We start from the raw sequence: 142,840 nt of genomic DNA, 5'->3' as shown, positions 1-142,840 counted from the left end.
CAGCAGCGGCTCCTGCTGCCGCGTCCACCGCACAGGCGTGCCGGGCTCCCGCCTTCGGGGAAGCCTTTCCCCTTTGGTAGCAGCGGTAGGGTTTTGCGTCTCACGCCAAAAAGTCGTGCAAAGGGAGCGCGAGAGGAGGGAGAACTGGGGAGTTTCCCAGGGACAGTCCCGCTCCCTGCATCCCCATTAAGGCCCTTCCGGGGGCAGCCGTTCGGTGCCTCGATGGATGCGCGCTTGCACGTTTGCTCTTGATAGAGAGGAGACCGTTCTTTTTTTAATGCTTTCTTGCAAATTTGCATATCCCTCGTCCTCGCCTTCCATGGCGAAGCTCCTGAAATATAATAAATATTTCACTTTCAAATCCAGACTCATTAAAGGATGCCCAGGAGGGGGAAATAATAAGGTATCACTTTACAGCCCAAATAAAAGATGGAAAGATACGGTCTATAATGTATATTTCAGGTTTTAGGTTGAGATAATTCATACATCACTCCCGGTTAAGAAACAAAGATGGTGCTGTGTCAGCACGTAGGCTGAAAAAAATAGCCTCTTGTAATATTTTATGCCTTTTGGTAACGTACCCCCGTTGCCGCAAGTGGGAAACGAGGCAGTCCAGAGAAGCAGTCACCTCTGCTCGGTAAAGAGCCGGGACGTTCCCCTCCCTCCATCCCTCGCTGCACCAAGGAAAAGAGAAAGCAGAGAAACACGCTATTTTTCTGCCGTGTTTTCTCACCGAAGGCGTGTTTTTCTGCTAAGGCTGCAGAGCCGAGTGTCAGCGGGGCTGAGGGGGACGGGAGAGCGCCCGTGACAGGCTGCGGAGCGCTCATTTATCATAAGAGCGATTTCCCTACTAATAAAGTGACCTTGCGTAAATAGCTCAACTTTTCACAGCTATCACATCATTAGGATAGGACACGCGTTGATAGATAGAGGCCGCACGGACTGCTGATCCAGGATGAACTACCGCAGCCAGGGAGTTATTTTTGACGGGGCCGAAGCGCTCCATCATTTAACGACAGAAGGTGCCGGTGAGCAGCACACCTGGGGACACGATCCGTTCTGCCCGCTGTCGATGCCGCGGGGGAGCTCTGGGCTCCCTTCCTTTGTCCTCTCCAATGGCCAACGCTCTGCCCAAGGGAGCCGACGTCTCCAAATCCTCGCCGCCTTGGCAAATCAAGACCCGCGGCAGAAATTGCAGCTGCTGGGCTCTCCAGGATGCTGCACGACGAGGCCCCGTGGGGTCTGGTGGACACAAACAAGATCTTTGCGCGAGACCCAAAGGGTCTCTGTGGGTGCTAGCGGCGAAGCGCCCTGCCTTTCGCGAGGCTTGCCGTAGACGTGGCCACGGCCGAACTTCCGATCAACGAGCCACAGCGGAGCAGGGCGTGTCGCAGATCCCCAGGGAACAGCACGGTGCTTTCGCCTGCCCTCCTCTCCCGACACGGCTGCAGGACCGGCCGCCACCCCTTCTCCAGGCAATCCGTCCTCCCGGCGCTCCACAATGCCCGCATCATTCCCGCGGTTTTGCAAGCGAGCAAATGAGATGCGCGGGGCGGGAAGGGGCAGGGGAGATGATCTGCGGGGTTACACTGCAAGGAAAACACCGGTAGCGGGTTTTTTGTGGTGTTATTGTTACTCTGCCGCGTACACTCCCGGCTAATCCGGTAATCTATTATTTATGTGTAGCCTAATTAAGGTTGTGAGTAGCTTGATCTTTGTTTACTTAAGTATACAGCAGAAGATTGCCAAGATGAAATCAAATTGTCTGCCGGCAGGCAGGGCCGGCTGCGCGCGCTCGGAAGGACGGCTGCGGGGCGGGGGAGCTGCCCTCCCGCCTTTTCGGATGGGGATCACGTAGGCCCTTGCATCATGCACCCTGTTGGCAACTCAAGCTTATCTAATAAAGATTTGGATAAACCAGAGCAAACGAAGCCCGGTGAAGCCTGAAACCAGCTAACGGGACGTGATGAGCGCTCGTCAGCCTCCGCTTTTACCTGCTACCCGCGGGACCTCGGCGTCCATCCAGTCTCGCTTAGGTGCCGGGGCTGCGCATGGAATGAAGCGCACAGGGGCTGGGGGAGAGAGTAACGCGGTTGTAAATCACATTCCTGTGAAATAAAGCTATAGCTGGACCAACGGCACCACTGGAATCGTGGCACCGATGCCCACGACTCCGCTCTTGCCGTGACCAAGCGGCGCCTCCGCTCTCCACTCCACCGGCTTCGCGTCCCTGCCAGCCCCGGAGGAGCTGCGCCGGGCTCGCACCAGCGTTTGGGGGGACGCAGAGGGGCTGCATCCAGCGCCTGCTCCCGGCTCCCGCTCTCGCCCCGCGGGATCGATCTGTTCGGGCCAGCCCATGAATCATGACTTCCGTGAGTTATTGCAAGGCAGTTGATGGGACCATCCGTGTGAGTAACTGCGCTCCGGCAGGAACGAGGGGTTTGCAGGCTGCCTCTCGTGATTTACACCAACATGAAGGAAATAGATGGAGTATCCGCTGCTGTCGATTCCCATTCACTCAGCCACTCTGTCTTAGAGGGGACCATGGATAACGCCGCCTTTTCTGAGCCTCACGGATGAAATATGCTCATAACATCGCATATGTTATGATTTTTATACTTAGCAGGCTGGATAGCTTCCTCTCGTCCCACCAAACCTACGGCGCGAGCAGATCCCACAAGCTGGGCTAGCTAACGAGACTATTACGTTCGCAACGCGCGCTGCCACCCCACGTCTTCCAAGCGCTCTCCAAATGGATCTGTTTGGACCCATTTTCAATATAAATATTGCCAGGTTCTGTGCTAAATGTGTACGCGATGCGTTTTACAAACCCTTTAACAGATTCTGTGCAGAAGAATATGTTTTCCCATATGGGCTGCTTAAAGAAAGGCAGATGTGAGGTAATCCAAATCCCTCATATGCTTCTCCTCCTTCTCCCTTTCCTTTTGGCAAACCGTCTCAGGCAAAGACAAATATTGTATCAAAGAGTTATGGAAATAAACACGAATATAGCTCAAGGGCGTAAGTAAATTTCTGGAATATTTTCTCAGCGCAATTAATAGGTAACGCTGCGGGGGGAGCACGAGTACCCAAAATATGCCCGAGGAAGCCGATTTTATTGCGCAGACGGTGCTCTGGGAACCTCGGCGTGGGAGCTGCGTTAGGCAACATTAGTCAGGAAACTCTTATCGGGCTGCGGGGAGCGGCGAGGCGAGCCAAGGCAGGAGCTGGAGCGAGGGCGGGCAACGCCGGGCTGCAGCGAGCCGGGGCGCGCTGGGGTCCGGGGGCACGGCTCGCTCCGAGCCAAGAGCCGAAAGGGGCGGGAGCCGCACCTCGGGCTCAGGTGCTGCGGCGGGTGCGAGGGGCTCGGCGGCCGCCTCTGGAAGGGACCGGAACATCCGGAGGCGGCAGCGCTTGTCCTGGACCCCGCTCGCGTGAAGGCAGTTGTCTGCCTCATCATAAATTCTGCCGATGCAGGAACTCTACAGTCCGCGAAGCGCGCGCTACGTGGGACCTACTTATCTCGTGCCGAGAGCGATATAAAAACAGATGGCAAAGACTGCAGCCGGAGATAAATCAACGGCGCTTCCGCCGCCGTGTCCGTGGCCATGCCTGATGCAGCAGGGCTCCCCGGCACCCGATTCCCTGGGGGCGCGAGCCCACGGGGTCCCCGAGGCTGAACCCGCAGCTGGAAAACACGAGCACCCAAGCGGTATTCTGCCCCAAAACGTACGTTCTTACTAGCAGAAAAAGAAATATATCGTTCTTCTGCCAGGTTCCTCAGTTCATTAAACAACCCGCCAGCATTAAACCAGATGTTGTGTTTTATCGCTTGACTCAGATCATTATGACTTTATTTCTGATGGGCCCAGAATAAATGAAATGCAGTTATAAAGGTTATTTAACTATTAAAACAACTATTAATTAAAGTTTGCCAAGTCTTGGGGGCTCTGAGGACAAGAAGCAGCTAGGTAAATGTCAGTTATTATTTAACAAGTCATTGTTATTGAAATATGCGGCACGTGAGCTGCATTCCCAGCGGGAGCTGGGATCTAGCCGGTCCCCGCTAGAAATATTTTGCCCAGTATTTGCAAGGTGGGAGAACGGTGGGAGCGTGACTTGGTGTCAGAGCCGACACCGCCGGGGACCGGGGGCTCGCTGAGCAGAGGAAGAGGAGCAGGGGGTGCAGCCGCAGGCCGGGCATCCAGCAGAGCCCAGCTCCCCTGCCGCGGGGCTCTCCGGGAAAGGCATCGCTCGGAGGCTTGCAGAGTTGCAGAGCCCTCCGTCCCTGACCCGGGACGTCCGCCAACGCAGGATGCAATGGGCATCCGCAACGATCGTCATCGTGTCCGGCTCGCACGCTGGTGCGAGCGTTTAGCGTTTCGGTCTGCCCTTACCTCGCTGCTCGCTCTCACCGGCCGGGCTGGCTCCTACCTCGTCCCAGCCCGGGGACGCTGTGGATCGGGGCCATCTCGCGTTTTCTGCATACGAAGCAACAGCCACGAGACCTGACCAGGGCTGAAACCCTTGGAGGATGAAAGAAAGCAATAAATTGTAAAATAGTAACAGCTCTGAGCTCATCCAGGATTCCCAGAAATTGTCCTAATGCCAATAACTAGCAGAAATAATGCTGAATAAGCCTCCGATGCGTCGGAGCTCGAGGAGTAAAGGAGTTCACTGAGCTGGAACTCAGGAGAAAGAAATATGGAGCTGCTCTTGCATGTTATTCTGTAATTAGGGCTTGCTGCAGCCTTGTCCCCGTCCCCATGCGATGGAGCACACCCATCTTCCCTCCGGTGATACGAAACGAGGGGAACAGACGCCTCACAGGTCCATGCTTTGTACATGTAAACAGAAATAAAACAATAATTTGATTCTTTTAAGCATTGGGCGGGGGGGAAGAAGGGAGAGAGAAATGAATATGGAGCAGAGAGCCCAAGCATTAAATCAGGGGATGAAATGCCTGCCAATGTTTTTTTTTTAAAAAAAAAACAAACCAAGAAAATGAAAGGGCTGCAAGCAACCGCCATACCGAGACAATAATCACTAATCAAGTCAAAGTTTCACTCTAATCAGTTCAGTTGTTAAGGGGAAAAAAATAGAGCAATAGCTGGGCTTGGAGAATTACCATTCGTTACTGTCTCCCGCCTGGGGATTTCATCAGCAGGGCTGAGCCCTCGGGCTGGAGCGGAGCCCTGCTCGGCCGGGCTGGAGCTCCCCAGGCTTCCCCCCGCCGTGCCGGGACCGCGTCCTGGCTGGGAGCCCTGGCTGCCGAGGGACGCTGCCGAGCAGGAGGGGATGAGCAGGTATTGCTGCTAAAAGGCGAGGGGTCTTTCCCGGCTTTGCCAGCGCCTCGGTGAGGGGCCAGAGCTCGGCCATCGCACGCCGGGCTGCGCAGAACGAGGGACGGACGTGCGGTGGCTCTCCCAATTGCTGCCTGACAGCCTTTGAAAAATCCCACGTAAGGTCTTTTCTCTGGTAAACCCACGCTCATTTAATAAGGGACGCGGACGCTTTCGCTGCTGAATCCCACAACCTTGGGAGTACAAGTAGCTGCTTCGAGAGCGCAACTGGAAACTTGCAAAGAGCAAATTGCATCTTATTTCTTTTTAAATGTCCCTAACCGGCACAGAGGGGCACAGGGAAGGGCTCTGACTAACAGAAAGACTTTTTTTGCCCCCAAAAGAGAGGAGCCTGAGCTGAGGGAGAAGACAGGAATACCAGGGGCAAAGACGCGGGCTCCCAGATCGCGCCGAGCATCGGCCGAGCGCCGTGCAAGCGGGAAGGCACGCTTTGCAAAGCCACTGTGGCAAGGCAGCGCGACTGCCTCTGCCGAAGGCAAGGCAGGCTGGCCATCAGTTCGAAGGGAAGGAAAGCTAATCCAAGAGTGCTTTTTGACACACTAATCCTGTCCTGTCCCACAAACAATGTCCCAACAACTGTCTTCACGGCACAGATGGTGACAGGGGCAGGGAGACTTGCCCGCACCGGAAAGGGAATGGTTTTCAGAGCTGTAATTTCAATATACGTAGTTTTGGCCCTCAGCCCCGTGCTTGGAGCAGCACCTGCGCTGTGCTCGACTGCAAAACCGCAAGGCTCTCGTCAAAACACCACCCTCGGCTCTGCTGCCAACTCACCGCGTGTCCCTCGAGCAAGCCACCCGACTTCCCTGCATCTCTGGGTCCCTCTCTGCAACCCGCGGTACAGAAGGACCAGCAACTGCAAAACACGGTTGCTGCAAGGCAGGGAAGAAGTAAATCGCGCAGACCATGCCGGGAATTGGAGCACCAGGCCGGCTGCAGAGCGGCCGATGGGCTGGGGAAGCATGCTAAAAATTCAGACAGCCCCCGAGCAGATTTGCCCTGCCCCTAGGTGCCACCAGCTCCCCACGTGTGCACACGGGAAAGTTCACCCCTTTCCCACCCACCTGCCCCCGGGGTGAAACAGTCCCTCTGTGAAGGCAGAGGACAAGTTTTTAGATGTGGCTTGATTTATAAGAAAGAAAAGAAATGATTATACTCTCTGTGATTTACCTTCCCTGTGTTTTACAACAGGAATAAATTGCAATGCTGAATGTTGCTCTGGAATTATTAGTTATCGGGGGGAGCAGCAGTGCCATGAATCTTGCCAGCTGGTAGCTCATCCCTGTGGCAGGCTGCAGAGACACCGTGCTGGAGGTTTAATTGGGGGCACGGCACTTTGGGGAGGGAGGAAGGGGCAATGTCACCGGTTGGGAGAGTCAAGGGAGTCAGAGCTCAAGGCGGGCAGACTGAGACTTTGTTCACCTGTAGCGATTCTGCAGTTTGCCAGTCTCCTTTCTAGCTTTCTCTTCCCATTTCTCTACACCAGAAGTGAGATTCCAGGATGCAAAAGTTTGCAGGTGGGCAAAACGCGATGACGCAGACTGGGCTTTGTAACTTACTGAGCCAAGACCAAAGCAAAGGACTAACCTGGCCCAAAGAGGTGGCTTGCACCGGAAGACATCCTGGAATTCCCGCGTTATCCGGCAGCCTCTGGAATATTTTTTCAGCTCCCCTATTGAGCACATCAGCTAGAGGAAAGCAGGCATCGAGGAAGCCAAGGCCAGTTCAGAGCAGCCCACCCCCCAGTTCAACACCCCCGGACCTGCGACACGCAGTCACGAGCCGCCCGCTCCTTCCAGCATCCCGCTGCAGCCGGCTGCTTTAGCAGCACAGTGCACAGCGTCCTGAAATGGATATTTGGGAAATCAGGGAATCTTCTTCTGGAGTCCCGTAAGCGTGAGGTTGGCATTTCAGCCTGATGAACAAAGGGTCATAGCCTTCGTGCAATTTAACTTCAGCAGAGGCTCTCAACACCGGGCAGAAAAAAAAAAACCCAAACCCCACAAAAGCCTTTGTGCCAAAGGTGCTGGTGAGCACAGCAGACTGAAGGGTGAGCCCGAGAAGGTATCTTCGCATCTGTTTTTCTATGAATTCTGCCGAGTGGTTTGAAATCAGTAGTAACTTGTTGTGGGGAATTTCACAGAGCTATTAAGCAAAGTGTGGCTATCATTTTTTATTTCTCCTGCATCTTTCTCTCACAGTCAGAACTCAACACACGCTTCTGGGTGAGAATAAGCCATTGCATTAAAACATCGTATTTCCAGGGCTGTTTTTTTTCCCCCTGTGATATGCTTTAAAAAGTACTAATATTTCTCGGCTTTTTAGATTATAGGTGCAGGTGTTTTCTCTATTGTAAATGTATATATGCTTCCTCAGCTGATAGGGTTAACTCAGAACACAGAAATGCGTGCAAATAGCTCAGATAATTGCAATCACCGTTCAACATTTCTGGCAAACCGAATGTCATCTCCAAGCCAGGGGCTTGTTCGCCAGGCTTTGGTAGATGTCCTTAAAATTTCTCCACCTTCTTTAAACTTGCCTATTCTAAACAGTCCTGCAAATCTGCAAATTTTGTCCTGTCACAGCTTATTGCTTTTCTAGACTGTCAACAACTGCATGGCATAGTCCTGGATCTGGTACAAATCCCAGAGGCACGCTACCCTTAATTGTCTCCAGCCACAATTTATCTGCTCTTCTCTTGGATGCCACGGCCAGCAAAGCAGCAAGAGAAGCAGCGTCCCAACCGAGGGCCCTTCTGCCAGGCTTGCAGCGAGCGGCAGAAACAACGCAAAAGGCAAATAGCCACCTTCCCGGCAAAACCCTTCAGGGAAAAAGACGAGCGTCTGCTTTCAGAGAGCTCCGCAGAAAGAGGCAGGGCTTTGGAATGCAAGAGACAAGAATGAAGCATCAAAGGTTGCTATGAACTCATGGTAGGGGCATCAGCACCCAACTTTGGGGGGGCAGAACAGGCTCAGCAAATGCAGCTGGGATGTGACGCTGGAAGGGGACCAGAGGACTGTGCACAAATATCCCCAGCTTCCCATGTTTCTGCTATTTTGCTTGCGGACCGGAGCAAAAGTTCCCTGACAAAGCCGTAATTCCCAGCCCAGAACTGTTTTACCAAGTTCTCCGTTCCAGTGCTGCAGCAGCCACGCGCGGGGCACGGCGTCCTCCCCCAGTGAGCCCCTCGCCATCGCTGCTGGCGCTGCAGACCCTTTCCAAGCCATCATCAGCCCCGAGCGGTGCGTTTCATTGTGCTGACCGGTCGCTCTCGTTTCGTGACTGGCTCTGCGAAAGATTCAGTTTCCAACGTGGTTAACGCCAGGCTATGTTTTTATGTGGATTTTTAATGGCCTTTCCGCAGCGTGGCCTTCAGCGTGAGCCGGAGCTCCTGCTTGCGAGGGCAGCGGGAGCAGGGCTCCCTGGGGAGCCGCAGGCTGGGAGGCAGCAAAGAAGCAGCCCTCTCGTGCCTCGAGCAAAGGGACTTTCAAGTTTTCCCTCATAAATCCTTTCTTAGAAATTCCCTATAAACACAGCTTTGCCAGATGGGTCTTTAGCCCAGGGGAAATTTTTTTGTGTGTGAAAACAGAATGGCGGGGGTGGGGGCGGAATTCCTTTCACCTCTGTTTTTGACTTTGGCAAAACCAGCAGCGAGCAGTATGGTGCAATGATTTTTTTTTTTTTTTTAAAAAAAACAACTTATTTTCTGGCAGGAGTAATATCTTGTGTCTCTTACTTTACTTTAGATTATCGACCTGCTCTTTGCTCACTGTCCAGCACAGGTGACATGACAGCTCTGGAGAAATTGCTGTCTCGGTTAGAAACGCTTTTGCAAAACCCTAAGGTCTCCTTTCCTCGCGGGCTGAGTTTCACCTGCAGAATAAAACACGTTCAGCACAGGGTGGCCCAGCGAGCTTCTCCAGATGAGCAGAGAGACCACCAGTCAGAGCGCGAGAGAGTGGAGGAGAGATTAGGAGATGCTCTGGGATAAAAGGCAGGCAACCGGCTTGGGACAGCACCAGAGACGGCCGGTACCCACCGAGCAACCCCGTCCTCCTCTGCGCCTGCTCACGAGCCGCAGCACTTGCCCAATGCCACCTGCCTTGGAGAAGAACCAGTTACCGGTCCCTTCTCTGCTGGGGTACATCCCGACATCCGCGGCGTGAGGCCATCCTTGTCCGTGTTCCTCTTCGGCACCGGCATTTCCACGGCAGCTCGGATGCAGCGTTATCCCTCGCGGCTCCAAACCTTTCCCGCGGCAGACTCCCCTCCATCGCTGCGGAGCGCACGCAGCGACAGACGATACGGGCGCGCAGCGCAGCCAGAGGTTACGATGTCAAGATTGCATGTGCAATCTTCGCTAGCAATTGAATCGGGAGCTGAAAGTCACCGGAGGAGGGACTAATTAATGCAAATCCCCAGGGCTGGATCAATGCAGATACTGAGGCTTTTACAGTCTGCCCCAGAAGGTAAAAGCACTTACCGACTTGCTTATTTCAAGAGTTCACGCCACACAAAAAACCTTGAAATGCTATAAATACCTCCTGAGATGCTGGAGAGCCATGCGATGCCGTCAGCACCACGCGGAAAAGCCTGCAACAGCAATTCAGACGTGCAGAGCCTCTGTGTAGGGATAGGGAACAGGTTTTCTCCGTGTTCATTTTGGTCTAGATTAAAAAAACCCCAAACCACAAACAAAGTTGTTTCTTCAGAGCCAACCACGCAGTCACTTTCTGTTAGGTGCGGGCTACAGGCACGGAGCTAAAGCAAATCCCACGAAGAGCTCGTAGGGGATGTCTGGAGTCCAGGCTGGAGGATGAGCGTCTGTCCTAAGGCAATGATGGATATGGATGCAAGACCCAGCTGAGGAGTGTTTAAGGGCCATAAAGCAGCCAGTGGTGCGGCTGACCTTGGAATCGGGATGCATAGGGGAGATTGGTGCGTGCGACAGCAGGCGGTTTCAGAGCCACAGCAAAGCAGTGAGAAAGAAGAAGTCCTGTGGGCAAGGACATTCTTGATTACTATTATTATTATTATTACCTCTTACTAAAGGCAAACCACAGGCAAATGGAGCAAAGAGATGAAGGCATGGGGACCGGGCAGATCTCCCAAAACAAGGGCTCCTTCTGCAGCAGGAACCGATGCAACGCCCGTTCGCTACCTTCCTGCCTCTGGCTTTGCAAGGCTCCGCTACCAGTGCGTAGCCTTCCTCCCTCTTGATGTACCGCACCCGTGGAAACCATCGTGCATGAGCTGCCACTGAACTCGAGCAGTGACTCACGCACATGACGATTAGGTAAAAAACCCTTTTTTTTTTTTCCCCCTTTTGAGCGATGATTACTGTCAAAAGAGCGACTCAGAAGTGACAGGCGAGCTCATGTGCTTGCTGTCTTTCAGTACCTTCCAGGCTACGAGTGGCCGGTTCACACATCAAAGAACAGAAGGATTCTCCAAAAAAACCCCACGTGGGTTACTGGAGGTCTGGAAAATCAAGTTGCCGTCTGTGCTTCTTTCCATATTACCACCAGGAGTGAGGCTTACACTGACAGTAACCGGCCTGTCTTGATCTGATAACATCCAATGACCTCAAGAAGAGGAGGCTGGAGAAATCATTTGAGTTGCACAGCAGCGTTAGCTATGACAGCGAGGCACGATGCGTAGGGAGGGATAATATCTCTCACCAGGACCACTGATGTGGTTGGAATAGAGAGGCAAGCTTTTATGCACAAGACAAGCTCAGGTACCCAAAGCTCTGCCTGTTTTTTCCCTGTAATTTCATCGACTAGACCACCTTATCTTTTCCTACACTTTCCTAAACTTGCCCGTACTTACTGAGCCCGTCGTGGTCACAGCAACATGGCTGCTCTTCCCTCAGCAGCGATGCGGACATGTCCGGGCTCGGCTGCCTGGTGGGTCAGGGTCCCTCCTTGGGATCGAGCCTGGCATCCACACGGATGCTGGAGCGAATCGAGGTGGGTGCCGGGATGTGCACCCCGGTTGCTGCTGCTTAACGGGGCTCCCAAAAGGAGAAGATCCCCGCGGCTCACCTCGAGGATCTCCCCGAGGTGCCGGGAAGGACATCACGGTGCTCTCTGGGGAGATCGGCACTTTGCCGCCTGCTCAGGAGGAGCCTGTGCGCGCGCCCGCCCGGCAGCCCGCGCGTTCCTCTTCTGTCAAAGTCAAGTGCGTTTAATTACGGCGATCCGATTCAGGCCGGGAGCGGTCAAGTTCTCCCCAAAAGCGCACAACGGAGTTACCGATGTTTTCACAGGACTTAAACTTATAATACAATAGCCAAAAGCGAAGTGAGCTTTGTACGTGCCGTTACCGCTACCTTTTTTGCATACAATTGAATACATTACCTTTTGTTATACAACACTAATCCTCTTTGCTAAATGGAGTAATTCCCACCTCGGATGCAGCGCGAAGGCTGGAGCGCCCTCGGAGCAGACCCGTGGGCGTCCTCCCGCGCAGCGCAAGCACCGCCAGAGCAGGGCGGCTCGCGTGCCCCGGGAGAAGAGCGGGGACCTCACGGGGAGGTCGAGATGTTCCCGGTGCGTCCTCAGCTAGGGCGGCCAGAGCGATCACGGCAGGCATAGATCAGCCTTCAGAGGAAACGGAGACAGGAGAGCAAGAGGGGAAGTCTGCACGAAAAGCGATTTATGGCTGCTAATCACTATTAGCATTACAGGAGTACCAAGAGCCGCTGGCCTAAGGTGCCCCCAGAGCCACGCAGCGCAAGCGGAGGTCCCTGCCCCGCAGCGCTCGCAGTTCCCGTGGGTGCACATGCAAAGGAGATGTCGCATCTCTGCGCGGGGGCTGCGGCGCGGGCAGGGTCCGCTGATGCCAGCTGGGCACCGTAGCCTCAGCCACCCTCCCGCAGGAGCAGGGCCCTTCTCCCTGTGTAATTACACAGCGGAGTTAATGATTACCGCTCTGGAGAGGAGGTTTTCCCATGCCCCCCCTTTCGCTGGCATTTGCAGGTTTGCTCTAGCCTAACATCCCCCCCTATCCCCAGGGTCTGGCGCCGGAGCCGAGTGGGATCCATTAGAAGGAAAACTCCACAAATCTCTGTGCGAAGCGACAGCTCCTGACAAAATGAAAGCAAGTATCTGGTTCAGATCTGCACTTAAAACAATCCAGAGGGCCATTAGTATTCATCCCGCGTGATCCAGATGGAGTAATAGCGGCTCTATGAATAAAATTAAAATCAGAGCGCTGATGCTGCCTCGCACTTAGGAAGATGCTGCGGAGCGAAGGCCACGTTCCAGCTGGTAGTGCCTAACGCTGCAGCGAGAGCCTGGGCCCTCGGTCCAAGTCGTTTGAACAGCCCCCCGTTTTAGGAACGTCTCCCTGCTCGCCGCCTTGCAAGGCGAGCGGCGAGTTTGGCTTGAACCCGAGCCTGCCAGGGCATCGCACGGCTTAACAACTCACAGCAAACGGCAAACCTGTGATTTTAAGGTATAGCTGAATTTTTAGGAGCCGGCTGCGGGGCAGGGACAGGCTGGCTGCTGGTGGCACCGCGCTGTGCCGTGCAGATGGCATGGCAGCCTGGCAGACTGCGCCGTGCCGGGATGGTCTACGGGGCTCCGGGACACCAAGAAACGCTTTCAGAGGAAGACGCCTTCCTTGGCTTGCACCTCTCGGCGAAGCTCCAGGGACTTCCTCGAGCCTCCTGCTTCAGGCAGCAGCATGCATGAAATGCAGCTGCCCGGCTCCGTCGAGCGGAGGCCGGGATGCTCCTCCCGATGCTCGCAGGCTGCAGAGAGGAGCGGGGCTACGGCATGCCCGGCAGCCTGCAGAGAGCGCGCAGGGGTAACGGGAATCCTCTTAGAGCGGCAAGCGGGCGAAATCTATACTGTTTTTAACCAGGCTGCCAGTTTCAGACTATAGTTCATTAGTTCAAAGAGATAGAATCAATAGCCCTCTCCTTCCCGTCGATGGAGCCGAAGGGTCTCTCCGCATCTCCTAATGCAGCCATCGTATTCCGATAGCTCCGACTGCCTCTGCAGCACCGGATCGTTGCTTCCTGCAGGGACTCCTTGGAGATGCCCGCAACCACACCGCCCGAGCCATCGCACGCAAACCCTACGGCAACCGGCTGCTGCTGCTGCAGCCCTTCCGTCTGCCCGCCTGACGGCTCGCGGCGGTCCCAGCCTGTCTGCCGAGGAGACGGATCGGGGAGGAAACCGCCCTACCACGAGTCTCCGCTTTGATTTTAACAACACGGTGGCTGCGTGATTCAAAACACCGTTTTTTGCCAAGAGTCCCTAAGCACTATGATTCATGGTTGCTTATGAAACCCCTCATTAGCTCAAGAAGCTAATTGTTGTTGTTGAAAAAAAATGAGCAGCGGATCTCCAGGCCTGGCGCTCTGCCACCGCAGGAACCTGGGCTTATTTACTGCAAGGCACGGCATCCTTTTCTTTTGCAGTCACATTAACATTCCCCAACAAACCCACCTTTTTTTCTCCCCCATACTACCAACTGTCTTTCCTTTTTTCTCGCGTAACTTCGACACATGGGAACATCTTAAAGGTCTTTTTCAACCTAAACGATTCTATGATTTAGGGTTGCTAGTGGATGCGAACTGGTACTTTGCGACTTGTTTCAGGCAAAGATACCAGTACTGTGCCAATACTGGGGGAAAAATGTCCTATGTTGGAGCATCTTGTGTTCAAAAAACGGGTAGATGTGGCACTTGGGGACATGGTTTAGTCTAGTCTACCCTTGATTGGCTTAGAGTAGACTTGGTAGTGTAGGTGAATGGTTGGACTGGATGATCTTAAAGGGCTTTTCCAACCTAAACGATTCTATGATTCTATGATCTTGCCCATCCGTGAGAGCGACTCGGGATGGAGCTCCCTTACCTCCCTGAATCAGCTCAGCTGTCAGCCTGGAGGAGGAGGCATCACTTCGGGGTCAGAAGCAGCAGCCGGCACGACCACCCATTAATAAACCGTCCCTCCTGTCTGGCTGCTGGGAGAAATGAGACTTCGGTCGGGAGGAAATTATTTTGCAGGTATTGTTTTGCTAACAATAGCAATTCCTGCTTCTGAGAATGCTATTTTGCTTAATACCTTCTTTCTGCAGAGTGGCGACGTGATGGAGTAATAGCCCTGGGATCAGTATGAAGGGGTCTGGCTGGTGACAAGAAAAACAGACAGCTGTATCCATCAGAAAAGAAAAAGAAAATAAGCGCAAAGAAAATAAGTGCTCCACGTAAGAATCCCCCGACAGCATGAGGTTTTAATCTTCAGGATTAAATGGTGTTTTGATTCCCGACTGCACAATAAATGTATTTGCAGGGGAAAAGGTGCCTATTTTCTTCTCCGAAAAGAGAAAAGGTAGCTGGGCCTGAGCAATGCATTGCCTATTCGAAAGACAACACAAGTATGTTTTGAAAAGTCATCTGACAGCGGAGAAATCAAACACCAGCCCCGCGGGTCCAGCGCAGAGCGCGACTGGCCGCAGTTACCTGTCCTGTAGCTGCTTTCGGCTCAGGTGAGGTGCCGTGGAGATGGCCCAGCAGCATATACTGAAATATGAAATATTTTGAAATATTTCGAAAACAATACCGAAAAATGAACCAAAGATAACAAGGAGGCGAGCCCGGCACGGGCAGCTGGCCCCGCGCAGACGATGGAGGGGCTGATCCTGCCCGAAGGACCTGGCTCTGCCAGCTCTGCCCCACCAGCCCCCCGCGCTGGAGCTGCTGCTGCCAACCCCTGCCTAGCAAAAGCCCGACACCTTTAGAAATGACTTCCTAAAATTGTCCAGCAACCCGAGAAAGCTAATTATTCCTTAACGTTCTTCTGGGTGTGTTTCCGTTTTACAGAGAGGGCCATCGTACGCTGGCCGCAAAGTGTTTATGCTGATGAATTATTCAGGTTCTGTAAAACCAGACATCGCTATTCTCATGTGAGACAAAGGAGTGGTTGCACGTATACGTGGCTGTAGATATAATACCGGCTTTAAAAAGAATTACAGTGCTTGGTATTCTCCTCCCAAACAAAAAACCCCAAGACACAATGCTCTTTACAAAACAGAAAAAAGACAAGCCAAGAAACAAACACCCAGGCCTGCCAAGCACGCGCATAATAAGACGCCGCTGTGCCCCACGTAGTCGGCCGACAGTAACTAACCCCTCGTCCACCTGCATCGCTCATCGGCAACCCGAAATAACGAGCCAGCGCGAACGACTGCAGAGAGCAATGCAACCCTATGGAAGCTATGGAGGAGCTGCCCAAAGCTTGCCGGCTGCTTCTGGCTCTTTCACTGAGCTCTATGCCGGAGCTTTATCCCCCTCCTCGTCCACGAGCCAGCCCACAAGCAGGTCTGCAGCAGCCGCAGCGACCCGACCAGCGCGCCGTAGGCATCTGCAGCGCCACGAGCAAACCCCTGGCATAGCAAAGCAGCACAGCGCACCTGCAGCCCTCTGCAACCCTACAAAAACAAGCCGATCAATGCCGTCGCGGTGCCACCGGTGACGCTGAGCCAGCAAACCGCAGCTGACAGCCACGGTGCCCGGAGCGCCCTATGAAAGCAAACCGGCGCGGCGGTGGGGACCGTGGCACCCACCCAACGCGCCCCTGCTCACGGCCTCCCACTCGAACCTCCCAATAAGCCAGGCTGCTTGTCAGAGGGCTCAGCTTCATCAAAAACCCAGAAAAGACAGACTACTTCTGAAAGAGCGCAATAAACAAGAGCGTAAAGGAAAGAGCTTATTTTAAAAAATGGTAAGCAATCCTTTGGCTGCTGTCCTTTTCCCCTCTCCTCAGGGGTGATGGAGGCGGGGGGCTGTGTTCTTAGGGATCTGACCTGCAACACCCCTAGCAGAGCTCGTTATAAAAAAGAAAAAAAAAAAAAAAAAAAAAGAAGAGAAAAAATCCCAACGTTTAGCCACACAACATCTTGTTAACTTTGTAAGTTGGGGGAGGCTTCCTGCTTCTCAGCAATCATTCGGGCATTGCCCGCTTGAATAGAGCCGAACAGCATTGCTCTTAATGGGGTTATTAATAACTGTCACATTCCAAGAAGGTGAAATAATGTGCTTGCTTTCTTTCATAGATTAAAATAAACCTGCGGGGAATTGTCCGAGTCCTCCTACCCCCACCCTTTGCATCCCGAAGCCAGTGCAGAGGAAGAGCAAAGGTGAGGGCACCCGCAAAATGCTCCATCAACACGACAGTAATTTGGGATGGCCAAGCCCGGTTGCCTTCACCAGAACCTGCATTTCCAGAAGAGCCAGGGCTCGCTCTCTGACAACAAACGCTTTTAATGATGCCTCAATTTTTGCTCTAAAAAAAAAAAGAAAAAATGCACTTGCTGCTTTGTTGTAGTTACAGTTTTAGACCTAAATATAACTAAAAGCCAGAGAGAGGAGATTGCGTTCAAGAGAGTGCTCAACTGCAGGCAAAAATCTCCATCCCTACATGTCAATTTAAAGTTTGAGGTTTTTATATGGATGCTGCTGAGACAGACATACCTATGAGTAAATATGTCAAAATAATCTATCAAGTGGAAAGCTGGTCCCTGAGCTGTTCAATGGAAGAGGTAAATTACACAAAGATTATTACTAGATTTCCAAAATATATTCCAAAAAGAGAGAAAGAAAGGAAAAGGACAAGATTTGTGGATCCTTAGTAACGCTTAGACGGTTCCCATCCCATTCTTGCTTTGCATTATGTTTGGAAACAGTCGTTACTAACCCAGGTTCCCAGCCTCTTCCACACTTTTTTAGAACTCCAAGCTACACCACAGCCCTGCCTTTCTTTCCTCTCCTTCCCTGCTGCTAGTATGAACCGCGGCCTGTCTACTTCTTCAAACCCGAGCAAAGACAAGCACGGACACGGCGCCACGTGTGCCGTAGATGACGCAATCCCGTCCTCGCTGAGAAAAAGCAAGCGACCCTTCCCATCTGAGCACTGGGATTCTTATAGAATCATAGAATCGTTTAGGTTGGAAAAGACCTTTAAGATCATCCAGTCCAACCATTAACCTACACTAGCAAGTCCACACTAAACCAATTAAGGGTAGACTAGACTAAACCATGTCCCCAAGTGCCACGTCTACCCGTTTTTTGAACGCTTCCCGGAGCAGAAAGCAGCAGGAAGCTCATTAGCCACCATTTCCCCGGTCTTAATCGTTGTTACTGGCACTTAGTCCTGCCGAGAGGATTTAGCCCAACCGAGAGGCTGCAAAGCGCGCAGGAGCCCTATTGCGCTGGGTGCTGTGCCCAGCCGAAGGGCTGGGAAGCTCCTGAACGGACCGCGGGGCTGGTCCCCTTCCCCTCCCGGCATCTCTGAACACCCACAAGCATCTGCCTGCTGCTCCGGCCCCTGGGCTTCAACTGGAAGGATGCTGCGAAGCTCCATCGAGTTGTGCTGGAAAGCCTGGATAAAAGCACCCACCCTGCTAGAGGGCTCTTAGTCACTCGTGAGTAGAAGCGCTAAATGAATCCATTTAATAAGAAAAAACCCCTGCCTTAAAGGAAAAGAACAAAATCAAAAATCTCTCTGAATAGTATGCCCCTTGAGGCTTACCAGTGCTTCATTTTCCATCACAAAAATAACGTACTGTAAAAGACTGATTAGTCAACTGATAATTGAGTTCTTAAATGTCAAAAACAATACAGTATGAATATTCAGCAGATCATGCCGCTGAAACTTACCTGTTCAATCAACAATGACTAACAGAGTTTCTATCCCCATTGTTCTTTTCCAGAAATTATGTTAATTTGACGTTTCTGAGGTGACGAACAAGGCGCTCTTAAAACACACCGTCTTGCAGGTTAATGTGTAATGGGCTGCTTAAAAGAAAACTGCTCGGAAGTCGTGCCCGACTTCTATCCCTTTGCATTAGCTTCTTCTCGCAGTTCAGGTAGAGGGCCAATTGAATCAAAATTGCGTCAAAGCAGACATAGTTAATATTTTGCCTTCCGAGCAGGAGAAAACAGAGAATGTAGCTTGGAAAAACTGTGATGTTTCTGTGCAGCTTGAGGTTAAATGCAGCCCAAGGGTCAAGGCCACAACACATCTCAGGCATCATTTAATTTAACAGGGGAAAACACAGGCTACATTTAATTAAGGGATGTACCGGTGGTTTTTAAAGGGATGCGGAGTGTTAGCAGAGCAGCCCAAACAATTGGCTGCTCTCTCTCCACGTCAGTACCATTTCTACTCACCAAAATAGTCCAGAATCTTCCCGAACACCCCTTCTTGTAGCCAGAGCGGGTTATCACCCCGGCCGGCACGCGAGCAAGGCTGGAAAGCAGCACCGGCAGTGCCCAGCCGGGAGCCTCCACCCCAATAAAACCTTTGGCCATTGCAGTCTCTCTGACATTTTTCCTGTATAAAGTCACTGGCGTAGCCGGGTCCGGCTGCGCATTTTCCCGTGGCACACCGGGGAGCTGAGCAACCCAGCCCCGTGCTTTGGACGCTGGCACTCAATATGCAACCTCCTGAGAAAGCAACGCTCTGCAGGAAGCCTGCAAAGGAAACAAATACCAAGAAACAATCTAGGACCCTGTGCTTAAAAAAAAAAAAGAGAGAGAGATAGAGCCCTCTCTCGAAGTTGACCTTCGTTAGGACCTCTGATGATGTCCTGCGTGCCCTTTGCGCATCGCCTCCTCGGCTCCCCTCGAGCCCTCGCCGGGCAGGGGGTCATCGCCTCCCTGTCTGGCAGCTCTGCGTGCCCAATTTGTCTTTCTCTCGAGATGCCCTTCACAGAGGGAAAAGCGGGAGCCTGGCGCTCTGAACCTCTGTCACGCTTTCCCCGCTTCCTGTACACAGGCAAAACCTTGTCCCCCTTTGTCCTCCCGCTGCCCAAGGTCTCTCTAGGGCAGCCTGCAGCCACCGGCCAGCTGGCACCCCACATCTTGTCCCTCGGAGGCACCCTCAGCTCACGGCTCAGCCTGCTGAGCTGTCCCCACCGCTCCCAGGCTTCCTCTGGGACGCGTGCTGCTGTTGGCATGCCCAACCTCTAAGCTGTGCCCGTCCCTCGGACTAAAGGACCGGGTGTGACGCATGCCCCAGAGCCCATTTGCAGAGGCGACAGTGCCAAAAAGGTGGGGATGCTTCGGAAGGAGCCTTGAACAGCAAAGACGAAGAATAGGCTGCCTGCGGGGAGGAGGAGCACACCTACCTACCTGGCAAGGCGATGGGCACGCCGTGACAGCGTTCGACTGGATGCAAAGGCCATGAAGAAGAGGCAGCGGCGCTTGGAGCGGCACCACGGGGAAGACCTGCGGGAAGGGAAATTAAACCAGGAGAGGGCAGTTCCTGACCTTCAGGAAATGGACTGATGCATCTCAGGTGATGCAGCTGATGCACCCCGGCTTTGCAACTGCCGCGATGCTCTGCCACGGGTGCCACGGGACTCGTGGTCCAGCAGAGAACATCAGCACAATGACTGCGAGCTCAACAGCTCCCAGGAAGAACCACAGCAGTATTCCACACCAAAATACTCCTGATTTTCTATAGAAACCCTGACGTTCCCTTGTTTTCCAGCCAGCTCTCATCAGAGACCTCAGGTATTTAAATCTTTTGAAATTAATGTGGACAAAGTCCTCAGTGGTAGAGTGTACAGAAACACTTTGGTGTTTTCCAGAGATAATCAGGCGAGGGGCTGAACCTCCCCCTTGCCGTTTACCTCTGTTGTTTCACTTTATGTCATTCCACTGTTCCCAGTCTGAATATATTTACCCTTCGTCTCATCCTCTTCAGGTTTTCTGCGCCGTTTAGCTTCAAAGAACTTACCTTCTAGGAAAGAGCCTTCCTGGGGACAGCGAGGAACCGGAGGAGCCTCGGGGTCGTGCCATAGGGCACCGTTAAATAAAACCACCTTCTCTGTCGTCATAATCGTGATGGAGCGGCTCGGGAGAAAAACAAACTGCGAGCACCGAATCTCCAAAGGCTTCCCCAAAGCAAGGGCAGATACATCACAGCCAGGAACGCGACGTCTCGGTGTTTGCTTGGGACCGTTTGCTGCGCCGAGCCCCCGCCGGTGGTCACTGCTGCTGGGGATAACTCGCATCGCTCTCGCCGACAGACGCCCAGCACCCGGACCCCGCGCCGGCACCGCGAGCGACCGCACGTTTGAATACTGAAGGATTACATCTTCCTAAGCGTGTTTTTAATTAACGCGCAAATGTGTCATCCTAAAAGGGAGCTCGGAAGCCTGGCTCTCAGTTACCCAAAAACAGATTTATGGGCTCTATGTGAAGTGGTTAGCAAAGACATTTAAAAACAATTAGGCTTGCAGAGAGGCAGATTCAAGCAGCCCAGACTGCTCTCATTATGCTAGAGAATGGGAAAATAAAGCCATTAGGCTCACCAGACAACTAGGTTATTTGTACTATTTTTTTTAATGATTAGTTTCTTTAATAATGCCTTCTGCCTGCAGTGGGAGAAACTCTCCGGCGTGCTCTTGCGCACCGAGTTACTGATGGATGACACTCCCATGTGACCAACCAAACCCGATTTTAATGTTTCATGATGCTATTGAAATGAATAAAAAGGCAATTATCGTTTTCCTCCAGCGAAGCCTCCGATGCTGCCGAGCGTGAAGGGGTGCGGGTTCCTTTGTCGAGGACCACCACGCTCGGCTTGTCCCCAGCAGCTGAGCCTGGCTCAGGCTCCCTCGTACCCTGCGCCGTGCAAGCAGGAGGTGAGAAAGCCCTCGAGCCAGCCCGGCTGGGAGGGAGCGGGTGAGCACCCTCTCCTCTCCTCTAAGTGCTCTCCCGTCGCTTCCCTTTAGCAAGCCAGGACTTGACTTGCAGCACGCAATGCACCGCAAAATGATATTTTTTCCTTTGCAAGGAAGAGTTTTCTTCAAAGCAGCAGCTTTTCATATACGCGAGCCAGCTTCCAAAATTCCAGGAAAGGAAGAAAACTAGATGTTTTGAGCATTTCCCCCCGCCCCAGTTCTCACTAGCCCTTACCTAAGTCACTCGCGTGTGTTCAAAGCTGAACCTCCACGCACGATGTGCTCAGAAGGCTTAGGAGAGAAGACGACCCCGCAGCTGAAGCACAGGCGGCTGCCTCTGGTTTGGTCGCTTCTCCATCCCTCCCAAACTGCTTCTCCTCGTGGACCTTGGCCTTGGTCTGCAAGGCGCCTGTCAGAACCTAACGGGACGCCGCGTCGTGCCAGATCTGTTTATTGACTTCTCTACGTTGTGGATTTAATTCAGGAGCCATTACTGCGTGTGACATATCAAAGCCCTCCTCAGCAGCTTGCTCTGATGGGAGCCAGAAACCAGGAGTCGTCTTCCATTTTAATGCCATCATTTACAAAAAAGTCCATTTATAGCAATGGTATATCAAGGACTCTGTTAAACCAGCATTAATATTCCAACTGAGAGGAGCCAGAAATTCAGCGGAATTTCTGTCACTCTTTGCAGGTTTGCCATCTCGTACAAAATTCTGTACATTGTCATGGATATTGCCCTGTCGCTCACGTAGCTCCAACATGTCTTGGGAGGGGCAGGGGGGAAGAAAAAAAAAAACCAAACCAAACCAAAAAAGAGGGACTTTTTTCTTCCATGCCAGGGTGAGGGCACCGAGTTAATCACCATCGTGCTTTTCCTTTGCTGCCTGGACCGGTATCAGTAATTATACTAACATATTTTTCACTAGTACAATGGGAGAGAGTTTCGGAGGAACAGAGCTCCGATGGGGAAAAATCAACCTCACTCACGCCGAGACGCACGGGGTTGTTTATTCCTCCTGGCGGCACAGTAATTCTCAGCCGAACTGCCCGCAGAACAGGAGTAATATATGGTGCAAGCAAAGGGCAGGGGGATCTGGCCCACACATGCCAGCTATTAAGTTAATTCCTTTTCCATCCTTACCCAGGCTCCAAAATGATAGCCAGATCTTCTACCAGGCATCCGTCCAGGCAGCGGCGGCCGCAGAAGCGGGACTGGTTTTGTGCTCCGAATATTCCCGTTCCCTTGCCCCCGCCTTAACAGGGTGCTTCTGGCGCCCAAAGGGATCCCCGCAGTCCGGACACGCACACACAGCCTAAATACATAGAAACCGACTGCATCTATAGGTAACCCCACGGCTGTCCCCCTGGGGCGCCCGTTTCGCAGACCCTGTGAACGTCACCACTGGCACGTGCGCCGCCTGCTTCTTGGGTTATTTTGGATCGAGACCGCCTAAAACAAACTGGGCACAGTCACGTGTTACTAAGAATCATGGAATAGAAACATCGAATCGTTTAGGTTGGCAAAGCCCTTTAAGATCATCCAGTCCAACCATTAACCTACACTACCAAGTCTACTCTAAGCCAATCAAGGGTAGACTAGACTCAACCATGTCCCAAAGTGCCACCTCTGCCCGTTTTTTGAACAGTTCCACACGCTCATCCCCAAAACATATTTCAATTACCAAGGCAATTGAAATTTTAATTAGTAACACCACGGAAGTGTTTCTGACTCAGTCGGCTGTGTATAAAACAGACAAACAACCCCCAAATGAAACCCTTCGTCGCTCCAACAGGTACCGCCTTAAAAACTGCCCTCCTTTCCTGGCTTTTTAAAAAGCCTGTTCAAGACACGCTGGTTCCTAAGCCCCGCAGCACAGAGCAACTCCATCGCTAATGATTTTGATTTTCCTGTATGCAAAGCTGCTGGGCAGAATCCGGCAAGCCGAGCGCGGGGGCTAGACCTCGGGCTGTACTACCCCCCAGAAACCTTAGAAACCTTCCTCTCGGGAGGATTAAAACCAGCCATCCCCGTTTATACTGGGAGACAAGGGGAGCAGCATCGCTCCTCTTGGCACGGCGAGCGCAGAGCTCACCCCGCTGCTGGCGGCTGCCGGCACCCATCGGCATCGCCGGCATCCCGCGGGTGGGTGCAAGGGATGCTGGCACGAGACAGCCAGCCCCGGCACAGCGCAGCGAGCAAAGGTGCCAGAAGTGCCGCGCACCCCTCGCCGAACAATGGCACCTCGCCGCCGTTCGAGCCAACTTCCCCCCGCTTCCGCACACGAGCCGGTGCGCCGCGCCGGGCAGCATCCCGGCCTGCCGACACCATGTCTGCAAGTGCGTCTCTTTTTCCGTCGGCTTTGGTTTTGCCTGATTTATTTCTTTGCCTTGCCCCCGGGTCCCTTGCCACGCTCCCTACCGACAGGCCGGGGGCCGGGCGCTTGTTTTCGCCTTCCGCGGGTCCGCACGCCGCCGTGTTCCTACCGCAGGAAGCAGAAAACTAGTTTAACATCTCATTTATTTCGTAGATGAGAAAGTAATTCCCTGCTGAATGATTGTCCTGAACCAACAATTCAGAAAGCAGGAATTTACAGTGCCTGCCAGAGCCGGGAGTGCATTACTGTAGTGCTGTTATATAATGGAGCTGAAATATGTTTTTTTCCCCTCCTGTTAGCCTGAAGAGAAAAGCCATTAAATATGATTAAGGTTAAGAGATTGCTAAAATTACAAACAGCCGCCATTCAATTATTTTGCTCTATAAAATGCAACACAGATTGGAGTTATTTCTCCGAAATGTGTTTTTAGAAAATAACATAACACAACTAATGTGGTTTGATGTAGCAAATCAGGTTTCAGATACTCCTCGTAATGCAAAACTAAGAGGTCCATAATTTAACTCAAAGTTCGTAACTTCAAGTCGTCAGGTGCCTGCTGCATAAAAAAAAGTGGCGGTGGTGGTGGGGGAAAATCAATCCTGCCCCAACTAATATTCCGTGGAGTCGTCTAAAGCCGGAGAGTCAATCAGCTTTATCACCCATTAAAGCAAAAGACAGAAAAACGCAACAACTTGGCATAACAGTCACACATTTTTTATGGAGAGTAAATCTCTCCAATAGTTTCTATAGTTTTTAATGTGCCCTAAGGTGGGTGCGAGGGACGCGCCAGGGCTGGGAGCCTTCTGCCGAAGCGCAAGCAGCTCATCGGAGCGCTGCCGGGCTGGCGGCGCGGCACGGAGGTTGCGGTCACGGTTCCTCACCGCGCCCGCTAGTTAACGCACCGGCAGGCTTGCGGCGCCCCGAACAAACTACGTGAAAATGTATTTTCTGTCAGCATCGTACAAGGAGCTGAAATAATTGGAAAGTCGGAAAAAAAAATCAAGATGGGGATATATTAACAGCTAGAGACTGGTGGTTATTACGGTTAATAAAATATGAGGAATTGCATTATTCTGCTGAAAGCAACACAAACCTCGCGGGGTCCCCGGAGGCTGGCTCCGGAGCTGTTTCCATCAGAAAACTCTGAGCGAACTCGGCACGGAGGCGCGTCAGCTGCGGACGGCAAGGCAGAAGGCGGCAGGGCTTGCCGGGTGCTCGCGCCGTGCCGGCTGCCACACCAGCCCCGTCCCGGTGGCTGGGGGAACTGTCCCGCTGACCCAGCAGCATTCAGGCCCGGCGATTTCACCCGTCAGGAGGATTTGTTACCTTATAGATGCTAATTATTCACCTTCTGGCATTTGCGTGCCTGCAGGATTTGCAGATTCCCACCACGGTTATCACGAGATCCCACAGAGCAAGCACGATGCCCATAAAAACCATTTACTTCTGCTTGTCGCAATTTATACACGAAGTCCCTTTGTAGCAGGTTGCAAAGGGTTAACGCGTGAGAAATAGATTGTTTGATGAGTAATTGCATGATTAGAACCCAACAGATCGATAATTTCGTATAACTGTATACATAATTCATTCTGCTAATGTGCTTATAATCATCTAGCACGCACCCACTTATACCTCGCAACAGCTATTCATTCATTCATCAGCCCTACGTAAACCGAAGCACCACAAAGAAAACAAACGCAAAGGACGCTTTCGAATCTATGCCAAGGCTCAGCCGAGCAAGCAGGTTTACCGAGAGAAACCAGAAACCTTGCTCAAAATACCGCACCTCAACGCATCGCCCTCACGAAGGTGTCAGCAATGAGCGGTCGGTGGCTTCTCCAGCCAGGCAGCGGCTGCGTCCCACTTCTTGCGGCAAACCCAAAGCCAAAGCTCCTCCGCCTTCCTGGCAAAGCCTGGAGGTGTTCAGGACGCCTCTTCCCAACCTTCTTTTCCATGTCTAGGTCCCCCACCCCAAACCAGGCTTTGTGGAGACGCCCGCTCCTGCCCACGTTTGCAGTCCCTGTTTAGACAAGACCCAGTCCATGCAAAGCGTTAAAATTAGCTCTGCCCGCTCCGTACGGAGGGTTTTATCCGCACGAGAGCATTAAACGTAGGAGCTCTATGAAGCCCATTCATCACGGAGATGAACCCAAGAGATAGGTCCAGCATTACCAGACCCTGTTCTGCTGTGTCTATCATCCGCCCACTGTTGTCCCCTTCTCCCTGCAATCCTCCCTACACTGAAACGTCCAGGAGATTAATAATTTTATCCTGAATCAAGGAATTACTGATGGCCGGTGAGATACATCCCCCGCTAGTAAAGGTAATTCCGTTTCTTGTAAAGCACACAATCCGAGCTGCCATAATTAGAGCAGTCGGGCTTCCCAGAGCCGCTGCTACTTAAACCGGGGCCGTGTATCCGATCACCCCAGGTATCCGAGCACCGATAGCATTTCCACGGTGGAAGGCTTTAGGGCAGCGCCCGGGTTTTGCTGAGATACTGGTGTTTGTGTGGAGCCAGCTGGATCGTCCGGGATCGTCCTGATCTGGTTCAAGCTGTCCCTGCGCACGGCAGGGGGTTGGGCTAGATGGCCTCTAAAGGTCCCTTCCAACCCAAAGCATTCTGTGATTCATTCTATCACATCCCAGTTACAGAGCGGGAATTCCCAGTACTCAAGCCCAGCGACTTTTCCCCTTCCTTGCCTGCATCACCCGTGTGCCTGACTCCGTTCGGACCGGTCTGAAAACACCCTGCGTCTCCCCTCCCTTTTGCTTGCTACCTAAACAGCTCTTCAGTGCACACGAACTAGTAGATAACTCTTTATCTGACAGGTAATTAGCTGCAGAAAAAAAGCCAATTAAAAACAGAGACCATATTAATAACAATGCACGAGCACATATTTGTCTGGAGATGCACAATGAATTACTTCCATTTACAAAAAAAGCCTGCTCTACCTGCAGTGGGAAAGGATACGTCTTCATTTCTGCTCGCATTTGTGAGCGTTAGCAGCGGCCGGGGAGCGAGGCGAGGCTCCGGCCGCCCCCAGCCCCTCCTACCCAGTCCCTGGTTTTGCCAAAAAGCGCCGTACCCACCGACAGACGTGGACATCGCTTGTTGGTACCCACGCTGGTGTTTCAGGTGATAGTTGGAAAGGAAAGAAATGGATACATCTGGACAAATCTGGCTATTTTGAGGAGGAAAAGACAAAAAAGCAGCGGCCAACGCGTCGCCTGGCTGCTGCTGGGAGGGGGAGGCTGCGAGAGGAGAGCAGACGCGGGTTTGAAGTGCCCACCTTCCCCGTGAGCGTTGTGCCCAAACCGAGGGGTAAGAGCCGCGCCAAGCAAGCGCCGTTACCGCGAACCAACCGTGGAAACTTTCGGGGGAGAGCTGCGTTATGAAAAAGTGCAAAAAGAGATTTAAAAATTAAAAAAAAAAAAAGTATCAACAAGCCCCGGCATGGTAGAATTGGAGACACAGCCGCGGGCCGGGCTGTTCCTGGGGCTGGTGACTCCTCCTCGCTCAGGGGCAGAAACAAGGTAGGAGGGTAGGAGAGCATCGCAATTTCCGTCAAGGCTCATTGCTTTTGAGTTTAATATTTAACGCTGAATTTCAATTACAGGACCAGTAATATTCACTCAGAGTACCATCCTAGCCCGGTGGGCTGCAGCTGGAAGGAAGGAGGGTAAAGAGAAGGATTAAGCATCGCTCCTACGAGAAAGGAGCCTCGCCTGCCCGCATCCCGACGCCTTCCTCGCTCCCAGGGTGCTGGGACAGGGCTGGGGCCACTTGTCCCAGGCAGGGCCCCCCGAACCTCGGTGGGGACGATACAGCCCGAGGAGGCGGGCGTTCAGAGCCGGCTGCTGCTCCTCTGTCCTTCAGCGCACGGGAGCTGCTCCTGGCAGCTCTTCTTGCGCGCTGCAGAGCTGTCTCAAGCAGTTCTTGGGCCGGTGTATTTTTTTTTTTTTTTTCTCCCCCCTTTCAAAGGGTGAGAAATAAGCAGCTGGAATAACACAGCTCCTGTTTGGGCATGGCCTATACCACAAAAAAAAACCCAACCCAAACAAAACTCAAAACCACAGCGTACATCCCTTTACGAACCTGCTCCGCGCAGAAACCAGAGTGGGTGTCAATCTCAAGGACAACAACAAGGACCCGTAGTACGAGTACCAGGCTGCTACCGGTGCTGGCCTGCTACCTCCCTTAAAAAGAAAGGCTGTCCTACAGCAACGCAAAGGTCTCCACTCTGCCTCTGAATACTCAAGGCTATCTGAACCAGACAGCAAAGGTCAGTGGCTAATAAAATCTCAGGGACCTCATTAAGCCAGTGCTAACTGCGGCACGCAGCAAGCTGCCTGACCGTTTGCAGCATCCTGCAAAAAAGCAGAAAACACGGCACTCCAAAAAAGGAACGGCGCACAGAACCAAAGGAGACCTAAAAAGCGGAGCCGAGCGGCGACGGCGGGGCCCCGGGAAGGCTCGGGGTGCAAAGGCAGGGGGCCAGCTGCGGGACCCTTACTGCCTTTCTGCCCCAGGGCATGCAGCTGGCAGGCAGCACCCCGCTCCCCCCAGCTGTTGATTGCTCAAGCATCTCTTTGCAAAGTGTTTGTACCTTTTGCATGAATGTTTCATCAGATACCCTAGCGCTCTTCCCAGCAGCATTCCCCTGGGAAGCAGCGGGAGTGACAGCTCCCGCCTGCTTTCTTGGGAAGGATTTTCTGAACGGGAGAAGATAATTTGCCCTCAGCGAGGAGCCATCAGCCACAGCCCGGGCTCCTGGGCTGGGAGACGGGAGCGGAGCTCCGAGCTCTCCTCCTCCCATGGCCTTCCTGGCTTACGGGAAACGCTGTTACCTTAGGATTAAGCTTCCGTCCGATTCCCATCAAAGGCTCTGGTCACCGCCTGTTTGCTTAACGCTAGACCTTTCACGCAGCTTGACAGGTTTGGGATTAAACACAGAAGCCAGACAAATCCATGCTTCCACAGGAGGCCCCAGTAGATGCCACAGGACAGGCAGGATTAGGAAAGGAAAAAGAGAACAAGAGAGAGAAGCGTGCACGAAATTGGCTGCTTCTCATCGCACCGGGCGTTTGCTGCCCCGGCCGGAGTAGAGCTCTCTGCCCGCTCTCCTCCCTGCTCCATGGGGACGGGCAATCATTCCCCCGTCTCCTCCCGGCTGGAATGCTGCCTGCTGTTCTAACTGGCCAGCCCCCCACTTTTCCCAGCTCACGTCTCCTCTGGTGCCCTCGGTGAGCGGGCGCTGGCTGCACCGCAGCCTCTCCCGGCGAGCACGCCGGCTGACGCAGCGCCTTGCACGGGAACCGTTCGCCCTCCACGCGCACGGCAGGAAACAAAAATAATTAGCAGGGTTTGTCAGCTGATTAGCCTTGCAGCAGCAGCTCAGGAATTCCAGACTGTAAGGTTTGTTTGTTATTTTTTTTTTTTAAACAAAACTCTGAGTTTATAAAACACTGTCCTGCCTTAGCCAAACAGAAGCTCAAAACAAGCAGGTCTGATTGAATTGCGCGTTTAATGCCTAATGGGGCCAGGCTAGATAATCAAATTGCCCCTTCTGGCTTAAAATCATACGTATAACCTGTGCAAAACTGTGATGCAAGATATTCACTGCACCGTTTTACTTTTGTAAATGTTCCCCCGCGGTGCCGGCGCTCGGGCACCCGTACCCCGGTGCCAGCTGCGCCGGGCTGGCATCCAGGGCGTGACGGAGCCACGCCGACGCAGCGGTCAGTCCTGAGCCTGCAAAGTCTTTCCTCCAAGGCCAGGTTCGCCAGAGTTTGTAGCAGGTTTATTTCTTCCTGTTGCAATAATGGTTACGGAAGGCAGGCTTGGGCAAGGAGTTCATTACAACAAAGAGATAAGAATCTGATTTACTATCCCAGGAGAACGTGAGGTGTTTTTAGGAACCAAATGAAATAGAAAATATACTTTATCGCTAAATGAGACTTTCTTAAGATGTTCGAGAAACCAGATTTTGCAATTAACAGTTCTGCTTCTCTCTTAGCTTTTGTCTCACACCGTTCACAGGCCCATGGAAACGAATGACGCGAGTTTTGTTTGGAAAGTGCTGAAAATGGACATACGGCTGAGAATCTTTTTATAATTTTAAAGCAAGAAACATAAAGAAACAGAGGATTCGTTTTGACAGACCGAACGAAACACCAAAACAGCAAATCCTGAATTAGTTGCAGAGCCCTAAAAATAAATCAGCACGAGCCTCGCACCGTTCTGCCGGCCCCGGCGGCCGTCGCCCCTGCTCAGGGCGCGGGGGCACAGCCGACCCCGAGCTCGGCTCCCTTCGCCGCACCCTGGAGATGCTCTGCCAGCTCTGCCCGGCACTACACCGCGGAGCGGGGACTGCCGCTGCGGTGCGTTGGCGGGGCCGCGCCAGCTTTGCCATGTAGCTGGATTATTCGTGCAAATCCCCCGAACGCTTTCGCGGCGTAAGCAGGGGTCCCAGTGCCGCAGAGCAGCCAGCTCTCGGCTACTTGGCAGCTCTTCCCACGCCTGGTGCTTTCTGTGTTGCGAGAAACCCCCTTTGGGGGGAAGGAAAAGCTCAGCTGCCTTTCATTATTTGCAACCGGCTGCTCGCATTTTTGGCTCCGGCGGTGGCCGCTGTTACGCAGCTCTGCTTGCTCTGCCCTCCCGCCGTTCAGCGCCTCGCTCGGAAGCGGCGACTACCCCGGCTCGCTTCGGCACGTGCTGGAAGCACCCAGGCGCCGTTTCCAGCCTCTGAGAGGTCCACCCGAAGCCCCCGAGCCAGCGGGAGAAGCAGCCACGGGTTTTTGTGAGGACAGGAGCCCTCCTGACACCTCCACCCCAGCCCGCGCCAGCCTGCAGCCCCGCCAGCCCTCCCCGAAACAATTTAGCTGGAGTTGTAAACAAGCGTGTCCATTCTGGGAGCAAATTGGAGCGATGGCCAGTCACTGATAGTAATTTCCAGTGATTAAACGCGAATTAATTGATTTGCCGAGTGATGCGCTCGCTTTATATATGTCGCTTTTATTAAGTAACTAAGGCTCACTAAGTAATTTCCAAGGCACGTTTATTAGCGCTGCGTAAATCTGAGTAAACGTGTTATTTTTAATTGCGGGAGCGATTAAAAATTACCGCGTACTTCCACTCAAGAGGATACGCAGCCAGGGCCGTGCTTTCGGCGGCTCTGTCCCTCCCTGCCTGGCACCCTGGCCCATGCCATGTCCCCTTTCAGCCATCCCAGGCGGTGGTCCCTCGTGTCCCTGTAAAGTCAGCCCCTCGGCTTTCCAACCTCACGACAACGAAACGCCCCAAGACCAAGTCCACGCTCGGGTTTGTTCCCCACCGGGACATCCCTCGGTCAGCGCAACGACCGGTCCCGTGCCTTATCCCGCTCCGCAACGAGCGTCGGCAGCGGCGCCGCTGGCAGAGGAGCCATCCTCCTCCATCCCCGCGCTCCTCCTCACCTCCCCAGCTCGCACAGAAAGACTCCAAAGACATTTTTTTTTTTTTGGGTCTCACGATTAAAAAATTGGCTCCGCAATGCTTTATGCATGCATCTGTTATGCTAAAATAACCGTCCTTCCCAACCATGCCCACCTGCTGTCTTTTTCAATTTTTAAGTATTTCTAAGTAGCAATCAAATCAGTATAATTTGTTCTTTATCTCAGAAAAACCATTGTGAAAGAAAAATGTGACCATTATGTTACATCAGGGAAAAAAGCAAGCCCTTTATTTTCAGCCTTCTCTCTATTCGATCAGATCTCACAGTCGTCATTATGCCCGTCGTATTTAATATTGCTCAAATGAACAGCGCTTTCTTTAATCACCGCAACCTTTCTCCCTTCCCTGAGCTCCCCCCTCCCCGAGGTTAAGGCTTTTCTCTTTTCTTTTTTAATTCAGATACATAAATACTTGTATTATGAATGCATTAAGGGTTTCCAGGAGACAGCTCCGTGGATTTGTTTCGGGAGCTGGCTGCTATCAGCAGCATTACCATCAGCTGCTATTGTGCGAGGATCGGGGTGCCAGGTCCCGGCGAAAGCCGGATGCGCCAGGCAGAGCCACCACCCGCCGGCTGCTCCAGAGGGGTCAAAATAAAACCCGGGCATACTGACTCCGTAAGTATCGATTCCAAGATTAGGATTGACCGATGAAACGCACCCCGGTTGCCGCAAACACATTCAATGCCGTAGCCTCCAATAAAGCCTGTGGATCAGGGGTCAACGATAAATTATTATTTATAGACTTGCTGCGGAGGTAAGGAGGAGAGGGAGCTCATTACAGTTTAGATTAATCCCTGCCCGTGCCAGGAGCTGGTTGCGATGTAAGCATTGGGGCACGCTTTGGGAAGATATCTCTTCAATTTAAATAAAGGGGCAGCGTGACCTTTCACCTGTAAAAGAACCGCTTTTAGGCGGCGCAGATGATTTTCACTACCCTGATTTCTTGCACGTTCGTTGGCTTGAGGGATAAACCCCGCACTTATTTCGACTTCTTGCAGTCTATTGATTATTCAAACGCCTTCCAGGATGCCCCCAGATGGGCTCTAAGCACCCCGTGCCCCGCCAACGCTGCTCCCGGGCACACGACCGGCAGCGCCGTGTCGAAACCGAGCCCTGGATTGATAAATGTCCTTCGCATTAGACATTAGAGGAGCCTCTCTCTGTCCCCTGGACCGCTGCCTTGCTCAGCCAGCTCACTTTGTGCTCGGGTTGCACGAGAAAGCTCCTAGGAGGGTGCCGGAGGGCGGCGGGGGGAAGTGAAGTTCCCACGTTGGGGTTCGGTGGTCACGTAGAGGGGGGACCGCTGTGCCCCATCCCGGCGCAAAGAGGTAGCAGAGTGCCAACGTCCCTCCTTCCCGCCATCCCGCACCGCCTGGGGGACTTGCTGTCGGGGGAAGGCGATGGCCGGCGTTGCACGTCCCCTTCCCCGCCTCCCCGAGCATCGCAGCAGCCGGGGCACCCGCAAAGACGGTGGTGGCCTCTTAGTAACGCATCAGACCCGCGGTACCTCCACGCACCCTTGCCGAGACACGGCCGCGTCGCCGCCAGCGCGGATGCGATGCTTACAGCATCCCGGCCCGCGAGGTCTCCGAGGAAGCGGGCCTCGGAGAAGCTTGTCCTCCAGCCTAGAGACCTGGGAGCGGCTTTGGCAAGAATATAAGCTAAAAATAAATACTGCCCTTTCCTTCCTTTTTCCCTCCCACATGCCAGTTCTAAAAATAAGAGCCATTTGCAGGAAAATCCCCCATCACAAAAGCTCGTCTCTCTCTCGCTCTCTCCCAGGAACACAATGTTATCGCCGTTTAAGTGAGCTGTGAGCACATCTTCAATAGATTAGAAGAATGGCACGCAAGGTTCAGATCATTAAACGGCAATCTGGGGCTGGGGGGGTCAAGCATTTCTATTTAGCAGCATGCTCCCGTCGCCAACTCTTTAGCCTGCTGAGAGATCAGCGCAAACGCCGCTTCTGACGGCGGAGACGTTTCGCTAGTGTTCATCTGGTGGTCCTGCTTCTCTCCGTGCTGCATATTCCAGCCTTGGGACACGCCGTGCCCCTGGGAGGAGCTGAGGAAAACCCTACCGCTTTCCTTCGCGTGCCTTTAGAAAAATATTTGCTTTGGCCGCGAAGGAGGGCGTGCCAGCTTCTGCTTGGTTTGGAGGCAAAGCAGATGCAGAGAGCCACCACTCCTCCGTGCAAGCCTCACGTTGCATCGGCCCAAACCACAGAGACGCGCTTTCATCTAAACAAAACCCCGGCATCCGAACCCGGACCCGCTCCAGGGGAACATCGCCTGGCCCAGGGGTTTCCGAACCTCAAGCCAGAGCTGACGCTCTGCCTCTGCAGCTGCCAGGCTCTGAAAATGACTGTGATTTTCCCTGTCTCGACGCTTCAGTGTCCTACCCGAAAAATGAGAATGATTATACTTTTATCCCCCGCTGCCCCAAAATATCAACTCACAAGAAAACTTCAAGGCTCGGGCCCCCCTCCTCACTAGGAGGAAAAGGGAGGAAAGGGATCCTGCACCTCCAGCACAGGACCTGGCCCTTAGGCTGCCCATATTGCTGCGCTTTCTGGCAAATCAAACGGCAGAGCCTCTGAGATTCACGGTCCCCAAACAAAGCACCCAGGGTGCGCGCTCACGGGAGGATCTACCGACGGAAAGGTGAGCGGTGCCCGGGCTTCTCCCGCGCCGGCACGCAGGACCATCCTCCCCGCACGCTGCTCTTCTCCGAGGACGCCGTAACAAACAACGGCTGGCCAAGAACAAACCCTTCTCCCTTTTTTCCCCTTCCAGCTCAGCTGCGGTTCGCACAAGCAGCAGCCTCTCCCCGAGCGAACGCCTGGGAGCGAGCGCGGCTCCGGCAGAGCCTGCCTGCCGCCTGAAGCCGCCAGCGAACGCTGCGCTAGCCATATGGAGGCAAACTGTTGCTCCACCGCGCCTGGGAGCGTGCCATTGGCAGCAACCCCGACCCGATGCTACGCAACTCTCCCAGCCAATTCTGCAGCTTTGCAGCGCAAAGTGAAAACCCCGAGCCCCCCAGCTCCTTCGGCGACCGCCCTTGTGCTTCAGTGAAGGACGATGCTGATGCGGGGAATCGGGACCGGTTTAATATCTGAGGTGCTGGAGATGCTCTGTGGCTTGAAGCAAGCCGCTTGGTTCCTCTGCATCTCGGCTCGCCCCCTGCACGATGAGGGGGATAATATTCCCAACTGCCTTTCTAAATTGTGAGCTTTTGGACGGGATGGTCCTAGTGATGCACAGGCACAGAGCAGGGAGGCTCTGACCCGATTTGGGATGCCCGTAAGGTTACCTGATAAACAATAACCCTATTTGAGGTCTCCTCTGCATAGGACTGTCAGATTAGGGGGTAGGGAGTTTTCCGGGCTTGCCTACACCACCAGCTGCGGGGTGCCTCAGCGCATGACCCGAGTCCTGTGGGCTGACCGCTGCCAAGACCGAGCATCCCCCGGCCAGGACCCACACGGCAATCCGCTTGCTGCTTTGGCTTCCCGTTCCAGCACGTCTGCCGCACGTGCTCTCGCATCCAGCTCAGCTACGCTTAGCAGATTCTCGTTTCCATAAATAAAAATTAAACAAACACTTAACGAGCATCATGCATATTAATACCCTCCAGGTGAAGGTTAGCATGAGCTGTGATTGTGGCAAATCCGCATTTGATTAGATTGACTTGGAAACAGGGGAGATAAACAACCCACAAAAGCCTAAAAATTACAGTAATTTATTCTTTTGACCTCTGCAAGTTTCTCAGTTTTATGCAACTTCAGCCTCCTTCGTACAACGGGATTTTTCCCTACTCAGTGCACTTCAAAGCAGCAGGTGCTGGCACATTAAAAATGCCTCCGTTCCCCTCGCCTCTCGGCTCGCTCACCACATGTACGGCACGGCATCTGTGTAACGAGTCGGAGCTTTTGACTCAGCTGTCTAATAAAAAGCTCCTCGGGGAAGCGAGAGGCTCATTAGGGGTCCCTCCGCCGAGCCCGCAGCGGGATGTCGGGGCTGTCGGATAAGCAGGTGGTGTCGGGGTGGGAGGACCCGAAGCCTGACGCTCGAGCTGCCCTCTCTCACGAGTTACGGCGCGTTTATTTTGAACCGTGGTGCCGCTGGGGAGCCAGCGTGACGAGGCTGGTTTGGGAAGCGGCAGCAGGACTGCCGGCAACCCCAGTATCCGCATCCGAGCGAGTGCTCCACGCCGCTGCCTTAGTCAACAGAGAAAAACCTGTTACATATCTAAGACGCCCGCACCGAAACAAGATGGTGTGCATCCCAAAAGCATCCCTTCTCTCTTCCCTGACTTTAAACGAGTTCAGACATCGGCATCGGAACTGCAGACCATCTCCGAGTGCCACCGACTGGAAACCCTTGGCTCAAGGAGCTTGCAACCCAACGAGGCGCACGAGATGCTCTTCTGATGGCTGCAGGATACACAGGCTGAAACAGCGGGCTGGATGGAGGCTTCCTCCCTGTAGAGCTCAGGTAGATCCTGTCCCTCCGGCATTCACAGCGCAATGGCATTTTTCCCCCGCTATAGATAGGGGAGGGTGTCTAACATAGAATCGTAGAATCTTTTAGGTTGGAAAAGACCTTTAAGATCATCCAGTCCAACCATTAACCCCCACTACCAAGTCTACTCTAAGCCAATCAAGGGTAGACCAGACTAAAACCTTTGCGACAACCTTCCTATAAGCCAGCTGGGTCAGTTTAGGGGAGCCCAGCCCACGCACACATCTGGGGCAGGGCAGATGTTTTAGGAGACCGCTCGCTGGGTGGGCAAAGAAGCTCCAAGTTCCTAACTGAGCTTTTTCCAGCACAGCGGTCATTAATTCCCCCCCGCTCTGACCCAAGCCAAAAAGGACATTCCAGCCGCAGATGAGAGCCGGCAGCTGGTTAATAAATGCTAATAAAGGCAACCTGGAAGGATCCAACCTGCGGCTGGAACTTCTCCACGGGGTCCCTGCTCTGCTGCTGAGCAAAAGGTGCAATCGCCGTAGAAGCACTGGCAACGCTTTCCGACAGACGAGCAATTATTATTCATTCGTTTCCTGTTTGTGGTGGCAGCGTTAATCACAGCGGGCTCCGGGAGGAGGATGCTAATGAAGATGTGATGCGGGCAGCAGAGTCCGCAGCCGTTTCTCAAGTCATTAGCACCCTGTCGCTCCAAGGGGTGGCTGCGGAGACCCAGGCCCCACCTTTCACCAAAACATGACAGGATAATAAAGCGACGCTATTTCCAGTCCTGGGGAAAAGCCCAACGCATTCCTTAAGCTCAGCGGTCGGTACAACAAATCCCTAACACGAAAGACAAAAAAACGCAACAAAACTTCCGCACCCAAACGAGCAATGACGAGGATTCATCTCGCATCCCTGCTCGCCCACAGACGGGGTCCAGCGGCCGCATTCCTTGGTGCAAAGCGCCGCTACACCTGCGGCGACAAACAGGTAATTGCACGGAACGAGCCTGAAAATCCGTGTAGGTGTCCAAAGGCAGGACGGATCCCGGAGGCTGGCATCTGAGACAACTCCTGGCAGTGGCTGATGCCCTTGCACCAGCAGAAACGCTTTACTCATCAGCAAAGGCATGGAAAAGAGCACAGGCGGCAATGCACCACGGGAGAAACTGGGACCTGCACAGGGGAGCTGTCCGCTCTGCCTGGCATTTCGGTATTTCCCCTATTAGTTACCCTAGGTAGTCAGTTATACAGAAAATAATCAGATGCCTTTTTGCACTTGCTACCTGGTAGGGCATCCCATGTCTTACGAGCTTTCTGGGGCACCAGAAGCAACCAACGTTTTCACTTTCTCTATTAAAACACGGCCCCCCCAAGCTATAGCAACTACAAATACCGATGCTGCTAGTTCAGCGTTTTGCAAAAACGCCGCGTGCCTGAACGCAGGCGACATGGCAGCCGCGCAGCTCGCGTGCGTTAACAGCTCTCCGAAGGTCCGGGCCGCTCTGCGCTGACCAGATAAAGGTGAACGTCTCCTAACGTAGGTGCTCCGCACCACGCCCGGCAAACGCTCCCTCTTCAGCAGGGCAGATTTATTCCAGCAGCTCCACATGACAAACAAGCCCATCGCACTGCTGAAATCAGAGCGGGCAATAACGCCACGCGCTGCGAAAAGATGGAGTATGCCATAACCAGCTTTTAGGTGAGGAAATATGCTCCTCTAAACCATCCGATGGTTCAGATTACTCCCGAGGAAACGCGATAATAGATAAGCCAGGCTCTTTAACGTAACCGCAAGCATCCTGCTTCGCTGCGTTCCGGTTTCTATACTGTTTCCATCACCACAATACCTAAACCTCAACTTCTCTGTTCTGATCGGGTGCCATATGTTACTAGCAAATATTCAGATGAGCCGTGAAGCTCGCGCAAGTATTCACTAAATCCGTGGAGACGCAGTTTTTGCTGATCTCTGTTCTCTTGACAGCGATTTCATCATCTGGCTGGGAAATAACAATGGCGCAGCATGAGCCATGGCAAGCTCCAAAACCGCGGGTAGCAAACAGCTGGCACGAACTCTTTGTAAAATATACCCCAGCCACCCGCAAAACCGTTTGTCCGATGGATTTGGGAGAGACCTATAAAACAAGCAAACATGGATTTGCCGACATGGGGAAGGAGTAAGCCGATTTTCAGTTTGGGGGCTCATTTTCGCCCGGCTCTGACTCTCGGCAGGCAGGGAGGGGAACGAGCCCTTTCTCGCTCGCTGCGGCAGAGCAAAGGCGCTCACCCTCCTCAGATGGGATTTTTTGGACACCCCGAGAGGCTGCTGCAGTTGGGGAGATAACTTAAAGCCGCCTTTGCATGATGGGGGCCCTTGGAAAGCAGACCAAGCCCGCGGGAATAATAATGCCGGTCGGTGGGAACCTGTATGTCCACAAACTAGAGCGTTCCGGTGAGGAAAATTCAATGACGCTTTTGGAAGGTGGAATGACAGGCCCGCGTTCAAACAGCGGCATCTGCTTTTTGTGAGACGCTCGCAAGCGGTAGGTTTGGCAGATGCCGGCGCGACAAAGCAGCCGAGAGGTCCCTGGCTGCGGCAGCTCCCTGCATCCAAAAGAAATCCCATCGCCTCCTTCCCTGCTAACGGCTGGAAAAGCGCCAGCGAAACGCGGAGAACGCTAAGGGGCCCCGCCGGGCAGCAGCTCTGCGGCAGAGCGGGGCGGGCAAGCGTTGGCAGCGGCCGGAAAGCACCGCGTGCCGCTCCCGGAGACCTCGCCGCTCCTCTCATTAAATTTCACTCCCTCTCCCCTGGATACCGCCTTGCTTCCCCTTCGGCCTCAGCTGCAGCACGATATGATTTGAGCTGTGAAAATGCAGTCAGCACGTCTAGCTGCCGCCGCCTGAGCCGTCCCTGATTTTGTCAGCTCTCCGCGGCTGACAGCGTTTCCTGATGTTAAATAGGTTTCACGGATGAGTGGGGGCAAACTACCGGGGTAAGGAATCACCAAAGGGAGAGGAAGACAGAGCGAGATGCTGAGAAGGCAAGCAAGCAAGCAGGAGCGCATCCAAAATCCATCCCGTTTTGAAGAGGGGACCGTGCCGAGCGCTGCGTGGAGGCCCCGTCCCCGCACACATGGAGCCATCCGACCGGGAGAGCGGCACGGGAAGAAACCTCCTGGAGACGCTTACAAGAAAACACGGCTTTCCTCCCATCCCAGAGGGTCTGACCACCCTCACGGCGGGTACAGGGGGACCTTGCAGCGCGGTCCTTGCCGGCCCCGAGGCAGGAGAGCGACGCAGCTGAGAGGCGAAGCCCCCGGCGGGACATGGGCTGCTGGGGAACGGCGTGCTTTTTTCCCACGTTTGAGAGCAGAGCCTGCACTCAGCCTAGCAAATCGCGGCTGCTTTTCCATCTTTATTTTTTTCCCCTGTTAAATCTAAGAAGGGAAAAATACACCGGCTGTATTTGATAAGAGCTACTTTCCCCGGAGAGGGCTGTGGGGAAACGCGCTCTTGCAAACGAGCAAACAGAGCTCCCCTTCCTTGTTTATCTTCTTCACATTTTAAGCAAGGGCTGGGGGAAATGGGGTAGTATTTGGCTGAATTCACCGTGCCTGTCAAAACCCGACACTTCATAAATATGTAACTGTGCCTATCTATCGCCTGCTGGTGCTTTGCCTTTCCAGGAGTCGGGGAATCGTTGCTAATTTCTTCAGGGAGCTCAGTAATAAGCAGGAGGTAAAGCTTCGCCTTCCTTGATATTACTGCCCCAAGGATCCAGATTGCTCTCAAGAAGCTGGGGGCTCTGGGGACTTGGGATGCCGGGAGAAATTCCATTTCAGTGAGTAAAATAAAATGGACCTTTTAGTTCTGCTTTCCTCCAGTGTTTCAGGTAGCAATTACCTGAACCGTAAGTGACCAAGAAGGGGTTTTGGCAGAGCTTTCAGGTGACTAGCTACGTTTCCAGCGAGGCAGCGCTGTCAACACCATCTCCACAGCACAGATGGGGAAATGGAGGCATTGCCTTTCTTCCTCGTGTCTCTGGAGACCTCACCTGGCAGGTGCTCCTGAGCAGACAACGAGGAAGGAAGATGCTCTTGCTCCTCTGCATCCTTTTGCATGCCCAGGGAGCCTCCCGTGTCCATCACGGTGCTCCGCGTGCATGGGGCTGCACCGCACAGACAGGGATGAAAGGAAGGAGAAGTTCGGCGCACGCTCTCACAAAACAGACCTCTCCCGCTCTGATGCACATTCCTCTTGAAAACACTCAAAAAAAAGAACCACCTCACTCCCACCATCCTCCTCCTGCCAGGCAAACTCGTACAAAGGTGCTGGTTCCATATACTTTTTTTTAAAAAAAAAAAAAAAGACCATGCGCTTACCTTTAATTAAAAGTATCTACGCAGGAATGAGATTAATTAATTCTCCTTCTACCCAAGGGCCCTCTCATTGTGTTTGCTTAAATGAGGTTTTAAAATGTTGTCTCTCCGCTGTATCTGGGCTAGCTGTCTCCAGACAACACTTGGACTGTTATTCCAGCTTGTGCTACACCACTCCAGTTCTCTTAAAAGAAAATGAAGTGCGCAGGGCCAGCCCGCACTCTGCTTTAAGCATAAAGTTCAGGACACGTGTAGGCCTCTCCGATCTTCTGGAGAGGATCCGCTCAGCCTACCAACAGCCCATATAGGCTGGGATGCGACAGCCTCCGCTCAACATGCCCGTCCTCACGCGCTCAATTCTGCATCAGCATGACCACAGACGATGCTGCACATGGGAAGTTTTGCAAGGTCAGAAGGCGATGGCAAGCAGGCACGCTGAAGATGAGGGCTCGAAATGCAAGGGGAGAGCTGCAGAAGGCTTCGAAGCCTGGCTGGAAACACAGCAGCTGGGAAAGGACCGTGCTGCCCCGCACCACGAGCGACAACGGTCGACAAGAAGCACCCTGAGCAAGCGCTGTGGAGGCGGCCCGCACAGCATCGCCGCCTCTGCCCGCTACCCAGCGCCATCAACCCCGACTCCAGCTTCTGCGTGCGATGCAGATCAGTAAATCAACCAAGAGCCTTTCTCCACACAGGTCAAGCACAGAGACGGTGAAGGGCAAGAGCTGACAGGAGAACTCAGCGTTTGACCCTCCAGAATAAAAGGAAAGGAACAAAGTGGGTGAACAAGCGCTCCACCGTCAGAGAGGCGACCTCAAGCAATGCTGCAAGAACAGACCCGGCTATTACGCACGAAGAGCAACGCATGGCGTGCTCCAGCCCGGGCTCTTCTTTGTGTCCAAATTTCACCTGATGTGGAGGAAATGTCTTCCTTCTAATTCAGTGTCGGGTGGAGATGGCAGCACACCATGCTCCCGAGGGAGCCTTGCTTCCAGTGGAAACCGAAGCAGAAGTAAAGTTATTTGCGTCAGCGCCAGAAGCCGTAGGGACAGCCCCCGGGGGAGCACCAGGCTCCCGGGGTTGCTTTGCCGTTCCTGGCAGGTCCAGCTGCCCTGGGATTAGCCCGGTTCAGCTGCCTCCATCGGGCAGGAGCACGCGAACCTGGCAGAGCCGAGAGCCGCTCAGAGCCGTCCCCAGGCTGTAGAGCCCACCAGAGACCAGAGGAATGTGCGGAGCCCATCCCCTCGGGGGTCTGTAAGAACAGCAAAAGCTCACAGGTTACGGGAGGGACAAAAGCAAGAAAGCCGCTGCAAACGGTGCAGCAGAGCTACCCTCAGCCCGCCTGCCTTTGGGCAGCAGCGCTGAGCCGCCTGAATAAGCTGCACCATTACTTATACCGAGTCCAAAACCATGTGGAAACTGCAGCACGGCATTGCCCCGTGCTCTGCTTTGGGTGCGTGGGGAACCACAGGAGAACTTGGGAAGAGCGAGGAGGGTGTCACGGTGCCACCAGCGCTGCCAGGCAGGGGAAGGGGCTTGGACCCCAGCAGACCCAACCTCTCTTTGGCACAACGTTCTTCCCCCTTCCCCTACCCTGATCGCTTCCTTTACTTTCCTTCTGTGCCATTTCACACGCTGCCAATCTTCCCAGCCAGGTCCAACAGTACGCCAGTGAGTCAAGTATGAAATCACCCAGAGGTTCCCTGAGGCTCGTAAAGGCAGGCCATCGGGGTGATCTTACTTACAAGTAGATCCCTGTCAAAAACCGGGGAGGCAGACGTTGTCAGCTGAAGGAAAGGGGCTGGCGACAGCACTCCTGTCAGTGGGGACGCTCAGTGATACGTATTGTGGTAGAGAGACGGAAATGCAACTACTTCTAAGAAGCACCAAAACCACAACAGGTCTGCAATAAACTTGACCGTAAAGATGCAAGCTGAAGCGCATACAACACCCTCTTGGTGCTTGTATTTCATTTACTGCGATGCCCACATAAAGACCTTCTGCGGGACATGGCTCCTGCTGCGCCCGGCACTGCTGCGCCCCGGGCTCCTCGGATCCTCCTTCCCCTTCCCCGGCACACAGCTGGGCGCAGCCGCGGTGCCTGGGCCGTTTGTCCGCTGGAAACACACCTGCAAGAGTTACCGGGGAAGAAAACAGTGACGGCATCCCGCGCTGTCGGACGAGTACACACGCAGCGTCCCTCTCCCGCTCCTCTCTTTCAGCTGCCTTCGCCAGCCGGCTGCGCGGCGCGCTACGGAGGGGCTGCTCTGCGCCGGCCGGCGGGCACGGCACGGTGCCCCAGCCGCGCCGCCCGTGACCTTGGCGGGGAGCCCCGCTCTTTCCTTCCCGCACAATCGGATGGGTCCCCAGGGCGAACCCGTTTTAAAATAACGCATTTGCATCCCACTTTCCAGAGGCGGTTCGTGTTTCACCTGAATTCCCTGTGATAAATCCTTATCGGAAGTGCCCGCGGCAAGTCTGTGGTGACTTTGTTCGTTCGTATTAGCTCTGCACAGATTAGCTCTTTGCAGCATTTAGCCAGTTTATACAGATTTCTGATAAATGTTTTGACAGATTTTTCTGACTTCGGGGAAAAAAAAAAGGAGTGAGGGGCAGGGGGGGAGAAGAAAAAGAGTCTTTGCCTGCCCACGCTTCAGATAGTGCTTCAGACATGAAATATTCATTGCCTTTCAACCACAGAGAGTCTAAAAAACCAGTAAGCACCCTCTATATCCCCAAATAATGCATCGCCGTTCCTTCCATGTCCCTGCTCCGCAGCAGCTCCTGGGTCTTGCTTCCCTCGTGCACCATCCCTGAGCCGCTGGCCCCGGAGAAGGCAGGAATCCTCCGAGGGATGCTCCTCCACCTGCTTCTTCCTCTGCACCCCCAGAAGGACTAAAGGCTGCACGGGGGATCCTTAAAACAGATTTGGGGTGCCCAGGCAGCGCTTACCTCCCCCTGATTTATGCCTCTGCAGCGCGTATGGTAAATTCCGTGGATCCCCTTTACCTTCGGCGCTGTCTCTCCCTGCAACGCTAATCTTTGATTCATCTCAGTTCTGAGCGAGGCCGTTCTAGATGGCAAAGATGACAATGAGAGCAGGGAGTGTTTCGCCTTTCTGTCACATACTGGGACTTTTGAAGCTCTGAACTTTTTTTGGAAGCCGGGCTCTCCACATACCACCCACAGTCTCCCACCCACGCAGGAGCCCGCCGCCGGGCTCAGGCTGGCAGAGGTTGTGGCTGCATCGGCAAGGATGCAGTGTCCGAGCTCCAGCTTCTCCGATACCTGAATCTCTCCCTGGCAGAAACGGGGTTATGCAAAGGGAGGAGCGCGCCACGGATTGCAATCCTCCCGTCCTCCCCAGGCGCTCTGGCCGGCGATGGAAATTTCCAGCATCCCTTTCATGCAACCATTTACTCTCTGCCAGATTTATCTCCCTGCTATTAGCCTTCAGAGCTCCGATTTGTTTGCCTGTCATTTGGACAAATGTTGATGGGCAGAAACAAGCAGGGCTTTCTTTTTTTCCCCTCCCTCCTTCCCCCCCCCCCCACTATCCAGCAACAGTAAGAACATCAAGGGAAAAGGATGAACAACTGACCCACAAAATAAATACAAGGCTTACGGTTTCTGATAAAGATTAAATATTGTAGGAGTCATCACCAGATAAAAGCTAGTGGAAGGAAAAGCCTCAGACCTCGATAGAGTATATAAAAAAAGCAGCGCATATATATATACACACACACGTGCGCACATGCAGACATGCAAGAAGATGCCTTGTGAGTTTTACGGAGAGTTTGATGATCTGAAAACGTTTTGCTCCAAGCAGACCCACCTCACAAGCACACCCCGGACGTGCCCCTGAGAAATCTCAGCAAAACCAGCAAGAAGCTGAACACTGACATCGCGTTATCCTGCGCCGGGAGGCGGCAGCTTCTGCCCCTGCAGCCGCATCCCAGGGATGGCCGCGGCTCCTCCCCAGCCCAGCAGCCTTCCCAGCGCCCAGGCGGGAGCACGGCAGCCCCGGGGTCAGGGTCCCTGCTTCGCTCCCCTACGTACAGCCCAAGAGACGACCCTTGCAAGGACGGAGGAAAAAAGCGCGATTGTCTTGCTCGCTTCCCACGTGCTAGAAGCAACTGGGGCAGCCGGTAGCTCTGCGGGACAGAAGCGTATTGCCAGAGCCGGAGCGAACACGTACGGCTGCCCAGCAGCTCTGAGCAATCTTTACGTACGCAGGGGCGAGAGGAGAGCGCTTCTCCCGTTTGACCAGGAAAGCACGCACAGAATGTGCAAGAAAAAATTGCCTAAAATGTTCTTCTTTTAACCGCAGGGCAGACTCCTGGTTTAGAAGCCAGGTTGTCCCTTGCTCCGCAAGGAGAAATCAGACGCTCCAGAGGCAGCACGCCGGCTAAAGCGGCTCAAAGGAGGCAGCGAACTGTTCTCATCGGGCAGAGTCATGAGATGGCCTCCACTGCAGAGATGCCCACACGCGAATAATCGTCTACCTCAGCCTCTCTGTACCGTGTGTAAGTTACAGTGTGAACACATTTACTAGCAGAGTGCTAAGTAATAACAACTCCTCCGAACCTGAAGGACTTTTGATGGGCATGCTTTGCGTGATCTGCTTTCGACCCTGCTAGTCCCCACAGGGAAAGCTGCCAGCTGGACAGATAGAGATGTGAGGGGTTTCCATTGAACGCGCCAAAGGCTCGAACATCCTCAGCAGTTCCTGCTCCCCGCTCCTCGTGTCCCTTCGCATCACCACGTAACCCTCTGCCAAAGCACTCCAGCGACCTGCCCGTTGAGTTCGGCGCTTGCCAGGCTATGGCAGATGAGTTCCCTCCCGCTGCTTGCTGATTCTCCAAATTAGGTGCCAGGTTTGCTTTTATACATACACCCAGGCAGGCAACGCACCACCCCCCGCAACGCAGCCACAGGCAAACACAATACCCAAAGGACCGCAGGTACCCGATAAACGAGGGGCCTCTCCCCCCTGCTTCACAACCCCCCCGGCCATACCTGCGCGAGGAGGAACCCCTCCAGGCGTGCCCCAAATCCCCCCCTTGCCTACGGAGCCCCAGCCCAGCACCGCTCCGGCATCCCCCAGCAGCACCTGTGATGCTGGAGAAGCAATTCCCACACCCGGGAAGACTGGGAATGCTTGCTGCCCCTGGGAACTGCCGTGCACCCCACATGAAACCCCATTTTCCTCCCCTTGTGCCAATCCTGCCGGTTTGCCTTAAGCATGCGCATTTTCCAAGGCAAGGAGGAGAGCCACGGGCACTGGGGCTGGGAGAAGAGCAGCCCGTTTGCCTGTGCTGTGCAGAAAACAACCTGCCTGCCCCGCTAACCGCAGCAAACCCAGCGCTGCGCCTGCGCAGACGAACGGTGCGTGCCCGACAGCCCCACCCGGGCTTCGCAGGCTGCCGGGCACGGCCGTACCGATGCCAGCGCAGCGGCAGCAGCAAAAGCTGCGTTCCTGTGGTGGGGCCACCCCTCTCCGTGATCCCCGTCTCTGATCGCTGCACACCTCGCACCGTTGATGGACGAGCGGCAGCTCCAACTCTACTTGGCTCCAAGTACCCCAAATTTTAGTACTCATGAGGCAAGCCCCTGGAGTAGTCGGCGCGAGTCTGTGCGCTTGCAGACAAACCCATGAAGTTTTGGCAAGGCTTGCTCGGAAGCAGCTGGCTCGTGGCCACACAGGTCGGCTCCCCGGCGCAGCGGCGCTTACTTGGACGGCGACGGGCGAGCCTCTGCCCCTCAGCCGGCCGCTCTCCCCAAAGCGCCGGGCGTGCTCCGGGCTCTCCATCAAAGCAGACAAGCAATCGGGCAAACACGAGCCAGAAAGTTAAAGTGGCGGCACAGCGAGAATTGGAGCTGCGCTCGGCAGCAAATTAGACATTTAAAAACCGAGGAGAGTGACTGGCGAAGATTAAATGCATTATAGATCTGCTGGAGGAGAGGCGAGCGAAAGAAAGGGTAGCTCATTGACACCCCTCAGGCAACAGGGCGAAGATTTGTTTACGTACCGGTGTGTAATCAAGTAGGAACGAATGCAAGACACGGGGCCTTAATTTTTCATTTGCAATCAAGGCCACGTACACCTTTTCTTAGTCGCAGAAAAACACCGCCAGTCTCCTTGCTCCCGCTCAACGCGGCAGCATGACCCAGAGAAGGGAAAATTATCCAGACGTAATCGGGCTGATTACGGACAGGGAGCGGTGGGGAAGGAAGGCTCCTGGGGCTGCAGGCAAGGGCTGCCTGACCGGCGGGCGCAGGCAGGAGCCTGGCCCCTCAGCGGGTCCCGATCCCCACTGGAGCGATGCTCCGAGCACCGTGTCCCCCCGGCCGGGAGCGAATTACCTGTCAGACGGGAGCCGTTTCGGGAGCACCACCAGCTTCAGCCCCTGCCCCTGGGGGGGAGCGTGGGGATGGATGAGATCCCTGGGACGCTGCGCCCGGGCTGGAGCTCGCTCCTGCTTTAAAAGGCTGTTTTCCAATGCTGGGAAAAAGGAATCGTCCCAGATGGCGTGAAGCCTCGCGCTGGACTCGTGGCTCCACCAGACTCGTTGAAAGGACTCTAGGAAGAAGTCTTGATGCCGGGTCCCGTGCGGGAAGCGTGGAAGAGCCTGGAAAACACGGCATTGCACAGATAAGGGGCACGTCTGCAGAAGCAGGAGGAGGTCGGAGGCCGGCTTCGCCCCAGCGAGCGGGGCGCTGGGCAGCACGCCCCGTCCCGGCGATGGGCAACGGGACCAGGCGCTGCCCGGGAAGAGAAAACGGAAAGCTGGCCACGGGCACAGAAATCCAGCGGAGAGGAGACGGAAACAGAGAGAGGGTGCAAAGGAGCAGAGGAAGGAAAGGACGCAGAGAGTCGCAGGCTGGAGATTACCTTCGCCGCCTTGCTGAAGCTCCTGCGCAGCTGCCGGTTTGCGGAGCTGCTGCCAAGCAGACGGGAGCGGGGCTGCGGCACGGGAGGCAGCGAGGTGCCAGCCCCGGCGCAGGCTGGAGAGCGGAGCACAGAGGAGGGCGTGTGATCAAAGATTCCCTTTGCTCCTGGCAGCCTTCGCATCTCCCGCTTGCTCCTTTCACGCCTGCCTGCTCCGGCGGGCGAGGTGAGGCCGGCGCGGCTCGCCCTGCTCATCGCAGCAAGGAGGCGAAGCCAGCGCTCCCGGGGAGCTCGGCTGATGGATGCTCAACCCGGGGTGTCCAAGCAGAAGGCTCTGTACTCCAAATACAAACTGTTAGGGACCAGGCATCGACAGCCAGGCTGCACGGGTAGCGTTACAGAGAAGCACAGGCAGCGAGCGAATCCCGCTCTGCGTGGGCTGTTGGGAAAGGGGAGGGAATCCCGCTCACCCCAAAGGACGCCAAGAGCAAGCGTGCGGGGTCCTTCGCATCTCCCCCAGGTCAACGCTGTTACTGTCGGGACGCGAAGCAAGTCTTTAAGGCGCTTGGAGGAAAACAGGATTTCCAGAAAGCAATCGAGGTCAAACGGAGCATCGGAAACCGCCAGCAGGTCTTTAAAACAGTCCCTGCTCTTCCCCAGCACTTTGTGTCTCAGGATCTTTTTAAACAGTGGGGACTCCTTCCCGCTTTGTACTCCGAGATGGAGAAAACACTCCTTACCTGGCGGGGAGCAAAATGGAAGCGGAAAAGAAAGACTCCAGCCCAGCAAAGCGCTGAAGGGCACGGAGAGTCTCTGCGAGTACGGAGCCGTTTCAGCGGGAGCGGGGCTCACCTCCTTTCCGGGGCCAGGGCAGGGGACGGCCTCCGGCAGCTGACGGAGCATCGGCTGGGAGCGGAAGGCAGAAGCGGGTCCCGCTAGCCACGCAGTCCCAGGACAGGAGCAGAACCTCACGGGGCTGCTCAACAGCCTCACTCTTCTGAAGGGGCTTGGTTCCCTTTATCATCTGGAGCTCAGAGTTTCCCCCAGACCATGCTCAGGCTGCCAAGCGCCCGCAGATCCCACCTGCCTTTGATTTTCCTCCCTTGCCGGCCAAGGAGCTGCTGAACTGCGCCTGTCTGCATCCTTTCCCTGCCTACATGCCGCATTCCCATTCCAGCTGTATTCTGCATTCTGCCACTGACAGCAGAGGTGCTGTAGGAGCAGGGCGGGCAACATCTCCGATGGGTTTCTCTCTAGGAGAGCCCATACAGGAAGGATCACTGCGCTCTTATCTTGCTGCTGGTGGTTTTTGCAAGCCCTGGCAGTAAAGCCAGCCCTCCCCCCGGTATAAATACTGGCACCTGCCTACGTGCCGGGGCATCAGTAGCATCAGCTGCGCTGATTTTACACCAGCCAAGCACCTGGCTGCCCAAACTCAAAGCAATCGCTCGCAACCCTCCTCGTCTGAGCTGTTCCTGGCCTCCCCCGCTTCCCACATCGTGGGCACTTGGAAGACTTTGCCGGAGAGCCGGGCAGCGTGGTACAGCTCCCCGGGCGGCGGGGCAGCCCCCGCGCCTCCTCCATAGGCTGCACAGCAGCCGAAAACCGGCTGGGGTTTCTCCAGAGGCCGGGGAAGATGTATTAGCGCTTAGGGGGCTGCTGCCGCGAGCGCTGAGGCGCTGGCCCCGCTCCCCCGTGCCCCCCGAACCAGGGACAGCCGGGGGATGCCAGCCCCGCCGCCGCAGCGGCTCGCCGTAGCCGGGGGCTCAGGGGCGGCTGGCAGAGCTCACCTTCCCCGCCCTGGCGTTGTTACGCCATGAAAGTTTGCTTATTTAACTGGAGCGTTTAAAGTTTGTCTATTAAAGTTTAGCGAGGAGCTTCTGCAGTTTGCGAGCCAGCAGCACGGCTCGCGGGGCTTCGCCCACCGGCAGAATTGCCTCTCCTGTACTCCCCCTACACGCACCGGTTAAAACCCGACCACCCTGCTGACTGTACGTTCCCAATTTTCCGGAAGGACCTGAGGTGTGCGGCAGGGAACGCCTCCACGGCCGCCTTTTGAAACAGGACAAGGCTAGTTTAAACTGTTATTGGCCATTAGACTGAAATTATTTTCTCAGTTGTGCTAATTCAGATGCTAAAGCGGTGAGCGTTGCTTTTTAGATGGAATTTGGTTCTTTCCCTTCACTGATATCACACATCCCGACAAAGCAGCGTGCGTTTAAACTCGGACGAGGGCGACGCGTGCGAGGGAGAGGATCTGCAGCAAAAAGCTGGCAAATCGGGACCGCCGGAGCCACGGCCTCGCTCGGCGCGGCGGGCTGAGCCGCTCCGCCCGAGCGCGCTGGGCTCGAGCAAAGCGCGTTCCCACTCGCGCGCTGCAAACCTCGCACGTGCGCCGCGGTCGCAGTGCCCCGCTCGCTGCGTGAGGTTGTTCTGCGCGCGCTTGCGAGAGGCAGCGCTGCTGCTGCGCGGGGACGGGCTCCCCGCATCGCCGCCCGTCGCCGCTCCCCTCTGCCATGGGAGGGGAGCGCGTCCCCGCCCGATCGATGCCGCGCCGAGCAGATATCATCCCAGGCGGCACGCCAGCCGCCGCTGCCTAGAAAATGGGATTGGATCTTCAGAAAAAGCTATTAGCCCGTTGTCAGGACCCTCTGATGAGAACTGACTGGCCGGCGCGGATCGATGCTGCCGGTCGCGCCTCGCCCCGGCTCCCCGCTTCTTTTTTCAACGGCAAGTGTATTTCAATCACCGAGCTCGGAATTCGGGCGCGTTTTACCCAGCATAAGTTAAAGTGTCATTTTATCGCTAATTACTTTACCTGGCGTAAGCATTCCAAGCCTTGACTTTTAGCAACATCAGCCTGGCAGAAAAGGTGGTAATTATGCAAGTCAGGATCGTTTACTAAGTTAAAATAATTCCCCCCTGTATTTGGTTAAAAAACAAAAAAAAAAAAAAAAAAAAAAGAATTGTATTACTTACCCGATAAAATAATCATGCGATTAGGACCAGACGGCTCATGCAGCTTGTGCAAATGCGAGGTTTGGGGCGAACGCTGTGTTTGTATTTTAGGCAACGATCGTTTCGTTCCGTTTCATAAACTCTAGAAGCGTCCCCAGGTCCTTTTAGCGGAAAAGGCTCCGCAGCTGGACCTGCCGCACAGCCAAGGGATGGATCTGGGGCTCAGATGCTCGTGTTCAGCTGCCGCTTACTGCCTGGCAGTCCTGGGTGTTTTGGGGAAATAATCCTGAAAGATCTGGACCGCTGCTAGGATAAATGGCAGACTTTGGCTGGTTACCTTTCCGAGAGGCACCGAGGCCATAGAGGAAGCTCGTTAGAAGCCGAGCGCTGCTCAGGTGCCCAAGGGCAAAGCCCAGCAAAGGCTGGCAAGCCCTGCGTGGATGAAAGGTACTGGGTGCGCGATCCGGGACACGAGGAAAAATTGCTGCTGCTTCTCAAGCCCTAGCAAAGGAACTCGGGGAGGTTTCTGAGCAGATTTCACTCTCTGCGTGGCCCCAGATGGCCACAGAAATGGGCGATGCAGTCGCTCGTGCCGCGGCTCTATGGTCAGATGTGCGGTGCTGGCTGAAGTCTGTCCGAGTCGCGTGAGAGGAAGGGTTAAGCTCCTTTTGTCCACGTCCCCTCGCTCCCGGGGACGTTCCAGCATCGAAACAAGGACCTTTTGAAGCTGCAGCAAGTCAATCTGCAATCTCTGCAGGCAGCACCCCCCGTTTGGGTTCCTTTCCCAAACAGATGGGTACCGCGGCACCGAATTGCCAAGATTAAAGGCAGCGGTGGTTTAATACGGACGCCTGGGGAAAGGGCTGGGCCGTTCGAGGCCGGGGATCCAAAGCCGCGGCAAAGGCCCCGCTCGGCACTCGCAGAGGGCAGGCAGCCCCAGGGAGAAGCGAGCGCGGCGGCTTCCCGGCGCGGGGGGCTGGGAACCCTCGGTAAGGAGGCACGGCCCGACGCGGGACGGGGTGAGCCAGCCGCGCACGGCCACGCGTAAACCGCGAACCCTCCGATGCGCGGCGGATTTGCTGGCGCAAAAGCTGCGGCTGGCGGCCGTTTCGCCCAGCGATGTTTGCAGCTGGATTCCTAACAGGTTGTTAATGTTCAGTCGTGCTTTTATCGGTTCTACTCCGGGAACCGAGCCGCGGCCGGCCATAACCAAAGGCTCTCTGCCCCATCCCCGGATCCCGCCGCAGCCGCGCTCCGGTCTCGCCGGCTTGGCTTTGCCACAGCGCTCGGCACATCGCCTCCGAGCGTACTAAATTATTGCAAATTACTGCAGCTGAGCAGCAGCAGGATTGTGTTTAAGGAGAGACCGCGGCATTAATCCCGGCTCAAAGCCCTTGGGGGTGGCGGGGGGAGTGCCGAGTCGGGCGGCACAACACGTCGAATTAGGAATTACGAAGAACCTCTCCCCACTGCAACATACAGAGACGGATGCTCCAGGCACCTCACGACCGAAGAGGCCGGAATAAATCAGGTTGCAGCATTCATGGAGCACTCACCCGCCGTAACGCACGTCGCCGAGGTAGGAGGTGCTGAACGAGAACCTAAACGAGAATCTGAAAAATAATTCGGTGGGAGCCGTGGCACGTGGCAATGCCGCGCCCCGAACTGCCGTAGCCATAAAGGGTTCAGGGAGAGGGGAACAGGACCAGGGGGAGAGAAATTCAACTGCGTATCTAACGCCGCAACCTTGCTGCGCACGCCGCAAGTGCCTGACGCAATTAGCGCTGGCTGCAGGAGGGGAAAAAGCCTCGTGAGGCAGCGTCGGCGGCCCACGGCTTTGCAATCTCTCGTGCGTTGAAATAATTAAGAAATAGCCATCCTAACGGTCAAAGAACACGTGCTCGTGCGCCTTTCAAAGAAGAAAAAGAACGGCTGCTTCTTCTGCTTTGCCCCACGGTTTTTTAGCTCGGTGTCATCGTTTCCCCAAGATAAACCCCTTTTTCTCAAATAAGTATATCAAGCACCAAGTGCTTGAGTGCCGAACGCCGGCCTCCGAGCAGCCGGTGCCGCCTTCGGCAGGCGAGCCCGGGCACGTACGGCTCCTCGCGGGATCGTACGGCCTTGTTTATGTACGGTCATTACGGCAGCCTGTCTCTCGGTAGCATCTCCGCAGCAGAAAGCGATTGTTTTTCTCCTCCTCCTTTGTCCAAAATATAAAAAAGATCGACGCGTCTCGTTTCGGCGCTGCGGCTGCCTCGCAGCCTGGTTTCAGGAGACGCGGCCGAGGGAAGCGTCGGAGGAGGGACGAAGGCTGGCCTCATCACCAGCCGCGCCCAGACCGAGCAGCGGCGACACGGATCCGTCGCGGCGGTGCTTTTTCATCGGGCTTTGGTGTTCCGAGGAGCACGGACATCGCACATCGGCCTTCTGAAGTCCTGAGAGTCTTAAAGGGGGGCACAAGAAAAGTCGGACGACCACCAGAATGGAATTGGAGATAGGAATGAGGCAAAGGAGGTCACCTACTGCAACGCTCACCACCGTTTTGCAGGATTTAAATATTTGTCCGCTATTAAAAGCTTATGTACCGGGCTGCCCCCGCAGCAGCTCGCGAAGATGAAATACCGGTTACGCATCAATTTTCTCCTTAAGTCAACGCCACCGCGGGATGAACAGCACCCGAAGATGCCATCGGAGCGCTGCCGGCTTCGGGCCGGGCTTCCAGCTGCTCGCAGCAAGGTTCGTCCCGGCGATTATTTAACCTGTGACGGCATCCCTCAGGGGAGACGGGAGGGCACGGCGCCGGGAGCGCGGCGGAGCGGTGCCGGCGTTCGGCCGCTCTAAGAGCGGACCCCCAACCCGCAGCGCAGCTCGCCGCCGCGTCTCCGTCTCCGGGCACCGCGCCGGCGCGGGAGCCGAGGGTCTAGCGTCTCCGTCACGGCAGGGGATAAAGAGTGCGAAGTGAGATTTAGTTTTGTAACATTAATTTTTTTTTATTAAGAAGACAGATATTTTATAGTACTTCTTTTCCTTTGTAAAAATGGTATACATGAACCAATACAAAATGTGAACGGGAACAGATGGATATGTATTTTCTTACACTGTAACATCTTCCATGGACACCTTAAAACAGAACTGGCCTAAGGGGAAAAAATAAAAAAGGCCGGGTGAATAAAGAACAAGGTTGTTTAGCATCGGTTCCGCGTCCTTCATTTGTAATACTCCTTTAAACAAGGTTGTTCTTTCTTCACGCTTCAAAATCCTAATGATCTAAAGCTGTACAAAGTAATACTCAACAATACATTTCAAACAGTGCACTGTATACTGAAGAAAAAATACATAAACCAATATACAACTAAAATTTGGAATTTCCTGTTTTTTTAGCCTGGTTTTATTTTTTTTTTATTTTTTATTTATTTTTTTTTTCCAATGCGTGGGGCCGAAATTTTGCAATCTACCTGAGACGGAAAACACCAATCAAAACACATGAACCTGAGACATGTCAACATTGTAAGTCAAAGTTACATCGGTAACACTGCACTACTGCACACTTCCAAAACAAAGATGGGCTGCTCAAAACCAGGATGCCAATCCCGCGACCGATGAGGGGTGAAAAAGCCCCCCCCGAACTCCGACACGCTGACTGCTTCTCACCACGATGTGGTTTGGCAATGGTGCTGAAGGCTCAGCAAAGAGCCGCGCTCGACAAGATTTGCTCGGAAAAAAAGGGCGTTTCTGCGAGGTTCTCCTCGCCAAAAGGGGAAAGATGGAACGCTGCCGGGGAACGGGCTTGCTCTCTGCCCTCAGGCCTTCCCGCTCCCAAAGGGCTCCCGCATTGGAATGGTTCTGCCAAAACCAACCATTAAAAAAAAAATAACAAAAAAAAAAAGCAGCGCACGAAAACGCTCCCCCCGAAACCCCTAAAAAACCAAAGGAAAAAAAACCCCAAACCCTGACGCTAGGATTAATGCTTCCCTTAAATAAATCAGCATACATTATCCACAGAAACACAGTAAAAAAAAAAAAAAGTATCACTCGAAATCCAAGATTACTCACCAAAAAAAAAATTCAGCATATATAATTTTAACACCGTCTTCTCACTGCGGTCTGCTACCTGTCGCTTACGGTTCTGATTTACCTAGATTCTCCTTTTCACCTATGGCTTTATAAGTCAGTTAGCACTGTCATTTTAACGCGAATTCCCACGTTTTACTTAGAGGGTAGGTCAAAAAGAGGAAAAGGCAAAAAAAAAAAAAAAAAAGGCAGCTTTGCTCATCCGGCTGCTCTGCGGCTCTGGGCTCCGGCGATTCACCCGCCGCGTCCCGCGGCTGCAGGAGGGCAGAGGACGGCAGAAGCCGGGCTCAGCACCCCCCGGGAGGACGAGCTGCTTCCCCGCGGCCGAGCAGCGCCTTTGCCGAGCTCCAGCCCGTTTCCGAGCCGCCGCCACTGAAAGCACCTGGAACGCGGGCAGCCACAAACGGGTTCTCGTCGTTTGTTTATCCGAGCCTTTACGACGATAGAGGGAATGGGACATGGGCACACTGAACTGCAAACTACGGAATCTAAAATGTGCTGGTTCTCCTCCGATGAGCTCGAGTTCTGAACGGAAAACGGTGAAGAGAGAAAGGAAGAGGAACACCTTCAAAGAAACCCACCTACGCCGCGGGGTCCCGGCAGGCAACTCCAGAAACAGAACAGGGGGAACGAAGCGCCACAGAAACCCGAAGGGAACGCACGCACAGAAGCCCCTCTTCTTCCCAGCCTCCCCCCGACCCGAACGAACAGAAATTAAAACAAGGCACAGAATCTTCTGCAAATGACTTCACTAAACTAAATCCAAGCTGGACTTGGCCAAAAAAAGAAAACCCAAACAAACTGAGGTGTCGAACAGCAGAGTGTACTTTACGAGGAATACTTTTACACAGCAAATCCCGGACCCTCCCAGCCTCACGACTCTCCGCCCCTTCGCTTTTTTTTTTTCTTTTAAAAAAAAAAAAAAAAAAAAAAGACACAAGCTGGTTGCAACTTCCAATAGCACTGTCTCTGTAGCGTTTAAGTAGGGCCAGTAGTAACCGTCCACGGTTGGACACCTCATAGAAACCAAGGCTGCTCTAGATGAAGTACTCTTTCTTTTCTTCGGAGTTGTTTTGTCCTCCCTCTGCATTGATGATGGCTGTGTCTGCGTCGGCCGCATCATCTGCTCCTTTGGCTTCGTGGGTGAAGTACGTACCTGAAAGGGAAGCGGGAGGTTGCGTCACTCGCCAGAGGTCCCGGCACGCTGCTGCGAGAGCGAGCGACGAAGCCGCCAGCGGAAAGCGGGGGGGGGGAAAAAACCCAAACGTAAAGTATGAAAATACCAGGCTGGGGCATGAAAAAAGAACGGCAGCAACAAGCAAGGCTGATGCTGCCCGGCGCGGGAGCTCCCTGCTCCGGCTCCGCCGGGAGCCGCCAGTGTGGAGACCCCCAGGGCTGACCACGCACCGGGCATCGCCGTCCCTGCTCCGAAACGCGACGGCGTGTTGCTCCCTGCAGCCTCTTGCTCGGAAAAGAAATTAGGTGACAGCTATTTCCCCTTCCCAGAAGCACGCAAGTAGCGGTAAAAATGCGCTTTACGCACTTTCCTGAAAGGAGACGAATCTTCCATCTCCGCCGCCTCTCTCCCCTAATGCGCTTTAGGGTTCCCCCGCCCTTTCTCCTCCCTTCCCGACATTATTCACTCCACGCCGCTGCGGCCGTAACCAGCCTCTCATCCTCCGTCGGCTTTTCCACATACACCGGATAAACCCCAGTTAACGTGAAACCCTTCCGTACACACACACGTACATGGGAACGGTCACAATTCTGTGTGGGGGTTTTAGCTTTGCTCTGGAAGTTGTAACAAGTTCCCAAAACGGACCATTTCACGCAAAACCAAGGCAGCGCGGCACATGCGCACTAGCTCAGCTCAGCTGGGTTTTGCAGAGGGGATTCCAAATTCCAGTTTTAAGCTGCGTGCCGGCGTGCTCGCTGCAAGCGTGGGGGATGCGCTGAGCTGGCGCAGCTCTGCGCATCGAAACGCACGGGAATTATCGCTGATAGCTGGGGCTGTAACGGGAGCCATGGCGGGCGACGGAGCTCTCTGCGAGGAGCTCGGCACGCCCCGCGGCGTGAAATGCTGCTCTGGAAAGGGAGGGTACCTGGTTTGCCAGGTATCCTGCTGCTGCGATGCCTCGGAAGGGGCAGTGCCTCCACGGGCAGCGACGCCTGCAAGCCTTAGCGCTGGCGTGTCGGGCAATGCCTGCGGGGAAGCCCTGTCCTCCTGCCCGAAGCCCCAGGTGCACAGAACATCGCCGGGCTGCTCCAGCCTTCCTCCTTTTCCCATTCCAAAGGCCCCCCGGGAGACATCCTTCCAGAGCAACACAGGGGTCTCTCGCATCAGACAGAACACCAGCACGAGCGAGGGGAACCGCGTGCCAAGTCCTCTCGCTTTCCGGTTTCGGTCTTTGGCTTACCTTTATGTCTGGCAAAATATCGCCCTAAAATGATGAGCAGGCAAAGCATTGCAAACACGACCACGGCCACGACGCCACCAACCACCGCATGGTCCACGCTCCGTATTGCCCCTTCCTCACCTGCACGAGAATCTGTTGAGATTAGAAGAGGAATAAGAATTCGGGACTTATTACGATGCGCTCTGAAGGGTTTGGCTGCAGCTGCTCTCAGGACTGGAAAAGCCACCCTTCCGCTCTCGCAAGGAAAAGGGGGAAAGCACGGAGCTATCTAGACAGATGAGTTCGGGCAGAGGAACTTTGCCCAAAGCCGAACTGATCTGGCGGCTCGGCTTGCAAGGTGTTTTCCACTACAAGCAGCAGCGCTACGACTACGCACGTGGAAGACAGCTGGGAGAGGGAGAGGAGAGATGGAGTCGGTGGTGGGTACGTGTTTTGGGAAACCTCCCTAGAACGCTCCCCATATTTCAACCTCCCTGGGGGGCGGGGCGCAGGGAATAGCAGCACGATACGGGAACGTTAGTCATTAGCTCTGGAGAAACTTCGTTAACAAGCGCCCCGCTGCAAACATTTCCACCTCAGCCCAAAAAGCTCCCTGACCAAAAACCAGCCAACCCAGCACGGTCAACGCGTTTACGAGCATCCGCTCCCCCAGCCCAACAAGACCGCGTCGTTAAACGCAGCCCTTGCTGTTCAACGCGGCTCACGACGTCCGAAGACACAAAACTCCCGACCCAAACTATAAAAACCCTCTTCAACAGCAGAGAGCGAGCAGTAATTGTACAGTGCCTCCAACTGCTTTACTTCATTTATTTAACTCCACGCCGTGCAATTAGTTTTCTTTTATAAGCGCCTCTCCCTTAGGACGCCGTCACCCGGGAGAGGAATGACTTATTTGGCAGAGGAACAACTCCAAAATGAACCCAGAATGAGCTATGGCCGTGTAAAATGAATGTATAGCAGTGTAAACAATTTTAATTTAAGGACGCAGCTACATCAACCCTCGCTGCAATCCTAATGGCAACCGAGATTTATAACGTAGTAAAAAACAATTATTCTCCCGTTGATTAATACATTAACATTTTGGAATAGAAGCTAAACCATTGTATCTTTTTTTTTTTATTGAGTCAAGCGCGACACCTCCATTAAAATGATTTACTGGCCATACCTTACAATTTAAGCACAGCAGCAACAGAAACGGTAAAAATCTTTTAACTTTACATGATTTGTGAAGTCATATGTGAAGGATTTACCATTTAAATCTTTCACTACAAGAAGCACATGGCCTATAAATCTGTCCTGCATGCAGCTGCCCAGACACCTAAGAGAAATGCATTTTACCAGGAAGACTGAGAGTGCAAATGCAAGTCAATTTTTAAGAAAGATTTATCTCCGTCTCCCTCCAAAGAACAGAGCAAATCTCTGAAGCCTCCACCTCTAATAATATTTGAAGTTTATCGATCAAGCGTACAGATCCGTGACAGCTAAAGGTAATGGTGCTCTTTTGAGCCGAAACCCGATACGCAGCTTTCGAGCAGCAGCCCGGGATTTACGCTTTCTATCGATATTTCCAATTCTGCCCCGAGATGGAGGACTGAGGGACCTAAGTAAATAACTCGTGACTGAGAGCACTGCAAAGCGCCTTTTAATTAAAACCATTTAAGAAAAGAAAAGCCCCTTCGAGTGACTTTTAGAGCAGGAGCTGTGGCACGGGCAGGGGACGCCGGGGCCGAAGCGGGTCCGGGCGAGGCGGGCGTTAAGGGCGCAGCCGTTTGGTGCCGCGGTCGGAGGGCCCCTTCCAGCAGCTTCTCTGATAAGCAACAAACCGCAGCCAAACCCATTCCCCTGCAGACCAAAAGCACTGGCTGCCACGCCGTCCCCCTCCGAGTCATTTCACAGCGGCAGGAGCTTGCCGCAGAAACGGGGACGCGCGGTAACGGGAGGGATGTTTTGCATCGTCTCCCAGCGTTTGCTGCTTTGGCAAGCGGCAGGAGGTCCCTGCCCGCCGACGGGAACGACGGCCCGGGAAGCGCAGCGGTGTGCCAAGCAGCCCCCCTCGCCCGGGAAAGGGCTCTGCTGCCTGCCCAGGACAGCGGCTGGGGGGCAAGCGGCAATCCTGGGTGCTCCGGGTAGCTACCGCGCCAACGCAGCCTCCTCGCTGCGGCTTTTAGCTCGGCTAATCCGTGCCTTTAAGGACTTACTCTCCATAAAGCAACCAAACCCGGCTCATCCGCCGGAGCAGCTGCTTTAGACACGTTCCGCTCTGTTCGGTTTTTGCTGTTTTTTTTTTAAAAAAAAAAAAAGAAAACCAAACTCAGCACCCAGTTCCGCTCGGCTGCGCTAAGGAGGAGACAGCAGCATCCCAGACTGGGAGGATGAATGTCTTGTTGACATCTGGAACAGCTGAGGGGAATAAACACACTGAGTTACGGCTCTGGAATGTGCTTCGAGCAGGATTTTGCATCAAGAGGCATTTTTTTCTTAATCACCATAAATTAAAGTTCCGGAAAGACGAAACCTTGGTGCGCTCACCCTGGCAGCAGCAGCAGCCTCCGCGCCGTCCCACTGGCCCGCGGCTGCGGAGCCGGGCCCGGCCGACTCGAAGCCGTGCCAGAGCCTCGCGCCTGACATCCGTCATGCTTCCCCTCAATTTGCAGTCGAGTCGAGAGCAGGGAGACGGCGTTTCCCCGAGAAGGGACTTTTGCCTAAAGCACGGCAAACCGTTCTGGCCAGAACAGTTTATTAAGCAGGATTTCATCTACCGGGACGTGCAGGGCTGTCTTTCTGAATTATTTCTGTTAAAAAAGACCTCTGCGAAGTGCCAGCCACAAGTTTATGTTATTATGCGCGTGGCTAAACAGTTCATCTTCAAGCTTACGCGCCACGTAAAAATTAAGTATCTTCTGAGGATGTCTAGCGGTTGCCAACCGCCTCATACCGAGTCCACGAGGCAGCCGACAGCGCACCCTCGCCTCGCAAGGTACCGCACTGATGCTTCTGTTGGATTAGCGAGCGAAAGGAATGGCTCTTCTGCAAATGCGCGGGGCGTCAGCTCCCCAGAAGTGCCACACGCATTCCTCAACCGCGGCAGCGCCATCCGCCACAAAACAGATTCACGTGCTGCCTCTCGCCCCTAAACGCGTTTGCCCCAGAGGCTGCTCCCTGGGCCAGGGCGGCACGTGGCACGCCCTACACTCGTCTCTGCAGGCAAAACGGGCGGAAGGCCAGTCTTAAAAGAAAGACGCCGTATTTAGAGGCGTTAAAACACCTACCAAAAGCAAATCCGCCTTGTATCTTTTCCAGGTTGCATTGGTTTGCTCTCTGAAGACAAACTGCTTGCAATTTTTAAGAAAAATTCAAATTCTGGAAAATTTTTTGGGTCTCTCGCATGCTTTTTCTTCTTTTTCAACAGGAAAGTGAAACCAAGACACCTTGAGAGGCCAGAGATCGCGATCCCCATGGCAAGGTCAAGCATTGGAACAGGCTGCCCAGAGAGGTGGGGGAGTCCCCATCCCTGGAAGTGTTCAAAAAACGGGCAGAGGTGGCACTTGGGGACACGGTTTAGTCTAGTCTACCCTTGATTGGTTTAGTGTGGACTTGGTAGTGTGGGTTAATGGTTGGACTGGATGATCTTAAAGGGCTTTTCCAACCTAAATGATTCCATGACTCTATGATTCTATGCCTACAGCACGGCTAACGCCGCTTTCTTGCTCCAACTCTGAAACAAAACTCTCCAGCGACGGATCTTCCCTACGCAAGCTCTTCCAGCGTGACGCCATTCCCTTGGCTAGGCATTCCTCCTCAACATCTCCTCTCCGCCTCACCTACAACATCTCACCAAACGCCGTCCGTATGCCCCGATGCAGTTACCCAACGCCAACCGCTCTGCGACAGACCCCATCTCCAGCGTTTTTGGACCCTGGTCCAAGCAAATCAGTTTGTACGCCGCCAGCACCAGAGCTGCTGCTTCATCTCCTGTCAGTCATTATTTCTTTGGTAAAGAAAAAAAAAAAAAGCGTCTCATCTATGGAGCAAGGGATAACTCCCCAAGTTTGCGCCAAGAGAGAGAGACCTGCCCTTAAAAAGCGGAATCTGCTTTAAAATGCTGCCTCCGATTCACAAAAGCCGTTCCCGCTTCATATCTATGATTAAAAAAGAAATCACAACTTTATTACTGAAGAGGGAACAGACGAGATGGCAGGAACTGACAAAACGCCACATTATCTGCTAATCCTAATATGTTATTCTTCCTTAAGATTTGCTTTTCTCAGCACCAATTCAATTATAGTTGCTACAAATCCTTCTGACATTTAATTCCCTCTTGTCAGAGAGTAGTAAATGTATACATGCGGAGCTTTCCCATTAAGATGTTAATATATATTGGAGCACGCTGGCCTTTGAATCAAAGAGTCAGAATTTTTCTATCACGGATTTGTTTCTGGTTTGCTCGTGGCTTTTTTTGCGGGTAGGAGCGGAAGGAGGGAGGGAAGAGCGAGGAAAGGTGCAGACATCGCTGCATGTCGCGGACAGCATGCACGCCTACGTGGCTACTCCGCAGCTACTTTGCGCCCGAGCTGAACCCGATTTGGTGGGGTGGTGCTTTGTGTGATACCAAAGCACCTTAAAGGAAAACTGCAGCGATAACGGCACAGTCCGCCTGCGATAACTGAGTATGTGCAGGGGGGGAAGGAAAAAAAAATCGATTTTTCTTTTAAGCTGCCGTGCTGCCTGCCCTGAGAGAACAGTATGGCTGTGCCCTGCATTAGAGGGATGCCGTCGTTTTATCTGACGGAGCACTGAACTCGTCCGCGTGAGATGCGGCCCCATCTGCAGCAGCAGAGAGCACTGCAGACCCGTTTCAAATTCTGGCCAGTTGGAGACTTTGGGAGCTTTCAATGAGTTTTTGCTCATTATTGCAACCGACCGCTCACGTAATCAAAAAAAAAGAGATTATAGCCCTTGAGTGCGAACCCTGAAGTTTTCCTTTAAGCAAAAAGTGCAATTGGTGAAATGGAACGTAGACAGAAAAGAAAGGCACTTTTGACGGGTTCCTACTTGCCGCTGTACTAACAGAACTTAATTCTGAGAGCCAGGAGCGACATGCGGCAGACGCTTCGTTGGTTATCGTCCACGGAAGTCTTGTCAACTAATGTGCGTGGTTTAAACCTGCAGGTTCTTAGCTATGGGCTTTTTGTGCAACGGGAGACACTTTTTAAAAAATAAATGTATTCAGGATCTCAGGCTTTCTAGCATTTTTGCAGGTGTGATTGTTTAAAAATGGCTTTCTGCGGACTGTCTCAAGAGAGTGAAGAAACGCTGGCAGATTTTAATAGCGGTACCCTAACAATGTCGGTCAAGCGCTTCCAGCGAGGTTTAGCAGATGGAAGACTTTTCTCCTCCCAGCTACTCAATAAAAAGGTTCCACTTGATTCTCTTTTTAATGAGGCTTTAAAATATATATATATATATATATAATGTATCTACACATATTCTAGCTTCCACTCTTCTAGCAAGCGGCAGCATCTCAACACTAAGACTCGATTGGACCTGGCTGACTTTACTAGCTAGTATTTTAAATCTCAATTATACCCGCTCTAAAAGCTTCAGACCTAGCAGGAGCAACCACTTAACTTCGAACTTCAGCGCTCGCAGTATTTCCAGAACGGGGCCCTGTAAAGCCCAAAGCGCCAGGTTTGGGATCACCTTGGCGAAGGGAGCCCTCTGCACGCACAAGCATCCCGACGGCAGCGGCTCCTGCCCAGCCCAGAGCAGCCGGATCCGGGGCTGAGCTCAGCACCCAGCCTTTCCACCACCACCACCACGTCAAACGGCATCTCTCACCGCGTCCCCTGCGTACTCCGGCACCGTTTCCCATTAAGGCTCTCCACCTCTCGACACCAGGGCCGCGGATGCGAGCGCAGCACGCGGAGACGTAGCCCTTCCCGTTTTTGCTCGGCAAAGTGCGTGTTTCGATCTGTCGCCTGCTGCGCGTCTCCTCTCCTTGCTCCTCGTCTTCCTTCCTGCTTTACACGTGGTAGGCCAACGGCTCGTGACATTTTTGGGGTATCTCTGAATGGCCCTGAACTTGCTCTACATGCATTTGTGCTGTAAAAGCAGAAGATCGATGGAGATTTTTGTGCGAATGTAGCACAGATGTTGATTTGGGCGCATCTGGATTTATTGCTGCGCTCCTGCAAAAATTTACCTTCCATTTCTGGCTTGAAATAAATTTTTGCCAATCGATGCAGGACAAGGCGGGCGGAATTCGCGTGTGTGCGTAAGCGTATATGCACTCTCCCGCGACAGCCGCCGTGCTTCCCAGATATTAATGCAACATCTGCACCATGGCAGGAAAAAGAAGACCTGAATCGCTTTCTTTGAAGAAGTCCTAACTTTAACTCTCGTTAAAGCTTAGTTTGTTAAATAATTAACACATCACCGTGACTTCGGCTCCTGCATCTCCCTGCTGCTAATGGCCTCGAGTCACTTGGGCGCTTCTGAAAACCTGCTAAGCTAACTGTTCCTCTTTGCCGAGAGGTAGGAAACTTCAAGCTAGCGCTAACGTTCCCCCGCTGAATTTGGGGTTAAGCCTTTGGTGGAACAAAGTTTTCGAAACGATGGAGCAGCACTTGATGCTGGGGTTGGTGGGGGTGCTGGTGGGCAGGGCTGGGGGAAGAGCAGGCTGCCGTGATTTCAGAAATGCTACAAAACACTTCTCCACGATGTGGGAGGACAGAAATCACTGCCTGAATATGACAGGATGAGCAATAACGTTATTCATTGCTACAGCGCGGCGTTAAGCGTGCTACCCCTACTCTAATTTATTGATGGACTGTTAAAGAGCGGTGTTAACCTGTTTGTCGTATTCTAATTGAATTTGGTCTCATTTAAGCCAGAGAAACTCGAGGAGTTCATCCTTCTTCAATCAATAAGCTCCCCTTCAGTGACCCATTTCAAGATCGCTTCATAAAAAATAATGCGCTTTGTTTTAATAAATTTAATCACTATGACAGCTGCTCAATGTTTATTGGTTGTTTCTTCAGACTCCTCTCTGCTAGAAAATGGAGCCCCACGCACAATCAATAGCAATTGATTCATCAGCATCCCCCTTGAACAAAGGTGCTAATCAGGTTTTGATTAGTTAATCAAACCCGGGGTGAAGGCTACACAGGTCCTTCTTGATTGCTCCCTGTTTTGCAAGAGGCGTAGCAACACTCTCGAGCAAAGCAGGAAGACCGCAAGGCACCCGAGGGGACCCAGACACGGGCGTGCCCAATTCGGGCACGCGGGTCGTAACGACCAGAGCGCGCAGCAGCGCGTACGTACGTCCCTAGACGCGTGTGCGCGTGCAAATGTACCACTGGTACGACCCCTGCTTTGCAGGTACCGACTGCATCCACGGAAGATGCTTTCCTTTCTTATCGGGATTAGCGCTCATTCGCCAGGACCAACTGTAAGGACGTATTTACATAGCTTTCAGTCCAGCGAGGATAAGAAGAGGTTCAAGCCATTTACTCAGCTTTGCCTCCGCTGATAAAACCGCCACCTCCTTTTTATCCCCAATCCGACGCTCGTATTATGAGAAATCACCAAGCAGCCGAGACGTAGCGCCGGCTGCGTTTTTAAAGGCGGTTTCACGCAATACGGCAGCCGCGAGCGTTTTACAAATGGCAGAGTTTCAACTCAACCCGTCTCCAAATCGGCGTTCCAAAAATTACGGCACAGCAGCCGGGAGGGAACCTGAGATGTTAAGTCTCACCGCTCCGCACGCCTCCCGCCCCGCTTTCAAGGGTGCCGCAGAGAAAGGGGTGCCCAAATCAAAAAAAGGGAGGAAAATCCCAACGGAAAACAGCGTACATCCAAGCTGCGAGACCGTGCGTTGGGGGAACGGCTACAACCACAGCAACTATACAATGCGACATGGCCAAGATGCAGAAATCAGGGGGGAACCAGGATCTAGCGTAGAAGAGTAGCGGTTTACCTACGTACTAGCCCTTACCTGAGAGATCCCCATAGTCCAGCTCCTCTGCCGAATTGGGCAACTGAGTAAAGCCTTACAAGTAAAAACAAACTCATTTTTCTCTGCGTTTCTCGAGTGACAAAAAACAACACACTTAAGAACCGAGGATGAATGTCTTGGGGGGGGTGGGGGGGGATATAATGCGTCAATCACTTGCCACCTTCTGCCGGTTTGGGCAGAGTAACTCGTATGGCAGAATTGCAATAATTTCCTTTATTTCGGACAGAACATTCCCCAGTCTACACTGTTGGCACACAAAACATGGAATCAAAATCACTCATTCATAACAGCATGCAAAGACCCCCAAACTCTGTCTTTTAGTCATCACGGGTGGGGGTGGGGGGCAATTTCCCAATTTAGGCCAGTTCGATTTCGGTTCTGTATACGTATAGCAATGTGAAATTTGCTTCCAATTTTCCACAAAATTCAATCTTTTTTGGGTCATGTTGACAAGCCCGGCAATTTATCCGTTAGCGGAACCTGCGGATCACGTTTCAAAACCGTAAGGCATCTGTGCGTGCGGGCTGCAGGCTGTATCTTCTGCAAAAAAAAAATCTGACAAAAACCGGTTTTTTTTTTTCATTTTCCCAAGTTTGATGCATTTATGGAAAAAGTATCTGTCCTTAAAGCTGATAAAGCAGTTAGGCGAGACACGCTCTCGTGACCACAAAAGGCAGCGAACGCTGTCTGTAGAGCCATTTTTTGTTATTTTTCTATTTCGTTTGAGAGTCTGGGAAAACGCCGGGGGGGTCCGCGGGGGACAGAGCACCCAGCTGCGTGAACTTCTCAGCAGAGGTTACGGGGCAAACCAGTGCGTGGAGGTCACAGGGAGCTACTTCAACGAGGGACAGCACAGCGCTGCTAACGAAGCTGGCACGCGCCGTAACTTACGCTGGCCGCTACAGCAAATGCGTTTTCGAAGGGAAAAAAAAAAGTATTTCCCATGAAGAGACACCACCGTCACTGGTCATTGGGAAAGCTGGCTTGCAGGCCGCTAAAAATGCTGGCTTTCTCTTAAGAAAGCAAAGAGCTTTTTTTTTTTTGGTTTAAAAAGCAAAGGCGCTAATGCAGTCTAGCCGATGTGCAGGCTGTCCCCCACTGGAAAGCAGCAAGCGATACATATAGACACACAGAGCTCGTTAAAAATGAAACTCATCTTCAGTGACTGTTTTGTAAATACATCAAGTCACCTGGAAGCTGCAGTCGGAATTATCTTCTAAAGCAGGAAGCCGTTTAGATTAATAGCAAGAATTTTGTTTGTGCGCCGCTCTTGGATTTCAGGGAGCCTTTTTTTTTTTCTTTTTTTTTTTTTTTTTTTACTATAATACAACAGATAAATATAATTCCAGTTGACTCACAGAAGCATCGGACGTGCAAACCTGGGCTGGGAAGAGGGGCCATTCAACTTTTCTCTCTTCCAGATTGCTTCTGTAGAGTCTTCCCTTTCACTTAAAAGGGACTACGTTTTCTCAATAATGAAAGAAGAAAAGGGACTACGTTTTCTCAATAATGAAAAAGGGCAACGTTGCATTTTTTATGAAGCAAAAAAAAAAAAAATCTTTTTCAAAAGATAATTTAACAATTTGGTTTCTACCTGCACCTGGCATACGTAAAATGCCACCGAACGGCATTAAAGCCTGTTGCGCGGCATTTTAGCTATGCGGTAAATTCCCTCTCGATTTTTCTCACTAAACTTGCCTATCAGCCGTGAAGGCCCCTCCTTTGCTTGGCGTCTGATGAGAAGGACCCCGCAGCGTGCCGCGAGCGCTGTTCGGCAGAGGGGAGCCAGCTGCTGGCGGGGCTGCCCTGCCCCTGCCAGAGCCCGCGTCTCGCCAGGGCGCGCGGTGCCAGCGCGCCGCGTCCCCTCCGCCCCGCTCCCGGCGAGCGCGCCGGGTAGCCGCAGGCTCCATCGACACAGCAGCGCTGTGCCCTGCTCCCTAAGCCACCTCCAGTTTTTAAGGAAAAGGCGATTCCTCTTTCGTACCCAGCCGTACGTAAGCAATTAGGGAATCCGTTTTACGCTGCCTATGCCGCGGCACTGCACAGAAATCTTAACACGTGCAGCGAGCTTTGCGATGCTTTATCCAATCGCCCCGAGGCCTGGAGCTGTCAAATATATTCAGGAATGTATTTACTATTAGTTGCACTTTTAAGTAGGGCATTTTCAAAAGGAAAAAAAAAGGCAGCCGGACAGGCGGAGCCGCTCGACAACGTTCGTGCGGAACGTGCCGAGGCTTCTTCCTCGCGCGCCGTTGCATTCGGCGAGATCTGCCAAGCCGGCTGAGCTTTTGCCTTCAGACGAGGAAAACTCATTTTCAGAGGCTGAGCGCTATCGGAAAAGGCGACAAGAGCTTAACACGGTAGTGTTAAATGTTCTTGTGCAAAACCCTGCTAAGGCTGTAATTAAAAATTCATACGGGCCTTCGGGGAAGAATTTCCAGCTTATAAAATAATTTACCTGCTGTATTATGGGCAAGGTATTTTCTTGTCACTCTTCATTCACGATTGGGATGCTTTCGTTATTTTAACCTTCTCTCCAGACTTCCTGCTTTGCCAGCTTCAGAAGAGATTTTTTTTTTTTTTTCTTTTCGCCCTACCTTTTCATGAGGATGAGCAGAAATTCTGCCTGTGCCGAGGCAGCAGCGCCTTGTTTCTGCCTCGGTGGGGGAGCTGGAAAGCAGCTCTGAGCTTCCCCATCGCCGAGTCCTCTCTGGGCGCACGTACGTGCGGGGCTGCCCAAAGACGGCCACGCCGCAAGCGTAGCGGGTTGCGACGCACCCTGCCTTGAAAAAAAAAAATCACTCGGGAGCTCTTTAAGCTCTTTGCTTACGACAGGGCGGGGTCAAAATTTGGGGAAAAAGCGGCGAAATCGCCTCATCGCTTTTGCTGTAGCAAAGGACCGTCACGTGTGAGGTCAGGGCCGCTTATCGACGCTCCGCTCGCGCAGCGGGCAACACGGGAGCCGGGCGCCTCGGCCCAGGGGCTCCTCCTCGGGCAGCAGCCCTGCGAAGGCCGAGCTCCCCGGCGCGCCCGGGAGCAAACGAAAAACTCGCACGTCTGTGCGGAGGGAAGAAAAGAAAGGGCATGGCAGAAAAAGCGCTTGCTCTCCAGATTTCAGCGGCGGCAGAGCTCTCGGAGGCGTTACTCTCCGGCTCCGCCGAGGCCTGCCCGCGTGCCAGCTGCAAACAGGCAGGGGACTGCGGTTTCAGCCCCGCCGGCACCCTGGCACCACGCAGGGCAAAGTGAGAGGGAAGGAGGGCGCAAGCTCGGTAAACCCGGCTTAGCGCGGTGCAGCAGAAGCACGAGCCTTCCTGCCGGCCATGACCATGCTGTTATTGGAGTTCTGGCAATGAACAGTGCAGAGAAAGGAGAAAGTGCATCAGAAAATTTACAAGTTAAGCTCTCATTTTTCAACAAAAAAAAGTTAACAATGTTCGTGCTTTAAGTCACTCATGCATCGCTGCCGTCAACTCCATTCCAGAAGGAAACAGGAATGGCAGGGGCTTTGCTACCGCCTTTACATGCACACACATACAGGACTCCTTTCCCCCCCAGTCCTCTAGGATACACTCCAAAAAATTAAATTACTCAAAAACCCTTTCCCCGATTGAAGTATTGTGCTGGTTCCACACTAGCCTTACATTGAGTTTTCTTTTTTTGGGTTGGTTTTGCTTTTTTTTTTTTTTTTTGGTTGTTACATTTTTTCTTCCCCCAATTCATTTAAAATCGTTTTTGGAGAAAATCCATTTGGCTGTAGTTCATGCCCATGCATTTCTAGTCATTCACAGACATGCTCACTCCCATTGGACATCGGTAAGAACAAATGGCCAACATACAGAAACACCTGGTATACTCCATACACACTCCAGCAACACAAGCTTGGAAAGAAATCCCAGAGTCTTCACGGGAAAAGCACCCCACGAGGGCAAGCACGGGGGGGGGGGCGGTACAAACCGGCTAGATTTTAAGGCAGGAAAGTCTGTGGCAGCTCAGTTGACTGGGATCGCTTGTCCTTCCAGCGGTCAGTCTGTCTCCTCGCAGCAGCCGTCCTCCCCCCCAGAGGTAGAAATATTCAGAGGTCCTCGCCGAGTTAAAAAACATGCTTTCTGCGGCTTTCCCCAACACGAGCAAGAACGATGAAAGCCATCGGGAATTGCACCGAAGAAATGGGCAAGGGCTGCTCGGCTGCAAGCCCCCTCCTGCATCGCCCACCCTGCGCCGCAGCCTCGCGGCTCTGCCTTCGGCGACGCCGGAGATGAATGCAAGCTGCGGGTCAGAAAAGGCTCGCCGAGACGTCTAGAAGCGACATCAGAAGTCACGCTAGCGTCAGGGCTGCCTGATCTTTCCCAAATTTAGGGATCAATGTCTGTACCTGTGCATTTGCTGTGCACGATGATCTTAGAGGTCCCTTCCAACCTTAATGATTCCTTGTTTTTACTTTCATTATAAATAATCCAGCCACCAAGCCAGGAAACATGAAATTATGACTCTCCCCTTAATTGTTTTAGCGGTGGACTTTGTAGTGTAGGTTAATGGTTGGACTGGATGATCTTAAAGAGCTTTTCCAACCTAAACGATGCTACGATTTCTAGGGTTGCCTGAGAAAAATGGAAAAAAGGTACTATTTTCTGACACTGCAGGCCACCGCTCTTTGGCCTGAATGCATCTGCCTTTTCTCAGCAAATTCTCGTACTCAAGGCAGAGCATCTTGGCCGACCTGGAGCAGCGCTGAAGAGCCTGCGCTGACCGCTCTCCCCGTGCTCTGCCTCGGCGCGCTGCTAAGGCGGGATCCCTTGCGACCGCGCCGGCCCCGCACAGAGCACTCGCTGCGACCAGAGTCGTGGGGCTAGGGAGTGCAAGGGGCACGGAGCCCGCCTTCCCTTCAGGCTGAGCCCGGGGTCTCTCCCGACTTTCCCGACTGCTCTCAGACACTTCTAAGAAAGCGAAGCCGGTACATCAAAGGAGCAGTCGGACCCTTACCGCCCAAGCGGGTGCAACTGAGCAGACCTGCAGGTAATTAAACTGTGCTACTGTCTTCAGAGGCAGCTCTTCAAGGCCTTCCCCACAGCTTAACGATCGGATGATTAACATTTTGCCTTCATCTGACTTTCAAGGGCGTTAGCATAGTGCTGGATGAGACGTCGCTTGGACTTTTATTGCCTTGCCGTGACTTTCACTGCAGGAGCTACAAAATTACCGACGTTGAATCTTGACATTAAACGTACATAGGGAGATTGGCAACGCATAGAAAACAGAAGGATGCCTGAAGGCTTCCAATTTTGATGTCAAGCGGGAAAACGCGTCCAAGTAGGCAATTGGGACAAGAACTGCGTGTCCCTCCACTTGACGTGGGGCATCGCTGCTTAACCATCGCTCTACGCCGTCCTCCCTCTGCCATCGCCCCAGACACGCCTCGTTGGGCGTAGGCAGGGAAAAGAGCCCGTTCTGCACTACAGACTTCTGTCAATAAAGGAAACGGCTGATTTATCAGAGTTAGAAGAAACTAAAGTAGCAAACTCAAATATGGATTAGCCTTAATTAAAATTGTCAGAGGTTTTGGTTCTTTAGCTGAAAAGCGAGCTCGTGCCAAAAAATGCTATGCTCAACTTCCAGTCTGAAGTGACTCTAGGCTGGCTTTGAAAATGTAGGAAGCTAAGGAAGCTGTCAAGCTGTTAGCTAGCCTGCCTTGAGCAGATGAGAAGGGTTAGTTTGCTAGACTGCTATGCTGACAGGGAAGTGTTGCTATTTGTTTTCCAAATCTCCTTCTGCAGCGTAATGATGCAAGCTTCACTGCTGACCTCCGAAACAAGCGCTCCTCTGCCAAGCATCCGCAGCACACTAAAGGCTGCCCCGCGCCGGCCGACCCACCGGACACGCCGTCTTTGTAAGCTCAAAATGCAAGAAAAAGGCTCAAGATTTCAAGCACCTCTTAAAAAATTAAATTTGAGCTCCTGTTTTCAAAAGCCAGATTTCTTTTTCATGCGTGAAGCGACTACCCCAGTCACCAAGATGACCGGGAGAATCGCTCGCTTCCTCAGCACCGCTCGTACACGTACGCCGTTTCCACGGGGCATGGGGGCTCGGTGCTTGCCTGGCACCGGAACGACCGGCTGCGAAGCTCATGGCAGAACTGACGAGACCAGACAGACTTTCCAGCCTTAAAATCCACGTTATATTTAGGAGATCAGTCCACCTGAAACACGGTTTTCCCTTGAAGACTACCATTTCCCTTTTTTGCTTCCCCTTCCCAGGCTTGTCTTGCCACTCAGCAGGGCTGAGAAATAAGATAAACAGGAATGTGATACCAACCGTGAACTGCCGGTTCTGTCGTCGCCGTTGTGTCTACACACGGGAACAGAGGATTGGAGGAAGGGAAGAAACAGGAGGAACAGCATGCAAAAAAAGGGAAAATGGAAAAAATGGAACAGATAATATATGAGCAAGCTTTCAAAGAACATTGCGTGACAAGCAATAATAAAATGAAAGGCAAAAAGCATTTGAAGTGAGTTGCACTGTTTAGAAGACATGCCTCCAGTTCAAAAGCTATGAGCCTGAGGAAAACAGTAAATTTTTCTTTTTCCAGGACCTTGCCAGAACAATTACTGGTGGTTGCAAAGTCAGGGGAACAGGAGACGGGGGAAGAACACCAACACCAACGCTTTACTTGGACCAAAACAGAAGCTCAAGACCAGGACAAAGAGCCAACACTCAGAAAAGAGCTTTTACGCATTCAAACATTGCCTTCACCAAAGCGCTAGGGGCCAGGGCCTGACCCGCTCCCACCTCTTCTCCTCCTTCGCCCAACGCAGGGAACCTCCGAGCACGTCGGGGCGCGGCACAGCCTCCGAACCCAGCCCGTTTCAGAGGCGGCGAGCAAATGCTACGAACGAAGAGACTCCCAGAAATCGCACATCCAGTTCTGAAGGTGCGAGTGGCCCTCTGCCTCGGCCACACCGATCCGCGCACCTGGGAGATGCACGATTCTTTCAGTGTAAAAAAACCCCATTTGTTCTAGAACGGGCAAATGCAGGTAAGACATTACCAGTCCCGCTATCGCAACAGTTAACTGGTTAACAGCTACCGGTAATTAAAACATATTGGAGTTTTTTTTGGTCGCTAGGCTGAAGCCGGCTTTACTCCATATGCGTTACATGCCACGGGAAATCTGTCGGGAGTTGCTGCCTTGCCAACGGAGAGATGTTTCATCTCTTCACAGGTGTTTGGAACAGGCAATTTTAAAGACTGAACCAAATCTGAAGGCTTTTCCTGACAGCATCCTACGTTATTTCCTCTGCACCGATAGGTCTACATCATACTTATTCCCATTAGCCAAAATACTGGCTTTTCCAGTTATTGAAACTCATTTGCTTCTCCTCTGGCTCTGCATACCCTCCCCTCCTGTTCCTGCGCTGCTGCTTGCTTGCTTTAGCGGGCTGGCTCCTCACAACGTAACTGTACCTCTGCCAATCCCTACGGATACTCCTGAGCCGACAGCAGAGCCTCGGTGCGCCCGTTCACAGCAAAGGCAGGGCTTCCCACAACTCTCCTCGGTTCGATGCAGGCAATGTTTAAATGAATAAAAGCAGACGAGCGAGCGTAGAGAAGCGCTCTACTGCGCGTTTCTGCAAAGCGGCCCGGAGCTTGGGTTTTGTCGCAACAACAGACAATTCACATTGGCGTTTCCCCTCTTTAACATGCTGTCCGGAGAACCCTCGGATGGGAGGTCCTCCTGCATATTCAGAGGCAGCAGTGGAAAAAAAAAAAAAAGGAGGACCCATTCCTTTGCAATTTAGCTGAGGACAGCCCAGGCCTGAATTTCTGAAGCACCGGCAAAGACAGGAATCATACAAGGAATACACAATACTTACACATACAAGGTCTACATGCTTTAATTATGAAAGCAAAACAAATAAACCCTGCACAATTTAACAAACTGCACCAAGATTTGCATAACAGATTATCAAGCCGTCATTAGCCTGTTCCCACTGCCAACTTATACTGTTCTCATCTTGGCAATCCAATCTAACGCACGCTTAAAGAGGCTAGCGCTTGTTCTCCTGCTGGCAGCTCTGGCCGAGGCTGCAAGGGAAGCCGTCCAGAGCAAAAAGGAGAGCAAGAGCGGGGCTTTCCTTTGTTTTCGGGTAGCAATCCCCAAACGCTGCCTCGTTTTAACCAAGCAAACGGTGAAGGGGAAAATGGTGGTGAAGGCGGGGGGGAAAGTTGTTTAGAAAGGATTGCAAAACTGAGTATTAACTCTTGAGATAGCATCTTGGCATCTATAAATAGTCTCAATTTACTGTCTTCCTGAAACAAAAAAAGTTACGTCAGCTTTTACACTAAATAGAGAATCTGCTGAAAGCAAACTTGTATTCACGTGCTGGAAGAGATATTAGTCAAGAAACAGTGCAAACTGGACAGTGCATCTCGCTTCCCCGTCTGGGGACAGAGACCAACAGGTTACAAAAAAAAAAAAAAAAAGTTCTCAAGCGGTTGTAAGTGCGAACAAATATCCAAGTCAAACAACATGTTGGCTGCAGCTGGAATGACAAAGTTATGATTAGCAAATGGTTTGGATGGTTGCAATAGGAAACACAGACCAGTTAAAGTTTAGAATGAGCTCTCTGGAAGTCCTTTTCAATCCCAGAGTCTTCTTTGAGAAGAAGGATTGTATACGCGCAGTGCGCCGAAGGGGAATAAGCTCATGTTAAGGTAAAGCAAGGAATGCCCCCCCGACACAGGCACGCCACTACAGCGGTTGCATGGCAAAGGAGAGAAAAATTGTCACCGTTGCTTTGGTATGAAATTAATGAACTCGTGTCAAACCGTGCGTATCCCAAACTCCACCGCTGTTCTGCCTTACACGGGAAGTAACACCCCCGGCCCGCCAATGCTGCTGCTAAGACAACTTCTAACTTTCAGACGGATTGGCTAACTTTAAACGTGCTTTCCTGAACTCCAGGCACCTGCCGTTGACTTCTGCTTCACTTTCAAGACTAGCCACGTTTATATGCCAGACCGGACATAGAGCACCCCAGAGATCAGGCTTCTGCCCCACGTGCTAGAAGAAAAATCGTCTCTTCTCCTCAAATACGGACCAAGAAGAAAGTCCTTCCTACGTTTCTGACTTAACTAAGGTTGAACAAAGCCAACAAAAGGCTTTGACGTCACCAAAAAGCACCGTTCTGGTCCTGAGCCGTAGGTGTGAAGAGCGGCCGCACGAAGTTGATGCTCATTGTTTAAAATCTAAGCTGGTGCTGAAAAAGGGGTTGTCTGCCAAGGTGCGGCACAGCAGAGGACGTAGAAAGCACACAAAGAGGCTCAACGTGGTACTTTCCACCTTAAGATAAAGGCTTCTCTTCCTGATTCTAATCGGTAAGACAACAAAATTTGCAGTGTGGGGAGAAGTAAAGCAACGCAATGGTCTTTCAGTATCTACCTGTACATAAATTCACCAGAGGACTGGTTTACCGTTAAAGAAGGTATCCAGGAAAGGAACCACTGGCCTCTCTGAAGCTGCACATTTCGCTTAATTTTGATTTCTTTTTAGCACTGGTCAGAAGAACAGAGTTTAGCGTGGCCAGCTCTCGAACGAAGACACTAACGCGCATCGTCTTGCGATACAGACGGCGTTATCTGCCAGCTAAGGAAACTCGGACGACACCCAACTTTTAGGCACTCACCGCTGCGTTAGGCAGCTACAGGAGCGCGCACATGCACGTATCTGTATACGTGTATTGATAAAATTACCACATGAAGGCATCTGGGCAACATTTACTTGAGCTGCGAGCTCCATCGCTAAGCCTCCTCATGTTTTCAAATGGATTCTCTCCAACTTCAAACTGTTTGCGGAGTGTGACGGACTGGGCCCTTTAAACTCGTCCGTAATTAGTCCGCAGCCTCAAACAGACCGAGCACGATGGAGGAATATTAAAACCCCAGCAGCAAAATTAAACTCACCAACTTGAATGCTCGAGCTGCAGTGCTGCTGCCTTACAGAAGCACGCGATACACTGGAGCTTAAAAAGACACAGCTAGAGTAAAGAGAATTACAAGAGCACATCATCAAAATAGTGGCAAAATACACCTTTTCTTTTTTTTAACTTTTAAAGAGGTATCAATAAGTATAGCTATCCATTCAATATACTGCTTTTTAAATTGCTTTCTGAACTGAAAACAAAACCCAATCTGATCACTGGCTTGTGGAGCTCTTATTCTTCCTGATTTTCCAGACTACTTCACATCTACCGACCAGGGCGAGCATGAATTCCCTCACATTGCTCTTTTCAGGGCAGCCTTAGGGACCAGCGGGCAGTATTACAAACAGGATTTCTGCTTTGTTTTGGGTCCTTAAGGCTTGCAAAAAGCCCTACAAAAATCCCCGTAGCTCCCCCCGAACAAACAGCTGCTGGACCTTAGCAGAGACCTGACACTTCAATAACATCGCGGGAGAGCGGTCCGAGGGGCAAAGGAGCTCCAAAAACCCCACGGAGTGCAAAAGCCCGGCAATCCTCTCCCTCGCTACGCGCTCCTCGGAAGGACGGATGAAAACGCGCTTTGCGTTACGATCCTCAGCGGTGATCCTCCGTACAGCGATTCCAGCTTGCGCTGAAAGCTTTTGCGTAGGGGCGCGCTGCAACGCACCCCAGAGACAGGTTGATTTGCGGACCAGATGTTTCACAAAAATAATCACAATCTGCATGGAAGTTGTGAGTGACAAGAACAAAAATATTCCGAAATCAGTGCTGCGGCTCCGGCTATGCCTTCTCGTGTCTTCCCACAGAGATCTGCGAGGATTTTGTTCTTACTGAAATCGCGGCCTTGTGAACACCACGCCTGCCCACAGCTCCACGCAGAAGCCAACCGCACGCTGCGCAGGAGGGGCGTTCGCTCCCACCGCTCTGCTGAAACCGAGAAGACCTTGGTTGGGTTCAGACGGTGGTCCTGCAAGCCCTGGCCTCTTGGGTGCTCTACCCACGGCCAGCCCACGTCGCCCGAGAGGGGCCACGTCCTCCGCCCAGCTCCCTCTCCTAAAGACGCGGATTTTCCGCCCAGCAAAATGATGGTTTCTGCACCGCTTACGCTGCGTCGCCAGCGGTAAGACCCGACGTGACAGTGCTGTGCCTGCTGCTGACTGGACGCGGTACTAAAAGACTGAATTTTATTTCACTTTATTTTCTGTAACAGGCCTGTCAGCTACTCTCTCTCCCTTTATTCCCTTTAATGCGGTCACATCCTGGATGAAAATGTCAAAGAGCGCCGTATCATCTTTAAATTAACTAGACGTTTTACCAGGGAGAGGCAGAAGCTTCCACGGAAAGCAAAAGTTAAATAATAAATAATTTGGGGGAACAAATCACCAGGTTGAGGCCCTGCACGCTGACATCGAGCGCCCGGACACGCCGCAAGCTTGGCGGCTCTTGCTCCGCGCAAGCTAGGAAAGAGCCCATCGCCCGCGCCCGGTTTGACCGAGGAACAAACCCGTCGCCTATTTGCGATCAAATTCCACGTGCCCGCCACCAGCAGCAGTAACAGGCACAGGCAGCCGTACCGGGCCAGGTGCAAAGCCTGCGATTCCGCGGGGACGTATGCACTCCGGCGATCCCCAGCGCCGCCTCTTCACCTCCCACAAACCTCCTGCAAGGTAACTGGAGCAAAGAACGGCTTCTATTGCGTTCTTCCCACCCACCACCTTTTGGGATTGCTGTTGGAATAAACCCCCTGCAACCGTAGGTTTTCACACAGCTGGCTGCCATCAGAAAAGAACAAACTTCTGTGAGGAGAAAAATCATCATTTTCCTCGTTTCGAGGAAGTCTGCTGGCATGCGAGTCCACGGTTTGAAAATGCGCTACGCCATTTCTTCTCAAGGACTTCAGGCATTATTAATTATTTCTCAGGTAGCTAAGATGACCCAGAAATGTGGGTTTTTTTAATGGGCCGCCCAGCCTTTGCCAAGCAGGCCCCAAGCCCTCTGCCCTGGCCCCGCGGCGTGTGGCCGCACGGGAGGACAGGAGAGCTCAGCCGTGCCGCGACCCTGCTCGGGCTGCGATATTCAGGCTCGGCGTCCATCAGCAGCTCCCGCTTTGGAGCTCGCAGACTTCTGAACACCTGCAAGTCAAAGAGAGCCTGCCTGCCCCTCCTCCTAAAGATCCCCGGCCTCAGGAAGGAACATAGAGCGTTTCCAAAGCACAGGCTTGGCGCTTTCCGACCGAGTTCATCGGGGAGGCTCCAGCACCCCGGGGAATCCTTAAGCTAAAACCGCTGCCTGCAACGCTTCAGCCCCCTGAACGCACATACACACCTGCTACCGTATACTCTAAGGGATCAGCGGGGTTTAAAATATGGTATAAAATGGCATTAAAGACACGCCACAGTGCAATCTGCCAGCTTGCCACGAATACTGTCACAAGAGGGACAGCAGGGGCTTTGCAGGATCAGTAGCATCCAATGCAAGGCTTGGCATACTGGTAACGTGCGTGCGTGTCGCACCCCCAGGTCCCCACCGAAACCGTTGCCAAGACACCTGCGTGGATCCATCTGCAGAGAAAGTGTGATAAATGCAAATTTGCATGTACAAATAATACCGTAGATCCCGGGGTGCGGAGGTGTATGTGCTAAGCAAGACCAGAAGGCAGCAAACTGATGCTCGAAAAGGCAGGCTAAAATGCTCCGCTCTGCGCTGAGCCCAGAGATGAGGGCTCTGCTATTATTAAGAACCTTTATCTCCCAGGAAACAACAGCTGTCCAAAACCAGTATTTCAAGGAACAGCTCTAGGGGTGATTCAAATTATGCAGTTTGCTCTGCTGTATCGTATTGTACATCTTAATGAACAAAGCCACAAGGACAATTTGAACTGATAAAAAAGGGCTTGCCAGCGATAACAGCTGAAACACGAAAGGATGGTCAGAATATCAATGCAGTTGGAGGATAGACCAAAAAGATCAAACTGTCACGCAGGAAATCTTTTCAAGCACCTACACTGAAGCGAAGCAACGGTGACAGAGGAAAAGCTTTAAAGGTCGTGCTGTTTTGGAAACTCTACCACTGCTCAGCTTTTCCTTCTCCTGGAAAAAAGCAGCAGGTTAGCTTTTCAGAGATCTTCCCCAAAACCTCCCTGCTGTAAAACCGCTTTATCGGCTCAGCGCGCCTTTGTGGGTCAAGCCTCCCGCAGCAGCGATACAGGGCTTGGACGTGTCAAGCAAGAGGGGCCGATAAAGGGACCCTTCGCTCTAGGCACAGACTTGGGTGGCTTTGGGGAGGGTCTGGGAGAGCACGGGGGAGCACGCTGCACCCCGCAAGCATGGGGAGTAACGACCACGCTCCATCGACGCCTGTGCAGCCATTACCTGTCCTCTCCCATTGCTGCACCTACCGCTACGGCTCCTATTCGCTGAGCAGTGGCTATCGTCGCTCAAAGACAAACTCTTTGGGACAGGGTTGCATTTCCACGTCACGTCTGAACACGTTTAGGGTAGAAATACTGCATGTAAGCAAGTAGAAAAGATGTCTGTCATTGGAACCTGCACAAAAGGAGTCACTTACCATGCACGTGGAGTAGCAAATGCAGCCCTTTGCGATTGTTCTGCTGGATAGTTCTAGCAGGGCAAAATGAGTCCAGAGCAAGGTACCTCCAATAACTCAAAAGGACTCCTTCCAAGAGCGTCATTTCCTACGGGCAGCTACTAGAGATGACAGCACACCTCCAACGTGAGCTTTGGACAGCGAAACTGTTTCAGTGCAGGGGTCTCTTCCCCTTTTTTTTTTTTTTTTGGTAAGCTAAGACAGCTGTTTTTCAGAACTACTCTGTGGTTTCAGGGGACATGAACTAGGCTGGTATTACACTAGAAGCAGAGGGGGGGAAAAGGCAAAATAAAACAGATTTCAAGTCCCCCTCATCCTAAGGAACGGTTTTCAACCCAGCTGGCTGGTAGCCGACTCGCGCCCAGCCTGCCAGCGAAGACAAGAAACGCCCCGTCTGCTACCAAAGCGCTTATGTCACGCTAGAATATGTCAGCGTTTTGGTGATGATGGGAATTAAGGTATCAATTGTCTCTTGAGGCTTTAAAAAGTGTTTCAACACTACTATGCTATGTAATTCTAGAGCTTATGTTAATTTGACCTAATTTTTTCCCGCTACAGAGTCTCTTAACTATTGAAGAGCAAAAGTTTCCACAGCTTCATACTGCCTGCTTGCTGGCTGGAAAACATACGCGTGCGCGTCTCTGCACGAAGAAGGGAGGCGAAGCCTCAGCTGTTCTTTGTGGGAAAAGCCCACTGAACTTGTGGGCAGAAGATGCGAAGACACGCGTCAAGAAGATTCAGCCCTAGATCGGTGTCAGGGAAGAAGACAAAAATTTCTCTTATCAGCATTAATCAATCTTCTTCCTACATAGCGTGAGCAGTAACTGCTGGAATCGGTGAGCAATACTGCATTTTCGTTACATTTCCAGCCTCTTCAGCAGCTGAAAGCCAACACAGAAAGGCATCAAGGAGGCGATGGAGACCCACGCAGGTTTTGCCAACAGGATGCCAGCAAGCTTTGAGTTTTAGATCCTCCATCATTGCAAACAAAGGTGAGAGGGAAATGTAGGACAGCCACGCGCTGCTGATCCCAAGGTGCTTCTGCTAGGCTGATAAAAAAAGCAACCCACAATGCTGCTTGTACAGGAGATAAAGAGCTGCCGGTCAACGCATCTTTGTGTGCATCCAATCATTTTTAAATAGAGCAGCTCCCTCGCCAAGGGCAGTGTTGATCCTCAGGGCAACGTTTTGCTCCGATGGAAAGTTACCGAGGAGAAATGGCCAGGAAAATGTTATGCCAGAAGGTCCCCCCCTTCCTGGAAGACCATCATCCCTTCACCTCCGCATTCCAAGCGAACCCGTAGGAGGACTTCAAGAGTGATTTCCTACAGCTAGAGAGACAGACCGGAGAAGCACCGCCCAGCTGTAGCTGTGAGGGTGCAGAGCAGCTCCCGGGCATCACCGACCCACCAGCGAGGCTAAAACCCTGCCAAGGCTGCTTCTGAAACCTGGGCAACACAACAGCAGCAGCTAGACCACAGCTATGCTTGAAATCAGCTCGGACAGGAGCCTTGGTGACAGCCGTTTCTGACTGGAGGAACCGCCCACCTCCCCTTCTTATTTTTAATAGGAAAAAAGCCGGAGAACTACTGCAGAGGAGAGCCTAGAAACCTAGAGGCTGCTGAAAATCCACAACCAAGTTGCAACGCTTGCAGCAGAAGAGCAAACGACAAAACCGCTATTTATCACAAACAACCACTACCTCGGAGCCTGAAACGGCAGGTGAGGATAGCGCGCGTTGGAAGCCAGTCCTAGGGCGATCCCCGAAATGACGGGCTGGTAACAATCCAGTTCCCGGGAAAAGGACACTCATTAAAGTTTGTGGGCACTCACATAAACTTAACGGGCTCAGTCAAGCATCACGACAAATTCTTCCTTTTGGCCTTCCAAAATTCACTGAAAGCATTAACAAATCACCGTAAAACAAAAGAAAACTGTATGCACGTTTGTTTACACTGAGACACGCGGGACCGAGTTTCTCTGCAAACGGCTCTTAAGGAGACTTTAATCAAGTCTGAAACCTACTCTGAAATGAAAGCTGGTTAAGTTAAGAAATTAAAAACAGAACTGAAACAAAGCGACCGGATCGCAACATGGGCAAGCGTTCACGGTGGAGCGTCTCAAGCATCCAAACCTGGGTGCCTGGAGTTCGGTTTTACTGATAACCACCTGGAAAGAGGAAGACAGAGAATGGCAAGGTCTCGACAACACGATGGTGGATGGCAGACGGCGCGCACACGGTGCGCGTTAAGGCACGTTGGAAGAAAGACTTCGACTGCTTGTCCATGCCAGCGGAGTCTGACTTGGTTGCAAAAACCTCAGAAGGAGAGAAGCCACAAAACACCCTGAGCAGGACAGTTAGAGTCAGCTGAGCAACGTCATAAAAGCAAATCAAATGTGAAGGCATTTAGACAGGGGATGGTTTACAGCGACAACAAACATTATGCCATTAGCTATTCAATGGTCCATTCTCACCTTTGGTTTGTCACCTCTGCCTCAAGGGGGGCGGGGGGGGGAGGGGAAAAAAAAAAAAAAAAGGCAAGCAAAAGCAAAAGCAGCAGTTGAAATAGAGAAGATCAGAAAAATGATAACGCAAATGATTACAAATAAATCAGAAAGGCCTTCCTTATGAGTGGAGAGAGTCGGGTCTAGTGAGGAAGTATGATGGATGCGTGTAAAACAGAGAGGTGTCTGGTGATCAGCTAGTTGTTTTTATTCACCTTTTCTCGCAAGACAGGGAAAAACTCAAAATGCTAAAAGCCAGCTCCTCAAAAAGGGTCCTACAGATGGTGTTCGACTCGATAAAAAATGACTGGTGGAATTCACTTCTCTGGGAGAGTGAGGTAGAGGGCTTATCGCAGAGACAGACCGAACACCTAGGCATGAGAAAAAGCATCTCGAGTCACACGAGGCGAATTAAATTACCGAAGACCAAACTTTCTGCTTCCAAGTATAAATTGCTCAGAAATTGATACTGATGGGGTTGAGGCTGAAACCACTGCCCGTATTCAATGGGCTCTACGGCCGTTTGCACCCTTCCTTTGAAAGTACCCAATATTAGCCACCAGTAACCAAATTAAATTTCCTGCCATGGCAATTCCCGCATTTCAGAAACACCTGCAGTAAGGACTGTCCAACTCGTCGAACTGCCGGAGCAGGACTCGCGCTGTGCGGTGGGTGTATTTGGGGGCGGGGGGGAAATGCAAGTGATTTGTTTGTTGTTTTTCCCCAGGCTTCATGCTCTGCTTATATACATAAAAGACAATAAACATTCAGGACATTTCCAATGGTTATGAAGGTACTGTACCTGTGATGGTGGTAGGGATGGTGGTGGTAGTGGTGGTGGTTGTTGTGGGAGGAGGGATAGTTGTGGGGGGATCTGGATAAAATATAAAAAGGAAAATAATAAAAAAGCAAATTAAGAAAAAACAAGCAGAACACAACAGCGATCAATCGTGATCAGAGAAAAACAAGGACGCTAAGAAGCAGCACGGCTGTCGGGTGTCTTTCCTCCTCTAAAACCAGGTGGTGACCGCCCAGCTGGCTTTAAGGACAGCGGGCCAGATCCTCAGCAGCTGGACGCGGCTTCGAGCTCAAGCCGCGTCTCGGGAGCGGCGCGCCGACTCACTCCAGCTGGAGAATCTGGCCCCGAAACCCTCCCCCTTTTTGCCTTCCACGATGCTAAAAGAAATTTAAAAAAAATAAAGAAAACCCAGCATAAATTAGTCAATGAGAGAGAGAGATGGAATGGGAGAGGCATAAGAAAAATAAACTGCACACTTTCCACACAAAAAGAACAGTTTACATGTACAAAGAGAGACACGGTGGTGCTTTGTTGGGTTTTCTAGGCGTACATTTGAACATCCAGGTGGGAGGTTTGCGTGAGGGGCCCTGCTGCGCTCAACGGGCCGAATATCAACAGCACATGAACCTCCCTCTCTTTCTTCCCAGGGCCGTTACCGTCACTGCTCTTCCGCTATCAATACGTGTCAGCAGGATGTTCAAAAACTACTTCAAAGGTCGTAATGAACACAAAGAAATGAGAACATCATCGCTAAATATCAATTTCAAGGTACGAAGAATTTCACCGAGATCTTTTAATAAAAAAAAAAAGTCAGCATTTTTCTGACAATTTCAGTTGAACGCTCTTGGTTTTGCCACCAGCGCATCCTTAACGAGAAACATGGATACGGGGGTGTTTCTCTTTGTGACCGATAACCACTTCTCCGACGTCCTCGACCTGCTGCGACTCAAACGCTGCCGCTCTTCACAGTATTTGTGTTACGTACAGGGGCACATCCTCATCGGAACTATTGGGCAGGAGAAGGTAGATATGAGAAGATGTAAAAGAAAAAAATATGTATCGATGCCCAGATGATCAAACTGAATGCTCTAAGTAGCTGGGAAGACTTTGAACTACGGATTCATTCGGCAATAATAGAGCACGAACCTTTTCGTGGGCTTTTGATTTTCAGTTTCCTCAGTAGCATGTCAACTTTTCCTAACACATCTGCTACTCTTTTATCTCCAAGAGAGCTCTCTCAGATTCCCTAATTAATACACCTGGACTTTACTTATATGCTGCACCTTTATTATGTTCCACACGACTTCCCAAAAGGTAGGAAGCATTACCTCTGAGTTCGCTTTGCTGGGCAGCGCTTATTTACGGTTACGTTATAAGCGGTTATCGTCCTTCCCCGACCTCCGAAGCGTCCCAGTCCCTACGCTTACGATAGGGCACTTGCTCGGAAATGCGTGCGTCTCCCTAGGAGCAGCGGAGACCAAACCAGCTAAAGCGCAGCAGAACCAGGGGAAGAAAGTCCCCGGCCTTTCGCTGAACCGCACGGGGACCACGCTCTGCAGCAGACCCTTCCTCGATAAAAGCAAAAAAGAAAACCTGATTGTGCGCTAATTGCGCTAGAAGTTTCTAGCCAGCGTGACTGCCCACTCCCACAGGGAAGAAAGGCGTGAAACAAATTTTAAAAATAAACATGTTTTGGGTGCGTGTCAGTGTGACTAGACATCCTCATACCACATGCGCAGCGGAGGGAAGCGTGTTAAGCGCAGCTCAGCAGCGGTTATTTTGCAAGCCCTGGCTGCTGGAAACCATTTGCACGTAAACCCGTTTGACTGCAGGCGTATCCCTTTGGTACGGATCCTACAGCAACCCTGCCTCTCCTGGAGGTGTGCCGGATCACGGCTCTGCCGTGGCTATCGCTACTCCACTACGACACCTCGGGTGCGGAGGGCCCGTGTCCGTAATTCCCCTTCTTCCCAAGCTAACGTGATTTGGGGGAGCCCTGCCCCGTCTGCGGCGAGGCGGAGGGCAAGCAGCGAGGCACGTCCTCCCACCAACCTTCACGCTACGCCTACGGAGACGTTTCTGCAAGGGCACAGATTCCAGTGCTGATATAATATTTGCTGTGCCAAGGGCTGGAGACGTAAATGCTCGGCCAAAGTTTCCTTCAGCGACAACCCGAGGTAGGTTCTGTGCTGGAGGGCTTCAGATGGTGGCTACAGCCCAACCGCTTCCTCCGCACCAACACCTCAGGATTTCTCCCTCTTAAATTCAGGGTGAAAAGGATTCTTTTACGCTCTCCAGAGTGCCGGAGCCTAGCGGGACACTCCTAAACGTGCAGAAAGTGGACGTGATGGGATGTAAACCCGTTACTGGACCGTGAGCTCCTGAGAGACCACGTAAAGCCTTTCCCTGCACGGCCAAAACGTCTGCTGGATGCTCGAACCAGAGTCCACAGGTTTACATCCCCTGGCAACCTCCACCTCCTTTAAAATAACACTGTCTCGGGTCTCCTCCTGTGCATTTAATCCCGAGGGGGAGCAGCACTGATGAAGTCCTGTGCGGTCTAGTTCTCGCCCGCATCCAAAATGCAGAATAATTAACAAGTGTGAGAGTTACTATGAGCTCTGAAATCCCAGGTCAGTAATGCTGCTGAGGGTTGATCTAGCACTCGCTTGGGCCAAAGCACGTACATAAAACTACACAAGGAATGAAACCACCTCGTCCACAACTGCTTTACAGCAGTAGCTTTCCATAGTTTTAATCTCACGGGGAACTGCCCGTGTCCTATTTCAACCTCTTCATTCTCCACAACATTAGTTGTTTCTTTAAACACTGATGTAAACGAAGTGGGTTTTTTTTGTTTGTATACCTCAAGCATGCAAATTATTCCCATCATAAATGTGTATCTGACTTCATTTTGTAAACTGGAGTCTTTTGGAGCTACAGGCACTAGGAAACTACCCGTATGACGTGGCAGACAAGCTCAGTTTCAGCTCAGAGCTGCAGCTTGGTATCGTCTTCAATCTTTGGGCAGGTTTCTAAGACCGGGCTTAAAATGGCTCATGCGCAAGTGGCATTTGGGTAGGCGATGGCAACTATTTATTTGGATCAGAGCAAGTACAAGAGGCTTTGGAGTGCAGAGCTTCAAGCGGCTGTTGCACGGAATGAACTTCAAACCAAAGCAAGTTACTGTCCCATCCAAGTAACAGGCAATACCCACCACGAGCTTAGCCCAGCCACGCAATAACCGCTCGAACAGATAAAGTTTAAATAGGCAGCCCAAGGGAATTGCTCATAATAAACTTGGGGGGGGTCACTCTTCAAGCGCCTACTGAATCTGTGTTCTGCGCAGCGCCTCGTGACAGGAGCGCAAGGTTGAAAGCAGCGGCAAAACAATGCAGAGGAACTGAAGAATTAAAGTAGGCACTTAATAGCGCTTTAAAAAGATACTGAGACGTGTTTTAGCGTCTGCTCAGCAGCCACACATAGGCTTAAGACATCTCATTCCTCCAGTTTATTTCCTGGGTTGTAATTATCTGGGGATGCTGGCTGACTCTTTGGTAATTTAACTTGCTAACGAAAGACCTGGAAGCCCCCCCGGACCATTGCTGAAGACACTGGAGAAGGTACTGCAAAAAGAAAAAGGAATTATCAGAGAAGTCCTAGGAGAACTGTCAGGCCAGAGAACTTCACAGTTCTCCCCGTGCCCCTGCTCTGGCTTTTCCTTAGGCTTCACCCGACAGCACAGGAGTGCTGCGGCGAGCGCAGCTCCGGAGGAAGGAGCTCACCGGACGCTGGAACAGGCTCTGCACCCGATGCACGACACCGAGACTTACAGAAGCAAAACGAATGGTTTTCCAGCCCCTACCCCAGCCCGGTATAAGGCAGATGTGTCGGGAGCTATCTGCAAATCTTGCATTCAGCAAAATGTTAACTTCTGTCAAAGCTTTCAGAGCGCGGTATGTTGCAATTATGTGTAAATGAGTCTAGAAGAACGGTGGTTTTTCTCACGTACCGTATACAAACAGCATGTAATCCGCATGTGATTTCCCCACCGCGTTTGAAGCCTCACAGCGGTATGTACCATTATCTGTTTTGTTTAGGTTACTAATGAGAAGGTTTGAACCAGACACTACAACGTGCTGAGGCATCTCATCATCTACTCTTAACCACCTCATGTCCGTAGGCCTACAGAGGAGGGAGAAAAAGAAACAGTCACATTACTATTTTCCTACGGTAAAGACGGCATCTTCAATAGTTCATCCACAGACAGAAAGCCCAAACCAAGAAAAACTGTAAAGAAATAACACACACTTTTTTGCGCTACTCAAGCCCAGATGCTGTCGGGCTTCCTCAATTTACATTTATTTTAACCCAACAGGAAACTGTATCCAGACCTTAAATTTTCTGAAAACACTAATGCAAGCAGGAAGAAAGTTCATTAGTGGTTAATCATTCGTTTATTCAGTAAACCTGAAATCTTTGAGGCTACGGACTAAATGCGCATCCACAGGGTGCTCTGAGTGCAGATCTGGACAGCACGGGGCAGAACAAGCACGTTTTTGTCAGGTCTGAGCCCTTCCGCAGAGCGATGCGATGGACCCATTTCCCTCAGCGGTGGCTGTGCTGCTCGCTAAGAATGTTTTAGCTGCTGGGAGAGAGGAACACCTTTCTCCTCTCCCCCAGTCCCGCCTGGCAGCCTCTCTCCTGCATCCCTTTGCTAATGGAACCAAAATGAGCGTCACATTGGCATCATTTAGGGAATGGCATTAGTGTGGCTTGTTAGAGCTAGTAAAGAAAGCGAGCGCTGCGGGGCTTGGGTGAGGGTCATCTTTTTTTCTTTTTTAAAGTCATTATGGTTATCGTCTTTAAGCAGCAGTGAGGACAGAGCAGCTACGCCCGAGACGGCCTTCCCCAGCATCTCTCAGGGCAACTCAACAGTGAGCTCTCAGAAGGGGAGTTTTATGCCGTAAAACATTCCTCAGCCTGTCTAGTTCCAAAATTTGCAAGTCGGACGTTGCTGGGAGCTCGTGCTGCTAGAGGTACCTCATAGCTCGGGCTTTTCCTAATGGTCTAGGAAACCATTAGGTTCCCTAATGGAAACTAGGATTCTTTTCCAAATGGCAGACTACTGTCATGATGTAGAAGCTCCTGAAGTCGTAGCATTGCAGCCACGCTACTGGGACATAGCTCGATGCTGGGTGTCGGCTGCCTGCTCCAAAGCTGATATTTGGTTTTGGACAAGGGCTGGGCGCCCTCCTTGTCGCTTGCGAGCCGTCGGCACACGAGCCGCGGCACGGGCAGCGGAAGCTCCTGAGAGAGCAGAAATGCAGTTTAACCTCAATACAGGTGGAAAGGGTACGGCTGTTTGTGATTCTGGAGCCCCAAGGTTTCAGGTGCTGCGTGCACCACACAGCAGCCCGTTCCGCAGAGACGCGTCTCACCCTGGCTGTCCTAACAGTGACCGTTTCTGTATCTTCCCACTTTTGTCCTAGTCTTGGGGAGGGGGGCTGTGCCTAATCTAACAAATCCTGTATTAATACCCAGATAGAAATTTCTGCTCTCTGGGCTGCTGTTTTCCTCTCAGCTTCCCTCCCCTGATGTTGATGTTGCCAAATTTTGTAGAGAAATGATTTAGTTTAACTGGAGAAACATCCCTGTTCATCTTAAACCCCTGTAAAGGATTTGATGAAATCCATTTGTCTTAAAAACACAAGAGCTAAACAGAGCCCATTATTTTACTGTGTATTTTCTTACGCTTTGAGAGACCCAGGTGAAGTGACCTACATAAGCGAATCCCTAGCACGTTACTAGCATCACCGTAACGTTAAGTGGCGTGCTGCCGGGGAGATGTGTCTGTCTTATTTAACATGTGTATGTCTTATTCATAGCCTGGAAGGGGAAAAAAAAAAAAAAAAAAAAAAGTAAAGCAGCCTATTCGTTAAATTCCCAGATGATAGCAAATGGGAGGAACGAGGAGGAATGCGAAGGGGCTTTGGCAGACTCTGAGCAGGGAATAGATATTAAAATGGAACTCAGCAGGGGACGTGCCAGTCTCTAATGTACGGGGAAGGAATCAGCCTCGCGCTGAACAGAAGAAACTGGGAAGCAGGAATCAACAAAATAATCTGGGAGAGGAGGTACGCTACCGTGGAGGGTGACAGCAGCCCGAGCCTCCTCGCTGCGGAGCGCTTACGCCCTGCCTGCCGCTGCCCACAGCAGCAGAACTGTCAAACCAGATGGCTTCCAGTTCGACTACACCTGCAGTAACTCCTCAGCTCTGGGCATGCTACCAAGGAGACGCTGACAGGTTTCAGGGATGTTTGCAGAAATCTTATGAACATGATGGAAAAAAAAAAAAAAAAAATTAAAAAAAGGATAGTAAATACTTGACAGCCATAAATCCAAGTGGAAGAGGAAGTATTAAGAAAAAAAAAAAGTCGACAAAACTTAAATTAGAACAACAATGAAAGTGTGGAAGAAAATCTACCCTCCCTTGCCAGGACTTTCCTGATGCATAAATTTCTTCAACTATATGAGGAAGCCTCAAGGGCATGGCAGGAAGAGGAGAAAGAATAAAACTCGCATTTCATAAAAGCCACGCAGGGCACCGAAAGGGAGGCAATCATCGCACAGTCAATACAAGCAGAAAGACAGACTGCCTTACCTTAGCGATCCATTCCACTTTTACAAGCGCTCAATTCTTTGGTGCCAGTCTTAGTTCTGCGTACCGGCACCGCACTGGGATGCAAGAGGCAGGCCCTGACCTCGCTTTTGCAGATTAATTGCAACGGATTGCCACCCAAGCCATTCCCTGGGGGAAGAGGCGTGCAGCTGCGGGACCTTTCCCTTCTGCACCCGAGGGCGTGCCGCGGGGTGGCCGCGAAGGGCTCTCCTAGGAGCTCTTCGAGTAGAAACCCCTCGGCCATTAGTTATACAGGAATAAATGCAAATCAAGAGATATCCCAAATGCACAGCAGATTCTCGGGTGCAGAAAGCGTCTCTCTCTCGCTGTTAGGCGGTCTTCGCAGCAGAGAATGGCGTACCGAGCGTCTGCAATAGCAACAGAGGCCAAACGACGTCTGCACGCTTCTGCAGCATGACCCCGTCACTGCCGGACAACCTGGCCCATCCTCGGGAAGCGCCCAACTTACTGTGGTTTTCCAAAGGCTGCGCACGTCAGCTCAAGCGGCTCCCCTTCTCTCGTGAGGCCTTGCACCGGGTAATTCTGAGAAACCCGCACTTGAGGCTTATCTGCAGGACAAAAAAAAACATCATTTCGTAAAACTGGCGCGCCAAACCGGAGCAGGTTCGCGTGCGCCCACGGCCCCCTCCATGCCGTTTGCCCAACCAGCAGCCGGCGCGGCCGGCAGCAGGAAAAGCTGGAGCTGCCAGCGCTTCGTGCTCCGGCCGAAGCACCGCGCTTCCCCGGGAAATACATTTTGCTGCGCGGGAGTTTATCTCTGAACTCGCTCAAGCTAAAAGGAACTCATTTGCCTTCACGCTGAGGTGAAACCGGAGAGATCTGCGGTGCTCAGAATTGACAGGTCTTATCGTGTATCATGTATTACTGCATGACAACACTTGGCGTCCACGCATATTAATACGTCGGGCTTTACAAGAGACGCTCGTTAGAAACACAAGAAGAAGCAGCCACTGCTGCTTGTGTTTAAACAACAGAAGGTTTTATTTTGTCCAAACGAAGCTCTTCTAAGTCCTAAAGTAAACACAGAGAATTAAAGCATTTACAGTTAGGGAGCCAGCTCAGAAACACTTCAGTAGGACCCTGCTGGAAAAAAAAAGCGCCGAACCACAAACCTAGAGTCCACAATTAAAAAATTCATTACCTCCCACAACTGAAACACAGATTAAAAACGCAATCTAAGCCGTAGCGCAAATGTTATCAGTGCAAGAAATCAATTCAATGCTACAAACGCCATTAAGCCATATATATTTTTCAGGAATTTACTCAACTGTAAAGAACAAAGGAAGGCAAGAAATCAGTATGCATAAAGGTTGAAGCCGTTTAAATGTTTCTATTTCCTTTGAGAGTAACTGCTACCAAAAATACTGGCTTGCTGCATTTTATTAACTGTGTTTAACTCATCAACATGCTTCCTATGGAATAATAGAGATTAGGGGGGAAAAAAAAAAAAACCCACATCCGTGTCAGGATTTAAACAATTTAAACTCTCATAATTTTCAGTAATGGAATAAGCTACACGAGTAAATCCTCTCCTGAGATGACTATACCGCAAACGTTTTATGAACTAATCCCCATTACAGATGCTTCTCGCAGCTACGAAACCCGGGCGTCTCTGCAGGCTGGAAACCGCGGGGATCGCGATGCTTCGGGGCTGTCGTGCGCCCGAGGCGCAGAGTCCCGATGCTGCTGGAAACGTGAGCGACTTCGGCGTGCCTGAACACACGCTTGACGCTTTGCACATGCCAAATAAAAACGTGGAAGCAAGCGGTAGGCTCCAGGTGCCAGCTGGGGGGAAGAAGGTCCTTCGTAGGAGGGTGAAAGAGCCTCCGGCGTGCCCTTGAGCCAAACCCCGGAGCAGGGACCCGTCCCCGGCGCAGCCGGGCTCGCCCGTCGTGGCGAGTGCAGGCACGGCCGAGGCGGTCCAGGTCTCGGAGGTCCAAGCCGGCCTTGGGAGGGACGTGGCACGAGTGGCCATGAGAAAAGCGCAGGAACGCAAAAAGCAGTGCGGAAAGACTGCGCTAAGCTCGGTCTGCACCAAGAGCGCTTACGCCACGCATAAACACGGGCAGACGAGTTAAACCAAGCATTATGCAGCAAGTAAATCACCAGCAGCGTCTTCAGCGCTGCGCTCTCATTCACAATTCCCACCCCCCCGGCCATCTGCTCGCTATTTATTGTTTGCTTTGCAGCGGTACCCAAGAGCCCACGCCGGAAACATGGACGCGATTGTACCGTGCGCCGCAGGAAGAGTAGAAAACCTCTGCAGCCCGGTTTACACGGGAACACAAAGACGACAGCACCCTGCGCTGAGAAAGCTCTGCGCCACACCTCCTGCAGCTTGCCTCTCCTGTTGCTCCCACCCTGTTTGCGTTAGATAAATTCTAGTATTTCTAACGAGCTGTTTACCAGCTGACAATTACTTATGGAAATCGGGAGGAATACGCTGAAGGCTTGCTGCACTGAGAATGAACCGCAAAGCAAGCGAGCTCTCCCAGAACTACAGGAGGGGAGCCTTCCACTTCAGCTTTCCAGCCCCACAGTCTTCATTAAACACATGAAAGCAGCAAAGCGAACCCGCACCATTTTGATCTGGACACCGTAGAGATGTCACCTGCAAGAGGAATCCGGGCTTTAACAGCACACGTGCTCCCAATAGAGTTATCGCAGCGAACGCCTCGCCTAAGCCGGACTCGCCAGCACGCCGGTAATTACAGCGGGCACTTATGAAAATGCTTCACAAGTCTGAGGGGTTCGTTAGGATGGCTGGGCGCTCGGGAGAACCGGCATTTTCGTTAGGCACACCCTATTAAAAAAAAAAAATTCACTTGCTTCAACCAAGAATTTGGTGGGGCTGGGGGTGTCTTTTTTTCCTTTTTCTCCTTTCTTTAAGGACATGCCTTTAGAGGATCTTCAGTTCTACTGCGAAGCGTCCCATCTCAGACAAAGCCAGTATCTATTTTCTTCAGATTATGGACTCCGTTAATAAAGCTTTGTAAAATGCCAAGCACTGTGGGATCCTGAGCTCAGCTCCTACACGGGACCGTGACATTTAGTAGCCTACGCTGGTAAAGTTGCGATGGTTTTCAGTGCCTGGACTAGCACTTTGCCACCTATGAACCACTTTATTAAAAAGGCTGGGTTCTAGTTGCGGCATCTGCAGCTGTATAATCTGGGGCAATGACTATCTTGGACGGCGATCCGGGGCGTAAGGCAAGCAGCAGCAGAGTTTTTACCAGCAAGCGCATTCCAGCAGCCCAAAATCCTCGACTTGGAACTTTGTAATATCATACCTCTGGATCACTACATAAAAATAAATGCTTGCGTCTATGCACCTAAGCCACTACATACTCCACCGGCAGCCGCTAAGATCTAACAACCCAAAGCTATTTCCTAGTATGCTTATTTCTAGCAGCTTAAAAAACCAGCCTAGTAATTTAATAAGGCACCTTTATTAAGCTAAATTCATTCAAAAGCTAAGAGCGATATACAAGGTTAAATACCAGTAGTCTAAAGGTTACGCTGTAGCAGCAACCAATTTGAAAAACTTATTCCAAACCCATTCTGCGTTTGATGAAATTTCTTTTACAACAGGCGCACCGCGTGCCTGCAGGCGCGGGAACCGCAGCCTTCCCGGAGGGACTGCACGCCCCGCCGGGCGGTTACGGTGCATGCCAGCCCGACCCCGCGCCCAAAAATGCTCCTTCGCCTCCGATCAACCCACATTTTAATTTCTCAAGCAGCGGAGATGCTGAAGAGTCCTCCAGCCGGCACGTCGTGCCGGAGCAGCAGGCGCTCGCTCGCCGGCTCAGACGGAGGCCAGCCGACAAGGCGGGAGAGCTCCTCTCCCCTCCGGATTTCACCGGCCGGCCCGGGCTGCACCCGCTGACGTCTCACAGTTTTAAAGCTCCGTGGTCTGGAAGTTACCGAAACGCTCAAGCTATTCTGCGTTCGCCCCAGTTCTTCCTCTTAGTAGCTGCTCGCCCAGTTTCTGCGCCATCAGCAAAGGTTATTAACGGTGACTTTTTAAGAACTTCACATGCTTCCTGGGAGCACCGAACAGCATCGGGCCAAGCACCCAGGCCGGTGCATTCACTCAAAGCACCACCGCTTGCCGATTACTCCCTAACGACTCTCCTTTCAGATCTGCCAGTTCGCGATTTCTTAATCCATTTAAACGTGCGCTCCATCGATAATGCTTAGATCTCATTAATCAGCCAAGATATCAACGTTATACCGAGTTCGGCGCCTTACAAAAGCCTAAACCTATTATTTCTACCCATTTCTTTCCATCAGGCCAACCTAGGATCTCAAAGGCAGGCGAGCCCACCTGTGGCTAAATTCTCAGATGTTGCAGGCAGCAAGGATGCTAATGCACAGTCGGCATGCCTGTCATCTGGAGTATACCACGTCCTTAAATAAAAGGCTGGGTTTCTTGGGAAAGGCAAGGCGACACGTGAAAGGTGGTTACGTTCTCGCCCTCGTGCCTCTCCTCTGAAATGCAACCAGAATACGCATAACGAGGCAACTACGTGCAATGAATTTAACTCTGCGGTCATATCCAGCAATTTCCCTGGGCACGGAGGCGACTAGAAGCTGCTACAGAAAGCCTGCATTGCACCTGACGCACGTGTTTCTTTGGGGCCGCGCCGATCACACTGGAGGCGAATCATCTCACCGCAGCAGCTCCTGGTCCTCCGGCAACCTCCGTGCAAGTGATAGGGCTCCTACAATGCAGCAATCTGTCCACTCTGAACACAAAATCTGCGCTGAAACGGTCATTAATAACACAGGAAAAACATTTTGGGAAACGCTACTTCTTCTCCGAAGCCCAGGCGACTCCTAACCCTCGCCCACCACGCCAGCGACAGCCGGTCAACCCTTCCTGGCCGACACGCTCCCAGCTCAGCTCGGAAGACGGCCGAAAGCCTTCTTCCCACCTGCTGCTTCGGGGGGAAGCCGTACGTACTACAACACGAGGGAGGAAGACAAGCTCTCGAAAGCAGGCTGGGGCTCACAGAGCTCCAGCGCCGGGCAGGAACGGGCACTGTCCGGCATCGCCGAGGTTCTCCTCGACGGCTCAGCTGCTTACAGACGCTCAACAGAGCGGACACACAGCAAGAGGGGCTATCCAGGACCTCGGTACGTTTTCAGCACAGGATTTCTCTCTCTCTGCTCCCAGTTACCGCTAAACACGTACATTAAGCAAATCGCACATGACTGTAGATGGCCGGTTTCCTCACGGCGGGCGCGAGCGAAGACAAAGACAGGCTCCCGCAGCGGGTCTGGGACAGGCGCACTGCGGCACGCGGCTCGGCATCTCTTGCAACGCCGGACTGTTTGCCAACAGAGAGAACTACAAAATGGATTCTTCCAATGATTCAGCTGAAAATTCTCTTGCCTGCAGTGTGAAAGTAGGGACTGAGTCCAGGTTTTAAAATCCATTTTATGATTACTGTACTAATTCCTGATGTGCACCTCTTGGCAAAAACGATGACAGATGGCATCCCCAGGAGAAGGATCCCGCGGGTCAGGCGGAATTCCTGCCCGCTTTACGTAATTCCAGCCTCAAAATCACCCAGATACCACTGCACATAACCGTTCTTCAGACGGACACTATTTTACCCTGCTCCTCGTCTCTCTTTGTTCTGTGGCCCAAACTAACTGCTCAAGAAACCTGACTGCTGGTGGTTTCTGTACCTTGCCACGTCGGCATGCTAGGGAAGAGCAGGAGGCGTGTGTTTTTCAACATTAAAAGAAGTCAGCAAAGTTAACGTTTGCACACGGGCGTAAATACAACTGTCACCTTTATCCTAAAATCGAGCGGGTTTGCTTATCAGGAAATGAAGCCTGCGTCAGACAGCCCAGACCCGGCAATCCCCTATCTTCTCCTCACCTTTCACAAGGACAAGAGTCTGCATTGCTGATTTTCAGCCAAAATACAGAAATCTATTAACTAAATAGAGCCCGTGCTTAAAATAACCAACAAGCGCAGGGCTGGCAGTTCACAACTTGTCTGGAAGAGCTGGCCAACCCCAAACACGACTGCGCAAAATTCGCCCTCGGCTACAAGAATTCAAATGCTTAGCTTGCAGCAAGAGGAGTAAAGCCAACACCAGACAGGTACATTGGGTACGAACAATTCCCTTTTAAACATTTAAGCGTGTGCTGCTGCTTATTGCTGGCGAAAGGCAGCGTCCAGGCCACACTGTATGGTCCTCGCTCCCAACAACATTCCTCCGAGAAAACCTTATTAATGAGCTTGCAAACGAGCACCCAACTGGGAAATGTCACAAACAAGAGTGGCTAATGCCCCAGAAAATCAAATATCTGAACACTTGGCTGATTGTGGTGCTTTTCATATTTACTAGAAGGAGAAAAAAACCCCGCTTTAACTCAAAGTTTCTGAAGGGGTCAACACCTCGCTGAACAAAACAACTCATTTATTCGTTTTTAGAAATCTCCAGGTGATAAATTACATTGATGTTAATCACTTCACTGCATACTATGCAATTAATATTTGTACTCGATAGAAATATAAGGATTACTGGAGATGCGACAGCATACATATATGGCTGATTTTTAACATAATTGGCCGCAAAAAATTCTCAAATTGTAACAGCAGAGGCTGAAACAGATTCCATCGGTGCATATTTTAAAAGTACATGTGTAGGTATTATAAAAATGAGTGTGCAATTAATTAGAACTTCAGAAAAGCAAAAAAAAACCCCAAAACCTACAACCCAGAGAAAATGCCAGATCAAGACTTTGACACTTCCACTTCCAGTATCACGTAATGAGATAAGGAAAAGTACCACAAAGGCTGAACTTGAACGTCTCCGAGAATATCTGGTTCCATTCAATTCCTTAATGATATTTTAATGCATTTTGTTGCTTCATTTCCTTTCTAAAATTACACTCGACGCACCGGTCTTCCATCCCTCATTGACGGCTCTGACTCACGATGAGAAAGCGACCCCGGCCAGAACTGGGGGGGTTTTCAAACTGATGCCACGCAACGCACCGCGGCCGCCCATCGCACGGGGTTATACGATCGCTGGCGTGGCTATTAATCAAGCATGAAAGCGCTATCGTTACTGTGAGCGCAGGGCACCGTTTGTCAAACTCTCTTTGCTGTTGAGAAGCGTTACCAGGGGGGCTTCAAGCGTGTTACCGAGCGCTTGCCTGCAGAGATTTCTTTTTATTAACGCACCCTACGTTCAGGCGGACGCATTTATCTCAAAACGTCACAAAAGGCCAGGCTGTGCCACATTATATATGCAACAAATAGCTTACTCCGTGAGTAGGACAAGTTAATACTCGGCATGAATCGGTCTTACTCACGGTTTTGCTGACCACAGCAAAACAGTCTTTCCCCTCGGTACGCGCACAGCGAACTTGCTATTTATTTTCCAAGTTTAGCTTTGGGTAAAGTAACCAGCGATCGGTACGCGTTACGACAGCGTATCAGATAATGCAGCGTGTCTATTATTTTGCTGTAGCAGAAGGCCCGCCACGCACAAGAGGAGGAGCAAGAGACCCGGTCCTCCCTCTCAATCAGAGATGCGGCCGCCTCAGCACCCGAGAAGATGCTTGGAAATAACCAGGGAGAGACCAGGGCGGCAGCGAGACGAATCAGGCGCAGCAGAGCGAACGATCGCCTCGTTACATCTCGGCTGAGGTGACGGAGGGCTCGGTGCCGCACGTGCGCGGGGTGCGCCGGGGCTGTGCCATTGAGCGTTGCGACGAACCCCAGGCTTTCGCCCTGTCAACACCCTGAAACTGCTCTGCCTGTCCCGCTCCCTCCTCCTGGCTTAGGAAGTCTGGAACTACCCCAGCCTGGGGTGAGGAGGCCAACAGCCATTTAGAAACATCTTCCTGAAGTTACAGAGAAGCTGAAACCCCAAAGTCTGCAATTTTCTTTGAACTACAACACAGAAGAACACGTTCAAATGAGTTGTTTTTAAAACAGCGTGAAGTAGGTCACTTTGCAGACTTAAATTTCTGCACCCTTCTTTCTTTTTTTAGCAGGGAAGGCCATTTCAATAAAAGAAATCCATATTTTAAGCAACACCTCCAAATAAACCAAAGTGCAAACGCTCCGGGGTTGTCAATGACACCTAGGGTCCTCATTTACCAAAAGACATTTGACATACTTAGCTTTAAGAAAATCACCTTAAAAAGAGAAAAAGTGAATGTTTTGAAAGGAGAATGAAGGGACCCTGGGGGAAGACTTGACTCCCTCTTCCTCCCTGCCATCAGCCAGCCCGAACCTGCACGCTGCCTGCGCCCCAGCTCTCCCGGGGGAGCCTTACAAAAGCCACCGCCGCAGCCCCTAAGCAGCCTGCGAGGAGCAACAGCGGCGTATTCTTCTTGGAAAACGGCTGGACCGTGTGGAGAGTCACCTCGGAAAACGCACGTTTTCCTTTCAAGATCGCCCGCCTCCAAAGGGCATGAACTGCACGTGCCCCAGGGTCCGCTCCCTTTTGCAGGTTGCATTTTGAACAGTTTCGTGCGATGACAAGTGTCCCACCTTCCCAACTACGCAGTTTTCTCCTCATTTTTTTCTTTTTAAAAAAAAAAAAAACAAACCAAACCCAACAACCCAACTTTTGATTTGCATCCTACAAAAAAATCTCTCCATGCTCTGGAATTCAGTCAGACAAAAAAATACCTCATTATCTGAGAAGGCTCCATCCATCATCCTCTCGCCCTTCCCCAACGCATTCCATGCTCGAGTTGGATACGTTAAGCACAGAGAAATACAACATCTGCTGAGAAAAATATTTTCCTGTGCCCCGCTGATGTTCCAAAGAGGCGGATCCACCGGGCCCGTGGTAGGAACGGGCAGGACTTATGGGGAGAGAACGTAAGAGCAGACACCGGAGCAAGCAGCAGAGCGAACGGATCCGGAGTGACGCCTCGCCGGCTGCGAGGAAAGCAGCGACAACGGCACGCACAGGACGAGCAGCGAGCGCTGACCGACGCCGCTTTGCAGCATTGGCACTCAGCGCGCCTGCAAGGTAACAACGCGGTCAGTGGAAGCGCGCAAAGAGCAGTCGGGAGGAGTCCTTTGCTCTGACTGCACGTCCTGTATCTAAAAAGCAATTGAGGAAGTATCAATTAGGTTGGACTGCAGGAGCCCGAGTTCCCCGAGAGGCCAAGCCCGCGTCCACGGGAGCTCTGACCGAGACGCCCGTCCGTGAAGACAAGCCGGTCTTCCTCCTGCTCACGCTCTCCCACCAGCCAACAAGTCACCAGCCTGAAGCAGGAAAAGCTCAAGGGTAAAAGTTTGCTCTGTAACTGCCTTTTCTGCCCCAAGTTCAGGTCCAACAGCAGGTATTAAATGCAAATGTCTGGAGGCACTCCAGCACATGAAGTCCCGGAGCCGCAAGGTTATGACGCACGACGTGTTCTTCTGCCGGTAGTCTTCTCTCAAGCCATCTGTTGCTGCCCGCTGAAGGAACTGACTGAACTAACGTGGGTCAAGGCCCCACATATAAACATAATTACTTTTAACAAGCTCAGAGTTTAATTCAGACCAGAACATAAAACCAAACCAGCCCGAGAACACTTTTCCTACTCATCCCCGTTCCCTTCCGAGGGGACTCTGCGCTAGCCCTGATCCAAACAAACAGCTCCAGAGCAACCCAAGGGGAGGCTAAAAATCAGCGCTAAGGGAGGAAACCTGTGCGAGGGACGCACGACAGGAGCCTCCGACGCGGTAGCTGAAGATGGCACGCGTCCCCTAGGACGTCCAAGTAACCGCAGCTTACGCGTGCTTTGCCTTCATTGCATGGGCAACCCTGTAACGGCTGCAAACGAAAGCAGTCAAGAAGGGAGTTATTTGAGGAAGAACGGAAAAAACGTTGTTTTTTGCAGAAACAGTGGCCCTCTCCTATCCCATCAAGCGATCGGGGTTTCAGCGGAATTTCTGAAGGGAAGCCTAAAGGTAATCTGATGCCCTTTCAACCAAGGGGAAGAAACCGGACGAGATTTCAATACCTCCGCAGAACAGAGGAGACTGGATTTCTTTTTTTTCCCCCCCGTTAAGTATTTGATCAAGTCTCACAAAGGTGCTAATGTATTATTAAAGCTAATGAAGCTCTACAAGAAATGTTAATGGACATTAAGTTTGCATAAATGAATTACACATTAGCACAGTCGCAAGAAATCTAGTATCTGCCAATTTAGGTAGTATCTGATCATTTCTGTTTTCCTCATTACAGGAACATTACTTCCCGCTAGTTTCAGAGATATGAGAATTGTAACCAAGATGTTCATAATGAAACTACATAATGAAGCAGATGAAATAAATTAATACAAAGCTTCCTCTTCCCCTTTTAATGTAATGCTGGAGTTGAAGTGCACCCACAAAAGTAAGCACTTGGAATCAGGCTAGCACCCTGGGTTTCTGGGACGCCCCAGCCTTGCTGCGAGGCTTTCGGGAGCCATTTTCTGGGTAGAGGCGTGCGTACGCAGCAGCTCTGTCACCCCCACCACCTGAAATGCAGGCACGGCTGCATTTGGGACCACAGGTATTTTCAGGTACCTGCTCATAAACTCCGTTAACGTCACCTACAGTAGAGCAGTTCCTAAACGAAGGGAAATGCATTATTAACACCGAACGCGTTAGGAGCATTACAGAAAATAGGTTGGCCTCCCTCAGCAGTGTTCCTACAGACTCCACGTAATTCTCCTTACTCCAGTTTAGAAAACCAGTTGGTGCCGTATGGTCACAATGCACAATACCGAGTTTCTTTTGCACAGCACCAAGTTTTTGCCAGTAAACTCACAACGGTTGCTGGTCGCTTTGATGTGGTACCAGAGAAGCACTTTTCAAAGAGGTAAGTGGGTCGCTAAAAGAAAAATACTCTGGTTTAATCTGTTCTGACAATTATAAAGCCCAGCCAGGAACCGTTGATGTTACAAATTCTACACACAGAAAGCTCTTCTTTACAAGAAGGAAAGTATGTATTGACTATATTGCAGAAGGGCTGGGAAAAGCCGTGGCTTAACTCATGACGTGGTACCCAACGTTTTGATTTCAATATTTAAATAATGGGATATAAGCCCCAGCTACGCCACGATTCTATCCCGTAGCGAACAGTTCCTGCACTCTTAAGCGAGCTATTTTATACATTAGGAGAATTAAAAGTTCTGCTACTCACACATGACTTCAAGGTAACGCTGCGTCTGCAAGTCTTTGACGGCAGGGTGATCCACCAAGCAGATGACAGGGACCCCGTCGTCCTCCCGCCCCACCTTCAGCACCAGCTGACTGGTCACCGTGTACATGTCGGACCACTGCTCCACTTCCGACTTGCCTGCCGGGGAGAGGACAGAGAGCAGAGAGTGACCACGGGAGGGAGTAGCCACTGCACCCGCGTCACCTCCCTCCTTTCCGAGCCCCGTGACACGTCCCCTTCCGACAACCGTCCCCACTCTGCAGCCGCTGAGGCGTAGGGGAGGGAGATCCACGCACACCTCTCCGTGAGGTCGCTGCCCAGGAAAGTCCGCACTACGCTACCGCAACGATTAACAACCCCCTTACGCCGTCCCCAAATCCCCAAACTCTTAAATCAATGAGCTACAAATCCCCTCCCATTCTTGAATCAACAATTAGCTGGAAAAGCGATTAAACAGATTAACTTAATTAAAAGCAGTATTGATACGCTGAAGCATTTCAGCAGCGCTCCGTATGAAGGAGAGAATAGCGTCGGTGGTTGGAGCAAAGCACGCTTCAGGACGGGCTGCCTGAAGGATGCCGCAATGCACGGCACGGAAACAAGGAGGAAGAAAAGACAAGACAGGACAAAAAGGATCCTTCCAGGAACCCAGCAAGCGCTCGCTCACAACGCACCTCCGCTTCATTTTCAAATATGCTTCTATGTGGCTTTTCCTTTAAGAATTCACAGCCGAAATGTTAAGAGTACTTTTGTAGCAGAGGTCTTTCCAACACAAAATATTTCTGTGTAATATATTAATGTGACACAGAGGGCAGACATGGAAAGTGACACCCCTTGATATTTAGAGGAAAGGCTTTCTGCTCGGCAAAGCCGCACTTTCCTGCTATTCACAACCCGCAACCAAGTATTTCAGTTTCCCTGCTTCTGTTTAAAAAAAAAAAAAAAAAAAAAATCCGAAGGATCAGCAGGGTGAGCTGGTACTGCAAGAAGCCACTACTCAGCTCAGCAGTCTTCAAAGAGAAAGGAAAGCTGGGAATCAACTGCCAGCACAAGAAAACTCAATCGAGAAGCCAGACAGGTCAAGCGCGAAGGGTCAAATATTATTGCACTGCTGCCTGCCGGAATGGGGAGGGAAACCAGAAAGGGACCACTGGAAGATCCGCACGCCACGTCGATGACAACCGGTGCTGGGAACCAGCCGGGCACCACTTGGCGTGGCAGCAGGTTTGCCTTCCACCTTTATCTGCAGACTCTCAGCATGCGTCCTACTTGGATGCTCGTAGGTGTTGGACTTAAAGAGAGGATTTTCTCTTGCCCTCGTAGGGGGTGGGTTTGAAGTAATGAGTCTGGACTTCTGTAGAGAGCCCTTCAGTGTCTCAGACTGGGTAAAGCACAAAGGTGTTGTCAACCACGCTCACATCTACATGCAGACTTAAACCAACAGCACGTCACATGCAATCAGAGGCAGTGACTTGAATGTGCAAATACCGGGAGCAAGCAGACCTCAGGGAGCAGGAGAAACCCATCGTGTATGAATATTCAACCGAACACAGAGAAAACGCTCTATAAACAAGAGAGCGAGACGTGACGGTGAATTGCAAATCTGTACAGCCCAAAGCGCAGATGATCCCACCCCGTACCTAAAACGGGGCAGAAAGCTACATAAGCCAGCGCAGAAATAAATTCACCACACAGCTTTGGGGCTCCTCAAGGTCACCTGCAGTTACAGAAAGACTCCAGAACCCTGTACTCGAGTCTGGCAGGCAGGCAGAGGACAAAATGGAGTTCAGCCCTTCTGTGTTAGAGAATAATCTGTCTGCCCACATATTCCTTTGTTCCTGAGCTGGCGTTTTAAGCAGCTCGCTCTACTTTTTTTTTTTTTTTTTTTTTTTCTCTCCTTTCCCTCAAACCAGCACCAGAGAACAAATACCCAGCATTACATAAATCATGTCAGCTATCTGGGAAAAGCAAGTGAGCAAGAGGATACATCTACCCGTTAGCTCCTTGTTTCCTTTGAACCATCTGATGGTGGTGGCTGGTCTGCTGGCCATGGCAGTGCAGTTCAGCTCAATCTCTTCTCCCTCAACGGCGATTTCTTTCTGGATATCAATTACCAAATTGCGTGGCGGGACTGCAATGAAAGAAAAAGCAACACAACACACACTTGATGAAAAAAACATTTTTTTGATCATTAACACAAGACAAAACCTTCAGGAAAACCCATAAAATCTATTAGAGGAAACTAGCCACCACCATTTCTTTCATCTTTCAATCGATCAAATCCTTTGATAGGCGGTTTCACGGTAATGGGAGTAAGCACTTTCACTCTCCACCTAATAATCATCGTAGTTCCGCAAATTATTACTTATCAAATTGGAAACTTTCTGTCCTCTCTCCCAGGCAGGCACCATTCCAGGGAAGAGCTTTAGTCCTCTGCGCTAGTCGGTTGCGCATGTTGCTATTTAAAAATACGGCTCGACCCCACGCACGCTTCTTGACTCCTTCTGACAAGGAGAGGCAACACAAAAGCTGACATTTGGAAGCGCATTACTTACTGTGTTTCTAACCTCGCAGGGCAATTTTTCTCTCCTGCTGTTTGGCTTCAAGCCTCAGCCGTAAGGAGTGGAGGCAGGCCAGCAAACATCAAGCTCGTTCAAGAGGCTCAAAAAGTGGAATGCCATCGCCTTTGAAACAACGCCGCGTCCCCCATCAAACCACCATCAACCAAATACAAACCGTCCCAGAGAGGAGGGAGCCAGCCATGGCATCCTACGGCAGTTCCTTTAGGATGGCAGCTTGCTGTTCTCCCCAGACACTTATCTTCCTATAAAACACAAAGCTAGAGGACTGGACTCCACGAAAAACAACCCAGCAGCATGCAAGAAGAGGCCAGAACTTCATGGGGATAAACACCGCTGCAGCATAACCCAGAGATGTGACGAACAGGCTTAAAAACTACAACACAGCAGCACGGAATCTCTTCCCCGTGAAAGTGCCAGTAGCTAGTAAGGCAAAAAACAGAAAAAAAAAAAAAAAAAACCATCATCAAGAGTTGGTGCAGCGCAGAGCTGCAGTTTCAGAAAAACCCCAGAACTTCCAAAGGAGACTCAACTTTGCTCTGATCAATATGATTAAGCGACTGCATAGTTCAAACGTGACTAACACGGTTTTGAGCTAACGAAGAACAAATATGTACAAATACCATCCAGATGATCAAACGGACTAATTAGTCACTTGTGGCTCTTCTCTAAAAAGTACAGAACAGGCTACATATTTGAGATTTTCACATGTTCCAATTAAGCATGAATAAATCTACGTATGGTGTCACAGAAGACATTAAAGTACACGGGAGAGCGGGGGGAAGCAGGCTGCTAAAGGAGGAAAAAGCAAGCGCGAAGCGCTCTCCGAATACTGCCTGCAGAGAAGGATGCCTAAACCTTTGCTCCGCTCTCCGAAGCGAGCATCCTCAGAAGCAGATCGGCGAAACTACTCTTTGGTAGAACTTAAGATATATGGAAGCCTGCGCGATGACCACGAGATCTTTGGTGGGGAATGCATTCCCAGGAGGACCAGCCCCATACCGACACTGGGAACCACCCTGGCTCACTTTTTCCTCCTAATTAGGCGATGATATGGAAGACGGGAAAGACGCATTATCCTTGGTGCCACAGTACCCGATCTCTCTGTACAAACACTAGCTAAGATAAACAGTCCCCCCTCCCCGGTCTTCTCATAATAAACACCCGTCTTCGCTGCTGGCTCTGTGGACTAGGGTTTGGCCCGAGTGGGTGATGAAGGTGAAGAGAAAACACCGCCGCTCTATGGACGCTGGGGAAAGGCAGGCACACACCGGCCAGGCTGCAAATCCTCCTCAAAAACAACTGAAGCATGGGGCAAGAAAACAGGCTTCCCCCTGAATTCTGAAGCATGATTCATGGGGTTTTTTTTAAAAAAAAAAAAAAAGAACAAACAACAAACCCAAACCACCAAACCCGCATTTTGTCTCCCATTTGAAAGACACGCGGCGCTGGCTTATAGGTGAATAAAGTAAGTGCTGTCATTTCAAAGACCTCCTTAGCATTGCTAGCAGCGAAATGAAATCCAACAAACTATTTTTGTGCGCGTATGATTAGAGAGAAGAGCTGGAAGAGAGCTTCCTATTCCTATGAATACCAGAAAACGTGCTAAAACTTTGAAGATGTTGATAAACGTTAATAGCTATAGTAGAACTGCTTATAAACATTATTTAAGCAACGTATAAAAACCTAAGAACCAAATCTCATTAAAGAAAAGAAGGAAGATTTAAACTAATCAGTGAGCGAGATCTTACATTAAGTCACCCTCTGCGATTCAGGTTCTCCTATTAATAGAGTCTTAAAAGCCGCTGCTAATCTGTAGCACCAGCTCTAATAGCAGGAGCCGCTGTTACCGGCAAGCGCGTCGGTCTTGCGGCCGCACGCGCACCGCCGTCTCGCACGGCCCGAGGGAGCGAAGGCAAGGCGGGAGCTCGGCAGGGCGCGGCGCGAGCGTATTTTGGTGGGGGGACAGAGGGGAGGGGGCAGAAAGAACTGCAGCTCTGCCAACAGCCATTCCTGAGCAAACTTACGATGTCAAATGAGAGACCTTGCGTCCTTTTACGTGTGAAACAAATTTTTTCGAAAATTAATAGGAAGCTGTCGCTTTCTATTAGTTGAACTCAAGATTTCGCTGAATATAGACGTCAGCCGACAAGCGTGCAAAAACTCGCGCATCTTCGCAACGGCAGGAGGTTCACCAGCGACGCTGTTAGTAATATTTACCCTTAAGGAACATCATCGATGGGCAAAGATGCTGTCATTCGTCATTAAAATGCAATCTCTCACATGCCCAAGTTTTGGAAGAAAAGATTTGGCATGTGATCAGAGCAGTCTGATTATTGAAAACACAAAATTCATAAACTGAGCAGTTCTACCACACTACGAAGCACTCATGTGAATTTATTATCCCCCTGCCTATCAGATAATTAGCGAAAGACGTTTTCTACAGCTTTTACTTTCTGGCTGACTTCTTTCTCACTTCACCGAACGAGACGCAACCGCTGCAACTCATCTTCCCTTCTTCCTAGGAAATGTGCCTTCTCTCACCCTAAAGAAAACAGATAGGAGATGGAGAAGGGCTAGTCTCGCACAGCTCCTGCCGCTCTGCCGAGCCTTGGGCTGGACCGGCGCTCCTTCCAGGACGTCAGCAGGTCCAGACTTGCCCGAAAAGCCAAACGATTCACTCGGATACTCTGACAGAGCAGCGATGGCACCAACAGCTAATCCTTGCAGGCTGTCTGCAAACGAAGGCTGGTATTAAACCCCTCTCCATAAAGGGCAGGAAAACCTCGCAGCCTTTCCAGGCGACCTGCCCAAGTAAAAGAGAGGCCTGGAAGCGGAGAACACCTCATGCTTACACCTCTGCTTGTGGCCAAAAATTGCCTGTGAACAAAAAGGGGAAGACCCGAAAATCACGCTAAAGACGATGTAGCCTACGAAGAGAGGCTCAGGGTGCAACCAGGGATGCCTTGCAAGACGGGCAGGTGACGCAAGGGCTGCGGCATGCCACCGGACAACCCGCTTGGTACCTGCCGGCAGCCCTCGAACATCTGGTGCCTGCCGGTTCAAGTCTCAGCTGCGCTGGGCTACTGAAGAGCTGAGCCGCTCTCCAGTGGGAGAGTGCTCAGCATTCAAATCCTTGCTGTGGTTTTTTTTTGTTTGCGGCTTCTCTCTGGGCAGCCGGAGCTCTCCGAACGCCGTGCGGAGCCCCGTCCCACCGGCCCCGTGCATCCAGGGATTACAAAGTTCACCGCAAGCACCTGTCTGGTCCTTACCGAGCACTGTAATCGTGGTATAAATTTCCTGGGGGGGATCAGTGTAGAGCTGGCAGAAGTACCTTCCTTCATCAGAAATGGAGACATTCGTCAAGGAGACTCGGAGCTCGCTGTTGGAGAAGTTCACCAGCTGGAACCTGCTGTCCTTCAGCGCTGCGGAGCAAGCACACCCTTAGTGACTGCGGTGAGGCAGCAGCCCTCCCTCCCCTCCCACACACGGCAAAGCCAAGGCTGTCTGAAAATGGCAGCAGCACCTCGCCAAGCACCCCACGGGCTCCTGACTGCAGCTCCCGCCCTGCCGCTTACCTTTGCATCTAGACCTATGAAATACTTCTGTTCTCAGATCATTACAAAGAATCAACGTAAGCAAATCACCAGGCACAGCATCAAATCTTTGGACACCGCTTTATTACCAGATGGCTTAGGGACACGGTAGGTAAATCGCTTTATCGTGAAAGCCCACTTCCACACGCACCCGTTCCTGACTGTAAGCAGCCAGTGGACTAGGGACAGCGTGAAAGATGAAAGAATTGGAAAAGTATAGTTTAAAATTTGTTTCCTGACCGGTAGCGGCTGTCCAAATGCTTTTAGGAATTTGGAAAGCGAGCATTTGAAATCTTACCAGCCGAACACAAGGGCCTCGAATAGCGGCGCAGGCGGAGCGAGCCAGCCCCTGCACGCCGTACGTCATTAGATTGTACGACGCCTCGGAAGAGGACGCGGCTTGCCGTGCGTTCCCACAACGCTGGGCACGATGTACCACCGTGTCCTGTCCCCGCAGTGACGTTAATGCAGACAATTTAAAGTGTTTTACTGCAGCTACCGTGCTCTGTGGCACTGTCGCAACAGGAAACAAAGCCAGACTCCTTCACCGGACACGGCAGCGATGGGAGATTTTGTATTTGCTTATAAAGAAGCATAGATTGTCTTGAAATTTGCAGTCTTCGAAGCAAACAGATTACCTCTGAGAACGCTGCACTGTCTCGGCGTTGCCCTATTCAATTTGTTTGTGTCAGCTAAATATTTGGCACTCAATTGCAATTCACCCTGAATTACTACAATCAATTCCTATTGCAAAGTAAGACGGTCTGACTTTTAAAGGGGACCATCAAGGTTTCAATTAAGGAGAAAGATTATGATTGCCTGTCTCATCTACCCTCTGAAGAATTGACTAAACTCGAAGCGTCTAGCATTACATTAGAAGAAGAGATCTCCGCAAATGTTTTCTCCCAAGTGCAAGCGAGGCGCAGGAAAAGTTGTTATCAAACAAGGAAAGATGAAACTTACGTCTGAAATCTCTGAAATAAATCGTTTGTCTGTTGGGATTCAGGAGCTGAATCACCGAGTCGTCGCTGTTCTTGACTCGGCAGCTGATGGTGGCGACGTCTCCCTCCACCACCGTCACATCTTCGGTAACCAAATTCTGACCGTCACCTTAAAAAGAGAGCAGAGACGAAACGGCAAAATCAGAAACGACGCCAGCAAGATTCGGTTGGAAATGGAAAGCTCCAGCACCGCCGCACGCTCGGCACTCTTGCAAGACGTGCCCAGTGGCGCAACCCCCAGGCCACCCTGCCAAAACGGTCTTGGACGTTTAACCGAGCAGCCGGCCTGAGGAGGAACTTGTATTCTCCTCTCGCCCCAGGAAGGACACCAACATACCGTGCCCAGCCACGTCTGGTCTTTGCTGGGACCGACATTAATTTCCCTGCGCAGATACAGTCACACGCGCAGCAACACTCAAACCAGCGATGCCGGGGAATACCGATGCGGATCTTCCCCCCGCCCCGAACTGCACCGGCCACCACCACATTAAAGAGGAGTAATTGGAAGGGAGAGCTCTGCGATGGGAACAGAGGAGAAAGGACAGCTCTGTGGCTAAGCGTTTGTGGGATGACCACTGCGCGGCCTCATTACGGAGCACGCTTTTTCATAGAATCATAGAATCCTAGAATTGTTTAGGTTGGAAAAGCCCTTTAAGATCATCCAGTCCAACCATTAACCCACACTACCAAGTCTACTCTAAGCCAATCAAGGGTAGACTGGACTAAACCATGTCCCCAAGTGCCACATCTGCCCGTTTTTTTTTCTTGCAAAGAAGCCGGTTTATCCCGGCATGTTCTCTCTGCTGTATTTTAAAGCGTGACCAAAGGCAGAGGACGAGGGAAAGGTCTTGCCGGCCGCCACGCGCCCCTCCATGCTTTAATACTCATCCTGGCCTCCGGGGAGCCGGTTCCACGCCACACGCATGGAAATGGCAGAAATTCGCTTCCTCTCTCAACAGATGAATTTTGTTAAATTACCTTGAAAGAACAATTCGCTCTAAGAAGCATTTATCCTTTGACTTGAGCAGATAGGCTTTAGGGAACCAGTTTTTACTCACTCTGTGTAATCAGTAGGCGCTATTAATGTCCAGAGGCAGGAAAAGAAGAATTCGATGCAATTATGCTGTGGGAGCCTTGTAATCATTTACAGGTCATCACCTCGAAAACTCTCCTCCTAATGAATCGAATCATTACATCACATGCACGCTGAGAAATTTGTTTCACGTGCTGAAGAACGCAGAGGATGGGAGCCTGAAAAAGACGCTCTGCATTTCCATTTTTCCCTAACTACCGGGCATCTCGGCAAGATTGGAAAGCGAGCGGGAGGAGTGGGGAGCCAAGGCAGGACCCGGGGACGCCACCCGAGGGGCTCCGGCCAGGGGAACGCCAATTGGAGTGCCTTCGGTAACGACTTAGGTCTGCTTTTGAACCACACAGCTCTCATGGACCAGGAAGTATAAATCAGTATAAATTTCGTTTCTCCAGATTGATGAAGTTTGAAGAGCAACGTGGAAAGCTGTTATCGAACAGATTAACACCCGTACCAGGCAAGAGTCCCCCAGGCCCATCGCAAGAGGTGCAAAGCGCCCGGCACGGACATTTTCCGGGCGCCTACTCCACTTCCTGCAAGTTGATCGTGCTCAAATCCCTCAGAACTGAAGATGAGCATCCAGCTGTCCCGCCACGCTCTCAGCACCCTGAACATAGTGCTCTCGAGCACTTCTATCCGCTGTAACACGCGAGTTTGCCAAGGAACACAACCTACCGGATCGAAGGCGGGGGATACGACCGTGCCACTTGTCAAAATAAACTTACTGTCTGCGCGGTGTCAGGCTTGGTACCAGCCCAGGGGTTTTAAAGCTGATTAAAGACAACTGCGGGCAGGACAGCCCATGAGCAGATTACGGTGTGTCGTGGTACCCGTTACGTGGTACCAGACCCAGCGAATTAAGCCTGGCCTCGCGCCCGCCGCAGCACCGGGACCGCGGGCACGCGTTTCCCCTTCCGCACTCGGGGACAGGTCCCCAAAGCCATGGCCCATGTACCGACCGCGCAGACCCCGAAGGATATTGACGGCGGAGCCGCATCGACCGCCTGCGCCGCGTCTCGCCTCGCCGAAGGAACACCGTGGACGCGGCGCCGAGCGCGACAGCGCGGAGCCGACCCTTAACAGCCGCGGCTGGGCTCCAGCCTAAACCACGTGCAGATACCTCAAAAGCAGCGCAAGCAAAAATATTAAATGCTACTAACTGCTTCTGGGGAATAATTTTATCAAACCCATTCAAAACACGGTTCTTGCACAAGGATCAGCTCGATACGTTCTCATAAATGCAATATTCACTACAAATCATTAACAAAGCTATTAAGATTCGATTTCCATCTAAGCAATTATTGCTAGCATATTTTTTTACATTTACTTTAAAAGACTCCATCTTATTTTCAATTCATTAAACTGTTCCTTGCATTTACTGAATTTTACATCAGCTTAGAAGCCTATTTGAATTAATAAGAATTACAGTAGAAGTAATTTAGAAATAAATCATTTGAAGTTCAAGCCACTGAGGCTTTTCGTGCCGGGATGCTGCTACATTAAGCCCGGTGACTGATGGCTTTGGAAGTCCAGCATCTCGGCGCAGGCTGGCATCAGGACCCCTCTCGAGGCGGCGTTTATTCTCCCCAAGGGCCCGGGGTTGACGACGGGCAGGGTGCATGTAAGGACACGCCGAATCCGTGGTCTGAAACAGCCAGCATCTCCAGCCTGACGGACTCGGCGTATTTATTCTGAATCAAAGGGCGTCTAATCCGGCCGCTGTCGGCAAAGCGCCTCTTGCTCTGCTGACCTAAATTTGCTTGCTTAACCGAAGGCACCAGACCGTACAAGTTAACACTTTTGGGTATCTGGATTCGTATCTGCTCCCGCTTACCAAGACAGGAAAGTTATTTCCATGTACAGCATCAATTACAAGCTCAAAATTAAATAAAAACGCAACGTGAAGTGAGAACTCTTTAGACCCATCTTCACGTCAACACATCAGGAAGTTTCTCGGTAAATATTTACTGGCAGTATGTAAGTATTTTGAGGAGCACTAAAGTAGACACACGTACAGCGTTACAGTATGTTTTAAGAGAAAAAGAAAGATTGGGGGGGGGGGGGGGAAATGGAGTTTATGGACCCAGCATAGAACCACAGAAGTTGAGGGAAGCAAAGGAAAGCTACCAGTGAAAACCAACTTTCGATTGCTGCCAATTAGCGACACTTTGGGGGGGAAGGCAGGGCACGAGTAGGGCCAATGGGAAAACCACCCCAGCAGAATTATACGGGATAGATTTTCATCCGCTACACGTGAATGGACTACAAAAGCCCCCGTGCATCGTCCTTGTATTAGACAACGGTTTCTCATCGGTACGTCCAACGCAAGGCACAAATCCCCTCCCCGGTGTTCGATCCGCGTAAGGGACGGGCTCCAAGACCTGATGTGGAGTTTTGATCACCTTGATCTCGAGTATAAGGCATCCCCGTCGAGGGAGGAGAAAAGGAACACGAAAGAAGCCACCTCCGAGGTGGGCTTTGGGGTGAACTGCCGTATATGCGCAACGTACCTATACAATAGTAATGAGCAAGTGTAACAGCCAAAACGTGTATCTGCAACGCAAGGGGAAGGGGAAAAAACCGCTGGGCATATTTCCTTTACTACCCAAAGCAACTCTCTGGCCTCATTCCCTGAATCCCTCTGTGCATCGTAAAAAATGGCATCGTATTTTACGCTTACTGGAAGGGGGAGTAAGATGGAGGGATGGAACGCTTGAGGAACGGCTTTGGCTGGAACCTGCACGATTAATTTTTGCACTCGTCCTTCTGCCTTAGACCGCTGCAGTCTTTGCTTTTAGGACTGCAAAGACAGACACAGACCAGTAAATTGTGCTTCAAAGAAGCTCCTCTTAGCTGGACACAGCCCAGGGACCTTGGCTCATATGCAGCGGTCGCATTTAACATCAATTCTTTCTCCGCTTGCAGCACACCAGGATAGAGCGAAGCGTCGGGGAGAGAGGAGGGGAAGATTAAAAGTACGTGCCTGTGAGCACGATTCTTCAATTTCTAACAAAACACGAGCCACGGGTACTCTATCATGAGCAGCAGCACTGCTGATTCAGTGCAGGGGATACTGGCACAAATGCCTTCCAAGAAAGAGTAATTTTCACAACACCGGAATGAGGTAAGCCCATAAACTTAAGCAAAGTTCCTCTTAATAAATCGAGTCAAACAAAACAACCCACAGAGACACACAAACTATTTGTTCATGTGCTCGAGGGAAAGATGCCACCAGGATCAAATCCATGGAGCTAGTGTCATTTGAATGTCGAAACTCACCTATCGCTTTCGGCTATCTAAAAGCAACGCGGTGGTTAAACAACCGAAGTCGAGATAAGCATTAAGCAGGTTTCATAAACACCTAGCAATCCACCTAGTCCAAGAGCGCCGTCTCCTTGTTGGCTGTTACTCCTCTTCATCGAGCCGTCTCTACGCTCTCTCCATCCATCACAGAGACAGCATCCCTTGAAAATAAACATCGCAAACAGGCTTTTGGGGAAGCCTGCAGGAGCCAGAAAGACTTTTTGTCCTGATCAGGTACGGGAACCTTCCAGAGCAGGAAAAAGGAGGAAATCTGATCGCCATTTAATTTGTCTGTAGATTTGCTTCAGGGAGGGAGAACAGACCTGACAAGGCTGTGCTGGAAGAAGCCGCTGGAGCTCAGTGCATCTGGTCTCGAAGTCTTGCGAGACCATTTTAAAAAGCTCAGTCGTCACACTTGAACTTTTGAGAAGAATGGACAATCCACTCGAATTGTGTTGGCAAGAAAAGGCAATTGCTTTTTACAGAGTTAATTTCACAACATCTTTTCACGGGCGGACGCATGACAATAATTTTAGATCAGGCCGCCTACAAAATACGCACCCGTGCGCAACGTGGCTTTCATCACGTGCGAACGCCGCTGCAGCTGAAGAGGTCCTGCACCAGCCGTGAGAGGGATCGGGTCCGGCGTGGGAAAGCAAGGCTTCAAAAACACACGCTGCGCTCCTCAACGTGTATTTGAAGTATACAGAGGGAGGGGTGTTGTCCTCCACTCGCATAAAAAAACCTTACTGTGAAAACTTCAGGGCGAGGGGGAGGCAGGAGAACAGGCAGCCTGCCGCTGCGTGTAGCCATGCGTAATCCCTAATGGAAACCCTGCGAGGCCACCGAGTCCGCAGCCACGCGTGGGCATCTCTGAACGGTTCTTCTTTTAATTTCATCCTCATCCCCAGAGCAAAATTTTGTTTTCCGCCAAGATTTACGACTAACTTTCTGAAACGGCAACTTTCTCTTCTAATAAGATCCAATTACCAGTTTTGTGACCCCGAGTCAAGTATCTCTGAGATTTTCCTGTGTTTGAGTAGCTCTTATTCCCTCTTCAACATCTTCTCCATGGCCAGCAACTGACTCGGTGTGCTCAAAACGCAACTCTGCTTCCCAGGGCAAAAAGCTCTTTTTTTTTTTTTTTTTTAAAAAAAAAAAAAAGTTACGGCAGCAAACAAATAGAATTCTAGAAAAATCTGTTTTCGAGTTTGTTCTGCTGTGCGGGTCTGTCATCTTCAATACACCCCATTAAGTGTTGCCCTGCGGAAATCCCGATTTACCGAGCACCAAGCGCGATAGCTACTCTCCAGCGAGGCGTCGCACTGCGGCCCCGGAACCAATCCGAAGGGATCTTGCTGAAATGACACGAAGGGAGGGGGATATCACAGCTCGGCCTCCCTCTCTGAAGCTTAGACTGCAGCACGTTGATATAGTAATGCTCACCTTGTACTAATACTTCTTCTTTGTGTTCAAAAAACGGGCAGATGTGACACTTTGGGACATGGTTGAGTCTAGTCTACCCTTGATTGGCTAAGAGTAGACTTGGTAGTGTAGGTTAATGGTTGGACTGGGTGATCTTAAAGGGCTTTTCCAACCTAAACGATTCGATGATTCTATGGTTTAGTCTAGTCTACCCTTGATTGGTTTAGAGTAGACTTGGTAGTGTAGGTTAATGGTTGGACTGGATGATCTTAAAGGTCTTTTCCAACCTAAACGATTCGATGATTCTATGATTCTCCTTTCAAATTTAACGCGTATTATTCTTCCTCTAGCGCTGCAGCTAGCTTTAAAAGAATTGCTTTGAGAAAGGACGCTGCCGACTCTGCTGCTACCAGTTTTGGTATCACCTGATGACACTAAAAGCATCCATTGCCCTTTGGGGGAAAAAAGGTGGGGTGGGCGGAAGGAACATTCGCAGAAACCATTCCCAAAACGTCAGTATCACGGATCTGTAAAAATACAGGTATTGCCAATCGCTACTGCAGTGCATCGCCGACGAAGGAACCATTCCTTGGCCACGTACAACGCCTTTTACTCTCAAAGCAGAGAGCAGTTCTGCGCAAAGGTTCATCATTTCTCAGAACAGGGAACAGTGAAAGAGATGGAGGCACCGGATTAAAGCTTCATACTGTTACCATCGGAGCCAGGATCGACACCGGCCTCGCCACGTGTCCCCAGAACCATCAAACCCAGGGCAAAGAGCTGGTACGCGTTTTTGGACGAGCAGTCACGTGACCCAAGTGGATCCCCACCAGCGATCCCGTAACCGGGACTGGCTACCACGAGGCTTCTGCTCTCTGCAGCGCGTTTCTGCGAGTTTCCCTGCCGCTGTCTGCAGGGAGAAAACCACCCCTGCCGCCCAGCATCCTCAGCGCCGGCTATTTCATCTTCTTGTCACACACTTTACTCAACCTCTGTAATTGCAGGGACCTATTTCCCCTCTTTCTCGGTACATATTTTAGCAAGCTTACGCACACGTGTGAACGCTTTCAGCACCTTTCAGCAGCGATGCGCCCGGCGAGGCAGACGACTCCTCTCCCCAGCTCTCGCCAAGCTACAGCTCACACTTTCCTGCTGAATGACTCTCCTCGTTTCAGAGAGAACATGCAAGATTGTGCTAAAAATTACTTATTGTGGGGAGCGTGTTTACGTTATGAAACGCGCACTTCGGAAAAATATACTGCGAATTTGAGCGAGTCGCCCACAGCTATTAAATTTGCGGAGAAAAAAGTGCTACAGCCACCTTTACAGCTTTCCTTGCTTAAAGAGTAAGGATAAAAGATGACAACAGCTCCAAACAGACACGAGAGGCTGCGTTTGCTTTGAACATTTGTGAATTTCTGCGTGATGAAATGGCATCGGAGAATTCTTTCTACTGGTTTGCAACCAAAACGGTACGGAGAGAGAAAACGGACGTGCAATGCTGCTACGGCTACGCAGCCGGCTATGCGCGGCCAGCCCGAAGGAAAGCAGCTCCCCTGCTGAATCATGCTCCCCCCACCCCAAATTATGAAAACGCTCACCGTTATTGACTCCGGAGGCTGCCAGGAGCCGGGAGCGCCCCAATTCCAAGTGACCCCTCCGGGGAAGCAGCCCTCCGAATCCCAGCGTCTTCCAAAACGCTGACCGAAGAGGGAGCACTGGCGAGAGCTCGGCACACGCGTGCTCCATCACTTGGCAAGAACAAACTAGTTAGCCTGCATCCCGCCTAACGATCGAGTTAAAGCATTTCTTTTGATCTTAAGCATAAAAACCAAAAGTTTTTTTCAGCCTAAAGCATTTCCTGACTCGCCGGCGCCCATCAGCGCCGCTTCAGCCCCCTCCCCTCCCACTCCTCCATTACCAGTAACCGCATCCGGGCAGATTTATCATCTGTCACCTGTGCTGGGATTAGATGTCATGCTTGTCTTTCTATTACCCAGATGCCGATAGATAAAATTCCACGGCTATACATCGCCTGTCCCTTCAAAGGTTACCATCGGCGGATGCCGAGGATCCCTACGGATCTTATCTGTCACTGCCCTGGGAGGGGGGCACGGCAAACCAGGCTCCCGGGAACCGGGCGGGGAAGAATTTGGCACAGCCCACGGCGTTCGTGCTGTTTTTGCAACCAAGCCTGTTGTTCTGCAAATCTGGGCTTTCTATTCTGCATTTCTAACCAGATCTTGTGACAGAAAGCGATTTATAACAATTGCCAGAAGTGGAGTCTTTCCGAGTACGACCATATTTCAAGCTAATGGGTTCAGACCATTTGAAGGAGGAATCCTACAAGTCACGCTCACCACAACGGAGCTTCTGATATCTAAAAGCACAATTTACATGCTTTGCTGCCATGGCGAAGCTGGAAAGCTGTGCGCTACGTTTTTCCCGGTTTAGAACTAATTTCTTAACCCATTTGACAGTTCTTAAATAAAAGATGTTGCTACCGCAGCTTTTTATTTTATTTATATCTATCTATCTACGTAGGGATGCTCAAACAGTCTAACCGACTTTCCAGAAGAACGGCTTTCAAGAGACAGAAGCGGCTGATCTCTTGCTTTTCTTCTGGAAGTTGACGGCCCATTGCAAGACAATAAAAGGTCACTTATTAAATAAGACCGTCTTGCTCTCCTAAGGCCAGAGGTTCATCAGAGCATCATCCAAAGGACATCTGCGTGGGCACCGCTCCTCGGCTGCTGCACACGGGAGATCTCTTTGGGGAACGGCTTGAGAGAGGGAGGTGGGACGAGGATGTCATCCACAGAATCACAGAATGGAATCATTTAGGTTGGAAAAAGACCTTTAAGGTCATCAAGTCCAACCGAACACAAACATCTCCCCCGAGAGATGCCTGGGGGCTCTGAAGGGGGCTGCCAGGGGGACGCTGGAAGGGAGGAGGGAGGGAGAGCACGGAGGGGTGAGCAGAAACGCAGTGAAAGGCAAAGCTGCGTGCCGCCTCGAAGAAATCCCAGGCAGCTGCCTTTCACTCCTGCTCCTCCTCACACTCGGCCATCGCTGCGAGCCATCGTCCGTCGAGGACGCTGCCTAAAACGCAATGCTTCGGCCTCCCTACCGCTGCTCGGAAGCGGCATTAGCAAGGGAGAAGTAGTTTGTCAACGTAAGATGGTCCCAGCAGACCGCTGCCTCTGCTCAGTATGCTTAAATAATACTCAATTAGGATCAACGTTCATTTATTATTAATGTCGCCCTAATACAGAATTCCTTATCTGCATTTCATCTTCCAGCTGCATCGCTATCAAGGACAGACAGAGCCTAGATCTAAGGAAGGAGACCTTGATCAATCTGGAGTTTACAACACACGTGGAACTCCCTCTCTGTCATGACTTGTTCCATTAGGAGCCCAAGCCCGATGTACGGCAGGTTGCTGCAGGTAAGGGGAGGGAGCACGGGGGAAATACTCGGTTTTCACAGACGATGAGCACATTCCATACGTTTAGGTTATCAGAACTACGTTATTTAACAGCACCCGCTGCCTTGTGCTCCTTTCTGTCTCTGCCACGGGGGCTAAAGCCGTGGCAGCCTCCGCTGAAACCCTAAGCGCGGGAGGAGAGAACGTACGTGTTTGTGGGTTTGTCACCTGCACCGTCACCTCTATTTTTGTACCGTAGAGGCTGGCAGCAGCCACATGCTTCGCATTTAGCGTGGCCCCGGTCACGCTCTGAATTGGCAGGCCTATCTTTGGAGGAAAGTCGCCCACCTGCTCCCTCTCCACCTTTCCCTGCAGCCGCCAAACCCACGCTACCGAGGGCATAAATCGGGCAGCGCGGCCGGGCAGCGGGCACGGCGGGGGACACCTTCCCTCGGCACCCTCGCACGCAGCCGGCCGCGGGGAGACGTGCAGGGGTGCAGACCGCCCCAACCCCCCCTCTCCGAGACGCTCCTCCCGATGTCCAAGCGTTTTGCGACGGCGCCGTTGCTAGTAAAGCCTGGTTTGGTACAGGCTCGGCTCTCAAGGCGTTACAGCACCTGCTCTAGGCGCAGCGCCCCAAACCCGCCCATACCGAGTAGTCGGAAGGATGGGATTTTCCAATAATGAGGAAAACTGTTTCAAGTCAGATGATGGATTTCATTTTACTCTAATGAGCAGCTATGCCTTATATCCATACTCATAACCCATTTCTTGAAGATTTAACATCCCTTTTTTTTTTTCCTGTCGGTAGCATCTGTCACAATGCGCAGCTTAATAATCTCTTTTAAAGCACCCACGACAAATTTTGATCAACATCAGCCCGATCTCTTTCCTAAAGAGAGGATCTCCCTTAACTGCCTGCACGTGTAAGTCAAAGCCATCCGGCAATCTTTAGTTCCGCCGCTGCAATAGGCAAGAAGTAAATGACAAAATTAGTAACAAATGTGCAAACCTGTAGAAAATGTCCTGAGGCACAACGGGACAATAGCTAATAAATGGGAATACAGTATTTTTCTTGGGGTATTCTGGCCAATTCCCATGCTTTAGCTAAGAGAGCACGCAGTCAGCTTTGAATTGCAACACGCTACTTGCTGCACTATACACAGAAGTGATTTTGTAAGCCTTCAGTAAAAACCCCCGCAGAACTTTTGTCCAAACCGTGCACTACTACGTAAAACGAGAAGGCAAAATATTCACCGGCTCGAAGAACCGAGAGCTTCTACATCTAAACCACCCCTCCACGTACAAGCCCGTCCAGCGCTGACCGCACGAGGATGAGCTCTCCTCCGCGGGTTAAGCCGAGTTTATGTTTGCCCTTGGAAGTTAACTCCCAGTTTGCAGCCACGGGAGAAAAGCCCACCTCGATGCCCACTGAAAGACCAGCTTCTTGAGTCGCTCTGCTCACACGCGTTACCTGCCCGCTCTTCGTCTTTCTTGGACGAGAGCACAAGACGTTAACGCCACGGTCCTGGATTTCGGTCCCGTCGCGCCCGAGGAGCGCACGGTGCCGCTGCTCTCGGCCAGATCCCGGGGCGCAAACCCACCTGCTCCGGCGGGACCGGCCCTTCCAAGAACCTTCGCCCGGCTGCATCCACACCCGGAGCGAAAGGCGGCCGTGCACGGGCGGTCTGCGTGCTCTGCTTTACGTCTGCGACGGGAGATGCCCGCGCCGCGCAGAAAGCGAACGCACCTCCTGCTTTGCCAGCCCCTAGAATTCACACCTTTTACGTTTTCCAGGCCTTTTCCCCCCGCCTTGCCTTTCCTTCATTTTTTTAAGGCTCCCCCTTTAGGTTTTTTTTTTAAGAGATTAGAGACAAGATCGTTTGTCAAAGAGAGAATGACAGGTGCCATCAGCGAGGGTTACGCACTCCCCCCCAAAAAACGGGGGGGAAATCTCAGCAGCAGCACTACGATCAAAGTGAGAACTCCTTCCAATTTATACTTCCAAGAAAGGATAAAAAGGTAGGTTACGACAAAAACCTTTAGTCTAGATTCCAGATCAGACACAATGATGAATGCTAGCCTAAAGGGCAACATATTTGTAAGTTTTAAGTCTCTTGCAACACCAACTGTCCTGATTCATCCCCGCGATAAAGGCGCTTCTGAGAGCTATTTTACCATATTTATTATTTTATGGAAGAGGAAGAAAAAATGCGGAACTGGCCCTCAATCTGCCACCCATCAGGTTTATAAATGTTAGTAAAAGACCAACGCTAATGTCTTCAAACATGAATCTACCGGCTGCAGATTTCTGCATGTCCCCCCGCTTCAGCCTCCGCCCGGTAGTTCTTCCAGGCTAGGGGAAATAAAATGCATTTTTGTATTTTTTTTTTTTCCCCCCTCCTTCATCTGTGGGATTTGTTTTGACTAAACCCATGAAAAGAGAAAGGGCAGATGCTCCTGAACATGCTGCTGCCTGCTGTCAGTGCTTTGCCAGCCGATGGAAGGCACAAAGCTCTGATCCAGTGTTTATTTTTAAAGATGCAGCCTGCTCGATCCACACTCATTCTTCATGCCGTGTTTTCGACACCGAATCTGCGTCTGTCTGCTGGCTAACAGGACAAAGGCAAAGTTGGAAGGAAGGGAAAAGAAACCGCACGCAAAACGAACCCCACGGTTCTATAAGCTGCGTTAGCCCAATCCCCCTTTCCGCCTCGAGAGCGACAGCAACGTGACCATAAAAGACGCACAGAAATAAGGAGAAAAAACCCATTTTTTGGATGCGGTCCTCGTCCCACCTTGCTCAAATTAGCAGGCGCAGCTTGTGCCCCAAAATCCCCCAGCTTTGCCAAAGCGGCTCGAGCCGCAGGAGCCCGACACCTCTGAATTCAAAGTACTCCTCGAGCAGTTTGTGAATTCTATCACACGTTTCTCAAAGTTGCAGTTGCCTTTTAAAAACGGATTGCATTTAGCTTTTAATTAAGTCTTCGTCTTTCTACAAAACCCCATAGGCCTGGAGGTTTAGATTGTCATTTTAAACAAAAGTAAAACGGTAAACGCCTTTTACACGCAACACCATTAGGTATAATTAAGCAATGGGTAAAGCATACATCGTGCTATAAATGTCATTTAGTTTTACAGTTAAACTCATCAACATTTATCAAAACACTGCCTCAAGAAAGAACGAGACAGCTACAGCTAGTGACTTCAATTCGCTGCTGTCTTTGAAGCGGCACGCTCCAAGGCAAAGCTGCAGCGGGAGAAGCCTTCGCATTTCCTATTTTCATCTGTTTTTGACCGAAACGCTAATTTTCTGCCGCGTTCCTGCAGACGGCGGGGCGGGCGAGTGTCCTGGTTTGGGCTGGGATAGAGTTCATTTTCTCCCTAGTAGCAGGCACAGTGCTGTGTTTTGGATTTAGGATGAGAATAACGCTGATAACACGCTGATGGTTTAGTTGTTGCTCAGCGCTGCTTATGCCAGGCAAGGACTTTTCAGCTTCCCATGCTCTGCCAGGGGCACAAGAAGCTGGGAGGGGGCACAGCCAGGAGAGTTGATCCCAACTGCCCCAAGGGCCATTCCATACCATACGGCGTCATGGGCAGTATAGAAACTGGGGGGGTTGGCCGGGGAGCAGCGATCGCTGCTGGGGAACTGGCTGGGCATCGGTCGGCGGGTGGGGAGCAATTGCATTGGGCATCACTTGCTTTGGATATTATTATATTGTTATTATTATTATTTTGTTGTTATTATCATTACTATTTTACTTTATTTCAATTATTAAACTGCTCTTATCTCACCCCAGGAGTGTTTCTCACTCTCACTCCTCCGATTCTCTCCCCCATCCCAGTGGGGCAGTGAGCGACGGCTGCGTGGTGCTGAGCCGCTGCCTGGGGCTGAACCGCGACAGCACCAACGCCGGGGGAGGCTCCGGGAGCAGCCCCCAACGCAGGGGCAGGACAAGCGGCCCCATGCAAAATCCGGACAGCGTCCCAAACGGCACCCCCGTAGGCAGCGCTCCTGCCAGAGCAACGCCCGCGGGTCCCGCGCTGCTCCGCAAACCCGTAGGAAAAGAGGCAGAAACGATTCACTGGGCTTCGGTGAGCGTCAGCAGGAACCGGCAGGTTTTGCTTTTGCTCGCTGGGGTCCTGCGTTGTTCTAGCGCCTTCCCCCTTCCCATCCTCTCAAGCCACGCGCCTGCGGCTGCCAAGACGGAGCCCGATGCAAAGCCAAAGCCCGCAGCCCTCACGCCGGTGGCAGGGCTGTCGCTGCCCGACGGCAGGATCGCGCCACCCCCTCCTCCCTAGGGAACGCACGCCCGGCACAGCTCCGCGGTGCTGTCGGGCTGCCCGGTTTGGCCGAGAGGAGCTACGCGCCGGGCTTACGTACGCGGGGTGTTCCTGCTGCAGCAGGTAGGAAGTCTGAGGTAAGGCAGCGTTTTTGTGTCTGCTTTCTGGTTGAGGGGGTGTTTGAGCTACTGCAAGAGGGATGTGGACTGCGAAGAGAGAAAAACGCAAGCAACGTGCATTACCAGGTACCGCGTCAACGCAACGTGCAGTACCGGGTACTGCTGCGCCTGTTCCGCTTGCAAATCTCAGCATTTCTTGAGAAGCACTAAAACACGCAAACTGAGCCCATTAGAAGCAGTTTTCGATTCCCTGCTCCTCCTTGATATTTGCATGGTAAACACCAGCAGGCATCAGCTCCATCCCTAAGGATCGCAAGCACCCAGCTGACCGTAAACTACGCCGAGCTCCCCGGCTTCACAGCTTTAGGCAGAAGAAACGGCGAAAAAAACCCCAGATTTGAAATTTGTGTTTCATTATTACCCATTATTAAAAAACTACACTGTTGTACAAATGCAGAAGCAGCAAGGAGCGAACGCTGAATCTTTCTGCAAGGAGTTATTAATTCTCCCTTTCTGCGGTTGCGTAAAGGAGTGTTTTTAAGCGGGTGAGGTTCTCCTCCTCCTCCTCTCCCCGCGGCCCTGATCCGCCTGGCATTACCGCGCTGCAGCAGAAGCGAGCGCCTCTTCGCTCCAACGTCTCCTTCGCACCCGTGTTGGCAAGGCAACAGGCATCGCGCGCCTTCGGGGACCTCGCTCCCGCCTCTGCGCCCGGAGAGGGGAGAAGGGAAGGACCGCAGCAGCCAAGCCACGCTTTAAATACCCAAATTTCGCCTCGCTTTGCATTTGTACCTTTTCTGAAAGATTCGAAGCCGCTCCCGGCACGGGGGCGGCCGCGGTGCTTGCAAGGATGAAGCCGGCAGCCAGCAACCGTTCGGAGCAGCTACGGGAAACCACCTGCAGCCCTTACTGGGCATCACAAACACCGGTATTAAAATCATTTTTTTGCCAGGACTCGAGCAATTAGTACCCTCAGCCATTTGGCTTACACGTTTGCCCACGCTGCCTACCTTCAGCCAACCTTATTTCTGAGGGGAACGCGTCCCGTGGATAGCGATGGCCACGAAGCAAAAATGGTATTAGAGAGGACCTGAAAACAGCCAGAGCCGGGAGGTGCATCTTGGGGAAAAAAACCCAAAAATTGGCGAAAACGCCCAAGGAACTCATTCTTCCCCCCGTTTTTTTGCCCTTTTGGCTCTCAAGGGAGTTCTTCCCGTTGCGTGCGGTGGCACTGTCCCCGTGCCCGTGGGAGGCCCTGGCCCGGCGGCCGCTGGAAGGGACGTCCTTCGCCACGGCGCAGGCAGGGCGGACCGCGGGACGCGCGCTCTGCGCTGCTCATTTGCCGCGCTTCTAAGCTCCAAGGCCAGGCTTGAGAGATGAAAGGAGTTTGGTCGGTATAAAATTCGGACCCCCTCCCAACAATCCTCCTCCTGCCCACCCTGCAGCTACTGGGAGATAAAGCTCCTGTCCTCCAGCCCACTAAACCGCCTTTAAAAAGGAGGGGGGCAGAGATTTACAGTCACAGGTAGCTGGAAGTACAGCCAGGGATCTCGGAAACGGACACTATATCCCAGCGCCAGTCTGCTGGGTCACCTTGCTTTCAAATTGTGTGCAAATACAGAGAGACCACTTCACTTTAAAAAAAAAAAAAAAAAAAAAAAAAAAATCTATCTTCTTAACTGCTTGAAACTGAATTTAAAATGCATGTAAGCAGCGCTCCTATCTGTTCGCTATTCTGAGTTTCTCCTTTGGCCTTATGATAAAAGAATGCAGGAAATTATAACCAACCTTCCCCCCGGCCCGGAAAAGGGAATTAATTACTGCGAGCACAAAGTCAGCGCTATTCCAATAAACGAATGCAATCCGTTCAAGCGCTGAAAAGCAAGGAAAAACATCCTAGAGGCTTGATACCTTGCTAGCCATTCATATCGTGTACCGACGTGGATATTACGGAGCAGCTGTGCCCGGGACTATCACAAAGCCGACATTATCTCTACTGTTATTAGAATTAAACGAAGCCTCTCCTTCCCCGCACGCAGCAGCAGCGTGCCCAGGATTACAAAGCAACCTCAAAAACCCTGCAGCTTCTTGCCGCGCCTGGCTTCGCGGCAGGGTTTACTTCTTTCAGCTGGGATTAGGCGATCGCAACGATTAGCGACAAAGTTCCTCGACGCGGCGAGAGGCAAGCGCGTGCTCGGCGCCAGCCACAGCCGCCCGGTCGGTGCCGCGGATCGGCTCTCCGGAAGGCTCTCGAGTCACTCGCGTTCAAACGCCGGCTTTTGCAAGCCGGGGTCAACGCCGGTGTCCTGCTTTGCCCTGCCTGCTGCTCTTCCCCTTCCTCCCTGCAAATTCCCACCTCCTCTCCGGCACACGCCAGCAGCCAGGTGAATCCGATAAACCACTTTTTTGCTGCGGTTTTGCACCAAACCGCGCTCTCGCCCCGGGAGTGCCCAGGAGGGAGCAGCCGCTTTGCGCCGCGGCTTTCGCGAAGCCCCGGGCCAAGCGGCTGGGAGCAGGCAGCACAAGGCTGGCACGGAATATCGCTGCTGCGGCGGGCAGCCCGCCGCGGCGCCCGGGCTGAGAGAGCCACGTCTAGCAGTCGCTCAAAGGAAGCGAGCAGACGGTCGGTATAGAAACGGCCTCCCCTCCTTTTACTTGTAAATACAGTAATTGTATTTCAAAAGCACATCCTCTCGCAGCTTATCTTTGCGTTCCTATTATCAAAGCCGAGCACACTCCAATCGTTCCGCTGACATGTCACAAGAGGGACACGAGACCTTTTACTGGCGTTGCCAACAGCAGCTGAAAATCTACCAGGCGTTTGCTTAGCACCCGCTGAAAGAACAACTTCAATGCCACACGTTCGTCGCCGTTCTTTCCTCCAGCCCCCGCAGTTGGAAGAGGTCTGCTTATTTTTGCCAACTTATGGAACCGCAAGACTGGCCCTCCAGTACTCAGCATATCAAGGGCAGAATATTTTTTTAAAACAAGGACTCATTTTTCAAGGAAGGACTCTACAATAACTAACTTGGCAGCGCAGCCCTGAAAGTTTAAGTTTTCGGCGGTTGACTGTTTTATCCAGGAGCTGCTGTTGCATGCAAGAGCAAGAGAAATCCCCCCCTCCATCACTTGCCTTTAAAAACACTTATTGAAACCCCTCTAAGTTGTAGCAAGGTCTGTCAAAAATACCCTTCCTCAAAACCCAGAAACCCCGGCCTTTCAACAGCGCCGCTGCCAACGAGCGCCGCGATGCACCACGCTTTGGAGCTACGGACGTTAAGTACAATTCATCGCGGGTATTTTTCTAGCGAGTCGCTGCGACCGCAGTCCAGCTCAACCTGGCTTTTAAAAGCTGTTTAGAAGCTGTAAAATGGCTGTTGCTGAAATGCCACTTGGCTGGCTTCCATACCGAAAAAGTGCTTTTGTTTTGGTTTTTTTTTTTGGTTTTGTTTTGGTTTTTTTTTTTTTTAAACCTGCCAGGGTTGCTGTGTATTACTGAAATATTTTCAGTTGTGCAGGTGAGCTGTTAGCTGGAAGACTTACACCAGTTTGCAGGTCTCATAAATCATTTAATCCTTGCAAGGCGCTCGCAGGGTTCTGCCTCCAAAGTTACGCTAATAACTCGCCCAGACTTGAGCAACATCATCCTCTCCGCCGCGAGCGCAGCTCCTCCCGGCAGCTCGCCTCCTTGGGCTGCTGCTTGAAATTCATTACCGTGGAATGAGGAGCCCGTGAATGGAATTGATGAAGCTCAGCTGATGAGATAAAACGCTCGGGTTTTGTGGAAAAACACTTGGACGCAGACAGCGTGCTAGGTTCCTCCAAGCAGGAAGACGTTGTTTTCCTACCGCGCGTGGTTAATTTGGGAGCGGCTCGCCTTCCCGAATCCGGAGCTCTAAACAGCGCGCCTGGAAAGGGACCGGCGAGCACGTGCGTTTCGCCGGTTGGGGATGAATTATCCTTTGCCTGCTACCCGGAGACAGCCACGAGCAGCCTTCGCCACTTGATGAATGGCTTTTTACTTTGGGTTGCGTTACGAGAACAAAACAAACCATCATGAATCATAAGGTTTTACGGGTATGCTGTTTCGTATAGTTCCCTTAAAAAAAAAAATAAACCAAACAAACAACAAAAACCCGAATTACGTTGTGCTCGTTAGCGAACCTCGCTGTACAAAGCGAAGGATTTTGAGAGCGCGCAGCAAGCCGATTGCACGGAGGTAGCGCGGGGGACAACGGATAACCAGTGAAGTCAAATTCTATTTTAATATGCCCAAAGAAACAATAGCGCAATCAAATGGGGGTAAGGAATTAGAAAAGGAAATCCAGCTGCCGTACTCTTCATTTCCATCTGAAATGCAATAGAAGTGTTCAAAAGACGGGCAGAGGCGGCACTTTGGGACATGGTTGAGTCTAGTCTACCCTTGACTGGTAGTGTAGGTTAATGGTTGGACTGGATGATCTTAAAGGTCTTTTCCAACCTAAACGATTCTGTGATTCTATGATTCTATGAATTAAACTTGCCACTCCTGAACCGCAGGCTGCCAGAAGCCACGCACAGGCGACCGGCGGGCTGGGCCGGCCGATGCGCGCGATCCCGCACCGACAGCGACGAGCCCAGCGGGTCCTGCCCTGCTGCCGGCTCGGCCGCACGCGGCAGCGACCGGCCCGTTTGTGAGCGCTGGTTGGCAGGATGGGAAACGCCAATCCCCCCCCAAACCTCGTACCAGACGTTTTCAACGTGAAATTGCGAGTTTGCATTCATTTACCCCGATTTGCAGCAGCCTGTAGAGCTACAAAGGACGCACGAGGTTGCTACTGAAGCAGTGCTGCTGCTGCTGTCTTTCAGACTCATCCCCAATACACACGGTACCTGTCATCTTACTCAAAATCCCAGCGGGATGAGTTTTTTGTGCCAGCTCGGAGGGTTTTTTGGTTTGTTTTCTAAAGAAACATCAGGAAAATGTACGCTGATAGGCAAGTTACCGGCGCAGACACAAACACGCCTGCGTCTGAGCGGACCTGGCAATAATTAACCGCAGAAGCCAAAGGGATTTTTACTCAAACTTCACTTCTCATTTGGCGCCTACCAAACTCTAAAGACAACACTCAGAAGCAGCAAGCTTTAAAACAGCCGAGTACAAACCCCAGGGCATCAACAGGCATAGAATCATAGAATGCTTTGGGTTGGAAGGGACCTTGAGAGATCATCGGGTAACAGGGGGTGGTTTATTTATGAAATCTCCGTTTTAATGCGCCTTCTCACCCGGAAGCGTCCTGCCACGGCACCAGCCGCACACTTACGCCAGCTTTGCGCTTCTGCTTTGGGATTATTAACTTCAAACGGGAGTTCGAAGCTGGGAACCACCAGCCCACCCATTTGCCAAGCCCCCGCGTTACTCTGAGCTGCAAGATTTTGCCGGCCCGTCCTGACTGATTTGAGACAAGAGGGTTTTGGTGCTTTGGGACTGGACTCCGTCCGCGAGCAGCATCCCCGGCACGGCCGCGTTCGCCCCGTGTCTTTGACGGCCGCTCCCCAGCACTTTCTGGCAGGGTGGAGAACGGCTGGCTCGGGGTGCACCAGTAAGCCGAGCGGGACCTTTGCCACGAGGCTCAGAGGACGACGTGACACAGCACCATCGCCAGCGTTCAGCCTGTACTCGCTATCCCGACCGCTGCTTTCCAAAGGCCCCCCGGGGTAGGGGCGTCAGGGAGCAAAAAAAGCTCGTCCGGAGCAGCTCCTCTGCCTCCTGCCGCCCCACAGCTAATGAGGACGGTGCCGAAGGCAGACAAAGCAAACCCGCTTCCGAAGCACTGTGCGATCGTTGTGCTACGACGAGACCCGCTCAACTGAGAAAACGACTCGCGGTACTTTTGTGGTCTGAAAAATGCTCAATCGCGCCTCGTCCCCGCCGCCAAACCCCATTAACGGTGAAATCCAAAAGAGCCGGAGCTTCTCGGCTGCTTTCCCTTGCTACCACCACCCTCCCCCCCCGGCTGGAGCTTGGGACGCGCAACCGGAGCTAGGGGAACGTTTCAAATAGCGATCCCAATTAACAAGCCCACATCTATTCACGTTGAAAGCTTTCGCAGCTTTCATTGAAAGGGTCGCTTTTGTCTTCCCGCCGTCCCTTCCCAAAGCGAGGGCTCATTACCGCTGTAGACCGCTTTTGTAATTGGTTGGGAATGTGGTTCTCGGCACAGCACCCCGGAGAGGCTGCTTTTTGAGGTCTCCTAATACTACTGAAGAATGCCGATGAAAACCCCAAAGCCAGATGTCTGGCTCCAACCCAGGAAACTTGGCCGGCCCAGCGAGATTTCCATTGCGCTGACATTGTGCTGCTGCAGCACTGCCAAAGCCTCGTACTTACGTAAGGGCGGCATTCACAAATGAATACTGTAAAATAAAGAGCGTAATCGCCACTGCTTCCTGCCAGCTCTCCTTGCAGGAAACAAGCGGTTTGGCTTTCGGCAATAGCCTTTTACGGGCATCGAACTGCAGCTTTCTGCAGGTGAGGCCGTGCCGTCTCGCCACGGAAGGGAGACCGTTCTTAAGAAAAGGTACAGATAATGCAAACACGGTCTATGCCTCGTAGCGTGGCTTTGACGTACCGGACCCTCAGCCCACCATCTCGCTACAGGCAACGCTCCAAGACCCCGAGCGTCGTTCTCCAACTGCATTCTTACAGTTTTCCAATTTTTGCATGCAGTCTTTGCTGTTTCGTGATCTGTATGGGAACTAGAGATTTAGCATCTTTACTTAAAAAGTTTTGCCCCAGTACAAGCACGAAGGCATCTTCTTGTCCGCAGGGAATGGACGGTCAGAGCATCTTAAAGCAGGACAGAGGCAGCAAACCCACTGAAGGGAAGCTGTCTGTCCGGGGGAACACCCAGGTGGAGCCGAAATTGGGGCAGCACAGCGTGCCTCTGCCTTCGCTGGGGTCAGAGCCATTGAAGCTAAAGGGCAGCCCATCGGCTGCTTGTCACGGGAGCCCGACACGTATTACGGAGAGGAAAACCGCGTTACGGGCAAGCACTTCGGCATGACGGACATGAGTAAGGGCAAACTTTGCAAAAGAGAGAAACGGGGCGGAAAACAGCCTGGGAACTGCGGCCAGAGAACGACTCGTGCATCAACATCCCCCCCAGGAACGGTCAACAAAACAACCCGGTGGAATTATCCACGTTAATTGCTCTCACGCGGCTGAGAGCGCAGTTTGGCTAGAAGCCGCGTCCTCCAGTTTCTGCTTGAACTGGAAGATAAGGGATGACCAAGGGCAACGAGAGGAGCCATCACCAGAAAAGCACCTATTTCTCCGCAACAAATTTTCACCAATTTCAACAAATTCCACGTAAGAAACACGCTCCTGCCTGACCATCCAGGACAGCGACAGCTCGAGTGTACCACCCAACCGGCAGAACATCCAGCACTGGAGAGTCCTGTGACGGGAATGTTAAATACCGAGGGTGTCAGCATGGCCCCAGTGCCAAGAGTACTCCAGGAACATAAAATAAACACAGCGAAAGCCTCTTGGCGAGGCTGCCAAGCTCGAGAAGCCAGCCCTCCCTTTCATGAAGAGAGCCACGCAGTAGCAGGGAGCCTCCTCCGCACATCTGCAGGATGCCCCAGCGCACCTGAAGAAAATGGAACTGCTGTCCACCACAAATAAAAGGATTTCTCTTAGTTCAGCACATCGTTATTTTTGCCGCTCGTGCTGCCGTTTCCCGAAATCCCCTGCTCCCGGGAGTCCCGCTGCCCACCAGAGCTGCGAGCAGGCAGCCCGGGGGGGCGTGGACAAGCAGAAAAAATCATTTGCAGCTGCGGATTTGGAAAAAAAACAAGCAAAACCAAAAAAAAACCCCACCAAAACAAATGTACTGTAGCGCTGCGAGGCTTAGGAAGCTGAGAGGACGCGCAGATGCCCGCTGCAAGAAGCGAAGCGGTCGGTCAGCTAGCGTGAGCCAACACAACGCACAGAAAACGTGCCGATGCGTCGCAGGCACAGCGTGCCGCCCGCGCCCGCCCCTCACCAGCCTCAGACGCGCCTCCTCGCCGGCACAGCAGGAAAACGAGCATCTCCCGGCTCAGGGCGCAAGGTCAACCTCCCCGAGCTTCCTCTGCTGTCCCACCGGGCAGCAGCACTTCGAGCCTGGCAACGAAATGAAAAAAGGACAAAGCCGAATTGCCGGAAAAAAGAAGGTACGGGAAGTCCTCAGGCTGAGGCTCTAGACCACAGGAAACTTACCTTTTGGCTCATTTGAAACCAATCTGAAGTTTCCTTGTTTGTCAGCCACGACCCCGTCATTGCATCCTCTTTTCCACAGAGGGGGTTACAGAAAGGAATGTTTTCAGGAAGCAATACCCATGGCGTTTGAAAGATAGTCTTTCCACGAGAAAGAAATTTTGGATTGGGTTGCTAAAAGCATCAGCCTGCTTAGCAATCTAAGAGCAGCATCTTTAAAGGTCACAAGTGGGGGGAAAGAAAAAAAAAAAAAAAAAATCAGAGACTCATTCTAATTCCTTGCAAACAGGAGCTCGTTTTTCACAAATCCACCCTGCAGAGCTCAGTAACATGACCTTTCACTTACAAAGAGAACAGCGGATTTCTGTCTCTCATGTGTTAACCTCCCTTCTTTTCCATAAATTAAACAGAGTCTTGATACCATCGTAAGATGCTTTTCCAGCAGCCCCCCTAAAGTTTCCACAAGCTGTTTTGGTTTTGGAATTGCCGCGGGTCTCCAGCCCGTGCAATCACGGGCAAACAGAAAAAAGCAGAACTTCAACGCAAAATGCGGATGCCCAAAGTTAGTGTGCAAAAAGCCTGCCCGTTAACCGCCCAGCAGGTTTAATATAGCACGGGCAAACAGGAAGGTGCTTTAGTATAAACGTGCGCTTTTCCGTGTGGAACCACAAAAAAGTCCTGGATGCCAATCCAGGCATCGTTTCACGTTTGTCAATACGTTATCAGGATGATACGGGCTTCCCGGAATGGGAATTTGTAATGGTACCTGGTAGATATGAAGAGAATGCAAAGCAAGGAAACTTGACAATGAGAACAAGACCTGTCCTCTCGAGGCCTTTCAGTTCCTCAGCACCTACAACAAAGCCAAATCAAAACCGGAGTCAAGTTGGAAAACACGTGGAAGCAGAGCTGAGCACAATTTGGAGGACAGGGCTGTTTGTGGAGTCCTCGGGGGAGACCGCAGCGTGACTTCTTTCAATCCTAGCCCATTTTAACTACTCCAGACTGCAAAACCCAAACCAGAAGCACCCCAAAAAGCCCCAGTCGCTTTTGGGGCGGGGATGCTAACCTGCGTTTCCCATCCAAGGAGGCAAAGGAGCAGAGTTATCACCTCCTACGATACAGTACACCCACGAACAGGCTTAACGTGAGCTGCCTGGAAAGCCAGGTAGGTAGCACAATCGTTACGTTTTGGCAGCTAAAAAAGTTGGCAATCTTATACTCCTGTACTTACTCCTAATGATCTTCACTGGTCGCGTGATCCTTGCCTGCTTGTTTGCAGCGGCTTCGTATCTTTTACAGGAGCAGAACATTCGCCATTTACCGCTGCTGCTGCTGCTTTGCAATTATCTCTTATTTTAGCTGAAGGTATCTGAAATGTCAGCATGGGATTCCACCCACACCCACCGCTGCCCGACTTCATTTTGGCCAGAAACGCTCACGCATCTCCACCCTGCCTTGCAGTTTCTCCTGTGTGACAGATCAGCTCGAGAAGGAGCTCGCGCCGCCCTAGAACCCGTCCCTCGGCGTGCTCCCGAGGGACGAGATAACCTTCGCCGTCCCCTGGCAATTTTTTATTCCAGGTCAGCGCGTACCAGGCTGGATGCCGGTGGAGTGCCCGAAGCAAAGCTTCGGCTGTTCATCTCGCACGCCTGTAAGGGAGACCGAAGTGAAGAATAACTGTCCCGCTGTCCCGTGTGCTCCCATGGGTCTGTTCTGAGCGTTACGCGTGCTTTTTCCCCCTCTCTGACACGTGTTGTCACCGTGCGACTTACACTGCTATGATTTGCCAATTTCTAAGGCGCTGCAGGAGCGGCATGCAGGGCTGCTGACGCCCGCCACAAGCGTGACAACGGGATTTGACTATTAGCCACGAGGTCAGCTGGCCTCCTGTGAGCCGCGTCAGATCCTTCCTACCACGTAAACCTCCAGAAGGAGCCCCTCAAGCTTCCATTTCATAACGTAAGCCTTCCACCAAGTTACAGGCACTTGAGGCTTCCTCGAGCCAGCCGACCGCCTTTCAGCTGCAAACAGAAGTGCCGCAGGAACGAGAATAAAAACATCCCAAGTATTCCTACAAAGACGGAGTTACAGTAAAGGAACGTGCTTCTCCAGGTCTCCTGCTCTATGGTTGACCTGCCTGGGGCACCCGCCTTCCACTCCAGGGTCTGCGGTAGCTTTGAGCGGCAAGGAGAGACGGCAAGGCGGCACAGACCGGCACACCTACGCACCCACAGGTATCTGTCTGAAGGAATTAAAAGGCAGGCAGACAGACAAACGTGCAGTTCCACGATAAGGAACAAGGCGGGATGAAAGGATCGCTTTGATCCCTTTACAGGCTGACGTAACGGAGCCCCAAGCATCCCCGATCGCTCCTGTCTGCTTCTGTCTCCAGCAAACGTTTAATACGAGAAAAACGGGGTAGCGGATGCCCTCCTCGCAGAGGAGGGCGAGCGAGGGGGTTCTGCCGAGCTGTCAGGACCAACACCACTCGAGCACTTAGGAGTGACGAGACGAAAGCTCAAGGCAGCGCGTAGGGGGCGGTGGGAGGGGAACAGCTAGCGTTTGCATCAAGTTTTGCGAGCTCTTGAAAGAGATCTGGCAGATGACTACCTTTCTCTCCGCCCCCGGTCTTTCGGGGGCGAGTCGAAGAGGAGTCAAAGGCTTCGGTCAGAGGTGAGCATCCCACGTAACGACCACGCTCGGCCAAGACGGACCAGCAACGTTGTCTTTCCTGAGTCCGCTGAGCGACCTTGTCTCGAGAGCTAATTCTGTTCCGTGTGTTCATGAGTTATTGATCTCTGCCACTGTATCAGTAACAGGCAGGCAAAGCAGATCACAAGCAACCTGTGCTTCGCAAAAAGGAGAAAGCAACACCGGAAAACTCAGTACAAGAAGAGAGAAAGTCTCGTTTTATGAATTTCAGTTTAGTTGTGTATTTCCAGCAACTCCATCCATACCTTTCATCACCCTTATTTTGTATCAGCTCCGTGCTTCTAATTCTAACGTTGTCTGGAAAATATTTCTGAGAACAGCCTTTGTTCGCCACCCACCACTGCAAGGCTGTTGCCAGCTCCCATAGCGGCATCGCAGACGGCATGTGCCAGATGAAGAGAATGGCACGTACCTGTCAGTCTCTGTGAGAGCGGCTATTTCTGGCTCCGATTTACATGCACAGCCTCCCGCACGTTGCTTGAAATCTCCATTTTATAGAGGACGCCGGTGGTACCTGGATGCTGGCAGCCAGCGGACAGCACCGGGGCCTCCACAGCTTGCGTTGGAAGGGGCTACCTGCAACGCTCAGCTCACGGCTCATTTCTTCATAGATTTAATTAACTCAAAAGGCTTTCGTCTTCACGCTTGCAAAAAAATATCTTCCACCTTAAACCGGGGCGGCAGTGCTAAATCTCTGATCAATTTAGAGACACTGCAACGCTTAAGGAGAACTGATGAGAAACGAAATAAAAACGCTCTCTGTGTTCAGACCCGTTACGCTCGGACGTTTCCATTCTCTTTTGCACTTCAGAGCTCCAGCACAACAGCGGGTCCTGGGGAAGCCTTTTGGAGCAGACTTTTTGATGTACCTTCCCGACCCGCCGCCTTGAATGACTAAATACTGCACCGAGAAAGACAACCGCTCGCCCGTGCCCGTTCGGAGAAGGTCCAAGGAGGAGTATCTGCTGCAAACCACGCGCAGCGTATGCCAAGATTCAGCCTTCTCTGGTTACTAAAACCAAAAATCAAAACCACTAAAAATTTTGAAAATGGCAAAAAGCGAGCCGAGAGAGGCGCTGTACGTCCACGCATCCCGTCTGCACCGCATGCTAACACAGCGCTGCTTCCACTCGACATCCAGAGCGCTTGCCCGCCCCGGCTTCAGGCGCGTTACTGTGTAATTCAGCGCCACAGCCCGGCACCGCCGCGGTCCGGCACGCTTCTCCCGAGGTGGGACTGCACGGTGCGGCCATGAAATCGGCCTTTCTGATGGAGGCGATGCCGAGCACCGGGAGATGCTCACCACCGCCTTCCCCAGAACGATTCTCTCCTGAAGATGGAAATGGACTCCTGTCTTGAATTGGTAGCGTTCATTGAAAACGCAAAAGAAAAATTTGTTTTTGCATTTAAATGTGTGCAAAGTGTCCAGAAGGGATCTAACCTGGCCAAAAAAAACCAAACCCAAAACCAAACCCCAAAAAACCCCACCACTTTAAAGTTACCTCTGCATAAAAGCAGTCGAAAGGCCTTTCTGATAGAAAAACCCCATTTCAGATGAGCTACTTAAGTGTACGGTAGATGCCAACAGAACAGCTTTATTTTTATCCCGGCTAAATTAGGTTACAAACAGGGAAACGAGCATCTCAGCTGCTCTAGGGAGAAAAGTACCAGTTTTGCCCTAAATGAAAATTTCTGAAAATAAGGTATTGCGGGAAGCCGTACTGGACTTTGAATAGAAACACAAGCATTCGCGATAGTTTTTTTTTCCTCCCTGCCCAAACATATTTTTCCATGTAGAAAAAAAAATGGTTGACTTGGTTTATATTTGATTTTTTTTTTTTTTTTTTTTTGCTATGGGATGTATGTGCTGGAGACAGCTGCTTAACGAGACGCCCCAGTTGCCCATTCAGCACCCGTGACATCCTGGTTCTCCATAGGATACGGTATCGATCCGCCTTCAGGATGCTAAGGTAGGGGAGAACAGCCGGGAGAGGCAGGTACATGCTGACGTACGCAAGAGAAGTTTTGATCCGGAGACCCCGAACGGAGGACAAGAGCACCTTCCTGCCTGGGCGGCGAGAAGACGATGCCGAGCTCGGGCACAAGGAACCGAGATTTCTGTTCTTGCCTGCCTGGAGGAGGCTAACAGCCGTCTGCAAAGACCAAGCTGCCATGCTGAAATGGAGATGCCATTCTGGGATGAGCCACCACCGCGCCGCCTTGCTCAGCCCCTGCCAGCCCAGGCGGGAGGCACATCCAAGGCTCCGCTTGCCCAGGCACAGGAACGCTTGAGAAACGAGAACAGATGATGTTATTTTACGTTTAGGTATCACTTGAAGCCTTGCTGACGCTCAGTAGAACAGTCTTCAGCCCCCAAAGCAAATGTTAAAAGCAGGGACAGCAACAGCTAAGGCAACCTGAGCGCTTTCGCTGGCATCTCATCGCTTTCCATCACAATTCTCCGGTAAAGGCGTCTCAGCTGCAAAGCCCAGCATCGCTCTTACCGTACTATGGGCTATCACACGGTGCGCAACGGCCCCATCGCAAACTCCCCCGTTAAAGCACCCGGTAACATCAAACCGTGACGCCGACCTCAATGCAACCTGGACGCCTCGCCGACACCGCACGCGTTGCGTGCAGGCTCCCAAGAGCCGCATTGCTCTGCACTGATCAGAAAACCTTGCTAAGCAAATTCACGGTGAAACTGCCAAGCGCTGGGCGGGGGGGGACGGCAGCCCCTGCCAGGATGCGCAAATGCACGGGGAAGACCTGCATAGCTACAAGCCACCTTTGCTTGAAGCAAACACGTTACAGATGGTGGAAATAAAAGCCCCTGCCCTTCCTAACCGCTGGCCTACAGCTAAGAACCACCGCAACCGGCAAGCCAGAGAGCTGCGAGAGCAGGCGATGTCCGCTGGGAATCTGAAGGGAGCCGATGCGGTCGCTTCCACGGCTTTGCCTTGGAGAAACAGCGCAGCAGGACAGCGCTAGCAGAGTTGGCACGCGAAGGTGTCTCCCAGCCGCAGGACGCTGCGTGACCCATTAACGATGGGAAGAGCGAGGATGCGTTTTCTCATGCTACAGCTAAATAGCAGCTAAAATACAATCTTGAAAAGGCCAAGATGCCCAGGTTACCAAACTAGGAAAAAACGCTCTCAGAATAAAGATTCCCGCTTTACAGAGCTGTTGTAACTTTGTGCCCACCCAAGCTCAGTCCCGTGGCTCACGTGGCCCTGCAGGGCACGACGTCAACTCCAATTTTGAGAAGCACTCCTGCACACGCACGCACCGCCTGCAAACCCCGCTCCCAGCTGCGGCGCTTCTTGGTGCCGGAGCCGGGGTGGCCCGGGGCGAGGCAACGCCGGGACGGCACAGCTCAGCACCCCCGCCCGACGCGCTGCCTTCGAGGTGCCAGCGGCCGCGGCCACGTCCCGCTGGCAGCACCCAGCAAATACAGCGAGAGACCTCAAAGCAGCCGCGACGTGGCCCGAGCACTGCCGCCGCTGCCTCCTCGCGCGGGAGCCACCCAGTCCCTTCCCTCCGTTTGCTGACCCCTGTAAGCACGTTTTCACCGGACTTCATCAGTATAACGAACAAAATCGGTGTTTAAAAAGCCTCCACCCCTTCCAACATGAGAGGTGACGTGAGCAGCGCTGGAGTCATGCAGATTATGGGCTAATACGAGCACCGTAAGCAGAACGCCGGGTTGCTTCAATTTCCACTCGGGCAAGTGCCTTCAAAAAGTTTCCGCCCTCAGAAAAGCAATGAATTCTGGTTTTCTTAGTGCAGTAATAATTCTCTGCTCCATTTCCACAAGAGCTACTTCTCTTTAGTGACGGCTATAAACTCTGATCCGTACCAGAATTTGCTGGCTCGCCTGCGCCAGCTTCATTTCAGGATGAAAGCCACAAAGGTGAAAGAGTTTCCCAACTGAAACCATGAGACCGGCCTCCAAAATAGCCTGGCATTAACTCCAGCAGTCAGTGAAAAGCTTTACAAGGAATTTAGTTTATGTGAACTCTTAGAATCAAATGACTTTGCTTTTTACCACCTCGAGTAAGACTGAGCAGCAATAAAAAAAAAAAAAAGTCTTTCAAAACACAGTAAAAAAAAGAAAAGTTCAGAGTGAGATTCGGGATGATTTTTAGCGCTCTTCATTTGGGTCAGATGTTCCGTCACAGGAGCTGGAACACCTTTGAAGTAATTGCAAGAGTTTTTCTTCCCTTTTTAAAAAGGCGGAAACGATGCAGTCAGCCAAGCAGTACGAGGGTTAATGTTAACTAGAGGGCAATTTCCCTATCTTAATAAAAACTTGGCTATAAAAACAACAGTGGTATCTACAAGGGCTGTGCTTATCGTAACCGCGGGCCAAGCTATCGCAGGGGAAGTGAGCGCAGCCGGGGGACCTTGTCCCGGCTCGAGCGCGCTCCTCTCCTGCCGGCGACGGCACTTCCCGTGCGCCCGGTTTCACCGCTCCCCGCAGAATTGGCTCCCGCCTTCCCGAAAAGGCCACGGGCCGCTGCAGGGGGGCACGGCCGGCATTCCCCAAAGTACGCACGCAACCGCTCATAACACACGTGGGCTTTTGACAGCAGAAATGGTTGAAACCTAGCTGTAGGCACAGAAAGCACTTTGGAAAGCCAGGGACTCCCCGATTTCTATCTGGAGGAGAGCTTTAAGACACGCTTTTGCAAAACTAATCTGCATTTCTGCCGCAGCCGGTGTATCTGGGACAACCTGGTATCAGGCAGCTGTCTGCTCCGCCGCTGCTGCATACCCAGCTGACGCCCAGCTTCCCGAGCAGCTAATCCCGGGAACGTCAGCAGCTCACGCAGGAATATTTTATGCTTTCTTCTATTCCAGCTGGGACTGCTCTTTCAGCCCTTGACGCCGCAGAGCGTTTACGGGCTGGAAGAGGAATCATCTGCCGGTTTTAAACTGGAGGACGGCAACAAAACCAAATAAACCCGACTTTCTGCACGGCGAACGCAGAGGGTGTCGATGACTCCTCGTTCCTTCCCGCAGGCGCAGAAGAGCCCGCCGGGCGGCTGGGCCAGGTACGCGCGCAGAAGTAACGAGGTTTGCGCGTTCCTTCCCCCACGGAAGCCAAAAACTGGATTCCGGGGAACGAAAACAGGAATAAGGGCATCCCCGCCCTCGGCATGGCCGCCACCCCCGCGCCGAGCGGCGTCAGGGAGGCTTTCATAAGGGATACGCCGGATAACACCTCCACTTTCTACAGGAGACCGACCGAATCTACAGGGATATTACGTGCAAATTGTCTGGTTAGAATAATAAATGGCGGGCTCGCTTTATCACGGCTGACGCGCACAACACGTTCATTTGCGATCCAAGCCTCCGATTTAAAGGAGGAAGAAAGGATCCTCGCCTGCCTGGAGATAAACTTAAGTAAATAGTGTTTGCCATCAACTCCAAATGAAGAATGACAGTTAAATTTTATAATCATCTTCATAGCTCCAGGACTTACTTTATATTTTCTCAGGCTCATGACCCAGGGGTTGTCATAGCAACGAGGAAATCCTACCTTATCAGCCTCTTACATTTACATTCCTTACGGCTGCTTCCCTTTATGAATTAAATCCATCACGGTCTTCTATTCTCCAAATAAGAAGTTCTTAGGATTATCTCGCAGAAACAAGGATCAAATGCTTTGATTGAAACACTATGCAAAAGCTAATTCACTGGTGGTTTTCTTTAAGGGAAGATTGACTGTGCTACAAATAAATGGCTCCCGTCCAAGTTTGCAGTTGGCAGCTTCTCACAAAAAAAAAAAAAAAAAAAAAAAAAAAAAAAAAAAAAAGTTGGGAGAGCCAACACGGGTTTTGCAGCACGTTCACGTCGGTCGAAAACATTTCTACACCTGGGCGGCAAGAAGAGTATCTGCTTGGCTGAGAGGTCTGGAGATAAAGAGCTTCCAGGGCACCCATAAGGTCACCGTAAGCACGCCTTTGCGTGCAATTATAATCATGTTTAATTAGAGCCTATCGTGTGATTACACCTATGCGAATCCTCCCTGTCGTGCTCCCCGTTGGGCAGAGCAGGTGCCGAGTCCGAACGCAGCATCACCGGCGAGGCAGGCAGGCTTTTTGGTTTTCTCGAGCATGAAGAAAATGAATCCCTGAAACCCAATTAGCTGCCAGCCAGCCGAGCCGCCGGGCTCGGCATGCCCTCAGCCAGGGAAGCGCGCACGTACCCGGCCCCTGCTCGCACGGCACATCCCGGCTCCCGGCCCCCTCCAGCACCCGACCCGACCGCTCTATCTAACGTACCGAAAGTAACACAAATTCAGCGCCCCAGGGAAAGAAATCTAAGTAAACCACCTGATAAACGTACGTCCATCAAGCACGGGATGAATTTCGGACGTTTACCAGAGCCCGTGTATTCAAGCAGCGCTCGTCAAGAAACACAAATGCCATTGCGTGCGCACCATGGCCGATGGGTGCCGAGACAACCGGCCTGGATATCGGTTTAGTTGCACGAAACACGCACCTAAGCGCAGCACTTGCGTTCGAAGACAAGGCGTCCCTAGGAAACGGCGCAAAGTCTCGCTGTGCGGATTTGGGGCGGGGGGCGAGGCGATCCTTGGGTTGTTCACATTGGCTTCCTCTGCACGCGATGGGCCCAGAGTCAGAGCGTAGTTACGTGTTCGGACAGAACAGCAACGATGCTCGCCTCTGTCCTGAACAATACAGGGTTAAAATAAACTTTTAAATCCCAGAATGTTTTCTGCACGAGTCTTTTGATTAACAGAACTCTTATAAACTGTAATGAATTTCATAAAGGCAACTCTACAGTTACAGACCTACAGGCATCGAGAGTTTAATTTACTTAATGTACTTTTTATTCATTATTGGTCCTCGGCAAGAAGCTGATCACCAACTTGTAGAGTGCATTGCTTAATTATCCATACTGCACTTCTTAAAATGAGAACTATTTAAGCTGCCTGTCAATACGGCAACGCGGGGCAGCGGCCGTGATCGATTGATGCAGTGAGAGCAATGCAGCTGGAATGCCAAAGACCGGCGGCGGCACCATGCTGTTGCACTGAAAGACCTGGGGAGTATGCATGAAGCAAAACAATCAGAAACTCATCTCAAAGACTTAAAATCCTTTCTGTTTCCAGCGATACCATCTTCTGTGTTTGCAGATGGCGAGCAGGCTCCAGAACTCTTCTTGCGTGCACCGTCCATCTTAGTTTCAGCGCAAACAGCTCCTGAACGTCTCGCCTGAGCAGCTTTAAGCCAGAAATGCGTATGGTTTTCTGCTTTATCTCTTTCCTCCGCGTCGCTATAGGGAGGACAATGGAAACGCGCGTTCCAGCCATCTGCCGGCTCCGCAGCCCCCCAGGCAAGGCGTGCTGAAATGGGAACCGGGCCCTCAAGAGCGCCGTTGACCTACACGTACCTAATGAGGCTGAGATTTAGAACAGCATGCACGTGCACCGGTATTGCCTCAAAGTCGATGGTGCTACTCAATAAAGGCAAATTACGGCCCCTTTGACGTAAGAGGATGCAGATAAAAGCTGCATTTGCAAGGAGAAAAAGCCCTAGAGAGCTCTAGGACTGACCTAGGACAGCATTCCACAGAGACCTCTTTCCCCTCCGGACCGAAACCCTGCCCACCGACGTCTTCATCAGCTGCCGGGTTTGACCATCTCATCTTTCCCTTCTCAGCAACAGAAGTGACGCTGCGTGTCGGGGAAAGCTATTACAATCTGACGGGTGGTTGAGGATCTGTGCATCGGGAGCCGCGTCTGCAGGGATGGTCCGCAAGGATCTGCCTTTGGCCTGAGACGAGGGCGGTTTGAGCCCGGAAAACGCAGCGTACAGGACCCGGCGAGACTCTGCTCATCTGCTTTCAGGGCAGAGCCGGCGCGGGATTTGCCAGCGCCAGCCTTCGTCGGCGCACCTTTACTGAAATATTCAAAATCAGCCGATCAATAATTCATTACATAATATGATAAAAGGTAATCCACTGTTTGAAGGCAAAGCTTAAACAAACTCCGCTTCGGTTACAGCGCTGCGAGGTCTTACACATTTTAAAAGATACTCGGTGCAATGGTGAAAGGCAGAAAGACGCAGTCGGAAGGGACGAATACATCCCTGCTCCGAAACTTCCTGATCCCCGCTGGAAGGGAAACTATTTACAGCTACGACTTAAGCCAGAAGCCCTTTGCAAAGGGACGCTAATTCAATATTAAGTAACGTAAGTCAATAGTCTTGTTTCCCCTTTCATCCCTTCAGCCAATATAAACTAATACAAATGATAATGACATGTCGCCCGTGACCTCTTAAATACGCTCCTTATGTTAGCGGTCTAATATTTATTCTCCCCTTCAAGCAGATGACTCGAGTTGAGTGAAAATTTACTTTGGGCCAAGGAATACCTTAAACCGCATTACTGCAATCCTCCTAATGCGCCAAAACCAGCAGAAGCGTGCTTAACGCCCCATTTTAAGATTATATGCTGGGATTTTTCAACACACACCGAACGCTTTGCTTTAACAGCCCAGGCTGGAACTCAAGCATGCGGAGCAGGAACACGGAAGGCTGATTTCAAGGGGATCGGATCAGCTTTATCGCCGTTTCTGGCCCGTTTGCCGAAGGGTGTCAGAGCTGGAAACGCAAAGGGCGCCGCAGCAACCAGACGCCGAATTTCCAGGCTTGTACGAGGCAATGGTAGCCTGCACTTTCTTGGACTCCTCATCTGCCTAGAGCCGTTTAGGAGAGCTTAAAAAGATAAGTATCTAAATAGAAAAGGTATCTACATTCACACATACCTCGCTGGCACAATAAGCGCCAACTGCGAGATGCACGTGAAAGGGAAAATCAAGTATCCCCGCCTTCCCCAACATCCACCGAGTATCGTGAATTCTTTTGCAAAGCCCCTAGCCACAATAGCGGCTTGTTCTTCGCACAAAAGGCCACAACAGCGCACAAGAAACCCTGCTGATACTTAAAAGGCACGGATCCAAGGTCAGCCAGGCTCCGAGCCAAGGCTCCAGCAATAAACCATCAGATCTGTTCTGAAGTGGGGAAAGTAAAAGACCTTTTAATTGTGGAGCTCTGGAAGTCTTTCATATTAATTTAACATTCACCTTGAAACGGCGAGCTTTCTTCAGACCCTCAGCAGAGCGCGGAGGACAGCGGAGACCACCTTCACAAAGGCGGAAGGCTTTTCCCCAAGGCTTAACTGCGTGACAACCGAGATTATAACAGAAAGGCGACCAAAATCGATGACCCAGTGCCAGCCGTCGTTAAGCCAGCCCAGCCGAAGCTCCCACAAGCCTGCCCGTGCCTTCAAACCCTGCCCCATCCGCTGCAACGACGAGCACCGAAACCGCACCTGAAGACCTACGCGCGCTACAAAAATAGTTGCCGTGGGAGAGACTTTGTTCGTAAATTGAGCGAGAAAGTTCATTAAATGATAAAAATTCCAACCATGCTACCGGGATGTAAATTGCATTCATACCCAGAGCTGACATCTTAAACAGTTTAATTTAGGTACGGCTCTTAGCAGCGTTGGGTGTCTGCAACAGAAACAGATGCCTTGAATCATTTCAAAGTATGCTCCTGTCAGAAACGTCCTTTCTGACACCAAAATCAATTTCCTTCTCCTTTACTAACGACTTTTCCAAAAATAGAACGGGAAAAGTTGCCTCAATTTTATCTTTTGTACACGGTACAAAACATGCTTTTAAGCTTTAAGGAAGACGACGGTAGCGTGCAACACGTGCGACTGCGGTAATTAGGACTATTTTGATAGAGCAACTGGCAACGGGAATGAACCTGATCCATCTTCATTATGGAGAGCTACAAAACCTTCGACAAGCCCCGCATACAAGGCAGACGGGCCGCTTCCTCGTATCCACACCGGCATTTCCACGCAAGACGGCACGAACCACGGCAGCTCCGAAATGGCAGCGGCAGAAATGCACCCCCAGAGCCCCCCCCCGCGCGCTTCTCCCTCTCTCCGCACGCTTCATGGAGCTCTGTGTGAGCAGAGTGAACGTACAGGGCCTGAATTATTTCACGCTGATGGTCAAACGAACACCTCAGCAGTTCCAAAGACCTTGCTGTGCATATTTAAGCAGGCCTTGTAAATCATGCCTTTTCAGAATGTTTGCAAATCCAATTAAAACAAAAGGCACTGCTACATAGTGATGCAGTTGGTAAAAAAAAAAAAAAAATCCTTCAGTGCTGAGCGACTTTAAATACCGAGCCTAGCGTTCAAACGCTGCCTAGTCACTCCATTCCCCTCCTCGATCTCCCAGATGAGACACCAACAAAACCATTTCCTTGCTCTGCAAAAGGACTCCTTTGAACGTGGAAGCCCTCTCCCGCCCGGATTACTGTGGAGTAAAGGAATCGGAAAAAGCACCACTTTTCCTCCTAGGCTGTAGCCAGACACGAAATGGCACGCTGCACGCATGCGGTTAGGTTTTTAATTGGCACCTAGGACCTCAGCCGCTGAGCCAAGCAGCCGCCTCTTCGGCTTTGCTCTTCTGCAAATCCGAAACCTGTCCATCTCTCCCCCAGGTCCCCTCACCCTTGCTCCCACCAGTAAAAGGCAACGGTCCTGACCTCCTGGGTAGAAGCACTTTAACAGCTGTCCATGAAGAATTGGGAATTTGGCTTTCTTGTTCCCAACCTGGCACCGGAACATCAGAAGAGCGACCTGGTGCCTGGAGTTCTTGGGAAAGCCAACCCCTTCTTAGGGACAGTGGGACCCCCCTGACCCATCTCTCATTCTGGAAAATCTGCTCCTGAGCACCACAGAGAGCAGACAGTAATAAATAACACGGTATTGGGTCACACAAAAAAACCACCCGAGGCTCCTGAAAACGACTTGCCTAATAATGCCCGTGTTGGCACCATTGCCGTCTTGGCTTCGGTAAGCCCTTGCTGATCCTCAGTCCACGGACAACGCATCCACCACCAGCTGCCTCCGTCCAGCGCTTTAAAATGCTGGGTTAGTTTACCTCTTACCCCTGAACACACAAAAATATTTTCAAGACCTCTTACCTACAAACATTCTTCACAGCCAGCAGTTATGCCTGCGCCAAAACATGCAAATACGTCAACATTTTCTAACGTTTTGGTTTTTTAACCTATACAAAGGAAAAACTTGTAATGGTTCGTGTTCTAAAAGGAAAACATGATGTGAAAAAGCAAGCTCAAAACAAGCAAAGCTACAAAAACATAGCCTGAATAAGCTCATGTTCCTGAAAAATGGATTCAGAGGTTCACAGCTGAACAAGGAATCAGCTGGCTAAGGGCATCTGCATATCAAACTAACACGCTCGGGAAAAAAAGGGGCCTTCGGCAGCCATAAGCAACAGCATTTGCCATCGTATTTTAAGTTTATTTTTCCTTGTCTGACCAGTTCCCATAGGGCAGAAGGCTAATGATGGCACTTCATCACGAGCAGCGCCGGGCATCTGCATCCATCCTGCGAGCGCGACAGCTGTGTCACCACGTCCCCAACCATCTCCACCACCCGAACCCATCGTCTGGTGCGAAGCCGCAGGATGGAGTGCCCTGCAGTCATTATTCACCAAGCACTTTCATTAACAAACTGCCCTTAATTACAGCGGTAATTGCAAAATTATTTCACAGCAGCAATTACTCTTCTCAGCCCAATCCAGGCTATTTAAGTGGGACATTGTCTCCGAAAATGGCACAAAGCCAACTCATCTACAACCAAGAATTTGCTTTAATTGCGTTGCACGGTTCCGAAATGGCGCACCCAAAACGGCAGCTCCGGGTCGGGTGGCGGAGGTGGGGAGCGCTCCCCGTGCGCGCCGGGGGACCGGAGCCCCGACGTGGGACACCGCGACCCGCTTCAGGCGACCGCCCCGCGACAAGGGGTAACGAGGAAATGGCTCATTAAGCGAGCGGAAAGGTCAAGAAGGGACAAAGGCCCTTCGACACCTGAATTTGAGGCTTTCTTGCACAACTGTTGATTTTCAAAGCTCACGATTTAAGGTACGATCCCGGATCTCCTCACAAGAGCATGAGATTGATACAAATGGGTGATTTTCTCCAAAAAGACTACAGCTGTGTTAAAAACTTCTCATCGATCATCCTTATAACAACTTTACAGCCAGTAAGTGAA

The 142,840-nt window shown here is 51.7% G+C and overlaps 1 protein-coding gene across 1 annotated transcript; it reads right to left on the bottom strand.

Annotated features, from left to right (window-relative positions):
* Positions 1–54,751: 54,751 nt before the first annotated feature.
* On the bottom strand, positions 54,752–128,050 carry CADM1 (cell adhesion molecule 1). Its single transcript, XM_075723414.1, has 14 exons — positions 127,991–128,050; positions 127,875–127,894; positions 112,629–112,825; positions 106,060–106,206; positions 104,773–104,925; positions 100,915–101,052; positions 98,904–99,059; positions 88,184–88,283; positions 85,045–85,217; positions 81,036–81,107; positions 70,458–70,490; positions 64,128–64,181; positions 56,132–56,263; positions 54,752–54,870 (listed from the first exon to the last, which is right to left on the bottom strand). Exons 1-14 carry the CDS (start codon positions 128,048–128,050, stop codon positions 54,752–54,754), a joined length of 1,554 nt encoding a protein of 517 aa, XP_075579529.1.
* Positions 128,051–142,840: the final 14,790 nt, after the last annotated feature.

Source organism: Pelecanus crispus, chromosome 19, assembly GCF_030463565.1.
Source record: "Pelecanus crispus isolate bPelCri1 chromosome 19, bPelCri1.pri, whole genome shotgun sequence".
NCBI classification, from domain to species: Eukaryota; Metazoa; Chordata; class Aves; order Pelecaniformes; family Pelecanidae; genus Pelecanus; species Pelecanus crispus.
This window is presented reverse-complemented; position numbering and strand designations above follow the sequence as displayed.

Coding starts and splice junctions, on each gene's coding strand:
- CADM1 (XM_075723414.1), bottom strand. CDS start 128,050: ATGACGGGGTCGTGGCTGACAAACAAGGAAACTTCAGATTGGTTTCAA. Junction 112,826..127,874: donor GCTCGAAGTGCTGCTGCCCG/GTGGGACAGCAG, acceptor TTCTCCCTGCAG/ACAGCGGCAGGGAAACTCGC. Junction 64,182..70,457: donor GACAGAACCGGCAGTTCACG/GTTGGTATCACA, acceptor TTTACTTGTAAG/GCTTTACTCAGTTGCCCAAT.